Below are 144,179 nucleotides of genomic sequence, written 5' to 3'. Positions count from 1 at the left end.
ACAGTTTAGACATCTAGGGAAAGATGTTCAAACCACTTTACATCTGCCATGTGGCTATCCTCCAAGAGCTAAGTTTAAAAACATATCCTAACGAAATTATGGGCCATATAATTGTGTCTTGGCCCAAGGCCCACAAAAGAGTTATTTCATAGTAGGCAAAGACATATCCGTTGAGATGTAGGGTCTGTTTACATTCACAATAGGTGTGAAACCCAATTTTGGAGTGTGTGTATTTTTTAAAAGCAGAGTGGAGACTCTTCTGTTTCCTTATTTGGTAAGAAAGTAGTTAGTTATACAGTGAATAATTCTCAAATGCATGTTAATACCCAACAGGCTGTGAACAGGCCCTTTCTGAACCATTAACTCTGCTGGAATAGAATGGATTTTGGATTTGTAGAGTAGCTTTTCTCGCTGAAATTAGCCTCCATACTTAAGGAATGGAAACTAGCCAACGTAACTCCAATTATTAAAAAAAAAAAAATCTGGGGTGGTGATCCTGGAAATTACAGGCCGGTTGGCTTAGTGTCCCAGAAAAAATGATGGAAAGTATTGTTAGAGATAAAATAACTAAACATGCAGAGGAACAAGCCTTGCTGTCGCAGTCAGCATGGCTTCTGTAAGGACTGTGTGTGTGTGTGTGTGTGTGTGTGTGTGTGTGGGAGAGCACTCAGTATCCACTGATTCTAGAATGAAATGTCACGTGTCCACAGCGCAATTTCATTATGCAGAAATTGCCTTTGCAAAGCTACCCTGGACCTTTGAAGGTGACCCGGAAACTACAGCTAACCCAGAATGTGGCAGCCAGACTGGTGACTGGGAGTGGCCACTGGGACCACATAACACCAGTCCTGAAAGACCTACATTAGCTCCCAGTACGTTTCTGAGCACAATTCAAAGTGTTGGTGCTGACCTTTAAAGCCCTAAACGGCCTCGGTCCTGTATACCTGAAGGAGCATCTCCACCCCCATCGTTCTGCCCGGACACTGAGATCCAGCTCTGAAGGCCTTCTGGCGGTTCCCTCACTGTGAGAAGCAAAGCTACAGGGAATCAGGTAGAGGGCCTTCTCAGTGGTGGCGCCTGCCCTGTGGAACGCCCTCCCATCAGATGTCAAAGAAATAAATAACTATCTGACGTTTAGAAGACATCTGAAGGCAGCCCTGTTTAGGGAAGTTTTTAATGTGTTTTAATGTATTTTTAATCTTTTGTTGGAAGCCTTCCAGAGTGGCTGGGGAAACCCAGCCATATGGGTGGGGTATAAATAATAAATTATTATTATTATTATGAAGGTCTCCTTTGCATAACGGGGGGTCCATGGGACACTACAAGGGGATGTTCCCAAATGCCAACAAGCAGTTTTCTGCACACTCTGTGTTATGTACTGAGTTGAATAGGATCCAAAAGGCAGCAGTCTGATTGGTCCAAGAACAGTAGGATTCAGAATGCAGCAGTCTGATTGGTCCTAGAACAATCGGGTCCAGAATGCAGCCGTCTGATTGGTCCACAGGAGCCACCCAATCCAGCTCCAGGTGGAAGTGAATCCGCAACCTGATTGGCCTACAGGTGAATCTCGGAACTAGCCAATCACGTGGGGCCCATTGTGTAAACAATGTATGGTATATAAAGCAGACATTCTGGGGGAACTTCCATTCCACCTCACCACTATGAGCTGAATAAAGAGCATGAAATCCACTCTCGACTCCGCGTATATTTCACCCTGGGAGCTCGCTTGGCCAGCCATTGACCACCCTGAGCGTTGGCACGCTTGCGCTGCCTCTGGAGAGGGGAGGGATGACTTATGGGAGGCGGGTGGGAGTTTCTCCTATCCTGCCCTCTCCATGGATAATTGTTGGGAAACAAACGACCTGTCTCCCTCCTGTAAATGAATCACCCCCAAGCTGTTAGGATAAATTGTGTTTGGGTCCCCCTTCAACAGCCGCTCAGCTGCCGCCGTAAATCAACCCCTGGCCGGTCTAAAGTGGGGGGGAGGAAAACGCCAGCGTCTAATCAAGATTTATGGGGCAGTAAACTTGGCCTGCTGCTTTCAAATGCACAGTGGTCTTCCCCCTTGTGAGAGGCGTTTGGCTGCTCCTCTCAGCCAACTTGGACTTCCTCAAAATCTAAAGTATGCAAGAAGATCTGATCTGCTTCCTTATCCAGCTCTGTCCCGCCCACAGGGCGCTATCATGGGCCCCAACAGCATCCTCGCCATTGGCTTATTCACGCGCCACTCTCCCCCGGCTAGTCCTGTTCAACGCAGCTCATGGCAACACCAGTAAAATTGAAATCAGATTTTTTTCAATGAATCCAGGGACACTTTTCAACTTGAATTGATTTTGTATGGGGACTGATTTATAAATCTGGGAACTGTCCCCGGGAAACGGGGACATATGGTAACCTTAGCCCAGTTCCCAATTTTGGGAATTATAAGGACAGAACTACCTAAACTGTATAGAAAATTATTCATGTGTGCTGCTACAGCAGGAAGAATGTTACTCGTCCAAAAATGGAAAGAAGCAGAATTCCCAGCAAAGGAAGAATGGATGCAGAAACTTATGGAATATGTAGAAATTGCGAAACTTACTGAAAGAATAAGAAATCAAGATAACAAACTTTTTAAAAAATAAAATAAAAGAAGGGAAATGGTTTACTGTATTGAAGATTTACAGATACATTGTAAACAGATAAGAACATTGGCAGGATTATTGTAATTTTATAAGAGTATATACTTAAAGTAGATGAATAAATGAGCAAAGTAAGTTAATTTGGATATGCAGAAGAGATTAAAAATACATTTAAGGAACCGCAGAAAGAGGGGGGAGGGAAGTCAAGTTTTGAAATGTTAAAATGATTGTAAAATTAGTGAAATGTATAAACCTGAAAAGCATAAATAAATTTCTTTAAAAGAGCACAGCAAAAAAAAAAAAAAACCTTCCCACCAGAGTGGTACCTATTTATCTACTTGTACTTTGATGTGCTTTCGAACTGCTAGGTTGGCAGGAGCAGGGACAGAGCAATGGGAGCTCACCCTGTCATGGGGATTCAAACTGCCGACCTTCTGATTGGCAAGCCCAAGAGGCTCAGTGATTTAGACCACAGCGCCACCCACATCCCTTGCCCACCTACCTGGGAGTAAACCTCCTTGAGCTGAACAGGACTTGCTTCTGAGCACAAGCGGTCAGGATTAGGCTGTGCATTGTTGACATCCTGCTATCTTTCAGTGGCACCTGACACACGCAGGCTCAGGGATCTAGAAGGTTGTGCTTGGGAGCTGCGACTGGAGGGCTCACACTTCGCTTTCTGAGCTTGCTCAGCATTTGCGAAGGTTGTCAGAGCAGGTCAAAGATCGAAGCGCTCTGTGAACAGTGTGGGCGTGCGGAAGCCTTTAAAACCAGGGAGTCAAATGGGATGCAGTCTTTGTGATGAAGGAATTAGCCTTGCCTCAGTACATTTCAATTAAGGAAGCTCGCTTATATTAGATGCCAATTAACTAACCCTCCACCCCTAGCAGATACGGCATTAGAAAACTGTCAAGTTGAAGCTCATCCCCCACACCCTTTCCTAGTCCTTGTCTTGAAATTTACCTGTAGTTCCATCCTTTTCAAATAAGTCACAAACCTGTTGTCTGGGCTCTGCTGTGTTGGCATGTTGTTGTTTAGTTGCTTAGTCGTGTCCGACTCTTCTTAACCCTATGGACCAGAGCAAGCCAGGCACTCCTGTCTTCCACTGCCTCCCGCAGTTTGGTCAAACTCATGCTGGTAGCTTTGAGAACACTGTCCAACCATCTCATCCTCTGTTGTCCCCTTCTCCTTGTGCCCTCCATCTTTCCCAACATCAGGGTCTTTTCCAGGGAGTCTTCTCTTCTCATGAGGTGGCCAAAGTCTTGGAGCCTCAGCTTCAGGATCTGTCCTTCCAGTGAGCACTCAGGGCTGATTTCCTTAAGAATGGATAGTTTTGATCTTCTTGCAGTCCATGGGACTTTCAAGAGTCTCCTCCAGCACCATAATTCCATATTTATATGCCTGTTGTCTTTGTCCATGGAGTTTTCTTGGCAGGGATACTGGCGTGGCTTGCCGGTTCCTGCTCCAGGTGGATCACATTTGGACAAAACTCTCCACTATGACCTGTCCGTCTTGGGTGGCCCTGCACGGCATAGCTCATAGCTTCTCTGAGTTATTCAAGCCCCTTTGCCACGGCAAGGCAGTGATCCATGAAGGGGCTGTGTTGGCATAGTAGCTAAATTGCAGCCAGGAAGCCAAATCATGTGCAATGCCGACACTTTTATTGAAATTAAAACAATGTCCAAATACTTGTTAAAATATCCAAAAGTTTTTATTTGCAGAACATATAGCTAAAGAAGAATATATGCAAAGTATTTGCATGCTTATCCAACATGGGCTTAGTTTTTTTTTAGTTGAAGATGACAGCTTCTTCCTTACACATTCAAAAAATTGTGTTTTTTCTTTTTCCAGTACTTTCACTCAACCTTTTGCATATTACCCAGTTAGGGCATGCAGTTCCTTCAAAGAGGTTTCCACTTTCTCATTCCAGCAGACTTCTTCCAGCACAACCGGACGCCTTCCTCTGCCCCAGCTGCAACAAAACTTGTCTCTCCCCTATCGGTCTCTACAGCCACAGCAGGCGCTGTAACTCTCTAACAGTTTGACTTTACTCCCGAAGGTGCACTCCCCCATTGTCTCCCAAGGCAGATGGATGCCGAGAACAACAACTGAATTTCTATCCTGCTTTTCAGCCAATTATTGTCTCCTAAAGCAGCCCATGTCAACGTCAATAAGGAAAGAGAGACTACCTCTGTCTGGAGGTTTTAAGTGGCTTTCATTTTTGCATCTTTCAGGGTGTTGTTATCGTTAAACCTTTTATGTTGCAAAGCACACTGAGAACAATGGAAAGGCAGTCTAAAAATAGCCCCAAGAAATAAAAGCAGAAAGGCAATTATGGTTTTCCCAGGGCAGCATCTTTATGGAGAAACTTGGACGTAAACATCCGTCTGTTCCCACCCACCAACCCACAGTGTCTGTGAATGTAGCCCACAAAGTGATAAGTGAGCTGGGAAGCAAATCATGATCCTTTTAATCTGTCAGGAGGTGGCATGAGCTGTATTCTGCTTCGGTCTTTCTCTCTCTCTCCCCCCCCCCCTTTCCCCCCAGCATCAGCTTAATTAACAAGGCGAAAACAAAGGGCCTTTGAGGGAATCTTAATTATATTATCCATCTAGCTCCAAATGACAACTGGTCCATTCAAGGCACTGTTTTTAGTTCATTAGCAATGAGCTGAGATTGATCGGACCAGAAATGTTAGTAAAATATATTTGAACTTCAGGTCTGTCTACCTGCTGCTGCGCAGAAAGGCTGCTTGACCCACAATATGGGTTGTGTTGTGAGTTTGGCAGTTTGATCGCTGGATCTAGGCAGCTGAGGAGTGGCCAGGGATTTGGACAAAAGGGGCTTAATGCGTTTTAATGATGTGGGAATGTTTTCATGATGGCCTAGAAATCTCTCTTTGGAATGTGACACCCTGCAGGGCTAAGGGGGTAAGAACAGTTTGAATCGGAAAAGCTTCCCGAAATCTGGATCTTTGGGTTAACAAGATTCACTGCCTGCTGTAAGAATCTCTCTTTGCTTTCAGTGTGCTCTGCTTGGAAATGGGTAAATAAAAGAAATGTTGCAAAGGTTTTCATTAAGTCTATGGTCTCTCTGTGCAAAAACAAACTCAGTCATGCAGCATTGATGCTTGAACTTCTTACTGCTGGGGAAGAGAGGAACATCAAACAAGGGTGCATGACAAATTTATAGAGAAAAGGGCTATCCATGGCTACTAGTCATGATGGATGTATATAATCTGCTAGAGAACGCCAACAAGTGCCCTGGATTGGCTGGACGCTTCTTCTTCTTTGGCGATCCCTCGTAGCCGAGTAAGATTGTCTTCCATAAACATGGTTTTAACAATGAGTCCATAAGTGACTGTGGAGGCCAATTCTGGATCCACACGTCCTTCCACAGTGGGGACATTGGTTTCTGGGCAGGAAATAATAATTTGTTTATCTATGCCTCACCCATCTGGCTGGGTTTCCCCAATCACTCTGGGGGGGGCAAGAATATTAAAAACACAATAAAATATCAAACATTAAAAACTTCCCTAAACAGGGCTGCCTTCAGATGTCTTCTAAAAGTTGGATAGTTGTTTATTTCTTGACATCTGATGAGAGGGCGTTCCACAGGGCAGGCGCCACCAACCAGAAGGCCCTCGGAGCTGGACCTCAGTGTCCGGGCTGAACAATGGAAGAGGAGACGATTCTCCAGGTATAATAGGCCAAGGCTGTTTAGGGCTTTAAAGGTCAGCACCAACACTTGGAAACGCATAGGGAGCCAGTGTAGGTCTTTCAGGACTGGTGTTATATGGTCCCGTTATATAGTCATCAGTCTAGCTGCTGCATTCTGGATTAGTTGTTGTTTCCAGGTCACCTCCAAAGGTAGCCCCACATGGAGCGCATTGCAGTAGTCCAAGCGGGAGATAACCAGAGCATGCACCACTCTGGCGAGACAGTCTGTGGGCAGGTAGGGTCTCAGCCTGCGTACCAGATGGAGCTGGTAGACAGCTGCCCTGGACACAGAATTGACCTGTGCCTCCATGGATATCTGTGAGTCCAAAATGACTCCCAGGCTGCATACCTGGTCCTTCAGGGGCACAGTTTCCCCATTCAGGACCATGGAGTCCCCCAGAAAGAATACAGTGGTACCTCAGGTTAAGAACTTAATTCGTTCTGGAGGTCCATTCTTAACCTGAAACTGTTCTTAACCTGAAGCACCACTTTAGCTAATGGGGCTTCCTGCTGCCTCTGTGCCACCGCTGTACGATTTCTGTTCTCATCCTGAAGCAAAGTTTTTAACCCAAGGTACTATTTCTGGGTTAGCGGAGTCTGTAACCTGAAGCGTCTGTAACCTGAGGTACCATGGTAATTCTGTCTTGTCAGGATTCAGCCTCAATCTGTTAGCCGCCATCCGCCCTCCAACATTGTACTCATATCCTGCTTGTGGTCTTCCCAGAGGTGTTTGGTTCATCACCGTGAGAGCAGAGGATTGTATTCCAACGCCATCGTTCCCTTTGTACAACAGACTGCTGTTTGTGCAATGAAATATCCCCCTCCTCTCCTCTTCCCTGAAGCCCCCTGTGCATACATCATTGTACCCAACATCATTGTACCCAGGCATTATTGCATTCACACATGTATACTCCCATTCAGCTCCTTATTCCTCTCTCTGGGGAGGCCCAGCCAGATGGGCGGGGTATAAATAATAAATTATTATTATTATTATTATTATTATTATTATTATTATTATTATTATTATTATCTCTTACACCCACACATACATGTGCATACCTTCACACACACAAACACACACACATTCTCAACACACACACCCTTAGCAATTAGGCTTCGAAAAAATGGAGCTCACTTCCCTCCCACCCCAAAGGAGAGAGATCTTCATGGAGATTGCAGTGGCAGGGATGGAGTTTAACCCCTTCCCTCCCCAGCTGCCGCCTTCACAAAGACCACCGGCGCCACACAACAATTAAGCTAAGCATTTCCAGTTCCACAAATCCCAGGCAACACACTTTGAGGCCTCTTCTAGCATCGCCGTAGCCGCTGTGGTAGTCATTAAGTCTATCATTACCTTAGCAGCAAAGGAATTGTGAGATCAAATGACTCCCTAAATGACTAAGGTGACGTTAGCAGGAGAAACTTCAAAACACGTTGGCTAGGATTTGGGGGATTCGAATTGTGTGCTTCCGGAGCACGAGCGCGCTTTAATTCTTTGGTGGGTTCAAGCCACCAGTCCTCATGGAATAGACTTGTGTTTCTGGCTTGCTCAGCACTGTACCATCAACGCTCTGCACTAAACAGTGTTGTGTGTTTGGGGGCTTAGCCTGCAGGACTCCTGAGTCCCTTGCAGTTCCTGGGGTCCTGGATCCAGCAAAGGTTAAAATAGAATGGAGGAGCCCATTGTTGAACTAGCCAGGCAAGAATCGTAGTTACCCCCTAAGGGGGTTGCTGTGTACCAAAGGGGCCTCCTCCCTCACCCGTCTGGTAGTGACAAAGACAAAAGCTAGAGTTGTGTGAATGCAGGTAGAAGCCAGAGAGAGAGAAAGAGAGCCATGCTTGATTTCTGCTTGATTCCAAGGCTGCAACTATGGGAGACCTTCTGGGGTGTTAGTGCTGTGAGCCCCTCCATCGTAGGCTCAGGCTGTATATATGTGCAAATAAACCATATATCTTAAAGGCACCACAGTCTCCACTGTCCTTCATTTGAAAACTGAATCCTGGGTAAGTGCCTGGAACCTCTGGAAACTTGCACTGCACTCGGAGATTGAGGGGTGGCATGCAACACGGCTAAAGACCGGATGCTTCTGCCACTAAACACCGGAAGGTAAACACATTTCCTTTCCCTGCAACACACTGCCTTGGAGAAAAGAAATCTGTAGGGTTGTAAGTGCAATTCTATCTTTGGAGGAGACGATATTTCATAAGTATTTTGCTCCCAACAATTACCTGTCTGCTGGAGGCAGGTGCTTGCTTAAGAGGCCTACAGAGTTCCATTATTTGATATAGTGACGTTGTCGATATTCAGAAAGTATTCGTTTCCACCTCGCCTTCCCATTCTCTTCTTACATTATTTCTTGGTGTTTTCAGTTTATGCATTGGGAGTGGGGTGAAGTGGGGTGAAGTGGGGGGGAATTATTATTATTATTATTATTATTATTATTATTATTATTATTAACATTTTTATAAGGATGGAGATCTCTGAAAAGCAGAAGGGGGTTTGCTTTCTCCTCCCCATGCAGATGGTAGATCTTCAACCTCTGGCAGATGCGTCCTATATATTTGAGAGCTCATGGGGGAAAACACAAAACTTTATTTGCTGGGAAATGGTTACAAGGTGCCAGGAAACATCTTCCACATTTTAACAAGCTTCCATTCAGCGCATATGCTTGCCCTACAGCCAGCTGGCAAAAGCTACAGTTCTTTAAGTTTGAATTTCTCGCTGATCTGAACTTCGAATAAGGTGCGTTATACAATCATGATTACCATAAGAAGAAGACGGTTAATTGACTGTGGTGAATTTTAGGGTGCAATCCTACATCCTTTTACGTGGGAGTAAATCCCGCTGAGAGGGACGCGGGTGGCGCTGTGGGTTAAACCACAGATCCTAGGGCTTGCCGATCAGAAGGTCGGCGGTTCGAATCCCTGCGACGGGATGAGCTTCCGTTGCTTGGTCCCTGCTCCTGCCAACCTAGCAGTTCGAAAGCATGAAGTGCAAGTAGATAAATAGGTACCACTCCGGCGGGACGGTAAATGGCATTTCCGTGCGCTGCTCTGGTTCGCCAGAAGCGGCTTAGTCATGCTGGCCACATGACCCGGAAGCTGTACGCCTGCTCCCTCGGGCAGTAAAGCGAGATGAGCGCCGCAACCCCAGAGTCGTCTGCGACTGGACTTAACAGTCAGGGGTCCCTTTACCTTTACCTCAAATCCCACTGAACTCAATAGGTTAACTTATGTGTAGGACTGCACAGTTAGTCCACTTAAAAGGAGTCTCCAAATGAATCAGGCAGCTGAGAAAGATGCTTAAACAAGAGCTTATAAAAACCACAGATAACATGCAGCACTGTTGCAAAAGAGCCATTTCTCCAGTGCTGTCACACAGGAACAGATGCATATTCTGAGACGGTGTCGTTGCTACAACCCAGGTGTTCTTCAATCTGAAAACAAAGGAGGTCATTCTTCTTGCTTCAGAACAATTGCTTTTACCCGTGGGCCAATCCGTGCAAATTGCACCAATTGTTTAATTGAATCATCAGCTAAGATTTCTTTAACTGAGTGTCAGCCACTATAAAAAACGTCTGGAACAGGAGTACTGCTGATATCAAGTAGGAACTGCAACAAAATGTTGCAGGGCGGAGTGCTCCTGTTCCAGCCAGCTAGGCGCTCTTTCAGGTTAGAATCATAGAATGGTAGAGTTGGAGGGGATCCTGAGGGTCATCTAGTCCAACCCCCTGCAATGCAGGAATGATGGCTAAAGCATCCATGACAGCTGTATGCTATTATCTGCTTCTTCCACCTCGTAAACAGATGCTCAGATTCTGTGTCTGTTGAGTTCTCTCAGTTGCCTGGTTCTCTGAGATTATATATATATATATATATATATATATATATATATATATATGCAGGTTTTGGTGTCCTCGGGTGTCTTCCCGTGTAAAAGTTGGGGTGTCTAGGCGACGTTTCGACGAGGTCTCACTCGTCATCTTCAGGCTGGTGCTTTCGGCTTCTTGTTACTGGAACAGAGCAGGATCTCAGTGTTTGAGTTCCTATAAATACTGTTGAGGAGGTGGGGTGTGTAGCCTCCAATGTTCTGGGCAGAGAGGAAGTTCCCAGGCTAGTGTGCCTTTTCTTCTTTTGTTCCTTAATTACTTGAGGGATATCTTGAGTGATTTCTTGAGTGATATCCTGAGTACCACTTAGGTGGGTCATTAGGTGTGGATTAGTTGCTAAAGCCTTTGTGTCTTGACCTCTTGAACTTTGTGAAGAGTTTTTTTGAGAAGATGGCTGTACTGCACTTAGTTGTGCTCTGGCTTGGCTTCGTGTATAGGGGCGAGCTGTGGTTTTGTGGCCTGTGCCAGCCAGATCTGTGTAGGGATTGCAGGGGGTGCAGCATCTGGAGGTGCCACCATGGTTTGGCTACTGGATGGTGTCTGTAATTTATCTGTGGAGAGGGTCTGGGTTTGGGACTGGTGTGGTTGATTGGTGATGGCGTTCTGTGTGCCTCTGGATCTGGTGTCAGTTTTTGTGGGGAGGGCTAATTTCCAGATGTCTGGCAAGCGGGATGTGTCGTCACGCTTGTTCATGTTGTGAGGGTGTTTCTCTATCTCGATGGCTTCCATGATTATTCTCTTGTGGTGGTGTTCCATGTTAAAGAGCAATTTGGAATCTGCAAAATTAATTTCGTGTCCTGTTTCTTTCATGTGTTGGAAAAGAGAGGAAGTTTTTTCTTCTTTTTTGACGGCATTCTTGTGTTCTGCAATACGTGCATTTATTCGTCTGTTTGTTTGTCCAATGTACGTGGCTGGGCAGACTTTGCAGGGTATTTCATAGACCCCTTGGTTTTCCAACTGGATTTTATCCTTGGGGTTTCTGAGGATATTGGCTATTTTTTGGTTGGTGCAAAAGGCTGTTTTGATATTGTGTTTATGGAGGATTTTGCTAATTTTATCTGTAGTGCCCTTGATATAAGGAAGGAGGGCCATGCCATTGTTTTCTTCTGTGTCTTGGTTTTTGGGGGGTGTTTCTTTTTGGATTAGCTTCGTAACCCTGTTTTGCTGGTATCCATTGGCAATTAACACATTTGAGAGATTCTGTAACTCAGTTGTCAAGTGGTCTTTGTCAGCCAGGCGTTTGGTTCTGGAGATGAGAGTCTTGGCTACGGAGTTTATTTGTGCAGGGTGGTGGTGTGATTGTGCATGTAAGTAGCGGTTGGTGTGTGTTTTTTTCCGGTAGATAGTGTGTCCTAGGGAGCCATCAGGTTTTTTGTAGATTAGGACGTCAAGGAAGGGAAGTTGGTTGTTGGCTTCTATTTCCATAGTGAATTGTATTTTGGGGTGTAGGCTGTTGAGATGTGTGAGGAAGCTATCCAGTTTTTCCTTCCCGTGTGGCCAAATTACAAAGGTGTCGTCAACATATCTGAGCCAAAGTTTGGGTTTGTGTTCTGACTTGTCTAAAGCATTGGTTTCAAAGTGTTCCATGTACAGGTTTGCGATGACCGGTGAGAGGGGTGATCCCATAGGTGCTCCTTCTATCTGTTTGTATCTTTGTCCATTGTGGATGAAGTACGTGTTGGTTAGGCAGTGGTTGGTCAGGTCCAAGATGTATTCGGGGGGATTGTATTTGTTTTGAATGGCTGTCAAGGCTTCATTAATGGGCACTTGTGTGAAGAGAGATACAACATCGAAGCTCACAAGTAGGTCATTGGGATGTAGGTTTTGCTTCTTTATTGTTTCTATGAACTGGAAGGAGTTTGGAACGTGTGAAGAGATGGATTCTGCATAGGGCTGAAGTTGCTTGGCGAGAAATTTAGCGAGATTTTGTAGAGGTGAGCCTATGGAGCTGACTATTGGTCTGAGTGGTGTTCCTTCTTTGTGTATCTTGGGGAGGCCGTAGAGTTTGGGGCATCTGGATGATTTTTCTCTGGGGATGATTCTTAGCTGGATTTCTTCACTGATAGGAGAGGCTTTTATTTTGGATTTGGTGGTTTTTTCCAGATAGGTGGTGGGATCTGTTTTTATAGGTTGATAGGTAGGGTCTTGGAGTAGATTTGATAGTTTTGCTTGGTAGTCCGATGTGTTCATCACAACAGTGGCATTACCTTTGTCTGCTGGGAGAATGATTATGTTGTTGTCTTTCCTCAGGTTGGTGAGTGCTTTCTGTTCTTCTTTGTGTAAATTGCTTCTGGGTGGTTTGCTGGAGCAGAGGATGTTGGTGACTTCAAGTCTGATTTTGTTGGCTTCATCTGGGTTGATTTTGGTTAGGCTAGCTTCGACTCCGCATATGATGTTTTCCGTGGGGATGCGTCTCGGGGCGACTGCAAAGTTGAAACCTTTGGAGAGTACTTTGGTTTCAGTTGAGGTGAGGATCCTGTCTGATATGTTATGTACTGTTTGTTTCATGGGTTGTTGTGGAGGGTGGCTGGGCTTCTGGCGTTTCTCTAGTTTGTGGAGTTTGTTGGTGTGTGTGTCTGTCTTATGTGAGGTCTCCGTTTCAGCTCTCCAGACGGCTAGTTGTTTGCATTTGTCCCAGAGTGCAGGGTGGATTTTGTTACAGAGTTTGAGGTGAAGAGTGAGCACATCTTTGTTGGTTTGGTTTAGTAGGTATCTTTTCTTGTGTAGTTCGTTTCTGATTAGGGATAGTTCAGTTCGTTTCAGGATCCTTTCGGTAGCTGGGGTTTTAGAGTGGAATTTAAGTTGGAAGCATGTGGGAATTAAGTTGTTGTCTCGGCAGTTGCGTAGGAACAAGAGATCACATAAGATGGTGGCTCTTCGGATTTCTAGTTTCTCGTAGGTTCTTGTCAGCTGGAAGGTTTCCTCCCCGTAGAGGTGAGATATTTGCTTTCGTAGATTTTCACGGGTACAGGAATGCAGGTTTTGGTGTCCTCGGGTGTCTTCCCGTGTAAAAGTTGGGGTGTCTAGGCGACGTTTCGACGAGGTCTCACTCGTCATCTTCAGGCTGGTGCTTTCGGCTTCTTGTTACTGGAACAGAGCAGGATCTCAGTGTTTGAGTTCCTATAAATACTGTTGAGGAGGTGGGGTGTGTAGCCTCCAATGTTCTGGGCAGAGAGGAAGTTCCCAGGCTAGTGTGCCTTTTCTTCTTTTGTTCCTTAATTACTTGAGGGATATCTTGAGTGATTTCTTGAGTGATATCCTGAGTACCACTTAGGTGGGTCATTAGGTGTGGATTAGTTGCTAAAGCCTTTGTGTCTTGACCTCTTGAACTTTGTGAAGAGTTTTTTTGAGAAGATGGCTGTACTGCACTTAGTTGTGCTCTGGCTTGGCTTCGTGTATAGGGGCGAGCTGTGGTTTTGTGGCCTGTGCCAGCCAGATCTGTGTAGGGATTGCAGGGGGGTGCAGCATCTGGAGGTGCCACCATGGTTTGGCTACTGGATGGTGTCTGTAATTTATCTGTGGAGAGGGTCTGGGTTTGGGACTGGTGTGGTTGATTGGTGATGGCGTTCTGTGTGCCTCTGGATCTGGTGTCAGTTTTTGTGGGGAGGGCTAATTTCACACCACCACAATCACACCACCACCCTGCACAAATAAACTCCGTAGCCAAGACTCTCATCTCCAGAACCAAACGCCTGGCTGACAAAGACCACTTGACAACTGAGTTACAGAATCTCTCAAATGTGTTAATTGCCAATGGATACCAGCAAAACAGGGTTACGAAGCTAATCCAAAAAGAAACACCCCCCAAAAACCAAGACACAGAAGAAAACAATGGCATGGCCCTCCTTCCTTATATCAAGGGCACTACAGATAAAATTAGCAAAATCCTCCATAAACACAATATCAAAACAGCCTTTTGCACCAACCAAAAAATAGCCAATATCCTCAGAAACCCCAAGGATAAAATCCAGTTGGAAAACCAAGGGGTCTATGAAATACCCTGCAAAGTCTGCCCAGCCACGTACATTGGACAAACAAACAGACGAATAAATGCACGTATTGCAGAACACAAGAATGCCGTCAAAAAAGAAGAAAAAAACTTCCTCTCTTTTCCAACACATGAAAGAAACAGGACACGAAATTAATTTTGCAGATTCCAAATTGCTCTTTAACATGGAACACCACCACAAGAGAATAATCATGGAAGCCATCGAGATAGAGAAACACCCTCACAACATGAACAAGCGTGACGACACATCCCGCTTGCCAGACATCTGGAAATTAGCCCTCCCCACAAAAACTGACACCAGATCCAGAGGCACACAGAACGCCATCACCAATCAACCACACCAGTCCCAAACCCAGACCCTCTCCACAGATAAATTACAGACACCATCCAGTAGCCAAACCATGGTGGCACCTCCAGATGCTGCACCCCCCTGCAATCCCTACACAGATCTGGCTGGCACAGGCCACAAAACCACAGCTCGCCCCTATACACGAAGCCAAGCCAGAGCACAACTAAGTGCAGTACAGCCATCTTCTCAAAAAAACTCTTCACAAAGTTCAAGAGGTCAAGACACAAAGGCTTTAGCAACTAATCCACACCTAATGACCCACCTAAGTGGTACTCAGGATATCACTCAAGAAATCACTCAAGATATCCCTCAAGTAATTAAGGAACAAAAGAAGAAAAGGCACACTAGCCTGGGAACTTCCTCTCTGCCCAGAACATTGGAGGCTACACACCCCACCTCCTCAACAGTATTTATAGGAACTCAAACACTGAGATCCTGCTCTGTTCCAGTAACAAGAAGCCGAAAGCACCAGCCTGAAGATGACGAGTGAGACCTCGTCGAAACGTCGCCTAGACACCCCAACTTTTACACGGGAAGACACCCGAGGACACCAAAACCTGCATTCCTGTACCCGTGAAAATCTACGAAAGCATATATATATATATATACACACACACATACACACACACACACACACACACACACACAATTTCAACATAACAACATATCATATTCATTATTTCCCCCCCTTTTCCCCATTCCCCATCAAACCCTCCCTCCCCCGCAAGACTTCCCTCAGCTCCTCTCTCTGATTTCTCAGCACATGTTATTCTCTGCATATTATAAAATTATTTCCGTTTTTATATTATCTATCTACCATGTTATCCATCACTAAATTTGTGTGTGTTTATTCAAAACCTGCCAAGGAGTCCAATTCATTTTGTTGTCTTTTTAAATATTTTGTAAAAAGTTCCCATTCTTCTTTGAAGTCACGGTTGTCCTTATCACACAGTTTGTATGTCAGTTTAGCCAGTTCTGCATAGTTCATCAATTTCTCTTGCCACTGTTCCTTTGCCGGGGTTTCCTCATTCTTCCATCCTCGTGCTATCAAGACTCTTGCCGCTGTTATAGCATATATGAATAAGATCTTTGTTTTCCTTGGCAGGTCCTGTGCTACAATCCCTAACAAAAATGCTTCTGGTTTTTTTTTACAAATGTCATGTTAAACATTTTCTTCAATTCATTATATATCATTTCCCAATTTTTAAAACTTTCTCTACATTCCCACCACATATGATAAAAGGTCCCTTCCTTTTCTTTACATTCCCAACAAACGTTCGACCCAGTTGGTTCTCTCAGATTCTCATGGTTCCAATCATAAATTCAGTTCTCCACATTTTGTGGCAATTTGCATTTTTTTTAAAAAATCCAAATGAAAATTAATGTGCATTTTCGTTTGAGTTTCTGCTAATAAACACATTTGATATGCGGTTTTGACTCATGTACACATTTTTGCAAGCCATTTCCCCTAACATAATGCTCTTTCATATGTTATTCTCACCAGTATCTTCGTTGTTAAGCACGCTTTCTCCAAGCAGGTGTGTTTTTGTTGGAGAACTATATCGCAAAATTCGGATGCGTGCAGATTTGGAAGGACAGCTGTCTTTCAGTTCACCTTGTTCCTGAATGCACGAATTTGAAAGATTTGGCTTCGAATGCATCCTGAATTCCTCCTCTGTCCCTACTGCCACTGAAGGAACAGGTTACCCAAACCTGACTGTGCAGTCACCCAAACCAGGCCCCAAAATTCCCAAATTCTTTCTTCAAGGATCCATTAGCTAAAATCCATTAGCTTGAGCTGTATAACACAAACCCAGCTGCATAAACAAAGCCTTCTCCTTTATCAGTCCATGAAGGCTTAATGGATGGCCTTGTCAGTTCCGAGTGGAGACGGGATGGCAGATCTGGGTCTTATCTTACCGGTTGTAACTATCCTGAGCACGCTGATGCACAGACCTTGCAAGACAAGCCTGTCAGTCCCCGTGCCCACTATCCTGCACCCATTTCATAATTTTCCTTTTCCTGTTCTTGTAATTACCTGCTCAAATTACCTGCGTGTTTGGGCCCAATAGCCTTGCAAATTGGAAAGCCTTGCGTCGGCTGCTTTTAAACACCCTCCTTCTCTGCTGCAGGAAGCCATACTCTTAGATATTCCAGGCTGCGCGTGTTGCAGGCGATTACCATAATTTTTAACAGCTACCTGCTATGGGCAAATAGCTGGGAGGATGCAAAGATGGAAAGATATATCCCTCGCAACCTGCTGTGCATTCTGAAGGCTAAACCTCCCCCCCCCCCAAATTTTTAAAAATTAATTTTCCAAGTTTATAACAAATACAACACAACACAAAAAATATAAAAAGGAAAACAAAAAACATTTTAAAAAATGTCAATCAAAATCCAAGTTAGTTTCCATTATTAAATGACTTCATCAAATCCTCCCTAACTGATTTTCATTAGATCTCATTTTAGCAATTTTCCAATACAGTGGTACCTCGGGTTAAGTACTTAATTCGTTCTGGAGGTCCGTACTTAACCTGAAACTGTTCTTAACCTGAAGCACCACTTTAGCTAATGGGGCCTCCCGCTGCCGCCACGCCGCCACCGCGCGATTTCTGTTCTCATCCTGAAGCAAAGTTCTTAACCTGAAGCACTATTTCTGGGTTAGCGGAGTCTGTCACCTGAAGCGTATGTAACCTGAAGCATATGTAACCTGAGGTACTACTGTATTCACTTTCTAATACAATTAACTAGTTCAAATTACTAACTTCCTTTCTTTTCATCATAATCTCGATCCATAGTATTATACAATTCAAAAATGCCTTAATCCTAAACCATTTTAATACCTGAAGGCCAAACTTTCTCCTCATTGTGTTTCTCCAGCTCCAGCTCCCACTCCAACCCACCCACTCCCTGGACCTGCCTTATTCTACATTGGTTTTATTTCCTTTTTGCTTTCTTCTTAAATGGGCCATTTCCATTGTTGCCTATTTCTAATCTCCTTTACATCTGAAGCCTATTAATCCGGGTTTCATTGTCTGGTGTGTTTGTTTTGGGGAGGGGCTTGGAACGCCACTGGCAGGGAGGCCCTTGAGCGACTTTAAGGCGGAGGGGGCAGCAGCGCTGGGGGGGGGGGGGAGAGGATGCTGGAAGTGGCCAGACGACAGCAGCAAGGCAATGGCTCGGAGAAATATTCGCTAGCAGCGAATTATTTTTGCCAGGTAATTGAAGAAACAGGTCTTGGAGGCAGCTGCAAGGACTTCAGAGGCCGCAACAGGACAGGATCGGTCTGAATCGCTCCCTTCCAGGACCACCCAAATCCGTTTCCAGTTGCTCAACAGGCCCCTCTGGTGGCGGGAAAGGGATGTTCAACTGAAAAGTGCTTTTAAGAAATATTTTTAAAGTTTCCCATCCTGATCTTACTTAGGGCTATTCTAGATGACCAGTTTATGGAGCATTCATTGTGTTTCGCTTACCCAGAACTTTGAGGATGTCTTTATTGAGCATATGTTCTGATTTGGGTTATTTTTTGGGGGCGGAGGTTGTTCTACGACAATGAACGTTCATCTTGACTGGTTTGTTTGGCGGTTATACGTATTCCCATTAATCAGCAATTTATCCCACATTTTTAAATGCAGTTCCCCATCAGTTTCCTAACCAGAATAAGTCCACTTTTTGGCCAATTAATTTTTATTGGTTTTCCAAATTTATTACAAATCATTGCCCGATTAAAATTAATCCAATATGATTTTTTTTTGGGGGGGGGGGGAAATGGCTTCCCACTCTCACTCTTAGATAAGTCCATGATGTTTTCTGGTTGCTGCATATATTACAAATTACCGGTAATCTCTGATTGACATCCAGGTGGTTTTTTTTTTTAACCAATATTCTTGAGCATCAGCTGCCTCTTTAAAAGTTCACATTTTTAAAGTGAAAATATGAATAAAAGAAAATTTAAAAAGAATAAAGAAAATAAAGAGGAAAAATAACCAGTACAATACAAGTCTTCAAACAAAATATAAATACATAAGTGATACAATTAATCCAGTAAATGACATTATACTTTTCCTGAATGGATTCCAAATACCATACACAAAAAGCGATCTAAAAGCGATCCGTTCATACGTTGCTAGAGTTGTCATATCTTCTGAATGAAGGAAGCCATCTTTCCAATGAATTAATATCAGTTTTTAGCACAGAGCCCACCTAGCAGTTCAGAAGCACGTCAAAGTGCAAGTAGATAAATAGGTACCGCTGCGGTGGGAAGGTAAACAGCGTTTCCATGCGCTGCTCTGGTTCGCCAGAAGTGGCTTAGTCATGCTGGCCACAAGACCCGGAAGCTGTACGCCGGCTCCCTCAGCCAGTAAAGCGAGATGAGCGCCGCAACCCCAGAGTCGGCCATGACTGGAGGTTATGGTCAGGGGTCCCTTTACCTTTACCTTTAAGGGCATGGAGTGTCTATTTACATTGACCCTTTGTCAAACCCCATATAGTTGGCATATAATTTAATACAGGCTTCCTCAACCTCGGCCCTCCAGATGTATTGAGACTATAATTATCATCATCACTGACCACTGGTCCTGCTAGCTAGGGATCATGGGAGTTGTAGGCCAAAAACATCTGGAGGGCCACGGTTGAGGAAGCCTGGTTTAATATAACATTATCATCTGACATTTTTTAATCCCCCCCCCAACATAGTATTTATGCATCTTAGTGTTTTTCTCCAAAAATTCACCAGTGTTGGGCAACAGCACCGCCCCCCAACAGCACTGCCTCTTGCCACAATTATTCATCTCAGTTTCTTAGAACCTCTTCCTGGGAAAGGTAGTTTGAGGACAGGGGTCTGCCCCACATTTTCTGCAACTGAAGACAGACAAGACAAGGAAACAAACTACTCAGCCTTTCTGCAATCTCCTTTTCCTATGTTATGTTTGAAATGACCGTGTGAAATTTGGCTAATTCATTTCTCTTCTGTAATTGAGAAACCTTCAAATAAAGCAATTAATTCCTTTCTTTTTGCTGTTGGCAAATATTTGACAGCACAGGAAGATATATATATATATATATATATATATATATATATATATATATATATACATCTCCATCCATCCATCTCCATTCTTCTATGGAGCTTTTGCTCAGTTTCTCATCTGACTCTCGCCCATTTTAGCCCCGCTGAGCTCAAGGTTAACAAAGTCATGCACTGACTCAAATGCCCCCATGATAGCATTTCCAGTTTGTGTTACATAGTTGCTAAGAGACTGAGCTACCTATCAGGAAGGCACTGGTTTAAATCTCATAGAATCATGGAATTATAGAGTTGGAAAGGACCACGGCACCACCAGAATCCAGCTCTCTGCAATGCAGGGATCCCTTTTGCCCAATGTGGGTGTGGCGTTTGCCCGTTCTTTTGGAAATGTCTGTACAGGGGGAGAGAAAAAGGGTTAATAGGTAGACCAATAGAAAAGCCAGAGGCGGAGCCTATCTGTTTTTAAAAGGCTTAGCCAGAGGTTTAGATAGTTGGGAAAAAGCAGTTGGGAAAGCAGTTGAAAGACAGATTTCCTGTCACTTTCCTTATTGCAAAAAGCCTTATTTTGGGAGGGGGCTTTTGTTCCACAAAAGCACCGAATCAACTTTAAGTGTGCAACCTAAATTTGGGTTTGAATTCCACCTGGCATGTGTTTGAACCTCGCCTGACAATTGTGGGCCTTGAGCTCACTGAACTCTGAATTGTCCCGCAAAGAGCTTTCCTTCTCTCTCTCTCTCTCTCTCTCTCTCTCTCTCTCTCTCTCTCTCTCTAAAAATAGATTCCTGCTACCCTCTTTCCCCACCTCGAACGCTGTCAGGTGTGTGGCACCAGCCTCTTACTGTTTTAGGCCATCTAAAACATCTGTGCGCGAGGAAATCCAGGCTGCGAGCGAAAAGAAACTCAAAAGGCCCTCTAGATGGCACCAGAGCTGTTCCCATCCCTTCCCTCACCCTAATGACAGCATGGAAGAGGGAGAAAATAAAAGGCCATCTAGTCAAACACACACATTATGTGATTGAGTCCCTCCCACAAAATACGGATAATCCGGAGGCAACCTGACAAGGAAGAAATTCCCAGAGGGGTAACCATGTCTGCTGGCTGCAGGCCTCCCCTCCTCTGTTGTTGTTGTTTAGTTGTTTAGTTGTGTCCGACTCTTCGTGACTCCCCTGGACCAGAGCACGCCGGGCACTTCTGTCTTCCACTGTCTCCCACAGTTTGGTCAAACTCATGTTCGTAGCTTTGAGAACACTGTCTCACCATCTCATCCTCTGTCGTCCCCTTCTCCTTGTGCCCTCCATCTTTCCCAGCATCAGGGTCTTTTCCAGGGAGTCTTCTCTTCTCATGAGGGGGCCAAAGTCTTGGAGCCTCAGCTTCAGGATCTGTCCTTCCAGTGAGCACTCAGGGCTGATTTCCTTCAGAATGGAGAGGTTTGATCTTCTTGCAGTCCATGGGACTCTCAAGAGTCTCCTCCAGCACCAGAATTCAAAAGCATCAATTCTTTGGCGATCAGCTTTTATAGTCCAGCTCTCACTTCCATATATAACTACTGGGAAAACCATAGCTTTAACTATACGGACCTTTGTTGGCAAGGTGATGTCTCTGCTTTTTAAGATGCTGTCTAGGTTTGTCATCTCTTTTCTCCCAAGAAGCAGGCGTCTTTTAATTTCGCGGCTGCTGTCACCATCTGCAGTGATCATGGAGCCCAAGAAAGTAAAATCTCTCACTGCCGTAAAATCTCTCTCCTATTTGGCGTTGGAACTGGAAAGCCACTCCAGTATCCCTGCCAAGAAAACTCCATGGACAAAGACAACAGGCCCTATCTGTAGGTGCCAGTAATTGAATGTGGGATTATTTTTGCATACAGAATAGATGCTCTGCCCCTGAACTACAGCCTTTATGATCCTGCAGTTGTTTCCCCAGAAGTAGCCCCACTCAAGGCATTTATAAACTACTGTTTACTCTGGTTTCAGTGTGTCCTCACCCCTCTTCCTCTTCTTTTTCTTTTTCTTTTAAAAATATTTTTATTGATTTTTACAAATAATTCCCAAAAATCATATAACATACTTTCTTATCTTATACAGTGTTTTGGACTTCCATCAACTGCATCTGAAGATTTTCCAGTCTATATCACTTAATCTGCATTTCATTATTTTCAGTATTACATTTAATACTCCTTCACTGATAATTCTTACCATAGTTTTCTCTGGAATATTTCGCATAGTCCTTCTTGCAATCCTACTAGCGTAATCTGCTGATTACAATTGCTTTTCAAATAATTCATATATTTACTCCAGTCCTCTGAGAATCTCTGATCCCACAGGTTTCGTATCCTCTTCTTTTTGGGGGAGTTCAGCACCACACACACATGTGGGGGTGGGAAACATGGATCGCTTGATATTTTCGGGGCCAAACTAGCCGAGATTTTGGAGATCTGGGCTTGCATATTTACGTTGATTTTAAAAGCAGCTCTGTGTCTTAGCGTGGGGAGCAGAGGGAGGTTGCCCCCACGGTGTGGGGTAGCTGGGTCAGTGTCTTCTTCCTGTGGCGTGCCTCAGGGGCCTTCGCTGTCATTGCATGTGTGCAGGAACCCTTCCCTGCAGAGTCCCTCCTTTAAGGAGACACGGGTGGTCTGCTGACGGACTTCTTCTCAGAGGCTGTTTCAGACTTCCATGTTTCAACAGAGTTTTGCTGCATGAAATGCTTGCTGAGCTTATTGCTGCCCCGGATCATGCTGGTGTGCAGTGGTTAGGGCGTTTTAATTGTGAAATATACTCGGAGTCGAGAGTGGATTTCATGCTCTTTATTCAGCTCATAGTGGTGAGGAGGAATGGAAGTTTCCCCAGAATGTCTGCTTTATATACATTATTTACACAATGGGCCCCACGTGATTGGCTAATTGCGGGATTCTCCTGTAGGCCAATCAGGTTGCGGATTCACTTCCACCTGGAGCTGGATTGGGTGGCTCCTGTGGACCAATCAGACGGCTGCATTCTGGACCCGATTGTTCTAGGACCAATCAGACTGCTGCATTCTGAATCCTATTGTTCTAGGACCAATCAGACTGATGCATTTTGGATCCTATTCAACTCAATACATAACGAATTTTTTTAACATTGATTTGCTTCTACGCTTTAATCCCCCATAAACTGCCCCGGGAGCTACACGGCTGGATCTAATGTTATAGAAGTAAACACTGCAAGCATGTCTGCGTTATCACACAAACCTCCTGTCCTGAAGGGGTGACGGGCTTCTGCAAGAAATAGCGCTCTCTGACAAGGGTGGTCTGGTCCCACCCTCACAGAGTGTGCCACCTTGTAATACCATCTTGACCTGGTACCAGACATGGGAGTCCTTATGAGTAAGCAATCCATGACACTCCTTCACAACCAGCAGCTGTGGTTAGTTTGGGAGGTCAGAGTATGTAGCCACGAGAACCAGCGTGGCATAGTGGTTAGAGCTTCCTCAGCCTCGGCCCTCCAGATGTTTTCAGACTACAATTCCCATCATCCCTGACCACTGGTCCTGTTAGCTAGGGATGATGGGAATTGTAGTCCCAAACATCTGGAGGGCCGGAGTTTGTCTATGCCTGGCCTAACCCATCTCACAGGGTTGTTGCGGAGATTAAATGAGGAGGGGTGAACCATGTACCCTACCTTCAGCTCCTTAGAAAGGATGGTGGGACATAAATGCGGCAATAAGCAAACAAGCACAAAAATATTTTTTTTTTATCCCACCCTTGTTCCTTGGAGCTTTGGGGGCAGGGTTACATTATCCCATCGCCTTTTATCCACACCACAAACCTGTGAGGTAGGTTCAGGCAGAGTGATAGTGCCTGGTCCAAGCTACCATAGCACTCTTAACAGTCATGGACCCTGAACTGTGGCCTGACTTTGGATCTGCTGGAGAGCGATTCTTACTCTCTTGTAGTAGGATTAGCACAAAGGCGATTGCTCTGAGCACATTACAAGTTGTTTAGATTGACATCTGCCCTCATCCGCCTTTAAACAAATGTTCTCCACAAAAATACTTAGGCTAGAATAAATCACAGAGACTTGGCTTCGCAAACAAGTGGCTACTTTACTCGCAGAGTTTCAAGAGTTACAGCAAACAAGGAGAAAAACTTTGCCCCCCTGAAGGTGCCCCAGAGGAAAAAAGTTTGAGAACCACAGCTTTATAGCATCAAAACAAAATTGAAGTTAAATTTTTAAAAACCCAGGTTATTGAGGGTCTCTTTACTCACTGCTGTTACCATTCTGTCGAGCCATTATCTCTGAATGAACTCATGAGGCTATTTCACACAGAAAGAAACCTGGTCTGATGTTGAGGCGGGGGTAGCCAATCTGGTGCCCTCCAGGATGATTTCAGCTACAACTTCCATCAGCCCCAGCGACAATTGCCAAGGATGCTGGGAGTTGTAGTTGAAAACTTCTGGAAGATGTGGTGACATTGGCTACCCCTGCAATAGAGAATTGCAGCCAAGAGTTCACCTCCCCAATGAACGTGCACTGCATGGTGTTTGTCGCATTCATATGTTACGTTTTAAGTAAACATTTAAAAAGTAATACGTGAATTGGGCCCAAATGACCCAGTGTGAAAAGTTGCGATTTGGTTGGGAGGCGAATCAAGGACAGATTCTGAACATAATTAGTGTCTTCTAATCTCTTGCCAGGGTTACCTTTCCCACTCACTAAACAGTTTTTGACTTAATTGATTTATTGGCTAATCTTCACAAATTTTAATTGGCTGACAGGCCCAATTATCCATTCCTGTGCCTGAGACACAGGAGGAGCTGTAATCTAAATGAATAAATCTTTGGATAATTGACAGCTTGTTCACGACAGCATTTGTCTTTATCTTCCTTGTGCAGAAATACACAGGACTGCCTCCCCCCAAAAAATACGTAATCCAAACTGAAAACAGTAAAGTTTGGATGAAACAACTCTCTGCTTTCTTTATTGTTCAGCCAAGAATTGCTGGCTGAATTTAAAAAAGCATTGACAAAAACAATGTCTATCCTGAACATTCACAGTGACCGCTTAACGAAAGTGCAGGCGATTTTCATCAGATTTGGTAGCTTCTTATTCTCAGAAGAACCCACTGGATGAGAAGCAAGCTCCTGTGTTTAGCTCGAAATGCCATATTTTAGAGACCAGCCAGAACTGGTTTGTAGAGGGGCAACAAAGATGTCTGGTGGAATGGAAAACAAGTCCTGAGAGGGAAGTCTGAAGAAGCAGAGGATGCTTAGCTTAGGAAGAGTTTCCCAAACTTGGGTCTCCTGCTGTTTTCGGACAACAACTCCCATCATCCCTAGCTAGCAGGACCAGTGGTCAGGGATGATGGGAGTTGTAGTGCAAAAACAGCTGGAGACCCAAGTTTGGGAAACCCGGCTTAGAGAAGAGAAGGCTGTGTGGGGACTGGCGTATTTGGCACTCTCCAAATACTTGAGGAGGAGACTCTTGAGAGTCCCATGGACTGCAAGAAGATCAAACCTCTCCATTCTGAAGGAAATCAGCCCTGAGTGCTCACTGGAAGGACAGATCCTGAAGCTGAGGCTCCAATACTTTGGCCACCTCATGAGAAAAGAAGACTCCCTGGAAAAGACCCTGATGTTGGGAAAGATGGAGGGCACAAGGAGAAGGGGGCGACAGAGGACGAGATGGTGGGACAGTGTTCTCGAAGCTACCAGCATGAGTTTGACCAAACTGTGGGAGGCAGGGGAAGACAGGAGTGCCTGGCGTGCTCTGGTCCAGGGGGTCACGAAGAGTCGGACACGACTAAATGACTAAACAACAACAACAACAACAAATACTTGAAGGTCTGTCAGATAGAAGAAGGCCAAGACTTTCAGTCCTCATAACAGCGTCATTGAGGCAAGACCTCCTTGAATAAGTTTTTAATTCCACTGGCCTCAGGAGATTTATTATTTCTTGCTGCTGACGTGCACCTGACTCGAGCCTTTGACAGCTGGGTGCTTTCCTCTGCCTCAGCTGCAGGGCCAGATTTAGGTTTGATGAGGCCCTAAGCTACTGAAGGTAATGGGGCCCTTTATATGTCCAGCTGTCCTTTGTCAACAACAAATTGTTGCTGTTTTTTGTATTGAATATATGCTGTGTGGTTATTTATGGACCTAATAGGTATCTAAAGCCATTTGCACATGTTGCCGTGCAACCAGTCCATGCAGAATGTAGGCACCTTATATATAGAAATGAGCAAGCCAGTGATCTTTTAGGGAGCAGGCTAGCAGGCTTACATCATAGGAGCCTACACAACACACAAACACTGATGTAGGTTTTATTTTATTTCTTTTTATCTTATATTTTGGAAATGCACATCCAGTTTCCCCCCCTTCGAATTTTTTTTATGGGGGGAGCAAGAGAGTGGGGCCTTAATCTATAGCTTGTTTAGCTTATACGTAAATCTGGTACTAAAGGACACGGGTGGCGCTGTGGTCTAAACCACAGAGCCCAGGGCTTGCTGATCAGAAGGTTGACAGTTCAAATCCCTGTGACGGGGTGAGCTCCCGTTGCTCGGTCCCTGCTCCTGCCAACCTAGCAGCTCGAAAGCACCTCAAAGTGCAAGTAGATAAATAGGTACCACTCCGGCGGGAAGGTAAACAGCATTTCTGTGCGCTGCTCTGGTTCGCCAGAAGCGGCTTAGTCATGCTGGCCACATGACCCAGAAGCTCTACGCCGGCTCCCTCGGCCAATAAAGCGAGATGAGCGCCGCAACCCCAGAGTCGTCCACGACTGGACCTAACGGTCAGGGGTCCCTTTACCTTTAAATTTGGCACTGCCCAGCTGCAAAAAACATGTCTCTCCTGCTTCTGTCTCTACAGCCCCGTTAGGCGATGCATCCTTCCAACCACTTGACTTCACCCCCAAAAGCGCACTCCTCCATTGTCTCCCGAGACAGACAGATGCCAACAGCCATCACTTTTATGATGCCTGGATGCAGTTCAACAGTCAATGCACCCACTTTACACACGACTCAAGAGGCGTGCAGAGTGGCGGCTTAGCCCTGCTTCCTAAACACCCTGCTCTGTCCTCATTTGGCATCGGCATTACGGGGAATACGCCTAGGCGTTTGCGCACAGATGCTACATATTTGCATTGACCTTTGCAGGCACTCTCAGCTGTCAATCACATCCACCACCTGCTCTTATCAGCTCTCTAGATTCTCTCCCTCGCTGCTGACTCACCTGAGACTCCGTTCTGTTATCAGAAACAAGCTGCTTCACTTCCACCACTTGGTACAATTTTCCGGCTCCGTGCGTCGCACCGACCTGACCTGTTCTTAACTCTAATCATCCCCGAAGCTCTGAGCACCTCCTTCCCTTCTGGCAAGCGTTTTCAAAGGGGCTAATTGCTGCAAAGACCTCCTCCACATGCTAAAGTCCCGGTTTTACGGTTCGCCTTTATTACCAAGTGGGACGTGCATTTGAGTCCGAGTCCTTGGGATCTGAGATGGTGGAACACAACCGGCTGTTTGCCCTTGTCCTCCTTTGATCTCCAAATGTCTTAGTGTGCATCCTTGAAACCTGGTGAGTACCAGCATCATAAGAACATGAGAAGCGCTTGCTGGATCAGGGCAATGGCCCAACTGGTCCAGCATCCGCTTCACACAGGGACTGTGATGGCCTGGGAATCGGATTCAGAGGCTGAACTTGAGGAATCCCAGCCTGCACAGGAGTCCCCGCCTCCAGCGCCGGCTGAGCCGGGGCAGGGGCTTGAACCTGAAGGGCCCTCACCTGTGCCGGATCCTCAGGAACAGACACCAGCTGAATCTGCTCTGGCTCCGGAGGTGATGGAGAACCCATTGCCTGCAGGTGCTCCACTCTCAGCCCCATCAGGGGAAGGTGAGGTTGCCTCTGGGTCCGGTAACCCTCCAGCCTCTCCTGGGCTGCAGAGGCTCAGGGCAGAGAGGCGGAGGGAACTAAGTTCCTGCAGGAGGAGTGCTCGCCTCCAGGCCAGGAGAGGCGAGTCACCTGTGGACCAGGGCTGCCCTATGCCTCTGGGCAGATAAAAGCCAGCCAGCCCAGTCCCAGGTTGCGGGAGCAACATTGTTGGTAGTCTGTTCCTGCCTGCACCCTGTCCTGCTCTTCTGCCAGAGTTCCTGACCACACCCAACTCCCTGCCTTGGACCCAGCTACAGCTTTGACGGACAGCCTCCATACCGCACCCTCGACCTCGAACTGGACTCGGACCACGCCGCACGGTAACCCCCTGGGACCAGCACAGGGACCAACCAGACGCCTGTGAGAAATCCGCAAGCAGGATTCGAACACAGGAGCCTTCTCCAGTTCCCAGCAACTAGGATTCTGAAGCACTGCTGTCTCCAACTGCAGAAGCAGAACATAGCCATCACAGCTATTTGTACCTTTTTAAGGACTTCAATGGGTGCACCAAACCTGGGTTCCTCTTGTGAAGAGGATCCCCAAAACTGGATTCCCATCAGGTTGAACAGTTGCCAGCTTAAAAACACCTTGTTACAGAAGATGTAGTTCCGAGATCAGGAGTCTGTGGGCCTCCAGGTGTTGTTTGATTGCAACTCCTGTCATCTCTAACCATTGACCATACGGCTGGGGCTGACGGGAGCTGAAGTCCAGTAATATCTGGAGGGCCAGAGGTTTTCCTTCATAGGCAAACAGTGGCTATGGTTCAGAAGTGTTGTACGTGTGTTTCATGTCTCAGATCACAAACCCCAGGCCTTGTTCTGCAAGACCTCATACCTAAAACCCTGGAAACAGTGTAGAATTTGAAGCTTAATACATGTTTTATGACACCCTTCAAAAAGGATTTGTTATTGTGATTTATATACAAGAAAAACACAAGAAAATGCGAGAAAAAATATCACAAACTGAAAAACAGCAGATAAAAAATAGCAATGATTGCAATCCACTTAGGGTTTAATTTCTTTTCTAAGACCTAGAGAAACCAAGTGGTCTTTGCCTGATGCCCAAAGGGCAGGGTAGGTGCCAGGCAAAGCTCAGCCAGGGCCGGCCCACCCATGAGGCAAGGTTAGTTAGGTGACAGCCTCAGGCGGCAAGATCCACAGGGGCAGCAAATCCTGATATAGAGCTTTATTCTCCTCTTGTTCCTGATTTAGATCTTTACTCACCCTTCTTCCCTGCTGGGGGGGGGTGCCATTTTGTGATTTGCCTCAGGTGGCAAAATGTCTTGGACCGGCCCTGGGCTCATGGGAGCCTTGCAGAGATAGGACTCTCACTACTGGGGAGGGTTTTCCACCACCCACTACACCCATGTAAAGCGATTAAATCTGACTCCTTGGTGATGTGTTTCTACTTTTAGGGTGCTGCATAAGGTGCCACGCTAAACAGCACCCCTGTTCCCCAACTTCGGCTGCAGAGCGGACTGTTAATCTTAAATGCAAAGCTTGAAAAAATCCCATGAGAGCCAAAGTTAATTTGAGAAAACATGGTATATCTTTATTCAGCTCATTAGAGACAGTAGAAGCACAATCCCACCAGCCATGCGTGGTCTTCTCTGGTTAAAGTAAGACTAGACAACAACCGCCAACAATCACAACTATCCAAACTCCAACAAATGAACTTTGCTCTTAATTACCTTGTTATATACTGAGTTGAATAGGATCCAAAATGCAGCAGTCTGATTGGTCCTAGAACAATAGGATTCAGAATGCAGCTGTCTGATTGGTCCTAGAACAATAGGATCCAGAATGCAGCAGTCTGATTGGTTCGCAGGAGCCACCCAATCCAACTCCAGGAGGAAGTGAATCCGTAACTTGATTGGCCTACAGGAGAATTAGCCAATCACGTGGGGCCCATTGTGTAAATAATGTATATAAAGCAGACATTCTGGGGGAACTTCCATTCCTCACTACCATGAGCTGAATAAAGAGCATGAAATCCACACTCGACTCCCAGTATATTTCATACCTTTTTCTTTTTGGGAACGGAATTGTACACGTGGGATATTTGGGGTGAGTGGGGAGATGGGACTTTATCTTGCATGCTTTATATCAGGCATCAGCAAGGTTTACCTCGCCTGGGCTGGTTCACTCCAGTGCAGATCTCTCCGTGGGCCAGATTGTGTGCGTGAGCCTCTGCGCAGGCGCAATTTTCGGCGCCACGGAAGTGAGCCCTCGCACTGCACTGCACTGCACTGGTTTAGCGCAGCGTGTGGGGACCCACCAAGCAGGTGGCTCGGTTTGGGGGCAGCTCATGGGCAGGTTAAATGACCCCCATGGGCAGCTTGTGGCCCTTGGGCCTTAGGTTGCCTACCCTGCTTTATATGCTTGTCCTTTCGTAACGCAAAAATGAAGATTAAAAAAACAAGCAAAACCCCAAGACATCCCACAGCCACACACTTGAAAATGAAAGGAAGAGTGTGGACTAAGAGCTTTGCTGCTCCGCAGGGAGAAGCTAAATTTTATCTATGAAATCTACGAAGCCAACTAATTCAAACAATCCCAGGCTGTGCCGTTGCCATCTGGGGCTCTGGAGACGGCGGTGGGTGCATTTTGGAAGAAGGTCAAAAGGCAGCAGAAATGAAATTCATATTTCACAGTCCTTGGCGGGCTGTTTCAGCAGCCCTTTGCCCCACTCCCTTATTATCCCTTTCCCCCTTTCAATGAAGCCGAAACTGTTTTCTGCAAAAGGAAGCACGAGATTTCCTTCCCATCTGGGCAGGGGATGGGTCTTTGAGGCTGGAACAAGCTGAAATACGGCAGCAGGCGATTTGAAAGGGATTTGAAGCCTGTGGCTACAGAATCACCTGCTTGGTTCAAATCAATGTGTGAAGTTCACCCACCCTCACTGCTTTTGGTCCTTTGTAAGCCCCTCCTGCTTAGGGTTGCCGGGTCAAAACACTGCAGCGATAGAAGGCATAAGAGGCAACGTTTGCCTGCTATTCAACCAATGAAGGCACAGAAGCTCCATTAGAACTTATAGACTCAGCTTCCTTCCTGCCTATACAGAGTGAGGGCCGTGTGACACAGGAAACACGGCCCTTGCTCTGAACTGGCTATGTTGATGCTTGGTGATATCATCACGATCCCAGATCTGATGGGCCATTTTGCATTGCGATGCTCCAATGAAGATTTGGCTCTGTGGTCATCCTGTCTCTAGCCAAGGCCTAGATCAGCAGGCAGTTGGAGGATGGATGGCGGCTAATGGATTGAGGTTGAATCCTGACAAGACAGAAGTACTGTTCTTGGGGAACAGGGGTGGGGGCAGGTGTGGAGGATTCCCTGGTCCTGAATGGGATACTGTGCCCCTGAAGGACCAGGTGCACAGCCTGGGAGTCATTTTGGGCTCACAGCTGTGCATGGAGGTGCAGGTCAATTCTGTGTCCAGGGCAGCTGTCTACCAGCTCCATCTGGTACGCAGGCTGAGACCCTACCTGCCCGCAAACTGTCTCACCAGAGTGATGCATGCTCTAGTTATCTCCCACTTGGACTACGGCAATGCACTCTATGTGGGGCTACCTTTGAAGGTGATGCGGAAACTACAACTAATCCAGAATGTGGCAGCTAGACTGGTGACTGGGAGCGGCCGCTGAGACCACATTACACCGGTCTTGAAAGACCTACACTGGCTCCCAGTACGTTTCCGAGCACAATTCAAAGTGTTGGTGTTGACCTTTAAAGCCCTAAACGGCCTATGCTGTGGGTTGTGCTTTAGTTACCATATTTTTCACTCTATAAGACGCACTTTTTTCCTCCTAAAAAGTAAGGGGAAATGTGTGTGCGTCTTATGGAGCGAATACAGGCTGCACGGCTATCCCAGAAGCCAGAACAGCCAGAGGGAGTGCTGCGCAGCGCTCCCTCTAGCTGTTCTTGCTTCATGCGAAGCTTCCGCAGGGAGAAAAGCCCGCAGGAGCCGCAAGCTCTTTAAAGGGTGTGTGGCTCCTGCAGGCTTTTGCGGGAGGTGGGGGAAGGGACAGAGGGCAGCCCCTCAGTCCCTTCCCCCACCTCCCGGAAAAGCCCCCAAGAGCCGCACTCCCTTTCACGAGCCGCGTGGAGCATGTGTGGGGCTCTTGGGGGCTTTTCCCCCCCGAGGAGGGAGAAGGGCAGCCCGTCAGTGACAGAAGCCGCCCAGAGAGGCTGGGGACAAATAATAAATTATTATTATTTAGGACCGATGTCTGGTTTAGTACTTGCTGCTGCTTCTACCTTGACTCCTCTTTTCTTCGCCTTTCTCTGTCTGCCACCCCTTCAATTCTCCGCGATCCTTTCAATCAACCCATCACTAAGTTTGCTCCCCATTCTTTAGCCTTAGGAAGACCCCTTAGTGCTGCTGCCATGCCCCACAGTCACAAATAGAAACAGGGAGAAGCAGAGAACTCAATTCTCCAAGGATCGCTGCCCCTCTCTTCTCTACCCCCCTGCCATTATTAAAGATTGCTAAAGGCTGTCATTCATGCTTCAGTCCCCTATCTTCCACCGATTTAAAGGTCAAAAATAATGCTTTGTTTTGTTTTAATAGAAGATACACTAGACGAGCGAAAAGAAATTCCTATGACATTATCACAGCGGTTCAATATATACCGCAGCAGGTACAGGGTGTGAATTGAAAAGCTGCACATTGAATTATGCCGTGGTGTAGATGTACAGAGCCTACGAGATGCACCACTCAAAGGGCCCAATGCACATGGGATGCAATCATAGAATTATAGCGCTGGAAGGGACGACGACCTCAAGGGTCATATAGTCCAACCCCCGTTGGACGTCCAGCTTCTGAAAAATGTTTAAAAACTGAAGCATTTACTTCCAGGTTTTAAGCACCCGGGAGCCGAAACGTTCCAAAACGGAGCCGTTTGGGAACCAAGTGTGACGTTTGGGAACCAAGTGCTGGAGGTGAAATAGTTAAACAGGTTACCCAATCAGGACCCAGGGGGGTGGAGTCAGAGGGACTATAAAACCAGCTCTGGGAGGGGCAAAGGGAGGAGTTCGGTTGGAGTTCGTTGGGAGTTGGGTGGTTGGTTGGAGTGGGAGTGAATTGGGATAGAGTCTGTGGGGAGGTTGAGTTAGTGTAGCGAAATAAGCTGAGTCAGGAACAGTTAGGAGCTAGGAAGACGCGTAAATATCTGAGGTGGTTTAGTAAGTGAGAGCAGGTAGTGGAAGTTATAGGTCTGGATAGGCACCCCATGATTGTAATTGACCGATACCGTTTATGAAACCACACACTTGTTAAACTGCAATAAATAAACAGAAGTTTATGTTCCAATTTAACCCTGACTGGACTCAGTATTGTACCAGGTAGGGCCTGGGTGGTGGCAGCGAGAAATAAAGTGGTGGCACAGGAATCAATAGACGGTGAAACCGAGGTTTGACCGTAAATGAAAAGCAGTCAAGGGTGGAAGGTAAGATTGCCATATTCCCAAAAGTGAATATCTGGACAAAGTTTCTGAGCTTTTTTTTTGGGGGGGGGGTGTTAACATTTCCATTCCACCTTAAGGAACAGGCATGAGATTGCTGCACGTCACATGTCTGTTTACATTCCAGCACAGTATGCTGGGATCAAAGTTTTTGAACTTTCTTGAGGGAACATCTCGTTTTTGGGCCACATCTCATTTCTCAGCATTTTTTTAAAGAATGAAGCCACTTGCCATATTCAATTCACTAAAAAATCCACCGAGCTGCCATTTTGCAAAACCCGGACATATAGCAGCTGCCCTAGAGGAGGGGTTCCTATATGAGCAGAGGGAGATCAAGTAGGAAGAGCTCATGACTGTCCTTCCCCAGCTGCTTTTCCACCCATGGACCAGTTGGGGGGGAGGGGCTATTAGGTTTTTGTTTGTGCCACTGTGCAGTGCTTGGAGTCACAAGACTCTGTTTACATTCCAGAGATTCTAGACTGCTGGAAGTCTCACGGGAGACGGATGTTGATATTACTGGTTTCCTGTTTCTTTGTACCAGTTGCCTCTCTGCTTTCGCAGAGAGAGGATGTATATTTCTTTTCTGTCTGCGTAGTTAGAAATTCTTAGCAATGTAGCTCATATTTCTCATCCTTCTGCTGTGATTGTATACTCTGCATAATGGGAAGGTGCCTGGAGCCTCATCAAAGGCTCAGGTCGTTAATCACCGTTGGAGGGCTTGACCAGAGGAATGCAAGTTCCGACAGAGGTGCGTGTCTTGGGTGGAAAAGCAGTTGCCAGAAGGGGCTGCTTTTGAGCAGAAAGTTGGCTGGAGGGAAAGGGTCAAGCACTCCCCACTGACCCCATTTCTGTGGGTAAACAGGCTGGGCAGGTTTTGACATTTCCCCCCAAAACATGCACATCCGAGAGATGGTAGTGGGAGAAACGAAATGTGTGAATATATTCTGGGGAGGGGAACCTCTCTCCTTTGAGGAATTATACCTGAGAGGCAGAGAATATGCTGAGTAGATCACTTGAACCATCTGCATGAGCTTCTGGTCTGTTTCCAGGCCCAACTCAAAGTGGCAGGTTTCACTTTTAAATGGCTTTGTGGCCAGGCTACCTTTTTCAGCTCTCACCTGCTTACTTACCTGTCTCCAAGCATTTTCAGATCATTGATCAGGTGCGCTCATGAAGGTTTTTGCAGTTGCTGGCTTTGTGCTGTGGTTTGTTATGTGATGTTTTATCCCTAGAGCGGTTAACAATTGTTCTTAAGGCATTTGTGTGTGCATCAACTGCCCAGAAGACACTGTTAATTGGGAACTACCGTATTTTTCGCTCTATAAGATGCAGCAGACCATAAAACGCACCTAGTTTTTGGAGGAGGAAAACAAGAAAAAAAATATTCTGAATCCCAGAAGCCAGAACAGCAAGAGGGATCACTGAACAGCTATCCTTCTTGCTGTTCTGGCTTTTGGGATAGCCGCGCGAAGCCTCTTCAGGGCAGCGGCTAATGATGTAACTAAAATAAGGAAGCTTTTGGCACCAGCTATCTGCTTCAGGGGGCAAGGGAAAGATGGCATCACACCAGTGAGTCCTGGTATCTACCTGCGGCTGTCAGGTGCCACACCTGACTTCACCAGCAAAGACTTCAACCCAGCCTTCAAGGGCAGCCCTGCAGAAACCACATTGCAGTAGTCAAGACCTGAGGTTGCAATGGCGCGAGTACCAGGCAGGAAGAAATAATTAACCAACCAACTGAGGCCTCTTTTTCTTCTTTTAATTTTAAAGAACAGTTTCTTTTAATTTTGATATTTGTGTCGAGTACAAAAACCAACCAAATAAAACAAAAAAGCTGTTGTTCTATTCACCTTCGTCCCCCGATTTCCCACCCCCCGCCCCCAGAAACAAACAAACGAAAAGTAGACACAGATGCTTCCCCTTCCTTCCCCCAGCATGGCATTGGAAATATACACAAAATCACATACAGTAGAGAAAGGTCAACTCAGTGGCTTGATCTGCGCTACAAACCTATGTTGGCTCATTTCATTAAGTGCCATGGAGTCTCTTAAATAAAACAAAACCAAAAAACCTCGGGAGTTGAAGTTTGGCAAGGCTCAGTAGCGTACAGGAGGAGAGCGAGTGGAGGTGCTCGCCCGACCCCCACTGCTGCATAGGGGGAAAGGTGAGCAGGAGAGGCGAGACTGGCAAGGTGCAAATGCGCCGGCAGACATACCGGCTTGGCTCCGCCGGTGAGTGTGCACCATGCTGCCCTTGCGGCCACTTTGCCCCCTCCAAAAAAACTCTCCACTGCAGCACAAAGCAGCCATGCGGATGACCGAAAGTCAGGTCTAGGGTGCTAAGTGATTCCCAGCCCCCACTTATAACCCCCAGGGTTTCCCGATGATTAAACCAGTTTACGTATGCAGTGCAGATGAGCCCAGGGGTACCTCACTGGAATCAAATTCTCTGAGACACAATAAATACATTCAAGAAACACACACACACACACACCACCCACTTTATTGCATGATGTCCTGCGCTGTCACCAGTCTTGGGATCAATGGGAATAATAAAAATGTGGGCAGACTGCAGGGGGACGCGTGCGGTTTCACAAATCTTTGAGACCTGCTCAGTGATGTTTCGTTGAGTCAGTAACCCACCCCAAGGTTTCAGGGGTGCAAATGCCCGGAAAAAAATGTCTCCTTGGCGTAAGGCAAATCCACCCGGTGGAGTAATTAATGGTTGCTATCTGTCTGGGGGGCCCAGGCCCCCAGAGACAGGAGGGATGCAGCCAGCTGCCAGGTACCCGCTGTGTGCACAACTGCAGACCAGATGAGCCCTTTGAAAAGGCTGAGGCCTGCAACAAAATATTTCAGGGTAGAGTGCTTGTTCAGCCAGCCATGCCCTTTATCAGGCTACTCCATTCCATCCTGTCCTGCTTAGGGTGGTTTTGGGTGCATTCCCCCCCCCCCTTACAGTTCCCCCTACCTAATGCTTGGGTTTTTCTTGTAGTTCTGCAAACACGGGGGCTTCTATCAACCCACCTGGTAGCTCCTTCTTGCATAGGGAGCCTGTTGGGCTACAGAAGGACTGGAACGAGGAAAGTGGGTTTGCTATTACGAGGAGGGTATGTGGCACGGGTGGCACTGTGGGTTAAACCACAGAGCCTAGGACTTGCTGATCAGAAGGTCGGTGGTTCGAATCCCCACGACGGGGTGAGCTCCCGTTGCTCGGTCCCTGCTCCTGCCAACCTAGCAGTTTGAAAGCACGTCAAAGTGCAAGTAGGTAAATAGGTACCGCTCCGGCGGGAAGGTAAACGGCGTTTCCGTGCGCTGCTCTGGTTTGCCAGAAGCGGCTTAGTCATGCTGGCCACATGACCCGGAAGCTGTACGCCGGCTCCCTCGGCCAATAAAGCAAGCTGACTGCCGCAACCCCAGAGTTGGCCACGACTGAACCAAATGGTCAGGGGTCCCTTTACCTTTACCTATGTGGCAAAAGGGAACTGGGTGATATCTGAAAACTTGGCAGGAGGTTGTCGGCTGGAGAATCTACAACAAAGGCTGTTTCTGTAACACTCCAGGTGGAAGACAGAGCAAGCTTGATTTCTGCTGCTCCATAGGGCCGGATCTGAACCAATCAAGTCATGCATGACAGGGGGTGGACTAGATGAACCTCAGGGGTCCCTTCCAACTCTATGATTGAAGTGTAGCTTTGAAACCCAACCCAGGTGTCAGCTCTGCCCAGGTTGGGGGCTGGATCTGGCCGATGGCCAAATAATTGTTACCTCCACCACTTCTCCTGGGCCATGTTTGGCAGGCGAGTGGAGCCAACCACCTGCCAATCACCTGAGGTCACAAGTGACCCCCACCCACCCACAGGGGTCTTCAGAAGCCCCTTCATAAGCACTGGGCAACAGAGAGCATTCAAAGGAGCTACTCCATAGGCAGCAAACAGGAGCCTCTTTCAAAGCACCATCTTGCCTAGCAGTTAGGGCTTGGGAGGCATCTCCAATCAGCTGATTGGGGGGCCCAGCCAAGCTCCATTTGGCTAAGCCACATTTTTACCTGCCCCACACCTGGCATTCTATATGGTTAGACCCCCCTGGCCTCGAGGTTCCCAGCCCTGGAGCTCAGCTGAGCAATGCCAACAGCAGAAGCTCAGTTTGCAACAGTTCAGGTGACCACGGGCTGGTGTGCTTGCCCAGACCATCTCCAATGGACGCCATTCACTCCTATGGGAAAAAAGTAACAGCGCTGCACTTGAGAGGACGACATTAGAATGCGATCCCCCGAATGATCCTTGCGTTACAAATGCCATCCCGTGGCCAAGTCGTCGCCAAGCTGGCAGCGCCTTCCAGATGCCTGGGACTACAACTCCCACCATGGGAGTTGTAGTTTGAGACATCTGGAGGATACCAGGTTGCCGAAGACGGTGCGTGTCACAGCGACAGGCATTTTGCTCTTATGAAAACACCAGAAAAACAGCCACACTTTATCCTCTCAATTTCCGGTGGCTTAACAGTGTTCTCATTTCTAACAGCACAGGCAACTGACAATTGTATCTCCTTCTGGTTCTTCTCCGCTCACCACTCCAGGGTCTCCGGTCAGTGGTAGATCACATGCTTTGCACCTAAGTAAGTCCAGACTCAAGCCCAGGAGTCTCCAGGTTAAAAGAAGCTGGAGTAGCTACCGGCCTGAGGAAGCCAGGATAGTATGATGGTGACATGTGTCAGAGTGGGACCTGGGAGACCATGCACACCATCTCAAGCTCCTTTGAGAGGGGCACAAGTGTACAAATAAAGCTTCTGAGTGGAGTAGGTGCTCAATACGCCTTAATTTTCTTGAGGGGCCGTATCTGCCAGGCTGGGGATGCAAAATGAGACAGGATGGCTGAGCTAATGGGCTGCGTTTGCCCTGGTGGATAACAGCTCCCAGAGAGCAAAGAAGAAGAAGAAGAAGAAGAAGAAGAAGAAGAAGAAGAAGAAGAAGAAGAAGAGGAGGAGGAGGAGGAGTTTGGATTTGATATCCCGCTTTATCACTACCCTAAGGAATCTCAAAGCGGCTAACAATCTCCTTTCCCTTCCTCAGTGGGGAAGTGGGGCTGAGAGACTACCCTAAGGAATCTCAAAGCGGCTAACAATCTCCTTTCCCTTCCTCAGTGGGGAAGTGGGGCTGAGAGACTTCAGAGAAGTGTGACTAGCCCAAGGTCACCCAGCAGCTGCATGTGGAGGAGCGGGGAAGCGAACCCAGTTCACCAGATTACGAGTCCACAGCTCTTAACCACTGCACCATACTAGCAGCCCTAAACCAGACAGATTACGGATTATGGACCTGACTCTCGAGAGTCTTAATCTCAAGGTTGTGGGTTCGAGCCCCACATTGGGCAAAAGATTCCTGCCTTGCGGGGGGGGGGGGGTTGGACTAGATGAACCCTGGTGATTCCTTCCAATTCTATGGTTCTAAGTCAAAGGCAGGCCCTGATGCAAATGGGCTACATTGGTCATTGGACAATATTTTTAATACATTTAGTGGTATAAGAAATAAATGAGCGGCCGAATCAGAGTTCTGACTTGCCCAGAGCAAAGGGCCTTCCTCTCACAATGCAAAACCGAGGAGCTTTTATATCTGGTGTAACAGGAATTTGGAGCTTCGAGGACAATGCCGTTGCCCCCAATCTAATTTCTGCAGAACGGGTCTGAGCAGCCGGGCTGAAGGGCAAAGATGGCCAGGTTCTTCCCAGAGGCTCCGTCTGACTGCCACGGCAGAGCTGCCCATTTAGAGGGTGAGGAGAGACGGCTTAGGGAAATTACTTTGGACATTTGATAAGGGACCTTATTGCCCAGCCTGTTGTGGGGATGAGCTCACCTCGGGGAGGACTGCCGGGGAGCTAATCAAAAGCATTGTTTCACAGCTGGGTGGGCAGAAAGAGCTGGGGGGGAGGTGGGTGACGGAGGCTGGGAAGCTGGGAAGAACACCCTTTGCAGTGGCTCGTACAACCGAACTTATTGGTGGCTTTGGGAGCACTCCTAGGCAGAGAAAAGGTAGACCAGGGGCAGACTTTGGTCTTTCAAATTTCAACGATGCAAGGCCAAAATTCGCCTCTTGCCTTCCATTCTGCTCATAGTTTCGGCACCCACTGGGCTCAGCGCCCAGCGCGGTGGAACTATTTTTCCTGCCCTAAATCTGCCTCTGTGAGGTCCCACAGGAGATGGGAACCTGTGACCCTCCAGAGGTCACTGGACTCCAACTCCCATCAGCCCCAGACCACACGGCTATGACGTCATCGGAGGCTGCTCCATTAAGCCAAGCCGTCTTGCTGCCTTCTGCGCTACTAGTCCCTGCGATTGCCTTGCACAGTCCCGAATTTCAAACGCCAATAATAATTCATTGTTGAGGGAGCAATAACATGCGCCGGGTTTTAATGGGCTGACTTATGACCTTGGCAGTGGGGCGTACCCTGCAGATAACGGCACCGCTATTAATTGTAATAGACTGTGCACAGGAGGAGAATTGAAGGATTGGGGGCAGCCTCAGAAGCAGAGGAATCTGCCAAGGGCAGCGCAATGATTGCAAAAGCATTGCCTCTTGATGTAAGCTAAATCGATTTTCAGGAGTGCTCTGGGCGCATTCTGAGCTGCACGTTTTATCTGGGGCAGGGGAGAGAGTCTTTAGAAAGCATGGTCTGCTGCACTGGAGGCAAGCGAAGGACAGGAGTGCGTTCAGGTGGGTCTGTGCAGGGAGCAAGGAGAGTAACTCAGCCCAGTTACCGAAATGGACCCAAAGGTCATGGACCCAAATCTATACGGCTACAGATTTTCCCCCCATGGGAAAAACTCTCACCTCAACCACCAAGGTGAATCTACCTAGTTTCCCAAAAATGGGTCAGCTGTCCGTCAGGGGAGGGGGGGTGTTTAGTAAGACCTTGAAGACAGCGTCCCCACCAGGGATGCTGCAGAGCTGCCAGAGTGGATGATGTTGACATGGGTTGTTGAGATTCCTGCATTGCAAGGGGTCAGACTAGATGACACCTGATAGTCCCTTCCGACTCTACAATTCTATGATGGCCAACGGCCTGGCTCCGTATAAGGCATCTTCTCCGGTTCAGAAGTTTGGGGCTTTCTTCCGGCCCTTTCTAACTACCTGCCAAGTTGGGCAAAGGATGGGCTGGAGGAACAAGTGTGGTTTCTGAAAGGAGAAGCATTAGAAGTGGCCCTCGCTATTTAGCTTGAGGAAGGCCTTCAAGTATCCAGCAGTGACCTGATCTCTAGGGTTTTCACAGTGAGTTTCGGCTCTCGAGTGCAGCAGTGCTGGAGGATACACACTGCGAATCAAGTGATGCTCGGGCAGCACTTTCTAATCACAAGTGTTTTGGTGCAGACCTTTTTTTTTAACTTTGGGAGGGCATAGAGGCTGTGCACAGAAATACAGAAGGTGCTAAAGTTTGTAGTTAGGGCAAAATACCTTTGAGGTGTACGCTAGTACAGTCGTGCCCCTTGTTACGTTCGGTTCAGGTTATGTCTTTTCAGGTTGCGTCCTGCGGCGACCCAGAAGTACCGGAAAGGGTTACTTCTGGGTTTCGCCGCTCGCGCATGCGCAGACACACAAAAATGACGTTATGCACATGTGCAGAAGTGGCAAATTGCGACCTGTGCATGTGCAGACGCACAGACGTGGGTTGTATTCCTCTCAGGTTGCGAACGGGGCTTCGGAACGGATCCTGTTTGCAAACAGAGGTACCACTGTACGAGATGGAACCAGAGCCAAAGGTATTTGGCCCGCCCTTCCTTCCTTCCTTCCTTCCTTCCTTCCTTCCTTCCTTCCTTCCTCTCTCTCTCTCTCTCTCTCTCTCTCTCTCTCTCTTTCTTTCTTTCTCTCTCTTTTTTTCTCTCTCTTTCTTTCTCTCTCCCCCTCATCTCCTTTTCTCTTCTTCTCCCTTTGTGACACCCCTTCTCTCCCTCCCCCCCCTCTCTCTGGGACACTTCCATCTCTGTCATTCCCATCCAACAGTATGCTAGGAGAAGGGGCCAACGACTCTTTGACCTTTTTCAGAGGACGTGCCCTCCTTCTCCACCCCCCCCCCTGCTTGCAGGAAATAAGAGACGGGGCCACAGTTCCCCCCAGCTGTTGAAAGGAGGACTGTGACACTGCTTGCGAACCACCACTCAGCACATGCCAAGCATCATTATTAGATGTGGGTGGGTTGGGGGGTGGGGAAGAGGGAATGTCAAAAGCCTCTTTCACAAGTCATTATTAAACAGCTCAGGACCGCAATACCTCAAGGACCCCTTTCCCCATTTGAACCGACCCAGACCCTGCGATCATCAGAGGCCCTTCTTCACGTGCCTCCTCCACAAGAGGTCTGGAGCATGGCAACATGAAAACAGGGACTTTTGTGTGGTGGCTCCCTGTTTGTGGAACGCTCTCTCCAGGGAGTCTCTGACTGATTAACATTCTCTAGCCTTTTAACTGGGGGGGGGGGGGGGTTTGGGGTTGCTGGTTTATTTTATTTTTTTGCTTCATTATGCATTTTGTGTTCTCGATTTATATTTTTATGCTGTGAAGCGCTCTGCAATCTTTTGGATGAAGGGCGATATACAAATTTAATAAATTAATATTGATAATGATAACAACATTTACTACCTTTCAGGGATTTTGTGTGTTTGCACACTCTCGTTGATGTTGTTTTGTTTGGCTTTGCTTTTTTCTTTTTACAGAAAACCTTGTTAAAATACATCAAGCTTCACTGGGTGATTCGTAATTTAAATTCCCGTTCCAGAAATGTGGGTTGTTGTTGGGTAGCGGCCTTATAGCAGGTCCAAGAATTTGTCCGCAAAGTTGAGTATTGGGCAGTGTTTCTGTCTGGGGTCCCTCCCAACAACTGCTCCCAAATCTTTGGAACTGAAGACCCCAGGAACTGAACTTGAGACCATTTGCATGCTAAAGAGGTGCTTTACCACTGAGCTACAGTCCCTCCAAAATTTCCAAGATGACCAGTGACAGAGACAGGCTGCTTCTGTGGCCAGTGTCTGGCAGTACGTAGAGTCACCGGCTGCCATCACTCTCAATCCAGCCTTGGCTTCTCAACACAACCTCCCTCCCCAAATATATCACAGCCTCAGCAAGGAGGGGACAGTCTGAATGTTGGACAAAGAATCCACTGCAATTAGCAGCAGGAATTGCCCTAAAAGCATATTATTTTTAAAAAGTCAAGTTCGGGCATTTGTGCATTCAGGTTAAAAATCTGACCAAAGTTTTGCATTAACACACCCATACACAGAGGCCCCCCCCATTGTTTTTACTCTCATGTAGCAGTAGTAATAATAAACAGTGCTTACGTAGCATGTTAAGGAGTGTTCAAAACGATGGGCAGCTGGTTGTTATCCTCCCAACACCCCTGTAAGGTAGACCAGGGTTTTTATTCTCATATTGCAGATGGTTGTGGGGGGGGGGGGAGGTCAGAGGCTGGTGAGTTTGTGGCAAAGGCAAGGGTTCGACCTGGGAATCCTGAATTTGGAGGATGGCTTCTGAACCACTCCAGCCCACACACCCGATCGCTACGGAGAGCCTCTGAACGAGATCCAAGACGCCTGTACAATGAAACGAGTGAAGCATTTGCAAAATCCTCAGATTCAGAAGTCTTCCATGTCCTTCTGGGGAGAAAGTCTGTCCTCGCTGGTTTCGTCAAGGAAACAATTTCGCACTGTGATCGGATCCCACGAGGCTGAGTTTGACAAGTCCTAGTGGCGGTGGTTTGGCGTGGCATGAGTTCTGAGCCAGACAGCAGCTGGTCTCTGCATGGAACCAATGAGGAATCAAAGAGAAGAGTGAGGGGTGGGTGTCGGGGTATGGTTGGGGAGAGCGAGCGCACCAAATACCGCCCCCCCTGGAGCCAGTCTGGGATCGGGTCCCTTCCTAATTTCCCAAGCATGCAATCGAGGTGTCCAGACCTGCGGTCCACACAAGCCATCCGCATCCCAGAAGCGATGCAACTTCACAGTGTCGTGCCGGGACAAGCCGGAGGGGTTAGGAGATGTTCCCAAAAGAGGCTGGAAGAAGGAGGGTTGGGAGCGAAGGAAAGAAACAGAAAAAAGGGAGTAAGTACCAAAGCTGTCAAGGGAGATTGGAGGCGGAGGACACAGGTGGAAATCGTGGCGACGGGTGAATTGGGGAAAGGGATGCCTCAAGCAAGACTGGGGGACAGCACTCCTGGGCCCACCTGGAAGTTGGAAATGAGGTCAAGGGGGAGAGGGTGAAGACACTTGGAAGGTTCTCAGAACGGTTTCCAGCAGACAGATCTTGGAGGCCTCTGGTCCAGTCTTGCTTCGGGAGCAAGACAACTGGGTGAACGTAACGGGGGGGGGGGGGAGAGAGAGCCCAGCTGCAGGGCCCCATCCATGAAGCAGGAACAAGGCCAGGCTGACCCTGCTCCCCTCGTCTGAAGCAAGGCTGAGGGCAAGCATAAGGAGACAACATGTGGAGGGAAGGAGCAAAGGTGTGGGGATGCTGAACCGCGGAGGAAAGAGGAAGAGAAAAGGAATGGAGGAGATTGATGAAATGTGGGAAGAGAAGAAGTAGGAAGGGAGGAAGCAGAGAGGGCGACTAGGAGGAGGCAGCGAGATGGGGAAGGAAGGGGAAAGGTGGGGAGCAGACTCAAAGGATGGAATGAGAATCGAGGGAAGAGATGGAGGGTGAAAGAGAGGAAGATGGCTGGCTGGCGACTTTTTCCCCTGGGCAGCATCACCCTTCCTTGCGGGACCCTCCCTCTCAGGTGGGTTGCAGCAGGTGCTTCCACACAGCAGTTTATGGAGGGGTCGGTGCATGCAAAATTTGTTCAGACTCTTATCTGATGTCATCCTCATCAAATTCCCACCCCCTATTACCGTATTTTTCGCTCCATAAGACGCACCTGACCATAAGACGCACCTGGTTTTTAGAGGAGGAAAGGGGGAAAGCCCCGGTTTTTTGAGGACCATCTCACAGTTGTGCAGCTTCTTTTGCAAAGGGGAAAAGCCCCGCTTTTTTAAGGATGAGCTCAAAGTTGTTGAGCTTACTTTGCAAAGGTAAAAAAAATCCTGTTTTTATGGGGTTGAACTCACAGTTCTGCAGCTTCTTTAGGAAAGGAAAGGCAGCCGTTTCTACAGTTTCCAGACAGATAATCTAATCAGCCAGTCACATGTCGCTGGGGAAACAAACAGCCTCCGTCTGCAGAACATTCAGCAATGGAGGCCTGGGCAAGGGGCCGGAAAGGGAGCCAGCGATCGACCACACATTTGCTCCATAAGACGCACAGACATTTCCCCTTACTTTTTAGGAGGAAAAAAGTGCGTCTTATGGAGCGAAAAATATGGTAGTTTCCAACTTAAAACGGATTTTCTATTTCCGCGGAAAATCAATGAGTAAAAGTCAAAAGATGCTACGGCACCTTTGGAAATGGCAAATGGGAAGGTGAAGGGATGGGGAACTATGGGAAAGGGTTTTTTAAAAAATATATAATACTACGACATGTGGATCTTGCAATAAGACTGCAGGAATAAGCAGCACCCAAGTCCACAACAAACTGCTGTGTGTTGAAGCACCCACAACATCCTGTTTAAACGCTCTTTCAAAGGATGGCTGAGATGCAAATGTCACTTCCGGGCAAGATTCACCCTGATCTGTTGGCACAGAAGCTTGCCGGGAGGTCGGATGAAGTCAGCATTCATCCTGATTTGTTGGCAGGGAGGTTAAACGATGTTGTGCCTGGCAGTTGTTCGTTACCCCACATTTCCCCAGTGCAATTTGCCGGCAGGTTCCCTTATTGCAAAAAGTCCAGTTTGGGGGGCAAAGAGGCTTGTTGTGCAAGAGGCCCAGCTCAGCTTTAACAATGCAACGTGGATTTGCTAGTGCAGAACTGAATCCCACCCAAAACCATCAACAGTCTGAAAGTGCCCCGAATCTCAAAGCTTCACCCCACAAGTCCCAGGCTTTGCAGGTGGAGAAGTAGAATCCATATCTCTTTCTGCTTCCTTTTATCAGAATCTGCCCTCCCCTCCCCTGTCCTTTACCAGTGGCAAGACAGACAGACCCGGGAGGAGCAAGAAGTAACCCCCAGAGGTTATTCGTCTTTAGGCTGACCAACGCAGCAGGCCACTCAAATACAGGGAATCAGGAGTGATTTGGGGACATCCCGCCCCCCCCCAGCCACCGTACCTTGACTGAGGAGCTGTAGGTTGCGGACTTCCTCGCGCACCTGCAGCTGCAGCACCTGTTGGAGGACTTCCTGCCGCTGAGACTCGTGGATTATCCCCATGCGCTGCAACTTCTCCGCGTTCAGCCTCAGCAACGCCCGACCTGCCGGGAAGAAAGCAGAACCGTGAGGAGGAGGAGGAGGGAGAAAGGGCCAGATAAGAGCTCTGCAGGGCGAGTGGGTGGGTGTTCTTCCTGACACCAAGCTTCTGTGCAGAGGGGTTTTATTTTTTGGGAGTAGGGAGCAATCCAGCCCAGCTCCCCCTTGTAGCCTGAAGTGGTGACAGCCCAGGCATAGACAGACCGTTCCGCATACGGTGCGTTGAATCTTTCAACTTCCAAAAATGGGGGGGGGGGGGCGCTAAAATGTTGTAACATGACCTGGGAACTCAATAGGTATTTTGGTTAAATCAGTATTGTTTAGCTTTGCTCGGTAAGTAAAATGTGTGCAACGTGGCACGGAAATCATTAGAAATCATTGCCAAGTACCTGCAGCCATACTCTGTATTTTATAAAGCATTACCTGCCATTTTCATAAGGTAAAATCGAAACGCTTTGGTTTTCCAAAGGCAGTTTCTGCGCTTCTCCATCTCACCAAGCTAAATGTCCAATCACTAAAATGATGGCAGATTTGAATTCTTCACCCCCCAAAATGTATTTTTAAGACCCCTCACTAAAGAAATTTGCAAAATGTAAGCTTCGCCCCTTCAAATGACATGCCCTATTGTTCCCAGAGCAGAGACATCACCTTGCCGACAAAGGTCCGTATAGTTAAAGCTATGGTTTTCCCAGTAGTGATGTATGGAAGTGAGAGCTGGACCATAAAGAAGGCTGATCACCGAAGAATTGATGCTTTTGAATTATGGTGCTGGAAGAGACTCTTGAGAGTCCCATGGCCTGCAAGAAGATGAAACCTATCCATTCTTAACGAAATCAGCCCTGAGTGCTCACTGGAAGGACAGATTGTGAAGCTGAGGCTCCAAGACTTTGGCCACCTCATGAGAAGAGAAGACTCCCTGGAAAAGACCCTGATGTTGGGAAAGGTGGAGGGCAGAAGGAGAAGGGGAGAACAGAGGACAAGATGGTTGGACAGTGTTCTCAAAGCTACCAGCATGAGTTTGACCAAGTTGTGGGAGGCAGTGGAAGACAGGAGTGCCTGGCGTGCTCTGGTCCATGGGGTCATGAAGAGTCGGACACGACTAAATGACTAAACAACAACAACATTGTTCCCAGACTCAACCCAAAATTTTGTGGTGGTTTTTCTACAGCATAAAACAGGTCAAACTGGATGATAGGCAATTCATGTATCTGGGCGTTTCAGATGGCAGCTTGTCAGATACATGTGTGTGCCTATGTGTACATGAGGGGTTTTAACCCTTTCCTCCCCACCCTGTGGCCGTTTCAGAAATCCTTGCCCTCCAGAGTTCTTGCCTGGCGCATGAGGGAGACTGCTGTGACAGAGGCTTCAAGGACTCAGCGTTCATTTTGGGCTACAGCGGGGGGGGGGGTGCAAAGGACTCAACTACCCCCTCCCCATGCCCCACAGTCCTGATCCCGATTCCTCCCCCCACCAACTCACTGATTGCTATTTAACAACAAGGAACAAAACCCCAAACCCTCAAAGTGTGACCAGGGGGGGTGTAGTGGTTCACGTGCTGGGCCAGGACCTGGGTTCAAATCCCCACTAAGCCGCAAAGTGCACCAGGTGATGTTGGGCCAGCCGCTGTCACTCTAACCCGCCTCGCAGGGCTGTTGTGGAGATAAAACGGGGAGGCGGAGGATCGCCTTGCGCACCTCGGAGGAAAGGTGCGACGTAAGTGTAATGAATAAAATGAAATCTGCCATAAAATGATGCTGTGCTGCCCCAACCCTACAAATCATGCAGCTTGGAAGGTATTTCTTTCCTGCAATGGGGTTTCTCTCTGTTTCTCCAATCTACCTCCTGCATCAAAACACATTTTATTTCAAAGGCTCCTCTGTGAGCACTGGAGGAATGTTGGAACAGATTGGTGCATCCTCCCTAGAACGCAAGATTTTCCCATCAGCCCCCTCTCCTGCCATCCAGGCTTTGTGAGCGGAGGGATGTTATAAATCGCTCGGCCCACCTCTCCTGCGGGTACAATTGCTAATGCTTCCTTTATTTCCAATGCAAGGGCTTGAGCGAGCCGTTCCATTAGTGTTTCACCAAACCCTCCAAGGCACGCGAGGCTGAGGGAGCAGCCTTTGTGACTCCCAGGGAGAAAACACCACAACTTCGCTCCCTTTCTCTTCCCTTTCTTCCTCTCTGCCTCCCAAATCAGGACACAGATACGTTACCCTCTTCTAAGCAAAGGTTGGGGTGAGGGGAAACACAGGCAGTTTGATCTGTCTGCCTTTCTTTGGTTGCAAACAAACACACACACCCCAGACGGTGTCTGTGCAGTAATTATTGGCCCTGGCTACTTTCTCTCTTGCTTGTAAAATATTAATCCAGCAACTTCACTTGCTTGTCTGCTTCATGTTCTCCTGCAAAGATCCTTTTGTTCTCCAGATCAAGCCGCCCTGGCTCTACTATTTTCTGTCAGCCTGGAAAACCCAGAAAGGATGTCACGCTGAAAGGCTGCCGCAAGTACCTACACAAGGAGCAATTAATGCTGCCTGGCAGAACCGGCCCCAAACCTTTTGACGCCTGAGGCAAAGGACAACAAGATGGCTCCCCTACTCCACTTTCACGTTCAGAAGGTGACTGGGCCGAGAGCTGACTCAAACTTCCATGCTGGCAACAGGACAGTAGCATCCCTGAGGGCTGCTGGCTGGGGCAGGGCACTCCTGCCTCTGCCCACCAACAGAAGGGAACAGTCAACGAAGCAGTGCTGCTGCCACCCCTCAGCTTCTGCCGCCAAAAGCGGTTGCCTCCCTCTGCCCAATGGCTGCGCCGGCTCTGTTGCTCGCCTGTACATATGTGACAAAAGGAGCGATCCTCTAGGCAAGAGCGTGAAAATGCTAAGTTCTGGACAAAGAATCCAATAACCTTTAGACCGTGTCAGAGCCAGAGAAAATATGCACCCCTCCCGCCGTCCTGAGATCCCATTGGCTGCTCCCCGACTCATCCATCCACTGTTTGCCGAAGCATGCCAGATTGTAATATAGCCACTCTCCTAAAAACTTAGCGCCACAGCATTATATTATATTTTCTGAGAATCCTCCAGAAAAACAATCTCTCAAAGGACCTGTTGATGGCATTTTACCATTGTACTGTGTATTAACTTATGGTCTCTCTGTGTGGTTTGGGAGCTGCACGGTCAGGGAAAAAACAATGCTGTCCAGGGTTGTAAAGACTGCGGAGAGAATAATTGGGTGCACTCTTCCCACCTTGGATCAAATCTATGCTTCCAGGTGCCATAAGAAAGCTGCAGAGATAGCGCAGGATAGTGCGCACCCCGGAAATGATCTCTTTCAGTTTCTGCCTTCTGGAAGAAGGTACAGGGTTATAAAGACTGGGACTAGCCGCCTGAGAAACAGTTTCTACCCAAATGCACTTTTGGTTTTAAACGCATTGTAAGAAGAAGAAGAGAAGAAGAGTTTGGATTTGATATCCCGCTTTATCACTACCCAAAGGAGTCTCAAAGCGGCTAACAATCTCCTTTCCCTTCCTCCCCCACAACAAACACTCAGTGAGGTGAGTGGGGCTGAGAGACTTCAGAGAAGTGTGACTAGCCCAAGGTCACCCAGCAGCTACATGTGGAGGAGAAGGGAACTGAACCCGGTTCACCAGATTACGAGTCCACCACTCTTAACCACTATACTACACTGGCTCTTGTAAGGAGTCTGTATAGGAGTATATTGTATTTAAAAATGGGGTATCAGAGTTTTTAGGGGGCTAACCAGGCTGGGATAGCAGGCTTGTTGGGTTTTGAAGGTCTTCTGTAGAGTTTTCAATTTTGTTGTTCTGTATGGGACAATGACAATAAAGATTATCGTATCGTATTATCTAGAAGCATGCCTGTTCCCAGTTGCTTAAAGCACCCCTCAATACTTCTTATTTTTCTGCTAGGTGACACCCGTGGGATCCTAGCTGGCGTACTTCAACAGGACTCCCATGGCTTGTGGACAACCCTTCCCGGTCTCCATGCCGGGTAGTCGATAGGAGCCAATTCCTAAGGCCAATACCTTTCAATTCCTGTAATCAATAAAGTTGTGGCCTTTTTATGCCCATTAACCTTAAATAATGTGTCCGGTGTCTTCATTTCACTTGGGGGAGGGGACTTGCCACGCAACTGGCAGCCCCTCACTCTTCTTCGAACACCCTCCCTTGTGGAGTGTTCCCTTAGCCTCCTCTCTTCTCCCCTCTCCTTGGGAGTCCTCCCAGCAGCTGCCACCCTGGTCCCTGACCTGCCCTGCCTGCCCCAAAGAGGTGTCTCCTCACAGTGCCCCACAGAGGTCTGGGAAGCACCCCCTGGCCAGCCCCAGAGGCACCATTTGCCTGGGGAGCCAGGGCTGCTGCAACAAACAGCTGTGCAAGGCTTTGGGAGGCAGAGGTGCGAGAGGGCATCAGAGGAGGGAGGGAAGGAAAGAGGGACAGAGGCCAGTGTTGCCCGCGGCATCCCTGACCATCATTCAAGGCACCCCAAGGTCCCATGGCACATTGGTTGAAAACCATTGTGTGTGTAGTTCCTCGTGAGCCTTGCTAAAATCTGCATTTTGCAGATTGAAAGACCTACATTGGCCCCCAGTACGTTTCCGAGCACAATTCAAAGTGTTGGTGCTCACCTTTAAAGCCCTAAACGGCCTCGGTCCAGTATACCTGAAGAAGCATCTCCACCCCCATCGTTCTGCCCGGACACCGAGGTCCAGTGCTGAGGGCCTTCTGGCGGTTCCCTCCCTGCGAGAAGCAAAGCTACAGGGAACCAGGCAGAGGGCCTTCTCGGTAGTGGCACCCGCCCTGTGGAACGCCCTCCCACCAGATGTCAAAGAGATAAACAACTACCTGACATTTAAAAGACATCTGAAGGCAGCCCTGTTCAGGGAAGTTTTAATGCATGACATTTTAATGTATTTTTGATCTTTGTTGCAAGCCGCCCAGAGTGGCTGGGGAAGCCCAGCCAGATGGGCGGGGTACAAATAATAAATTATTATTATATTATTATTATTTGCTGTGATATTTCGTCTTGCTTTATTCCAGGCTTCCTCAACCTCGGCCTTCCAGATGTTTTGAGACTACAATTACCATCATCCCTGACCACTGGTCCTGCTCGCTAGGGATCATGGGAGTTGTAGGCCAAAAACATCTGGAGGGCTGAGGTTGAGGAAGCCTGCTTTATTCCAAACTTCCCCTCCTCGTCAACGAATGATTGTTACAATCTTGTGCCTCAGCACTTTTTCTGCGGTTGTTATCCTGACAACGAAGCCCAACCGCCATGTGTTACAGAGCACCCCTTTCTTCCGGGGAGCCTCCTCTTTTGGGGAACCCAGGGAGGCTCGATTACCTGTGATGGCATGATGGGAAAAGGCCTCCACGTAGATGAGATAATTGTGCGGGCAGTGCTTTTTGAGCCACTTGCACACATCCTGCTGTGTCCAAAGCACCACCGGCTTGGTCAGGCTCCCGAGCGTCGGGCTGGTGTGGTAGATGCCGTAGTGATCGTAGGTCCGGACCTGGTGGGGTTGAGGAAGAGGGGAAAGAGACAAGAAGCATTAGCGAGTCTCCTGAAGGCTGTCACAAGTCAGTGGTGCCTGGGACCTCAGCATCCCAAACAAGATCTTCTAAGCAGCCGCACAAATGATGGTTCCTGGCAGCGGCCAGGAAAACTGCAGCAGGGATAATATTATGAGTTTGGGGGCTGGTTAGTCTGGATGAAACCCCGTGCCCCTTCCCAGACCTGCAATCCTGTATCTGTGAGGGTAGAATATGTAAAGTTAAAGCAAGGCAAAGGACCCCTGGACGGTTAAGGTGACTATGGGGTGCAGTGCTCATCTTGCTTTCAGGCCAAGGGAGCCAGCATTTGTCCTCAGACAGCCTTCTGGGTCATGTGGCCAGCATGACTAAATAGCTTCTGGAGCAATGGGACACTGTGACGGAAGCCAGAGCACATGGAAACACCGTTTACCTTCCCGCCGCAGTGGTACCTATTTATCTACTCGCACTGGTATGCTTTCAAACTACAAGGTTGGCAGGAGCTGGGACAGAGCACCGGGAGCTCACCCTGTCACAGGGATTTGAACCACGACCTTCCAATCAGCAAGCCCAAGAGGCTCAGTGGTTTACACAGGTAGAATGTGTAAGAGGAAGCTTGCCAATGCAGTTGCAATTTTATTTTCACTCTAAATTTCGACTCTAGGTGGATGCAGCGTCACTTGGATCCTGTGTCCAATGGCTTTGGCAGGTAAGTTGGAGCAGAACTTTGCTCGTACCATGTTGCTGCTTCCCCCAGATTACTTTGGTTCTGTTGGGTTTGCCACCAGGAGTTACAGTCTTTTGTTTCTGCTTTGTACACATAAGCTCATTTCTTGCCCCAACAGAATTCTGTCTCAGTACAGGAATAAACCCCCTCTGTTTTGAGAAGAGCTGTGTGCTCTTTCTGGTTTCAAGGACCTTGCTTGTATCCAGCAAAAATGACCCTGGACCACAGCCCGCCAGTCAGGGTGTCGTCTTGAAGTCCTGTTCCCTTAGCGATAAAGCCACTGGAGTCCCTTTGTCGATGTTGTGGCTTTGGCTGGCCTGGCCTGGTACTATTTATTTACTGAATTTATTTATTGAAGTTGTATCCCACCCTTCATCTGTAGATCTTAGGGCGGTTTGCAACTTAAAAACACCCTGCAAAATACAAGATAAAAACAAGAACGAACTATTATTATGATTGGTGACACAAAAATACAGAAGTTCCTCTACCACTCTTCAACTACTACAGTGGAACCTCAGTTTTTGAGCGTCTCAGAAGCCAAACGATTCGGAACTTGAATGCTGAGAACCCGGAAGTGAACGCTTCCATTTTCGAACGCGCCTCAGAAGTCGAATGGCTTCTGAGGTGTGTTTCTCCGTTTTCTCAATGGAATTTGCTGACAGTCTATCGCGCCTTGGTTGTCAAATGTTTCGGAAGTCGAACAATCTTCCGGAACAAATTACATTTGACAACCGAGGTTCCACTGTACAGTGGTACCTCTCGTTGCGAACAGGATCTGTTCCGGAGCCCTGTTCGCATCATGAGCAGAACGCAACCCGCGTCTGTGCGTCTGTGGCTCGCGAGTCACCGCTTCTGCGCATGCACGTGACGTCATTTTGAGCGTCTGTGCATGCGCCGTAACCTGTTCCGTTACTTCCGGGTCGCTATGGGATGCAACCTGAAGAGACGTAACCTGAACCGAATGTAACAAGAGGCATGACTGTACTTGTATTTAATTGCTTTAAGAAGATTCAGGCCAAGATTTGGCCCCCACGCGGAAGGTGCTGGCCACTGGGGCTGCTGACCTGTGCTTCTGCCACCAAACCCTGAGCCAGCCATTTCAGAGCCGCTATTCCCTTTCCACAATCCCACACGGCAGCCCTCTGTCCTTTTCCGAACGCTTCCCCTCCCTGGCATTTCACTATTATGCAACTGGTACCACCTCACTGCTCAAGCTGGGCTGTCACTTGGCATCTTCTTCCACCTCAGAGCAAAGTGTCTGTGGCATCGCTGGGTAAAACCATCCCAGGCGTCTGCGGCTCGGCTACTTAAGAATCCAATTACGGGAAATGCTCAAGGCTGCAATGCGCTAGCCGTCTCCCCACCCTCTCCGGTACCAGTTTCCACTTTTCTCCTCCGGGTTTTTATTTTGTCACGGGCTCTGTTCGTCATGGAAATGGGGTTCTTCACCTTAGATAAATATATATTTCATTGTCTCCTCCTTGGTCCTAGGATATCAAAACACCGCCTGCAACAAGAGGGTGTAGTAGCAGGGATTACGAAAATGCTGTGGGCAGCAGGAAATGCGCGCTTCACAGAAGAGAAAGGGGCCGTGTTCAGGCCCTACTCCAAAAATGGGCAAAACACCTACAGCTCCCATCCAAGAAATTCAAAGACTATTTAGCTAAATATGTTAAGATAATTTAAATAGAATTACTTGCAAGTATCAGGGATGGGGGTGGCGCTGTGGGTTAAACCACAGATCCTAGGGCTTGCCGATCAGAAGGTTGGCGGTTCGAATCCCCGCTATGGGATGAGCTCCCATTGTTTGGTCCCAGCTCCTGCCAACCTAGCAGTTCAAAAGCACGTCAAAGTGCAAGTAGATAAATAGGTACCACTCCGGCGGGAAGGTAAACGGCATATCTGTGCACTGCTCTGGTTCGCCAGAAGCAGCTTAGTCATGCTGGCCACATGACCCGGAAGCTGTACGCCGGCTCCCTCGGCCAATAAAGCGAGATGAGCGCCACAACCCCAGAGTCGGTCACGACTGGACCTAATGGTCAGGGGCCCCTTTACCTTTACCTACTTGCGAGTATCAGATAGACCTAGTATTTAAATATATGATGTTTTAGAATACTATGTTAAAATGAAAAGAAAGAAAGATGTTAATCAACCAAGCAAATTCTACGTAAAAATAGTTTTGGAAAACTGCTACAATGATTTAGATGGAAACTCAGTCAGGGGGACTCGAGGAAGTCACCCAACAATGTTAACAAAAGTGGAATTATTACAGTTAGGATAAATGTTTGTTTGTTTTTTAATGTTTTCTTTTCATGTTTGCGGATTTATGTGTCATAAATTTGGAAAACTAATAAAAAAAAATTGGGGGGGGGGGGAACCACCTAAAGCTCCCCAAACAAACGGATGCAAAATCAGGATTCTCCCCCACCAAAAAATAAATAAAAAATCAGGGAGTCCTCTCCCAAGGAAAAAACCAACACCACCACCCTTCATTTTCTTTTTTTTTAAACTAGGAAGAGTAGGAGTCCTTGGAGGAGGTCATGGAAGGGGAAGACAGAAAATCGCCTGATATTGAGTCAGATTTATTAGTCTATTTAGCTCAGTATTGCCAACACGGAGAGCAGTGGCTTTCCAAGGCGTCAGAAAACAGACATTCCCAGTCCTACCTGGAGTGAACCTGGGGCTTTCTTTATGCAAAGCAGATGCCCTACTGGTGAAGACACCGTGTTAGAGACCTGAGGGATACAGCAAGACATGGAGCTGCACCTAAATATTGCTGTCTTAGAAATGGTCCATTTCCCAGTGTGTGGCTCGGATCGTCCTGTTGAGATGCTTGCCAGACAGGGACCTATTTGCAATGCAGCCTCTCATGGCCTGTGAGGGAGGGAAACAGGGCTGAGGAGAATGTGGGTGGAAGGGTCGTTCTGGGGCTTTAGTAATCTATTCAACGTGGTCATGTATCCTGCCTTTTAGGGTACAATTCCCCCACAAGGCGGCTTACAAGGGAACCCATAAATACCGTTCATCAAGACCAAAAAAATGTACAAAACAGACCGGTAAGATAGAAAGAGAAAGAGAAATCCTTTCTCTTTTGCTCTGTGGACAGCAGTTGTGGCAGTCCCACCACCATTCACGAGAGGGGGTACAGTGTAGAGGGGGAGGTTTGTGCTAAGATGGGGAGAGGAGTTGCCATCCAATGAGAGAAGGGGATGTGATTGTCGGGAGCTCAGCCTACACTCAAGTAGGACCCTGGCAGAGACACATGCCCAATTGGCATGTTCCCTCCCTCCTGGTCAATCGTTCAGGAGCTTCAAAGGCTTTCTTCAGCCCGAACATCACAGCGACCGACGCCAACTGACACCGGCACACTTAGGGATCCGCAGAGTCTTCCCAGCTTGCGTAACAGACCCCAGCAACTCAGCATTTTGGCTAATCTACTTTATTTACCTATAAACACACACGGAGCACTGCAACATGGCTCCCTCTCTCTCTCTCTAACATCAGACAGCAAAGAGAAAAAGAACAATAGTCCCACTTCACGGAACACAGTAACACAAACTTCCTGTCTCCATCACTTCCCACTCTGTGGAGTCAAAACACATACCGTCATGTGAAAGACAACAACCCCATGACTGCAATCATGGAGCAGGAATTCTAACAGTGATAGGGGGCACTGACAGAAGAGATTTGGGTGGGGCATCCATTTCTGGGCAATTCGACCATGGAATGGACTCCCTTGGGAAGTTGTGGACTCTCATTCCTTGGAAGTTTTTAAGCAGAGTTTGGGTGGCCATCTGTCATGGATGCTTGAGTTGAGATTCCTACATTGCAGGAGGTTAGATGAACCTAGGGGTTCCTTAGAATTCTATGATTTCACATGCCAGCCATCTAGTTCCTTGGGCTTAGCGGGCTGGTCACATGAAGCACAGGAAGAGCTAAGTCTGTTCTTGACTTTATACTTGTAAACTGCTTAGGAACTACCCAGGCAAATAAGCGGTATATAAATTAATAAATTAATAGTTAAAGCTGTGGTTTTCCCAGTAGTGATGTATGGAAGTGAGAGCTGGACCATAAAGAAGGCTGATCGCCGAAGAATGGATGCTTTTGAATTATGGTGCTGGAGGAGACTCTTGAGAGTCCCATGGACTGCAAGAAGATCAAACCTCTCCATTCTGAAGGAAATCAGCCCTGAGTGCTCACTGGAAGGACAGATCCTGAAGCTGAGGCTCCAATACTTTGGCCACCTCATGAGAAGAGAAGACTCCCTGGAAAAGACCCTGATGTTGGGAAAGATTGAGGGCACAAGGAGAAGGGGACGACAGAGGACGAGATGGTGGGGCAGTGTTCTCGAAGCTACCAGCATGAGTCTGACCAAAGTGCGGGAGGCAGTGGAAGACAGGGGTGCCTGGTGTGCTCTGGTCCATGGGATCATGAAGAGTCGGACATGACTAAACGACTAAACAACAACAACAACAAAATTAATGAATAGTAACAACTGTGACTCCAATGAGCTTGGAGCAGTTTGAGCATCAATGGCTGCCTCCACTGCCCAAGGCAGTAGATCCTTGCTGGGAATCGCAAATGGATCGAGTGCTCTTGTGCTCAGGTCTTGCTTTCAAGCTTCCCACAGACACCTGGTTGGCCACTGCGAGAATGGGATGCTGGGCTGGACAGGCCATTGCTCTGATCCAGCAAGCTCTTCTTGCATTCATATGAGCAGCTTGGAGAAAGAGCTAATACAGTGGTACCTCAGGTTAAGAACCTAATTCATTCTGGAGGTCCGTTCTTAACCTGTAATCGTTCTTAACCCGAGGTACCACTTTAGCTAATGGGGCCTCCTGCTGCCGCCGCGCCACCGCCATGCGATTTCTGTTCTCATCCTGTGGTAAAGTTCTTAACCAGAGGTACTATTTCTGGGTTAGTGGAGTCTGTAACCAGAAGCGTCTGTAACCTGAAGTGTCTGTAACCCGAAGTACCACTGTATTGAATGGTTTCTGCTGGGGATGTTAGCCTTCAAAGCTTCACATTTTCAAAAACATTGGAAATACAGTGGTACCTCGGTTTACAAACTTTAATCTGTTCCGGAAATCTGTTCTTAAACCAAAACCGTTCTAAAACTGAGGCGTGCTTTCCCTAATGAGGCCTTGCACCACCGGCGCCCTTCCACCATTCAGATTCCGTTCTTAGACCGAGGTAAAGTTCACAAACTAGGACACTACTTCCGGTTTTGCGGAGTTCGTAAACTGAATCATTCGTAAGCAGGACTGTTCTTAAACCGAGGTACCACTGTATTGTATTCCTCCCCCTCCCCCTTTAGCCTTGTTTTCAGATTATAAGGAACCCACGGTGAGCCTCTAGGAACAGGCGAGATACAAATCTAACTCAACCGTCCATCCTGAATTCATTCCAAGAGCACATGTGGGGCTTTCAAACCGCAGAATTTAGGGAATGCCCCCCACATAGTCCCATCTACTCCCCCCCCACGCCCCGTTTGGATAATTGCGGAACAGCATCCCAGCAATCACAGAGGCCGCCGTGCTGGTTTTAATCTTCTTGGCAGACAAAAGCCACAGCTTGTTAATAAGAGGCAACGTTTAGGATGCGTTAAGCATCACGTTCCGGATGATTTGGAAATCTGGAAAATGAAGAGCTATTAAGAGCTGGCTTCAGCGTGGCACTGACAGCTGAACAGCAGCCAACTCTGGCCGTTGGAGTCCCAAGCCTAAACCCTCCCCTTTTCCTTTTTCAGCAACAAGCTGTTCAGGGACATCGGGCTCAAGGGAAGGACTTTGTGAATAACTGCACAGCAGCACAGCAGCCTTGGATCAGGATCTGCCTTTAATCCCAACCTGAACAGGATGCCGACTTGCTTTCCGTTCTCTCTCAGTTTTCTCTTTCCCCATTTTTTTTACCATGCTCCATAATAATACAGTGGTACCTCAGGTTACATACGCTTCGGGTTACATACGCTTCAAGTTACAGACTCCGCTAACCCAGAAACAGTGCTTCAGGTTAAGAACTTTGCTTCAGGATGAGAACAGAAATCGTGCTCCGGCGGCGCAGCGGCAGCGGGAGGCCCCATTAGCTAAAGTGGTGCTTCAGGTTAAGAACAGTTTCAGGTTAAGTATGGACCTCCGGAATGAATTAAGTACTTAACCTGAGGTACCACTGTAATAATAATAATAATGATAATAATAGTAGTACAGTGGTACCTCAGGTTACATGCGCTTCAGGTTACATACGCTTCAGGTTACAGACTCTGCTAAACCAGAAATAGTGCTTCAGGTTAAGAACTTTGCTTCAGGATGAGAACAGAAATCGTACTCTGGCGGCGCGGCACCAGCTGGAGGCCCCATTAGCTAAAGTGGTGCTTCAGGTTAACAACAGTTTCAGGTTAAGAACAGACCTCCGGAACGAATTAAATACTTAACCCGAGGTACCACTGTAATTTATTATTTATACCCTGCCCATCTGGCTAGGTTTCCCCAGCCACTCTATGCGGCTTCCAACAAAACACTAAAATACAATAATATATTAAACATTAAAGGCTTCCCTAAACAGGGCTGCCTTCAGATGTCTTCTAAAAGTCCGGTAGTTGTTTACCTCTTTGACATCTGGTGGGAGGGCGTTCCACAGGGCGGGTGCCACTACCGAGAAGGCCCTCTGCCTGCTTCCCTGTAACTTGGCTTCTCGTAGCGAGGGAACCGCCAGAAGGCCCTTGGCACTGGACCTCAGATTTATTTACTTTCTAAAATGCATTATTCCAAATTGGATTTCATATGGAGTTACTTGGATCTCCTATTTAATTTTTAGTAGTTTTTTGAGGGCCGCCCTTGGAGGCTATTTCAGAGGGAAGGTTGCAATATCAGTTTAAATGGGGTTGCCATATCCCCAAAAGTGGGTCAAAGTTGTTGAGATGTAATAAATAATTATTATTATTATTATTATTATTATTATTATTATTATTATTATTATTTATTAATTATACCCTGCCCATCTGGCTGGGTTTCCCCAGCCACTCTGGGCAGCTTTCAACAAAATATTAAAATACAATAGCCCTTCAGATATTAAAAGCTAAACAGGGCTGCCTGTTTAGATGTCTTCACGTCAGATAGTTGTTTATTTCTTTGACACCTGGTGGGAGGGTGTTCCACAGGGCGGGTGCCACTACCGAGAAGGCCCTCTGCCTGGTTCCCTGTAACTTGGCTTCTCGCAGTGAGGGAACCGCCAGAAGGCCCTCGGCGCTGGACCTCAGTGTCTGGGCAGAACGATGGGGATGGAGACGCTCCTTCAGGTATTAGAAAGAGTATTGAAAATGGGGCTTGGGTCTAACTGCCCCAATAGAGTCGTGAAAACAAACCACCACCACCACCATCGAAGGTGGCAAAAGAGTAGCAATGGAAGCTCGTGTAAGGAGCAGCAGAGACAGAGGACAAAGGAATTCAGAGAAGGGGTGATAAATGAAAAACGGATCTCTCAGGGCGACTCTGTGGACCTGTAAACCAGAAGCCAAGCAGAGATTGGAAGTATCAGGGCCCAGGCAGCGCTCAGAAGGTTGATGGCGTTTGACATGCATTGCACCACAGCCAACTTTCCCCATGTGTGAACATTGGCTAATTAAGCACACCCAATTAAGGAGCCGCCGCAATTAGCACAACAGGCATGTCAAGACCTGCTGCCCTGCTTAATGGCTTGTCCCTCAGAGATGCCAAAAGCCAGGCAAGTGGAGATTGAGGCCAATTCCCTGCCCGATTGACCACGGGGCTGATTGGCCACGGGGTCAACCCAATAATTCCTAAAGATCTGCGCAAGGGCTTCTGTCAGGCCTGGCGCAGTCTTGCGGGGAGCCAGCGGCTTTGCCAGTCGCGTTGTCAAGATTGCAACAGGGCTGGAATACGCATCTGCCCGTTCTTCCTCTGCAAAGGGAAACTAGGTGCGTCCTATGGGGCAGTGCGTCCTATGGGGCGTAAAAATGCGGTATATCTATATCTATAAACATATATATCATACCGTATGGGAAGGGAGAACAAATAGGTCTGGGGTCATTCCATGCATCAATATAGCGTTTAACATTCTGCATGGATTGGGATATCATTGATGCTAACCCTTAGGATCTTAATATTCTCAACAGGTAGTGATATTTATATTTCCCTAAAAATCAGAATGTGGTACCTCGGGTTACAGACGCTTCAGGTTACAAATGCTTCAGGTTACAGACTCCGCTAACCCAGAAATAGTACCTCGGGTTAAGAACTTTGCTTCAGGATGAGAACAGAAATTGTGCTCCGGCGGCGCAGCAGAAGCAGGAGGCCCCATTAGCTAAAGTGGTGCTTCAGGTTAAGAACAGTTTCAGGTTAAGAACAGACCTCCGGAACGAATTAAGTACGTAACCAGAGGTACCGCTGCACAAGTTTAACAAGTGTCAGGTTAGCTCAGCAACAATCATGTAAGTGCTTCTATTATTGACACTACCCCTTAGGACAGGTATGTCAAATGTCTGTCTCAGGGCCTTATCGAGCCCGCCGGTCGGGGTTGAATTCAGTTTATTTCCTGGGGTAAAATCCTAAAAAAGCCGTAACAACTTCAACTGTAAAAAAACCTTCAACCTCCAAAAAAGCTCAACAACTTCAATCCTAAGGTTAACAACTTTGGTTGGCCCTTCGCTTCATCAAATCTGGCCCTCTTTGAAAAAAGTTTGGACACCACTGCGCTTAGGATCTTAATATTCTCAACAGGTATGGAGTGGGTGTGTTATTGGGTTGTTGTTTTTATTTTGATTATATATATATATTGTGGTTTTCATGTTGATCTTTTCTGTGAACCGCCCTGAGACCTCCGGGTATAGGGCGGTACAGTGGTACCTCGCAAGACGAATGCGTGGCAAGACGGAAAACTCGCAAGACGAAAGGGTTTTTTGTTTTTTGAGCTGCTTCGCAAGACGATTTTCCCTATGGGCTTGCTTCGCAAGACAGAAACGTCTTGCAAGTTTGTTTCCTTTTTCTTAACACCGTTAATACAGTTGCGACTTGACTTCGAGGAGCAACTCATAGAACGCGGTGTGGTAGCCTTTTTTGAGGTTTTTAAAGACTTTGGTGATTTTTGAAGCTTTTCCAAAACTTTCCCGACACCGTGCTTCGCAAGACGAAAAAAATCGCAAGACGACAAAACTCGCGGAATGAATCAATTTCGTCTTGCGAGGCACCACTGTATATAAATTCAATAAATTCAATTAATAATAATAATAATAATAATAATAATAATAATAATAATAATAACTCTTTCCCCTCTAACAACACTCTCCTTTTAAAAGGCTGCTCTGAACTTCCTTGCTGCCCATGATCCTTTGTGACATCACATGGACACTGGCGCACAAACCCTCTGCCCATGCTCCAAAGGCAAGTACCAGCATGGCACAGCAATTTGAGCGTTCAATATGTACATCCCCCACAACCCTTTCCGTTACCCTCTTCTGCCCCCTTGCCCGTTTCTGCTCATTTTTGTTTGTTTGTTTGAGTCAGGGAATATTTGGGGAGGGAAAGAACCCCCTTGGCTTGGTCCCACCTTCAGAGTCTCTAAGCGAATCCGATCTTTTTCTGTTTTCAAGCATGAAGAGCAGGCTTTCGAATGTGTAGCACAGAGCACATGCGTGCCTTTAATTCCTGGACAGAAAAGAGGAAATTGGTCCAGAAAATCTGCGCCCAAGAGTGACGGCATCCTCCCTGGAAAAAAAGACGCTGAGCCCACAGCAACTTTTATCCAAATAACCCTCCTTACTTCTGAGTAATAGGTACCCAGGGCAACTAGCAATTTCCCCCAGACCAAAGCAAACCGCGCATTAATCTTGACGCTAAGTCTCTTTCTTGCAAATTGGCAAACGGTCTGGATTTTGCCGCTCTCATCTCCCTCCCTTTCTCCACAACCCAAATTGGCATACATTGCCTCAAACGTGACCCATAAATGGAACAGATGCAGAGACTGGCACCTGGAGGCAATTTTTCAGCTGGTTTAAAAGGAAGCTTTTTTCTTTTTCTTTCCTCCGTATTTTCCTTCCAGGCCGAAGGCAGCCAGTTCTGCATTTCAAGCCTCTCGTCGTCCCCCACCCAACTCCCCTGCTTCAGCGCCCCTCCCGCAAAAGATGGAAGATTCAAAGAAGGATGTTAGGGAGGGAAAGCTCTGTTTCCGAGAAGGAAAGGAACAAAGGAGCTGGTTTTGGGCAGGTATTTCTGGGGCTTAATTCTGACTGAAAGGCCACCTCCGTAATCCCAAAAGCAGGAGGCTGGTCTTGGCTTCCTTTGGGTCGCTGCAGATGTGCCAAAACGGCTTCAAAGAATCTGTGCCACACCCTTAAAGCATATGGCTTTCCTCAAAGAACACTGGTTTCTTAAGGGCCCTGGAAATGGTTGCTGCGCGGGAGGAAGTAAACTACAGTTCCCAAAATTCTTGGGGGGAGGGATGGTGCGTGTTACAGACCACCCCAATCTCTGAGCAGTGAGAGATTCCAGAGGTTCTCTTATTTAGGGTTCAGTTTCTTTGGAATGAAGGTCAGCGGAGAGCGCAATGTCTTTAGCATAGATGGTTTTAGTGACACATATGTTGTTGTTTAGTCATTTAGTTGTATCCGACTCTGTCGTCCCCTTCTCCTTGTGCCCTCCATCTTTCCCAATATCAGGGTCTTTTCCAGGGAGTCTTTCCGGGGCAACGGTCGTGAATTCTGCCATTGGATAGCTTGTACGCATGCGCCCACACCCCTCTGTATCCTGCAGCCAAGAAAGCAGGGAGTTGCAATCTGGTTTCCAGAGCATTGCCTACCCAGACAGAAACACGCACAGTGATGTGTGCTGCAGAGAGGCCTGGGGGCCGCATGTGGCCCCCGGACCCTTTTCAGCGCAGGCACACGGCATGTGGGAGAACAAGCACCAGCGGGTCTTTGGTTCCTGCCAAGGGATGGATCCCGGAGACATTTGGAGATTTCCTGCCTGCCATCATACCTGGGAGCCTTCCGTTCCTGGCTGCTGGAGGAGTTTGACGGTCCTCCCTCCCGCCGATCGCTGGCTTCGCCCGTCGTGCCAGGTCAGGCTGCTGCCGGAGTTCCTCTGCAGGCGGTAATTGAGGTTCTCGGCCGACACGGTGTGTTCTAGAAGGTTCTGGCAGAAGCTGAAGTGAGCGGCGGCGGCTGTCGGGGAGAGAAGGGCAAGAACATAAAACCAACTGAGGCAATGAGGCAGTAATCCTCTCCCAATGCAACATTCCTCCTCTACACAAACACACCCGTCTCCTCAAGATCAAATCATATTCAGAGTGTCGGACTAGGGCCAGGGTTCGAATTCTGCACTCGGCAGTGAACCTCACTGGGCAACCATGGGCCAGTCACTGCCTCTCAGCCTAACCTATCTCACAGGGTTGTTGCGGGGATTAAATGGGGAGCGGCAAACCTTGAGACTCTCGGAGAAAATAGTGGGATATAAACGCAACCATAAGCAAACAAGCACACCAATAAATGCAATTTTTTAAAATCCCACCCTTGTTCATTAAGAGCTTTGGGGGGCTACGCTGTTCCCTCGCCCTTCATCTTCACAACACACCTGTGAGGTAGGCTCAGGCAGAGCGACAGGGCCTGGTGCGAGCTACCATAGCGCTTTTTGTTGAATGGTCTCTTTAAATCTGAAGGTTCATTTTTGTTCCACAAGACGTGTATTTCTTTAAAGGCCAGAGCAAATAACGTGACCTGGTTTTGCAGCTGTGAAGCAGTATAGAAGGTGCTGTTAAGTTGTGGCGATTAAGCTGTTGGGTATGGTATATAAAGAGCAGCATGTAGTTCTCTCAGTACCCTGGTGGATGGGTCACACTTATTGATATAATGTAATTTAGTGTAAAAGGAGGTTTTTCTGTGATTAAAACCTAGCAAAATTTATTTTGCGTTTCTTGAATGTGTGGTCTCCCCAGCACGCTTTCTGCAGCGCAACTAATCTGCAAATAGCCAACACTTTTAACTGTCACGGCTTCCTTCCCCCCTTGGAGCTATAGTTTGCTAAGGGTTCTGAGAGTAGTTAGGAGAGAGTAAGTTGTGGGTGAACATATCAGACGACACAGCGATTCTTCAAACAGCTCTTGTTTATTCACAGGCCAGAACAGACTGAACTGAAGGGTTCAGCCAGCCTGCTTATATAGAGCTCAACTACAAAGCAACAGTAACAACTTTCTGTAACTATCCAATCACTGAACGTCGCTTTCAGTACCTTATTTGCATATGCGGACTTGAGTGAAAACTATCTACAGTATCCCCCTGCTGACCAAGGGAGAGAACTTTAGTACATAACAACAACTCCCAGAGTGGTTCAACCATCGATCCCGTTTCCCAGGGAACCTTATGAGAACGGTTTCCTCAGACCAGACCCCGCGTGCTTGGTCACTGACAGAGGCCCTGCTCCAAGCGCCGCCTCCTCTCAGAGGCTTAGAAAGAGGCGATGAAAAACAGCACCTTTTTGGTTAAGGCATCCAGATTTTAGAATTCTCTGCCTCGGGAAATTCTCTGCCTCATTGGAAAATTGCAGAAAACAGATCAGAAGAATCTTGCATCTCCTTGTATGCAGCTGTTGGTAGAGCACGAGACTCTTTATCTCTGGGTTGTGGATTGGGCAAAAGATTCCTGCACTGCAGGGGGTTGGACTAGATGACCCCGTGGGTTCCCTTCTATGACCTATGATCAGCTATGTGTGTCTATTCCTCCTGGCTTTTGGGAGTTGGCTTTTTTTGGCTGCTCTTTGGCCTTGCTATTATTGCTGGCAGCTTCTTTCGTTTTAAAACTGTTTCGTTGTCAAATGTCCTTACCGCGAGCCGCCCCGGGGTTCCCACCGAGCTGGAAGGTATATTAAGTACCGTATTTTTCGCTCTATAAGACACACCAGACCATAAGATGCACCTAGTTTTTGGAGGAGGAAAACAAGAAAACAAATATTCTGAATCTCAGAAGCCAGAACTGCAAGAGGGATCGCTGTGCAGTGAAAGCAGCAATCCCTCTTGCTGTTCTGGCTTCTGGGATAGCTGCGCAGCCTGCATTCGCTCCATAAGACACACACACATTTCCCCTTACTTTTTAGGAGGGAAAAAGTGAGTCTTCTACAGCAAAAAATACAGTATTTCGCTAACCCAAGTCAAACGACATGGATTCAGGCTGCAGCCCAAGCCTGTGTCTATTTACTCAAACGTGCAATCCGCTGAACTCGGACACATCTGCTCCCAGGCGTACATCGCGTCGTTTCACTATATACATATAGTCTTTGCGGTCAGGCTGGAGCAGAGAGGGCTGAATCAAACGCTGCGGTTAGCCGAGCCACAGCGCTCTCTGATCTCCGCTCGGCTGGACTGCCAATTCCCCTCCAGCAATCTAAATGCAATGCAATTAAACGTTATGTCCCAGCAATTAAAAGCTTTATTGAAGGGGAGTGCAAACAGGCAGCTGGGTGGGGCTGTTTGTGAGAAAAGGCCAACTCAAGGGGATGAGCTGTGCTATTATTTGGACGGCGGGGTTGCTGGAACAGAAGCTGCAAGCCTGGAACCAGAGCTGGGTCAGTGGTTTCTGCCTCCCAGGACCCTGTGCTTGGCGTGTAGCAAATAATATTTTGCATCAGTGTTATTAGGGATGAGGGACGCGGGTGGCGCTGTGGGTTAAACCACAGAGCCTAGGACTTGCCGATCAGAAGGTCGGCGGTTCGAATCCCCACGACGGGGTGAGCTCCTGTTGCTCAGTCCCAGCTCCTGCCAACCTAGCAGTTCGAAAGCACATCAAAGTGCAAGTAGATAAATAGGTACCACTCCGGCAGGAAGGTAAACGGTGTTTCCGTGTGCTGCTCTGGTTCGCCAGAAGCGGCTTAGTCATGCTGGCCACATGACCCGGAAGCTGTACGCCGGCTCCCTCGGCCAATAAAGCGAGATGAGCGCCGCAACCCCAGAGTCGGTCACGACTGGACCTAATGGTCAGGGGTCCCTTTATTAGGGATGGAGGAGAAACGTATGTGGAATGTATCTTTAAAGTCTGCGGCCTAATTAGAATTTCGAAGTACATCGGAACACGGCTGCTGATCCACACCAGGGGTGCCAACCTGAATTCGGGGAGGGCATGTAAGCCCTGCCCCACATCATAATGGATCGCACCATTTGAATGGCAATGCCCATCAACTTCGGGGGGGCAGCCCCCTCAAATATTTTATGGGGTGGGGCAAAGGGACCTTGGTCCCTAGGAGTTGGCTCCTATGCTTCTCTGATTATGGCGATGCTGTTTTGGCTAAAGAAAATGCATACAAAAATTTGCACTTTAGCAGGAAAATGCATTGAAAAAGCATACGTATATTTTAGAGGGAGAATGCACGCAAAAATGGTTGTTTGGGGGGGAAAGTCTGTGCAATTGCTCTAATATAGTACTGGAACTAAATAAAGTACTGGAACTAAAACTTTGCATATTCTCCTGGGATGAATGAGATGGGGTGACTTGTTACCGCTGGCTATTCTGGAGGTCAGCAGAGCTAAAAATGGAAACCGTTATCTCAAAAGGAATCTCACCTCTGGTATGAATAAGATTAGCTGCCTTTGGGGAAGCCAGAATATCTCAGCCTCCACTTCCCAGACCTACAATATAGGGGATAACTAATGATTCTTGCCCACCCCCAGTTATATTTTATTATTATTTTTCAAAAATTTCACCTATACATTCCTATACATAATAATTTTTTTATTTTGTTTTGTTGACTTCCCATCCCACTTTCCACTATGTTTTTAATTTCCCCTCCTTGCGGCACCCTCTCTTATGCCATAACAATAATCAGGGCTTTTTCCCCCAGCTGAAACTCGCCAGAACTCGGTTCTGGCACCTCTCAGGTGGGTACCATTGCAGCACTAACAACTAGGCCTTGCATGCAGACTACCTGTAAGGAACAATCCATGCCAAACCATCATTTGCTTGTGACACATCGCCTAGTTGTTAGTGCTGCTGCTGCTGCTGCTGTCACTACTTCTTGGCATGGAAATCTCTGCTTTACAGTAACCTCCTAAAGTAATCCCGAATCATTATTCTCCCATTAAAAGAAAAGACGATTATAATGGCAATGGCTTTTCCTGTAATTTATATACAGTGGTACCTTAACTCTGACTTTAATACATATTTCCCTTAATGGTTTGACTTCCCACCTTTACCTCCTTAACGGTTTTATCCCCAGCCTTTTCCTGTTGCATTATGCAGTGTATTTATATCTCCTATAAATATTTCCTCTATTTCAATTGCTAAGGCAGCAACACCTTTGAAGGTGCATCAAACGGGGAAAAGAAAAACCTTAAAATAAAAATATTAATAACCGAGAGAGAAACAACGCTTAGCGTATTTTTCGCCCTATAGGACGCACTTTTTCCCCTCCAAAAATGAAGGGGAAATGTGTGTGCATCCTATGGGCCGAATGCAGGCTTTCGCTGAAGCCTGGAGAGCGAGGGGGGTCGGTGCGCACCGACCCCTCTCGCTCTCCAGGCTTCAGGAGAGCCCCAGCGCCAGCCCCACAAGGTCGGGGGACAGAGGGAGGCAGAACGCCGCCATCCCGCTGTTTCCCGAAGTGGTTTGGAGGCTGACGGCGGGGAGACCCCGCCGCCAGCCCCGCAAGCTCCGGGGACAGCTGGGAGGCGCAGCGCGTCTTCCTGCGGTCCCCAGACCTGATCTGAAGGCGGGCGGCGGGGAGAAGAGCGCTTCTCCCTACTGCCAGCCCCGCAAGCTCCGGGGAAAGCTGGGAGACGCAGCGCGTCTTCCTGCTGTCCCCGGACCTGATATGAAGGCGGGCGGCGGGGAGAACAGCGCTTCTCCCCGCTGCCGGCCCCACAAGCGCCTGGGGGGAAAATAAATTTTTTTCTTTATTTCCCCCCCAAAAAACTTGATGCGTCCTATGGGCCGGTGCGTCCTATGGGGTGAAAAATACGGTAATTTTTTCTCATTCTTATTCCCAACACTGTCTTTACCATAGTGGTGTGAAAAGACACCAGGAGCAAAAATCACAGCATCATTTGGGACTTCTATTTCTGCTCTCTGTCAGTCTAGATAGTCACCCAAATGTTGGTTTAAATGTCATCTTATTTTTAAACACACACACATTTCCTTCCCTTCTGACAAAACCCCAAACTGGTGATGCTGATTCACTCCGAGGCAATTAAACCGTGAGGCCGGCGGCGACTGTGCACTCCAGACACTTTCCACAGGGAGGAAGATGCGCTCAACAGCCAGCTTTCGCACCGGAGGCAGAAAAATGATTCACCACACGATCACCCTAGATTTATGCCAGGAATTGGCTGTGGCGGGTCCCTCCACTCAGAGGTCTGCTGCGCTGACCTCAATGCAGAAAGCCACGCATCATTTCGCACCAGCCGAAAACACAATAGGGAAACAGGAGACCCTGAGGTCTTCCGCTTTCCAAAATATAATTTACTTCCAGTCGTAGGACTCTATCTGCCTTACACAGAATCAGAGTGTGGGTCCATGCGGCCCTGTGAAGGCTACTTAGGAGGACGAGGAATTTTACACATCAGTTGGGAAGACAGGCAAACTAATGCCTGTGTACTGGAAGAAGCAAAGATCACCAGTGTCAAAGCAATGATTCTTCAACATCAACTTCATTGGACTGGTCATGTTGTGCGGATGCTTGATTACTGTCTTCCAAAGCAACTACAGTGGTACCTCGGGCTACATACGCTTCAGGTTACAGACTCCACTAACCCAGAAATAGTACCTCAGGTTAAGAACTTTGCTTCAGGATGAGAACAGAAATCGCGTGGTGGCGGCGCAGTGGCAGCAGGAGGCCCCATTAGCTAAAGTGGTGCTTCAGGTTAAGAACAGTTTCAAGTTAAGAACGGACCTCCGGAACGAATTAAGTACTTAATCCAAGGTACCAGTGTACTCTGTTCCGAACGTAAAAATGGAAAGTGTAATGCTGGTGGTCAACAAAAGAGGTTTAAAGACTCTCTCATGGCAAATCTTAAAAAATGTAGTACAAACACCAACAATTGGGAAACACTGACCTGCGAGCGCTCCAATTGGAGAACAGCCTCTACCAAAGGTGTCATGGGTTTTGAAGACACTTGAACTTAGGATGAAAGGGAGAAACGTGCTAAGAGGAAGGCACGCTTGGCAAATCCACACCGTGGTCAACTTCCTCTTGGAAACCTATGTCCTCACTGTGGAAGGACGTGTGGATCCAGAATTGGCCTCCACAGTCACTTATGCACTCACTGTTAAAACCGTGTTTATGGAAGACAATCTTACTCAGCTATGAGGAATCACCAAAGAAGAAGAAGAAGAAGAAGAAGAAGAAGAAGAAGAAGAAGAAGAAGAAGAGGAGGAAGAAGACGACTTAGGAGGACGTAAGAAGTTTCTCACTGGGCTGTATCAAAATCCCACCTATTTCAGCATATACACTCCTGGGTCAGAACTGGGGGCAGCTGAACAGGAGAGAGACCTTGGGTTCATTGCAAATCGCTCCAAGAAGATGTTGATCTAGTGTGCGGACAATATAGTTGCTACATGGGATATCTCTATATATTCCCCAAGGGTATTTTCAAAAGATTATGGAAATCTGCTTGAGATAGGTCTCCACCTTCAATTAGACCTGGGATGTTCTGCAGATGTTCTACTAGAGAGCTAAAGGCCCTTCCCTTGGGAGATCACTCCCCAAACCCAGGTCAGTGGTGGGTCCTCTGCAGAGCTGTGGACCTTGGCATGTGCCTGGTCATCTTGACCCTTGACGCTGGTCCAAGACTGCAGCACTTTTGGGAAGTGGTGCATTTACAAACACACATCAAAACACCTAAGTGGTGCATTTACCATGTGGACATATTGTAGGTCTTTGATGCTCTGAAAGAGAGCACATGGCAGAGTCTCTCAAATACCATCCACAGAGAATCACCCTTAGATCAGACTCTTCCACCTGCGTTAACAATCAGAAAATCAAAACCCGCCACGATCAAGGAAGGGTGTGTGTGTCAATGAGGAAACTCCCTTGCACGAGACTCGCGCACCTGTCTCCCTGGATAAAAAAGCATCCGGCTTTGTCTAAGCTGCCGTTGATCCTGGCAAGCAAAGACGAGCAGCGAGCACTACAATAAACGGGCAGATCAGAGAGCTGAGGAACGGAGGCTCCTGTGTAAGTCTGCCTCGTGTGTTCCAGGAATGAAAGTGTTCCGGAAAGCCATTGATCTATTGTGTGCTAATTCCATCGCCTCTCTAGCTGCTAGAGACCCTTGACTGAAGCTGTTGCGTGAAATGCACCCCTGAAAGAGGATAGCTTCAAAGCTGGGGGGGGGGTACATTTGACCTACCTGAGCAATTGCCCTTTCACAGAAATAAACCTGGCCAAGGGGCATAAGCAAGTAGAAAGGGGTCGAGGGAAGAGGAATGGAAATTGGAAACAACAAAAAAGGAGAAGATTAATCAAGCCCTTTGCAAAAGCAGGATTACTGCATCCTCGCAAAGGTTGCCAATGCCCTTGATTCGAAAGGTTGTAGCTGGATTTCAAATGCTCACGGCAAAGAGGAATTTGGGGGTCTTCCCTCCCCTGTGCTCTGGCAGAAGGGGTGTGGCAGCCTACGATTTGTGATTTCTCATGCTCTAACTTTGGGCAGTTAATGAAAGCGGAGAAAGGACCGCAGGGCACAGAGATGATGGGGAACGGACATGCATGTGCACACAGACAATGCGGCAAGGAAGATCTATGTGCAGGCTTCAGCCTTCCATGCTTGCAGCCGAGACAAATCGGGATGGGCGTTTGCATCCAGCAGTGCTCCTCTGGCCCAGAGATGGGTTGCTGCGCTCATTAGGCCTGACACTCCTGCGCAGATCGTGCTTCTGCTAATAAAGAGTTAGCTCCAATTCTGAACTGGGTGGCTACTGACTGGCAAGCTCCTGGGAGAGGAGTGCATCTTAGCATCCTTTGAAATCAGAACTGGTGCTGAGCGGTACCTTTCAGATCGCGCACTGCATAAACAGAATCTCAAAGGCAGCCCCCCAGATAGCACTTAGGGAACGGCCACAGATCAGCAACAGAGAGAATCCCTTGTATGAGAAGATCCCAGGTCTGAGACCTTGGAGACGCACTGCCCGTCAGTGCAGGCAACACTGAGATAGGTGGGCCAACGAGGCAGCTTCTTATATCTTACGAAACTGTAAGAATGCTGCCCTGCGTGGCTCAGATTATTCACTGTTTATGGCTCCACTGCATGATTTCAGAACGGTGTCTCACCTGAGAGGTGTGATTGGGACACAGTTCTCAAAGTGCATGAAAACCGGCACACTTGTGCCGTGCACACACCATACATTTAAAGCACGACGCTTCCCCAGGATAATTCTGGGAATTGTGGTTCATTACAGGTGCTGGGAACTGTACTTCCAGGAGGGATGAATGAGGGTTCGCAGGATTCTTTGCACATGTGCTTTAAAGAGATAGTGTGTTGGAATGGATATACCTTGTACAGGTACTTTAAAAAATGGGCACCTTGCTTAATAAATCGGTATCATCGCATGAGTAGTCACCAAGCGCTGGGGAACTCTCATTTTCGAAGCTAACTGCTGATTTTGGACTAGTTAAAAATACGGTAAAGCGAGAGGCTGGCTGAGCAACAGCAGGAGCAGATGGAAGGAGACGGGGCCGTAAATAAAGAGGGATTTTGGGAACGGCAAACAGATTCGCACTTTGATGGAGGAGTCCAGGCCTGGCGAGCCTTTGGTCAACTCGCGAGGTCAGATTTTCTCATTATATGACACAACAGGGTGCAGAGCCTCAAGCTCAGGAGATACAATTCACACATCTGTTCGGGGTGCAGGGAACATGTATCGTTCCAGGGCAAAAGGGTTCCAGTTTGGAACGGGGGCAGAACAAATGGGAGCAAACAGTCGCTCCATCAGGGATCCTGATTTCATTGCACCAAATGCTGGGTGGGGTTGTAAGGAGGGGAGGTGGCTGTCTGAACTGCTTTCTTTTTGTAAACGGGAACTGCAATGTGAAAAAAGAGATAGAAATAAAAATGCATGTTATTCTAACACATCTATATGGTACCACTCTAAGAAATGCTCTTCACAGCCACATTTTGCAGCAGGCATTAACTTTGTGATAGGAATTTGGGGGTCTTAGGTAAAGGTAAAGGGACCCCTGACCATTAGGTCCAGTCGTGGCCGACTCTGGGGTTGCGGCGCTCATCTCGCTTTATTGGCCGAGGGAGCCAGCGTACAGCTTCCGGGTCATGTGGCCAGCATGACTAAGCCGCTTCTGGCGAACCAGAGCAGCACACGGAAATGCCGTTTACCTTCCTGCCAGAGCGGTACCTATTTATCTACTTGCACTTTGACGTGCTTTCGAACTGCTAGGTTGGCAGGAACAGGGACCGAGCAACGGGAGCTCACCCCGTCGCGGGGATTTGAACCGCCGACCTTCTGATCGGCAAGTCCTAGGCTCTGTGGTTTAACCCACAGCACCACCCGTGTCCCATCTTTGGAGTCTTAGATATATGTTAAATGTTCATAAGTGCACCAACCAAGCACATACATAGATAAGCACAGGAAGACCGACCTGAAACCATTTTGATTCCCGAACTGATCAAATGTTTTCCCTGCAAGGAGGGAGGGGGGGGGTCAGGGAGCCTTCCCATTGTCTCAGGAATTGAGTAATCAGCATTTTAATGGGTGACAGACTATCAGGAAAGACAATCAGGAAAGGCAATAAGATAACCTGGCAAACAGGGAAAACAACATTCAAATTTCTGTTTTAGACCACCTTTTCTGTGATGTAGGTATCTGGGGGGTGGTCTTAGGTTACATCCCCTCTGTGATGTATGTATGATGTATGGAGGGGTGGTCTGGAGCTCCAGGGTAGGGAATTTAAAATGTCTATATAAGGCCTTGCGCGCCATTGTTCTGGGTTCCTCCTCCCTCCTGCGTGTGGTGAGTGAGGACCCTGTTGCAACAGATCAGTAAAGATCAGGCTTACTAGCTGCTTTGCTTCTCAGTATTCTCTGGTTGGCCTCTGTTCTTTTCTCCTACCAATAGGGAACCTACGTAAGGACTCTATATGGGCTCTTGGATACCCCAAAAGGGAAAAGGGCAGATTTTTTGTTTACAACAGCTTTCCTGGTTGTCTTTAAAAGAAGCCCTACCTACAGCGAATGACAAACCTGAGCTGGGCATGAGCAGAACATGGATTATTATTCTTGCCTTGCAAGGATTGGACTGGTTGACCCTTGGGTTGCCTTCAAAGTCTACAGGCCAGATCTCTCCATGCAGGGCTGCTATGAAGCTGGTGAAGGGCATTTCTGGCTACCAGCCCCTGGACTTCTCCACTTATTGCAAAGTCAAGTTGCAGTCCCAATCAGCACACTTGGTCTCTTAATGGAGGAGAGGGCAAGCCTATCTAAGGCCAGTTGGAGACCACCTTGTGGAATCTCCCAACCACAACAACCTCCTTGGAACTAACCTCATCTCATTTGCCCTGATCCATCCCCAAATGTGCCTTTGGTACAACTTTGCCAATGGATTTGGTTTCCCCTTAAGATATCATCTCTAAACTTGGAATGAGGGTTATGGGGGGACAGTCTTTGTTGATGTTTCAATGCTGGGTGAAATTTTGATTCAAGATGGCACACTGAAATGTGATTTTGGTGCGACTTTGCCCATATTTTTTTGGTATACGTTTGGCCATCTCTTGAGATATAGTCACCAAATTTGGCACGAGGGTTCCCGAGCTGGGGGCAGCAGTCTTCACTGATGTCTGGATGCTGGGTGACATTTTGAATCAAGATGGTGGACCAAATGTGACTTTGGATGGACTAGGCCCATTTTTTGGCATGGTCCAAGCTCACAAATTACACTACCCATTTAATAATAATATTATTTTGTTTCTGCAAAATACTTTCATATTGCTGGGCGCTCTGCTAGCAGGTTCTAGTTGGAGCCTGCAGAATCTGGAATTTGCTGGCTGTTTAGGCTATGGTTCTGTTAGCACAACACACTTTTAATGGTTGGGCCACTCAGACACTGAGATGCTGGCAGGTCGGAAATCTTAAGGGAAAGAGGGATAAAGGAAAGATGGTGACGTGTGAGAGAATGCATAGTGCCTTCTTTGAGGGATCTGCTCGCTTTCATTTCTTTCCCCCTTCTTCACAACGCCTCAAACAATTCCCTCCGACTGCTGCTTCCGTCTTTTCGCACAAACCGCAGTCTGTCCCCTGCTTCTTTCCCGTGCCCCAGAGTTCCTGGAAGCTACCTATCTGGGCCTTGTAATTAAAAGAGGAGGATTAAGAGCTTGGCATCCTTTGCGTGCACACACAACACTCTCCCGCTGGCTAGGGGAGCTCCCCCCTTCCTCCTGCCTCATTGTCCGCCCCATCCGATAATCCCTTTCTCCCCCAGCCCCTCGCTGGTTTCATTCACTCTCAAGGCGGGCCATGCAAAACGAGGCAGAATGCAAAGGGCTGGAAAACAGCTTAATCCACAAACGCCACCAGACTTCTAAATCTGCTGCCCACTTCCGCAGCTCAGCCCCTCTTAATCCCATGTCAAGTGGGGATTTCCAGGGTCTTTCATACACCCAGATGAGCAAGCCTGAATGACCCTTGCAGACACATTCATTACTGCCTGCGTGACACGGCTCTCTGATGGGAGTCCCTCAAGTTCTGCTCTCTGAAGGTGCATTCAGATGTGGGGCTGGTTGCCTTAGCTTTCCTGGTTATAATACTAGCACCTCTGCCCTGGTTTCTGATGTTCCTTTTACGCTGCATTGCCCGTTGTGCTGCGGAACGGTGGCTCTCCGGCAGATATACCTCCACACTGCGTGAAATTTCGTGACACAGCAGTAAGGTAAAGGGACCCCTGACCGTTAGGTCCAGTCGTGGCCGACTTTGGAGTTGCGGCGCTCATCTCGCTTTATTGGCCGAGGGAGCCGGCGTACAGTCATGTAGCCAGCATGACTAAGCAGCTTCTGGCGAACCAGAGCAGCGCACAGAGACGCCGTTTACCTTCCCACCAGAGCGGTACCTATTTATCTACTTGCACTTTGATGTGCTTTCGAACTGCTAGGTTGGCAGGAGCAGGGACAGAGCAACGGGAGCTCACCCCGTTATGGGGATTCGAACCGCCGACCTTCGGATCGGCAAGTCCTAGGCTCAGTGGTTTAGACCACAACGCCACCTGCATCCCTCCCCCATCAATACCACCCCAAAATTCGTGGCATGGCATATGGTACAGTGGTCAGCAAACTTTTTCAGCAAGGGGCCGGTCCACTGTCCCTCAGACCTTGTGGGGGGCTGGACTATATATATATTTTGGGGGGGTGGGGGTGGAATGAACGGATTCCTATGCCCCACAAATAACCCAGAGATGCATTTTAAATTAAAGGACATATTCTACTCATGTAAAAACACACTGATTCCCAGACCATCCGCAGGCCAGATTTAGAAGGTGATACGCCGGATCCGGCCTCCGGGCCTTAGTTTGCCTGTCCATGGGTTAGAGCATCAGGCTGGGACCTGGGAGACCAGGGTTCAAATTCTGCCTCAGCCATGAAGCTCACTGGGTGACCTTGGGCTGGTCACAGCCTAACCTACCTCACAGGGCTGTTGTGAGGATAAAATGGGAGGAAAGGTGTGATGTAAATGTGATAACTGAATAAATGGAAACAGCGAGGAAATTGCAGCACAAAACTCCAGGTTCGTGAGGTTGTGAATGGATTTTTTCTGGAAGCAATGATTGCAGAGATGAGCATTAAACCATAAGCTCGATTTCCAGAAGAGGCCTTCGTGTCCTGTGAAAGATCATATAAAGTTTGGAAATTATAGGCAAGCAAACCTCAAAGAATAAAGTGCTGTCTGAACACAGGCAAAGACTTCTTCACACTAGCAGAAATGTGGGAAGAAATACACCTGGGCAAATTTGCTTCCAGATTCATTTGATTATTTTGCAACGTACTTAATCTGAAAGGCTGCAAACGAGGCTGGCTCCAGGTTCGACAGCAAAGGGCTTCTAATGCACCCCCATTTATACTGGCGTCACCTGGTGACAGCGGAATGCGACCCTTAAAATTTCCAGCAACGTCCCTGATAATTTTGGGGGCCGGTGGGAAATTGAAACAGTGGTTTGCAGACCCAGATGTCTGGCTCCTGAGTGACAGCCTGCCCTGCTGGGCCAGTGACTGACAGCTACTCACAGGTGCTGGGTGCTGATGCTGGGCCCAACTGCAAAAACACTTTGGGGGGTTGATTTATCACCATTTGTTTAAGTAATTAATTGATCAATCAGTTAACGTTTAGACACATGAGAATTGTTCCATGCAACTCGGAAGGCGGTGGACACCTCCTTCGCTGGAGTTTCTTAAACAGAGGTCAGATGACCTCCCGTCGGGGATTCTTTAGTCATCATTCCTGCATTGCATGGGGTCAGTCTAGATGAACCTTGGGAGTCCCAACTCTGCAGTTCTTTGATTCCGTGAGCTCTGTATTCTATGGAATAATAATAACAATAATGAACAGTTTTATGCCCAGAGTGGCTGGGGAAACCCACCCAGATGGGCTGGGTATAAATAATAAAATTCTTCTTCTTGTTGTTATGCTCCAAGAGCCATTTTAGGGTCTGGATCTGAGCTGGCAACCTAACACCAAACTGCGTGATAGAGAAAAAGGGGAGGAGGAGTTAGCGCCCTGACACCGCAGAGAAGTGTCTTTTGAGATGCTGTAAGTGGGTGCAATTTTTGACGATTTCATGGTTTATACCTCTCCGGCTCTTAAAATGGTTTCCTCTAGATTGCCTTAATTGGTGTTATATGAGTGTTGTGCCGTGAAATGATTTTAAACTGCCGTTTTAACAGCTTAGTTTTATTGGAAGAAGAGGTTTCAGTTTTGCATTTTACGTTTTATTTATACGCGCAAGACAATCTTGGGAGGGTTTTTGCTCTGAAACGCAGCATAGACATGTTTAAATAACAAATAGAATCATAGAATGATAGAGTTGGAATAGACCACAAGGGCCATCGAGTCCAACCCCCTGCCAAGCAGGAAACACCTTCAGAGCACTCCTGACATATGGTTGTCAAGCCTCTGCTTACAGACCTCCAAAGAAGGAGACTCCACCACACTCCTTGGCAGCAAATACGATAAACTCAGGGGAAGGGGGAAATCAGCTTTGTGATGGCAAGATCTGCCCCATATGTGCGGGAGGGATTCTCTGCAGACATTCTAATGAAGGGGCAGCCAACAGGATACCTGTTAAGTTGTGGGTGAACATATCAGACGACACAGCAATTCTTCAAACAGCTCTTGTTTATTCAGAGGCCAGAACAGAACTGAACTGAAAAGCTCAGTCAGCCTGCTTATATAGAGCTCCAGTACAACATAACTGTAGCAACTTTCTAAAACTATCCAATCACTGAATGTCACTTTCGATCCTTCATTTGCATAACTATCTACAGTATCCCCCTGCTGGCCCAGGGTGAGAACTTCAGTACATAACAATACCCTCTAAATGTTGAAGGGCCATAACTCCCATCAGCCCCTGCCAGCATGGCTGATGGGTGAAAATTGACCCAATGGTGCACAGCTTGAGACTGGACCTCGCCATCTCCCCCACAGGATCACTGTATCCACTTGAAGCCAAATTCTTTGCATTTAACCTTTTAAAAAATGTAAATAGTAAATAGGGTGTGTGTCTCTGGCTGGCTGATAACCATCAGCAGGTGTAGATAATAATAATAATAATAATAATAATAATAATAATAATAATAATAATAATAATAATAATTTATTATTTATACCCCCCCCATCTGACTGGGCTTCCCCAGCCACTCTGGGCGACTTTCAACAAAATATTAAAATACAGTAATGCATCAAACATTAAAAGCTTCCCTAAACAGGGCTGCCTTCAGATGTCTTCTAAAACTTTGGTAGTTATTTTTCTCTTTGACATCTGGTGGGAGGGCGTTCCACAGGGCGGGTGCCACCACCGAGAAGGCCTTCTGCCTGGTTCCCTGTAACTTGGCTTCTCGCAGTGAGGGACCCGCCAGAAGGCCCTCGGCACTGGATCTCAGTGTCCGGGCAGAACGATGGGGGTGGAGACGCTCCTTCAGGTATACCAGGCCGAGGCTGTTTACAGCTTTAAATTGTGCTTGGAAACGTTCTGGGAGCCAATGTAGGTCTTTCAAGACCGGTGTTATGTGGTCCCGGCGGCCACTCCCAGTCCCCAGTCTAGCTGCTGCGTTCTGGATTAGTTATAGTTTCCGGGTCACCTTCAAAGGTAGCCCCACATAGAGCGCATTGCAGTAGTCCAAGCGAGAGGGAGAATTTCTTCCTTCCTTCCCCTTGCTGTGGTCCACTCAACCGAATTGACTCTTTGCATTGGGAGGAAATCTGCCTTAGACACCAACTGGGATTCCCCCTCTATGCATAGCAAATTTTAGCTTCAGAGGTGGTTGCAAGCAGTTCATAAGCTACAAGAAAGGAGATTCTGACTAAACATTGGGGGGAAAACTTTTTGACAACTCCCACTCCAGTTTATGCTGCTTGCGTCACACATGTAATTAAACTACGGAACTCACCACCACTGGAGACTGTGAATGGCCACCGACCTAAATTTTAAAAGAGGATCAGGCAAATTTCTACAGGAGAGGGCTCTCAGGGACTACTAGCCGCAATGGCTTTGCTTGTGCCTGCACGGTCAGAAGCCACACTATTTCTGAGTATCAGTTGCTGGAAAACAACGGAGGGGAGATTTGCTCTTGTGCTTCAATCCTACTTGTGGATTTTCCACGGGCATCTAGTCGGCCACTGTAAGAACAAGATGCTGGGATGCTGGACTAGATGGGCTCTTCTTATGTTCTTACACACTTCATTAAAGAGCGACCTTACCCTGCATGCTAAATACATAAGCCACCTTTATTTACCTGTCGACTTTGGCCACAGGTCAGCAAACTGTTTCAGCAAGGGGCTGGTCCACTGTCCCTCAGACCTTGTGGGGGTCCGGACTATATTTTTTGGGGGGGACGAATTCCTATGCCCCACAAATAACCCAGAGATGCGTTTTAAATAAAAGGACACATTCTACTCATGTAAAAACACACTGATTCCCAGGCCGGCCGCGGGCTGGATTTAGAAGGCGATTGGGCCGGATCCGGCCCCCAGATCTTAGTTGCCTACCCATGACTTAGGCAACTGAAAAGGGCAGGAAGAGGTGAACCAGTCTCTTCTGCACCGCAAAATGAAAGAAAGCTCCAGCCGCCCCCCCCCCATTGCTTTCCTTTCTGCGATTTCCTGGCTGTGATGTACATTTTGGCTCCCGCTTTGCCAAGCTGTCACTTTTGCCACAGCGGGCATTTTCTACCACGCCTAATTTTCAACACAATCAACACCACTTCCGAACCATAAAATTAAAACAACAGTGCTCCCCCTCTCACCTATAGCTAACAATAGCGCAGCCTCTATCGCTGCTGCTCTCCAGATGTTTTCTACAAAAAATAAATAAATTAAGCAACTAGAGGTGTTGGTGGGAAACAACGAAAACAACGCCTTTGAAGAACTCTCTTTGATTTATTAGCCCCTTTATTACCAGAACACCACTCAGCATTTCTGCAAATGCGTTCAGGTCAAAGCATCCAAGATGGCTTCATAAACACTCAATTTCACTGCTCCTGTGAAGGAAAGTTCTTTAATTTGCCAAACCCCATGGAGGAGGAGGAGGAGGAGGAGGCGGCGAAAGAGGAAGAGGGGAGAGAAGAGAGTACCGTATTTTTCGCTCTATAAGACGCACCAGACCACAAGACGCAGGAAAACAAGGAAAAAAAATTCTGAATCTCAGAAGCCAGAACAGCAAGAGGGATTACTGCGCAGCAAAAGCAGCAATCCCTCTTGCTGTTCTGGCTTCTGGGATAGCTGCACAGCCTGCATTCGCTCCATAAGATGCACACACATTTCCCCTTACTTTTTAGGGTGGGAAAAGCAAGTCTTATAGAGCAAAAATTATGGTATCTTGGAAAGGAAAAAGTTCCCCCTGCCATCAAGGATTGCATCTCCACCCCACCCCATACCCCGCAAATGCCCTGGGAAAACCAGGACACCCTCTATTTTTCATGCGAGAGAACGGCAGCTATTTGGTGCGTCAAGATCTCAAGTGATCTCATGCCCCCCCAAAGCACCCCTTTTTAGCGGCTGTGATCTCATGCGGGTCACTAACCCAGAAGATGCGTGTTCCGGTTTTTAGCCAGGACACGTTGAAAGGTATACAGAGGTACCTCTGGTTACGAACGGGATCCATCCGGAGCCCCGTTCGCAACCTGAAGAGAACACAACCCGCGTCTGTGCACGCGCGGATCGCAATTCGTCACTTCTGCGCATGCGCCTGACGTCATTTTGCGTGTCTGCACATGCGCGAACAGCGAAACCCGGAAGTAACCCTTTCCGGTATTTCCGGATCGCCGCGGGACGCAACCTGAAAAGACATAACCTGAAGCTAACTTAACAAGAGGTATGACTGTACTGCCCTGACAGAGGCACAGCACTGCATAATACACACTCAATGGATGCAGCTTTTTGCAGCATGGAGTGAAGGAGCAAGCTATGCTTGCTGAATATCTTGCTGTGGTGCAGCTGCTGAAGAAATCCAAGCAGCACACGTGCTTGCTCTGCCTCCACAATTGGTGGCAGTAAGTGCTTCCAAATACCGTATTTTTTGCCCTATAGGACGCACTTTCTCCCCTCCAAAAATGAAGGGGAAATGTGTGTGCGTCCTATGGGGCGAATGCAGGCTTTCGCTGAAGCCTGGAGAGCGAGAGGGGTCGGTGCGCCCCGACCCCTCTCGCTCTCCAGGCTTCAGGAGAGCCCCAGCGCCAGCCCCACAAGGTTGGGGGACAGAGGGAGGCGGAACGCCGCCATCCCGCTGTCTCCCGAAGTGGTTTGGAGGCTGACGGCGGGGAGACCCCACCGCCAGCCCAGCAAGCTCCAGGGACAGTGGGGAGGCGCAGCGCGTCTCCCCGCTGTCCCCGGACCTGATCTGAAGGCGGGCTGTGGGGAGAAGAGCGCTTCTCCCCGCTGCCGGCCCCACAAGTGCCTGGGGGGAAAATAATCCCCCCTTTATTTCCCCCCAAAAAACCTTGATGCGTCCTATGGGCCAGTACGTCCTATGGGGCGAAAAATACGGTACCTGTTGCTGGAAACCACAGGAGCAGAGATCAATGAGAAGCCTCTGAGTGACTGTGGAAGCTCCAGGATCCGCCAGCTACTACAGTCATCTGCTGAAAGCCCTGTACTTTTTGCTTTCTCACTGAACAGCACTTGGTTCTCTGTTGCGACTTCCATTATTCTTCTCTCCTGCCTCCTCTCAACCACCCTGTTAGGCAGGTTCGGCTGAGAGGTGGGCTTCTCGACTGGGGATTTGAACCCTGGTCTCTCTGGTTCTAGTCCAGCAATCAAACCATTAGAACAGTCTTCCGCAACCTGGTGCCATCCAGATGTCTCATGGCTGGGGCTGATGGCAGTTGCTTCCCCAAACATCTGGAAGGCACGTGATTGGGGAAGAATGAAGGACACAGCATTGGTGTGAGAGAGACAGAGAATTACTTTTCAGCATTACATTATTATTTATTAAATTTGTATAATATTTATTAAATTTGTATAAATTTGTATGGTGCTTTGCAACATGAAAATATAAAAAGAGAACACAAAGTACACAATTACACAAAAACAAATAAAACCCTCCCACAAGCACAAGTGGGGAGCCACCACAGAAAAGACCCTACAGCACTCTCATGGAGGAGGCACGTGAAGAAGGGCCTCAGATGATGATCTCAGGGTCCGGGTCAGTTCATCTGGGGAGAAGCAGTCCTTGAGTAACCAAACATAGGATTGGGTCGGCTCGCAAAGCTGAGTCACGTACTTCCTTGCTGACTGCAACCCACACAACATATCACATTAAAGTGCTTCAGAAATAGGCCAGTTAGCCTCCAGATCCTACGAGCTATTTATCTCCAGGCGGGGAAATGGATTTGTGGTCAGGAACGACAAGCTAGGTGCATGTTCTTCAGTAACAGGCAACAAAGAAAATCAAGAGTCCCCTGGGATTTCTTTGGAAAGGAGAATCAATCACATGGATCCAGCGCCTCCCTGCCGCAGCTTTTTATGTACTAGCTGTACTTGATCAGAGAACCAGGCGGGAAGGAACACTCGCTGTGGTCTGACTTCTTTTCTTCGGCTGAACATATTGGTTTTAATCCCTCTTCCGTGAGAGTTAACAAACTCGGAGCATCATTAGCAGAGCTGCTTTCCTTCCAAAGGAGAGACTGTTGGGTTCTTAAGAGTCAAACTGGACGTGATGTTTATTGTGCAAGTGTAATTATGATATATACTTTTTGGTTTAGTGCACAGCAACCCTTGAGTTTCCTCAGGACTCTGGGAGGTAGGGGTAGGGGAAGTTTAATTCATCGTCTTGCTTGAGATGCAAGAAGCAGCTTCAGAGACTAGGTTTTCACAGAGACACCGGAATAGCGGTTAGACTGTGGGACTAAGTCCTGGGAGACGAGGATTTAAATTCCCGCGTGGCCATGAACCTCACAGGACCTCGCCAGCCACTGTCTCCGCATCAAATATATCACAGGGTTTCTGTGATGATGAAATGGAGAGAGGGAGAACCACGCATGCCACATTGAGTTCCTTGGGGGGAAAGTGGGATAGAAAAGTTAGGATATTCGTAATCCTATGTGGTCCAGAAAATTCTCAGGCTGATCTTGCCATAGGAGTAGTAGTAATAATAATACAGTGGCACCTCTGGTTGTGAACAGAATCCGTTCCGGAGGCCCGTTCGCAACATGAAAGGAATGCAACCCGCAGCAGTGCGTCTGCGTACGCGCGGCTTGTGATTCGCCGCTTCTGCGCACGCGTGTGACATCATTTTGTGCGTCTGCACATGGGCAAGTGGTGAAACCCGAAAGTAATCCTTTCCGGTACTTCCGGGTCGCTGTGGGACGCAACTTGAAGAAATGTAACATGAAGCAAACGTAACATGAGCTATGACTGTAATAATAATAATAATAATAATAATAATAATAATAATAATAATAATATATTATTTATATCCCACCTATCTGGCTGGGTTTCCCCAGCCAGTCTGGGTGGTTCACAATACAATATTAAAAACACGGTAAATACAAGGAGCACAGGAGAAGATCCCTGTCTTAAGAGTCTCACATGATGCGGAAGGAAATGGGAGCTACAGCATTCGTAAGGGCCCTCCTGGATCAGACCAAAGACCCATCTGGTCCAGCAATCTGTCTCCCACAGAGGATGATGGCCGGACGCCTCTGGGAATCCCACAAGCGCAGCGCGGGCGCAAGAGAGCAAGGCAGTTCGGTGCGCCTGCTGAAGATGCTCCTCTTGCACAGCAAGCTTGGCATCTGTCATGGATTTTAAGTGATTTTATGTATGTGCTGTTGTTGTCAAAATGTTAACTTTCTTATTCATATGATAGAGCAGGGTCGAGCCCCACATTGGGCAAACGATTTCTGCATTGCAGGGGGTTGGACTAGATGACACAAGGGGTCCCTTCTAGGATTCCATTAAAAGATGCTTTTACATATGCAACTTTGTGTGTGTGTGTTGTTATATTGTAAATCGTTTCGGGATGCCTCATGGGAAATAATTCAGAACTGAAGTAAACAAATTAAGGCGGCTAGGACCCACATACCTACAGGACCGCCTCTCCTGGTATGCCCCGTGGAGGACCTTAAGGTCCACAAATAACAACACTTTGGAGATCCCAGGTCGCAAGGTGGTTAGATTGGTCTCAACTAGGGCCAGGGCCTTTTCAGTACTGGCCCCGACTTGGTGGAACGCTCTGTCACAAGAGACTAGGGCCCTGCGGGACTTGACATCTTTCCGCAGGGCCTGGAAGACAGAGCTGTTCCGCCTGGCCTTTGGTTTGGACTCAGTCTGACCCTTATGTTGCCCTCCCCTTATGGTCTTGATTTATCGGCTATTTTAAAATAAGGCTGCATTTTAAATTGCATTTTAACCTGTATTTTAAATTGGTTTTCCCTCCCCCTCTTCCCCCCCTTATTATGTTTTTACTGTGATTTTATTGGTGTTAGCTGCCCTGAGCCCAGCTCTGGCCACGGAAGGTGAGGTATAAATAATTTATTATTATTGTTGTTGTTGTTGTTGTTGTTGTTATATAGCTTAGATCTTAGGGCTAGTCCTCACTGATGGATCTGCACTTCAGACTGTCCAGGCAAATGAATGAATGCTCCTTTGATGCAATACACACATATATGTATAAATATTCCCGACACATAGAAAACTAGCCAGCTAGGGCAGTGCCTCCAAAATTCTCTCCCAACTCTGCACTGGGCCACATGAATATTGCTGAAAGCGACAGCAGCAGACCACGGAACCATTTCTAGTTTTAGATGCTGACTACGATCCTTTTTAAAAATTAACTTTGAGTCACTGTTGTTTATTTCTCCAAGGAAGACAGAGCCTTTTTCCTGTGTCGGTGCCGATCTTTCCTGCTCCCCCTTCCAGGTGGAACGCCAGGATCTAAGAAGAACGATGGAGCAGTCACCGTACTTGCAAGCACACACAGAGAAAGTCACCACCACATGCAGACTGAAAAAAACAGAGCTTTTTAATCCTTGTTAAGGCCTTGGTTTGTTGTCGTTGTTGTTGTTTAGTCGTTTAGTCGTGTCCGAATCTTCGTGACCCCATGGACCAGAGCACGCCAGGCACTCCTGTCTTCCACTGCCTCCCACACTTTGGTTAAACTCATGCTGGTACCTTCGAGAACACTGTCCAACCATCTCGTCCTCCGTCGTCCCCTTCTCCTTGTGCCCTCCATCTTTCCCAGCATCAGGGTCTTTTCCAGGGAGTCTTCTCTTCTCATGAGGTGGCCAAAGTCTTGGAGCCTCAGCTTCACGATCTGTCCTTCCAGTGAGCACTCAGGGCTGATTTCCTTCAGAATGGAGAGGTTGGATCTTCTTGCAGTCCATGGGAGTCTCCTCCAGCACCATAATTCAAAAGCATCCATTCTTCGGCAATCAACCTTCTTTATGGTCCAGCTCTCACTTCCATACATCACTACTGGGAAAACCATAGCTTTAACTATACGGACCTTAAGGCCTTGGTTAGCTTTGCTTATTTGAGACCATTGTGTTTTTTGTTTTCACGGCAACACGAGTCGCCTAAGGTGGGCTGTGCCCCCAAAGGTGGCACAAAATTTTAGGAGCAAACAAACTCAGCCTTGAGTGCCTTTACGGAAAATCCATTTACTCACACAACTTGTGATCCTTTGACCTTCCTGCATCCTGTGGATTCTTAATTGGCAAATTTAACAAGTGTCTCTTTCCTCCTGCAGAAAGACAGCTTCAGATGCAGCGATAAAAGCTTTTCCTTTCCGCAGCTCAGGCCAGTTGTGAAGTAGAGATGGGGAACTTTTCTGGGCCATATTCCCTTCCGGGGGCCACAACACAGTGTTGGGCAGGGCCAGGTGCAAAAAAGGGGCAGGAGCAACGGATAGAACTTTTTTTTTACCTTTGTACAACACCTACGCAAAAATTCACATGATTTTACAAGCCTCCCCCTCCCCACAACCGATACATCTCTCCACCCTCCTACCAGGTGAGCAAGAGCCATTAATATCACAGTTCAAGGATGCATCCCAGCCAATCAGAAGTGCTCGAGGATGGGGGCGTGGCCTGTGGAGAGTCCGCAGGGCCACAGAGAGAGATGTGAAGGGCCAGATAAAAGAAAGTACTTTTTCATGCTGTGCAGAGTTTAACTATGGAACTCACTTCCACTGGAAGCAGTGATGGCCACTAACTTGGATGGCTTTAAAAGAGGATTGGACAAATTCATGGAGCAGAAGGCTATCAATTGCTACTAGCCCCAGGACTGACCTGCTGGGAGCCGGCATGGGGCACCTGGCATGGGGCAGGGCCCAACAGGCTCCATGAAGGACTACTGCTGGTCGACAGAGAGGGCTCCTTTTTTAAATATTGCTTTTATTTTTATCTATTTATTTATCTATGTCATTTTAAATTGTTATTGATATTCATGTTGTATTCTTAGTTTTAGATTTTATGATTTATATGGAAATTGTTTTCCATTTGGTTGTGTACATATATATATATATATATATATATATATATATATATATAAAGGTAAAGGGACCCCTGACCGTTAGGTCCAGTCGTGACCGACTCTGGGGTTGTGGCACTCATCTCGCTTTATTGGCCGAGGGAGCTGGCATACAGCTTCCGGGTCATGTGGCCAGCATGACTAAGCCGCTTCTGGCGACCCAGAGCAGCACACGGAAACACTGTTTACCTTCCTACCGGAGGGGTACCTATTTATCTACTTGTACTTTGACGTGCTTTCGAACTGCTAGGTTGGCAGGAGCAGGGACCGAGCAATGAGCGCTCACCCCGTCACGGGGTTGTGAACTGCCAACCTTCTGATCGGCAAGTCCTAGGCTCTGTGGTTTAACCCACAGCGCCACCCAAATCCCGGTTGTGTACCTTTTGATGTGTTTTATTTATTGCTTATGACTTTTGTTACGTTGGTAATTATGTAAATCTTGCCATGTTGCAAGCCGCCTTGAGCATAGTTTTAACTATGGAAAGGCAGCATACAAATAAAATGATGATGAGGATGATACTCTTCCTCCACTGGGTCAGAGGCACTAATGCTTCTGAATGCCAGTGGCTGGAAACCACAGGAAGGGAGAATGCGGCTCCTGTGTTCGAATCCTGCTTGCTGGAGCCTGTGTTTGGTCACTGTGAGAATAGGATGCTGATTCATAGAATCATAGAGTTGGAATAGACCACAAGGGCCATTGAGTCCAACCCCCTGCCAAGCAGGAAACACCATCAGAGCACTCCTGACATATGGTTGTCAAGCCTCTGCTTAAAGACCTCCAAAGACGGAGACTCCACCACACTCCTTGGCAGCAAATTCCACTGTCGAACAGCTCTTACTGTCAGGAAGTTCTTCCTAATGTTTAGGTGGAATCTTCTTTCTTGTAGTTTGGATCCATTGCTCCGTGTCTGCTTCTCTGGAGCAGCAGAAAACAACCTTTCTCCCTCCTCTATATGACATCCTTTTATATATTTGAACATGGCTATCATATCACCCCTTAACCTCCTCTTCTCCAGGCTAAACATGCCCAGCTCCCTTAGCCGTTCCTCATAAGGCATCGTTTCCAGGCCTTTGACCATTTTGGTTGCCCTCCTCTGGACACGTTCCAGTTTGTCAGTGTCCTTCTTGAACTGTGGTGCCCAGAACTGGACACAGTACTCCAGGTGAGGTCTGACCAGAGCAGAATACAGTGGCACTATTACTTCCCTTGATCTAGATGCTATACTCCTATTGATGCAGCCCAGAATTGCATTGGCTTTTTAAGAATTCTCTTCTGAAGAATTCAGAAGAGTTCTTCTTGTGTTCTTATAAGTTCTTAGAAGGAACAGAAAACAGATTGATAACATCACCCAGAGAGAATCAAAGGAAGTGGAAGGACAGAGTTTGGGAGGGAGATTAATAGTAGTAGTAGTAATAATAATAATAATAATAATAATACCGAGCAAGAGAGGGATGAGAGAGAAGCAGCTTACTTCCGTGAGTTCACTCGATAAGGAAGGCTTTTGCACCCCGCAATCCAAAGGCCCTCACCTCTTTTTTAAATCATTCAATGAACTAACACTACGAACTTGATTGATCTGTGTGGTTTGGAATATCTCCCAAGGAATTTGCATACACAGCAGAGAAGGACCAGGCAGGAGAGTTTGGAGGAGAGGGAAACCACACGATTGATTTGTTAGGCTTCATTTGCAGGTGACAAGTCCTTTATATTAATGTGTTGAGGATCTGGGTGGGGGAGGAGAGGAATAAATGCTCTCCATTCAGATCAGATCAACTGGAAATGAGGCAGGAGAAGAAACCGTTTCATTTTCACCCCAACCCGGCATCTAAGAGAGACCACTTAACACCTGCAGGTGCTCAGACTATTCTTACATGCCCTGTGGAGATCGCCTTCCTTCCGGCTGAGGTCTCTATTTTTTTATTTTTTATTTTTTGCAAAGAGAACAATTGGGCTGTGTTTGCCCACTGAGCCCAGAGGTGTGATCAGAAAAGACAACTTGACCCCTTTCTTCACCTTCCCGTCTGAAAGAAACAACTTTGCAACCGCGACATCTTGCTTCGCCAGCTCCCGGCGTCAGTCTCCTCTGAGTAAATATTATGACAACCTTTCTTTCTTTCCTTTTTTGAGGGGTAAGACACTCAAATTACTGTTACATTGTAAAACACGATGGGGACGTTATATCAATGGGCTTTTTTTTTTTGCCGGGGCTGCACTTGAACCAAGCTCAGCCCAAGAACTTACTGTTCTGGGGTTTGGCTACGGAATATGCGAGTAATAAAAAGAAAATATGAGCATGTGCAAAGTGCGTTTCAGCAAGTAATCAGAACCGGCTCCCACATATCTGGAAGCAAAAGCTACCAGAAAAGATAATGCAGCTTCTATCAGGCCTGAACTTGCTCATAATATTTTTAGTTGCAATGCATTTGACATAATCCTTGCCTTTTCTAAAAGCCAGCTGGGCTAGCAGCCAGGTCCAAATCTTACAGCAGCATCTTGGAGTTCACCAATCTCTGGCGAGATGCAATCTCACTAGGAGGCATGGGTGAGTCACTTTCTCACAGTCTCGGTTCCTTATCTGTAAAATGGGAATAATACTGAGTTGAGTCACGGGGCTGGCTGTCCTGCCTCAGCCTTTAAGGCTAGGATGGGCTGCTAAGCGCAAACCACAGCAAGGATGTGATGCAAGGACATCGGAACCTGCTCAGCTGGGAAGCGGCATGAACCGCAGAGAGAAATAGCCAGAGCTTTCAGCACTTGGAGCAAAACAGCTGCAATTGTTTGATGGCAGGGGCTGTTACTTCCCCCACCTGCTTACCCAGCCCCCCTTCCACGCTAGAGAGACAGCGTGTCACAATGGTTAGATCGCTAGACTATGGCTGCACGCGCACCGGCCAGATAAAGCAGACGGCTCCCCCAAAGAATCCTGGGAGCTGTAGTTTGTTAGGGGTGCTGGGAATTAGAGCTCTGTGTGTGGTGAACTATAATTCCCAGGATTTGAGAACTACAATTCCCAGCACCTGTAACAAACTGGGGCCGTCGTCCCCCTCTTTAGTGTTGTAAGTAGGGCACACCACTGTTTAAACAACTGGGGCGGCTGCCAACACATCCGGCCCAGAAGCAAACCAAAGTGGCTCACAGATCAAATGGACTAGTGACTTGATTTGGGGAAAGGGAATTTATATTGGTTTGGTGTTGATGCGGATGTGTTGCTTTCGTTCTTTACAGCAGGATCCCCTTGCACAGGTGCCCCACTTGTCTCAAGCTACCTAGGGCCATCGCCATTCCTCTGCCTTACATGAACCACCAGCACTATGTTTTAGAATCGTAGAATTGGAATGGGTTCCCTCAGGGTCATCTAGTCCAACCCCCTGCAATGCAGAAATCTTTTGCCCAATGTAGGGCTCAAACCCACGACCCTGAGATTAAGAGCCTCATGCTTTGTCAACGGAACTATCTCTTCCTTGCAAGACTGTCGTGAGGGCTGATGCCTGGATAGCACCGTTGGTCAGAGCGTGGTGCTGACAACCCCAAGGTTGCAGGTTCGATCCTCGTATGGGGCAGCTGCATATTCCTGCATTGCAAGGGGTTGGACTAGATGATCCCCAGGGTCCCTTCCAGCTCTACAATTCTATGACAGTTGAGATATTGCACATGAAGCACTCCAGGATAGAACGACCTAAGAGCTACATGCTTTGTACAGGAGAGCAGCCTCAAACATCATGGCTGCATGGCTTGAGCTGTAAGGGAATAAAGGGTCCCTGCAGATTGGCAGAAATGACCAGCAGAATCTGAGACCAGGGAGAAGAGTCGGTGGAAGAAGATTGGAAGAAATTCAAAGATTATCTACAGAAATATTGTAAAATTAATGAATGTTAGAATGATGTCGGATAGAAATTAAGTGGTTTCTAGCTGTAATGCTTTAAGGGAATATGAAAAAGGGGTTTGTTAAGAGGTAAAAATTTAAGGTTATTATTTTAAGATCAAAGATTAGGATAAATAAAGAGGATAAGGATTTGCTGAACCAACAAATTGAACTGGAATACAAAAAAGGGAGGTATGAGGAGGTCCGGGAAACAAGCTAAAGAAAAATAAGCAATGAGAAACTTGAGTGTTTTTAACCATTTTTATTTTGTATTTTTTTTCTTTTTCATTCTTTATTGTAATACTTCAAAAAAAAATCCTAATAAATATCTTATATAAAAAAAGGGGGTCCCTGCAGAGATCCCTTTCCTTCTGCGTTCCTGATGATTTCCACTTCTGATGCTCTCTGGGCTGTTATAAGTGAACCTGCTTTCAATGCCCTCTGCACCTGCAAAAGTTTCAGGGTAAGACATACGGCTTTGTTTCCAGCAATTATGCGGTAAGAAGTGTTGCATACCTAATAAAGCAGAAGGGCATGCGGGTGGTCAAGTATAAATCCACAGCTAATGCGCCACTAAATGGTCGCGGGTGGTGCTGTGGTCGAAACGACTGAGCCTCTTGGGCGTGCTGATCAGAAGGTTGGCGCTTCGAATCCCTGCGACAGGGTGAGCTCCAGTTGCTCAGTCCCTGCTCCTGCCAATCTAGCAGTTCGAAAGCACGTCAAAGTTGCAAGTAGATAAATAGGTACCACTCCGGCGGGAAGGTAAATGGCGTTTCTGTGCGCTGCTCTGGTTTCGGTGTTCCATTGTGCCAGAAGTGGCTTTGTCATGCTGGCCACATAACCCAGAAAAACTGTCTGTGGACAAATGTCGGCTCCCTCGGCCAGTAAAGCAAGATGAGTGCCGCAACCCCAGAGTCAAAAAGACATCGGTCCGGAGGGGCCCAAGAAATCCTGGGTTCAAATCTCAACCTAGCCAAGCACTCACAAACAACAACCAGCCTCTGCCTGTCTATTCACGACGATGTTGCTCAATGGAACTTACTCAAGCGCTACATTGGTATCCTGTCCTTCCTCCAAGAATCATAGACTTGTAAGGGATCCCAAGGGTCATCTAGTCCAACCCCGTATAGAAGCAGCATGTATGTTCCCCATCCACCGATCCAGCCTCACAACAACCCTGCGGGGTGGGTGGGTGACTAGGACAAATCACTCCATTCAGTTTCATGTCTCAGAAATAGGGGGTCAACCGCAGATTGTCCTGGTCCTAGTCTGAAACTCGGCTCTAACCACTACGATACACTGTCTCCCAGGGCAAAAGTGGTGGCGGGCAGCAATTATGTCTTCTCCTGGGACCTCTTTTTCCAGTTCCATCGGAGTGAATGGAGAAAAAAGGAGGAACTTCTGCTCCATTTGCTTGTGCAGAAGGCGAGAAAGTGAAAATGGGGGTGGCTCATTGGTCCCACCCCCCAAAATGACATCCAAGGGTCCAGAAAGGATATTATGGGGCCCATGCAGTCTTTCAGATTTTGTATGGCCTCCGCCAGGAAACCCATTTACTTGCTTTCCCAAATCTTATGTGGGCTTTACTCATTCATTCATATCTGCCTATGGGGTGTTTATACAACAGTGAGCATTCATTCCCATTCACTTGCAGGGGGCTGGCTGGCTGGCTTGCTTGCTCTATCTATCTATCTATCTATCTATCTATCTATCTATCATCTATCTATCTCTCTATCTCTCTATCTACATCTTCCTCTTAATTGTTCATTCATCCCCCCCCCCCACTTTGCATTGTGTTTTCCTGCTAACTTCCTATCCACCAAAAGTCCTTTTTTAAAGTTAATTTGCTCTGTTAGGGCAACAAGAGCGCTTTAAATCCACTTTAACTACAGAAGCCTAGATTTCTGGTATGTCTTTGGATCCTTCCCACAAGGTGTCGAAAATATTGGGGTACAGTCCCATCATCCCTGACCTCTGCCCAACATCTGGATGGCCACAGGTCCCCCCCCCCCATTCTCACCCCAGAGGACTTTCTCCAATTAGTTTGGAGGGCCCGAACTCTTGCCCCACATATAGCAGCTACCTGTTCTGCGTAGTGTGCTGGGCTAGCCCAGAACAAACATGGACTGCTTTGTACATTTTAAAACACCGTATAAATGTGACGGCAGTCCGTCGTTGTCGTGCATCGCTGCGGAATAACTACCACCCCAAGCTCCTTCCTCGCAGTTGCAAAACACTGACCGGAAACCCATTTTGCTCCTTTTAAAAGAGGTTGGGGAGAACCTTGATGGAGATCACTCTTTCGCCACTCAGAGCTTGACAAGGTCATCAAAGGATGTCAAGGGATAACACGGCGGGGATCTTGAGATTACTCCTCTACCGCCTTCTCGCCCCTGTGAGTCTCCGAACCGCGCGTCCACATTTACTCTGAATTATTCAGTCTGGAAGATTGCATGGAAATGCTGTTTACACACATCTGTGCGTCCTCAAGGCTTGCTCCCAGGGTGATTTTGTTCAGGAAGGGTATCTGTCCCTAAACATGTATGTGTGCTGAATTCAGTGGGGCTTATTGAAAGAACCATAGCTCAGTGGTAGAATCACACCCAAATGTCCCAGGTTCAGTTCCCAATGACATTTCCAGTTAGGGCTGCGAGAAAATCCCGTCTGAATTCCTGGACTGCAGCTTCTGATCAATGGAGACAAATAACCGAGCTGGATGGAACAACGCTCCGTATAAAGGGAGCCTCCTTGTTTAGGAAATGTCTGTCAATGCTCAGTGCTCGTACTTGTGAATGAGTACTGTTGCAAGCAGTGGGAGTTACTCCCTAGTAAACATGGCTGGCATACAAGCTGCAACATTATTTAGTTGCCCTGTGTTTCCAACAACCAAGAGGCTTCCAGATATTTTGGACTTCAAATCCTATCGGTCTCATCCAGCACAGCTGTTCTAACTGGATGCAAGGCTATTCTTTCTCTCTCTTATCGCACTTTACAGCTCTCACATTGGACAGGTAGAATATACTCTGCTTTGGAAAACTCACAGCACTCCACAGAAGGTCTAATTAGAAGCGAAGCCTCTCTAAAGGCTGGGAATGGTTTTCAGCAATTTGGAATGTAAAAAGCACCTGCAGAGCAAAGGGTGCCCCTGACCATGTGCAGAATGGCAGTCACTCCCACACTGAATAACCTCTACACAACATCTGAGGGTACCCAGGCCAGAGACTGGGGCTTAGCAGGCTTAACCTCTTTCTGAAAAGATGTCTGACCTGGTAACCTCTTTTTTTAAAGAAAAGAAATTAAAACAGCCCCTGCAACAGTGTTCCTTGTGCCTGAGATACAAGCATTCCCAGCAGCAACCTCTCTCCTTAAATCTGCTGTCAGTTGGCAGTCTCAGACACTTCCCATCCCATACAGGTCAATACAGGAGCAGAGGCACCCCCAGCTCAAGGAAGCTGACTCCCGTGCAAATGTGCCCATGGATGCCAGTTTTTCATTTTGTTCACTTTAAAGATGCCCAGGACAGAACCCACCACCACAAAAGCAGCCAAGTCACAGAGCCTCATTTTCACCTCTGGCATTGGAATCGGAAGTCAAGAGGGACACTGAGCCTGTGCAGAGTGCTCCCCGTGCACGCATGGGAGGATGCCACAGCAACCTACCTAGACCTCAGGGGACGGCTACCAGGTCAGACATCTTTTCAGAAACCCAGCGCTGGGGAGAGTCCGTGCAACCATTCCCTCCCTACACGGGCACATGATGCTACTCGCAAGCATCGGGGCACCTTCCGAGCCCCACACCACCTCTTCGGCCCAACCACCTACGCGCATCAGAGCCTCAGGCATGCTCATCCTTCATCCTCACCCGCAAGACGGAAGAATAGCTGGCGACCCCCAGCCCTTCACCTCCCTTTCTGTCTCTCAAGCTCTTGTTCCTCATCCACACACCGTGCGCGCCTAACTTAACACGGAGGTCGAACAAACGCCCTCCGGAGTCCCACCATGCATGCGATGATTAGAAGAGCCCCGGAGGGCATCAGCCAAGCCCTCGAGCCGGACTCAGAACAAAGAGCCACCCCGCTCACCTGAGAGCCACAGGCGAGGGTCGCCAGGTACCCAAAGCTGCCCAGGCGCGCGCCCCGTGACGGCTACCCTTGCGCCGCTTCCTTACCTTCCATCTCCTTGGTCTCGCCGCAGTTCATGGCCAGAGCTCGTTCATGGCCACCTCCCGTGTCCGGCAAGGGGTTGCCTTTGGAACGGAATTCCGCGAACATCAAGCGCATGCGGCCCGAGGCGCGGGGATGGGCGGCGGGATTCAGACGATCGGCGGTCTCGCGCAAAGAGCTCCGGGCTGGGCGGGGTTGCTGCCGCTGCCGCTCGTGTGGACGGAGCCCGGCGCTCTCCTCCTCTCCACGTTCAAGACACTTCGGCAAAGTGGCCAGCGCTCGCCTTGCGCACCGCCTATCACTGCAAATCCGCCTCCTCCTCTTTCCCTCCTCCCTTCCCGCTTTTGTCTCTTTCTGTCTCTCTCTCTCTCCTACTCTCAAGTCACCCGACGACGCTGCTGCTGCCGGATCGGAGGGAGACGATGCTCAAACACGCCCCTCGCCGACATCCCTGCAAGGTCATCCTCGCCGCCGCCCGTGCCAGCCCCTGCCTCGTTGCGCAGCGAGGCGCACGGCAGAGTCCAACAACAAGGCGATCATTTCGCCTTCGCCGCCGCCGCCGCCGGTCCTCCCACCCCGAGCTGGGCGGGGAAGGGCCGCGGACGCAGCGGCTGCCTGCAAGTCCCGGACAAAGCCCGGCAAGCAGGCGAGGCGTGGTGCTTCTGGTGGCGGCGCGCCTTGGAGCGCCGCTGCGCGCGTCTCCAGCGCGCCGAGAGCCCTTCGCCGGCGCCTGGGCTGGGCCCAGCAGGCACGACCCCGGCTCCGGCAGGGAGGAGAAGCTCTCCGCGAGGTTGCGAAAGGAGGAGGAGCCGCGGGAGGCGGGAGCCGCCGGGATCGGGCCTGCAACCTGCCAGGGAAAGGAGCCGGGAGCCGCACGGCGTGCCCGACCGGGAGGTGCTTCGTAGCGCGGCTGGCGAGGGCGCGTTGGCACTAGGCGAGGTCAAGGCTCGCGGGCCACCTCTCGGCCGCCAGGCCAGCGTGGGCACCATCCGGCCGGGTGCTGGCTGGCTCGGGCGAGCAGCAGCTCTCCCTGCGCGATCCCGCCCATCCCTCCGCTGGCTTTTCCCCGGCGGCCACCGCCCCGAAGGGCTCTCGGCTTGGCCGGCTGCCGCGCAAGGGCGCTCTCGGGGAGGCCTCCGCCGTCGCCCCGCGCTTGGGCGCGCACGTGCTCCCGCTGCGCACACGCCCCGATCCGCCTCGCCCTGCCCTGCCTCTGGTTGGGCTGGTTTTCCCAGCCGTACCTAGTGTTATTTATTTATTGCCCCACGCCTTTTGCAGTGCAATACTATGCATATCTACCCAGATCAATGGCTTACTCCCAAGTAATCCTATGCACGCTTACCTCGGAGAGCAACCCAATCGAATTCGTTAGAGCTTCGTGTAGGCATCCAGAGGGTTGAATTGATTAATCTTTTAGTTTTATTATTATTATTATTATTAAGAATGCCCTTGGCTTTATTGCTATTGGGGTGTGTGTTTTAAATTACAGACTGTCTTTTCTTAAGCTGCTTCTCAGCCACTTTCAGAATTAAAATAAAATAAAACATACTCTGAGATCGGAAGGAAGCTCATCTGTCATTTAGCCTCAAGCCACCATAGGGGAGGGATCAGCTATTATATATTTGTAGCCATATGCCAACGTCTTTCTAGAGTTGCCTGTTTTATTCCTCCCTCTCTCGGTCCTTTGTTTCCTCCGCCCCCCCTCCTGATTAATGGTTGCTATTAGCTAGTCGGTTAGGGATAAGGCGGGTGCCATGATCTAATGTACACAGCGCTTGACAACAGCAGTCAGAGAGACGGGGAACTAGCCGCCTCCTGAGGAGCTGAGAGACTGTGCCTTGACAGCAGGGAAGACAGAGGAACATAGGAAATAGAAGAACACAGGGAACTGCCTTGCACTGAAACAGACCATCTTAATCAATACTGTCTTCACTGGCCAGCAGTGGCTCTCGTAGGGTTGAAAGGGACCACATGGGCCATCTAGTCCAACCCCCTGCAATAGGAAACTTTTGCCCAAGGCGGGGCTCAAACCCATGACCCTGAAATTAAGAGTTTCGTGCTCTAGCCTTCTGCATGCAGTGCCATCGCTGAGCTACAGCTCTTCCTTGATGAAGGAAGGAAGAGACACTGTGAGGGATGCAGGCTTGCACAAGTGCAGTTAGAGCTGTGGAAGTTTGGCTATATTGGGCCCAGAGGCATGGCCAAACTTGGCCCTACAGCTGTTTTGGGACTACAGTTCCCATCATCCCTGACCACTGGTCCTGTTAGCTAGGGATGATGGGAGTTGTAGTCCCAAAACAGCTGGAGGGCCAAGTTCGGCCAGGCCTGGAATGCCTGAAGATTTAAGGCATACAATGGACTTCTTTGCTAAAGTGACCCTGAGAGCAAAAAAATGGGCTATCCAAAGAAGGCCCTGGATTACAGTCATACCTCATGTTACGTTTGCTTCAGGTTGAGCGTTTTCAGGTTGTGTCCCATGGCGACCTGGAAGTACCGGAACAGGTTACTTCCAGGTTTCGCTGCTCGCACATGCACAGACGCGCAAAATGACGTTATGCGCAGAAGCGGCGAATCGCGATCCACGTGTGTGCAGACACAGGTTGCGTTCTTTTCAGGTTGCGAACAGGCCTCCGGAACAGATCCCGTTCGCAACCAGAGGTACCACTGTACTTACTCAGGCAACAGAGTCACTGATGAGTGTTCCAGTGATCTATTATGTCTCCACTTGTGGATTATTGAATGCACCATTTGTAGCGAGCATATGGAAGGGAGCGTGTGTGATGAAAATACAATACAATGACTCCCAGAGTGCAAGAATATTGCAGAAGGCCTCTATGAAAAGCCATAAAGCAGAAATAGATTTCAGTGTTACGTATTATGGCTTCTTCAACCCATAAAAATGGTCAGAGGGTGGCTGTTTCATATCTTCGAACCCCAAGCACATAGAAGGGGGTCCCGTTTTTACAGCAAAAGGAGCGTGTGGTCCAGGGTGCCAAACATCCTCCCCCTCCCCCGCTTACGTCCCCTCAGGTATTTTACCCACATCACATGGGGGTACTTCTGGCTGAGGATAAGACTGCTGGTAGAGGGGTGGATAGGCTGTAGGGTGGACACATAGCATGCTAGAAACTCAGATATATATTATCTAGGTGCCAAGTGGCTCCTGAAACCAGGGTTATAATTGCCAAAACGGAATGTCTAGTTGCCATTTGGGGGCCAAGCGACTCCAAAGCCATATTTTTCAATACCACTTTTGGGTTTCTGAAATTTGTTCTGACTGTGCAGATAAAGTATTGCAGATAGAATTCTACAGGATGCGCCGTTAGCATGTGAAAACGGTCAGGATCCGATGGTCCCCATGCATGAACCTCCAGGCAGTGGAGACTTCAGGGGCAAAATGCTCCTGGCATCTAACGAATTTTGAATGCTACACAGCAGATCTAGTCCTCTGTTAGGGATGGGGAGAAGGCAGATTGGGGTCGACTGGGAGATAGGCAATGATTTCTGACACTCACATGTTTAGCAATATCAGCATAAGTGTTCTCCCCAGAAAGTCCAATTAATCCAGCATCCCATTTTCACAGTGGCCAACCAGAAGACTGTGAGAAGCCCTCAAGCTCAGCTCAGCTGCACTGGAGTTAGTTAGACAGCTCTAAAGTGTTCTGAAATGCGTCCCAACCTTCTGTATGGCTGCCACCCTCTTTGCTGACATAGTGCTAGCCATTGACCTTTACGTAGTTTTTTCCCTGTTTTGGAGCAAATGGAGTCAGCTTTGTCTTTTTAATTTATTGTTTGGGACAAAAGTGTTAAGAGCTCCCGTTACCCCATTTAAATTCACCAGGTTTCACGACCCGCTCCCCTTTAATTTGACCGTATAACTGGAGAGACAGTAGTGTAAAGGCCCATGAAAAATTAATCAGGCTTATTCCAGGGGAGCGGGATTAAAAAATAAATAAAAAGATGACTCCAATTCAGCATAATAAGAAATCCAATATAACGAATCCCGGCCGTGGCTAATGATCTTATCAGCATGCAATGTACACTACAGGCCACAGAAGGAGAATAACCTCATCAGCTTTGACAGGTTGTTCTAGCCAGCTAAACAGAACAGTCACCGCAGATATGCCCAGCAAGGGGAGAGGATGTTGACAAGGAAGGAGGTGAGGGTGTTAGCATGGGTGACCTTCAGGAGATGCAACAATTTCCCTGTCCCCATTCCCCTTGCCCACTCACCAGCTGCTGCTCCCCTGGCTGGCATGTCTCATCAGACAGGTCTCTGCTGTGGGTTTGACCTGATGTGTCCCAAGGTCAAGGCAGGACCAGCTCAGAACGGGTGTGGTGCTAGCGGCTGCAAAGTCCCTGGAAAACCAAGGGCTCCTCTAGGCAACCTATTTACTGACCATTCATCCAGATTTGCCTGTGCAAAGCAGATTACAGTGCTACCTCGAGTTAAGAACTTAATTCGTTCTGGAGGTCCATTCTTAACCTGAAACTGTTCTTAACCTGAAGTACCACTTTAGCTAATGGGGCCTGCTGCTGCGCCGCCGCGCAATTTCTGTTCTCATCCTGAAGCAAAGTTCCTAACCCGAGGTACTATTTCTGGGTTAGCAGAGCCTGTAACCTGAAGCGTCTGTAACCTGAGTGTCTGTAACCCGAGGTACCACTATATAGGCTATGGTCAAAGCCACACCATATATTTTAAGCATACGACTCCCCCCTCCCCAAGAATCCTGGAAATTGTAGTTTGTTACAGGCAATGGGAATTCTAAACCACAGTCCCCAAGATTCATTTATGGGGGCAGGGCCGTCTTAAGCATATTCGGCGCAGTGAAGCAAAGCTCCCTCCGCCGCCCCCCATTTCCCAGAGTTTTTTAGGGAGGTGGGGCTGGAGGAGGCGAGCAGCAGCTGGAGGGCGACTCCTCTGGTGGGGAAGAGGCGGAGGCTGGACACGGCGCCTCCCAGCTCAGCTGGATGCTTCTTGTGGTGGCCACGGCAGACAGAGGCTCTGGGTGTGGAGCTGCTTCGAGCCTCCGCCTTTTCCCTAGCGCCCACCAGAACTTGCCGCCCTGGTGCCCCGCGCCACTAGCCTCTGTGGGTAAGACGCCCCTGTAGGGGGGAGCCATGTGCTTTAGAGGACTTATCGTTCTTCCATCTTGAGACCCAAGGTAGAGCGCACAGGTTTGCAAGGCGTTTCCTATGCAGGCACCAAACAGAAAATGTAGGTTGTGCTGGGTCCGACCCATTGGTGCCCGTCTAGTTCAGCACCCTGCTTCCTGCGGTGAACAACCAGTTGCCCACAGAAAGTCCACAAGCAGGGCATGAGGAAAAGGGCCTTCTGCTGTCGTTCCCCATCAGCTGGTCTTCAGAGGCCTGGTTCCTCCTATCCCAGAGCTACAGCATGTGGAAATCTGGCACGTTTGCAGAGGAGGGCAACCAAGATGATCAAAGGTCTGGAAGCCAAGCCTGATGAGGAATAGTTGAAGGAGCTGGGTATGTTTAGCCTGGAAAAGAGGAAGCTGAGAAGAGATATGTGATAGCCATTTTCAAATATCTCAAGGGCTGTCGCATGGAAGATGGAACAAGCTTGTTTTCTCCTGCTCTGGACTGAAAACAATGGCTTCAAGTTCCAAGAATGGAGATTCCGATTAAACGCCAGGAAGAACTTTCTGACGGTAAGAGCTGTTTGACAGTGGAATGAACATTATCGGGAAGTTGTGGACTCTTCTTCCTTGGAGAGGTTGGATGGCCATCTGTCATGGATGCTTTAGCTGAGATTCCTGCACTACAAGGGATTGGAATAGAGGACCCTCGAGGTCCCTTCCAACTCTACAATTTCTGTGAAATCAGGACTTGTAGCCAGTGGACAGCCCTTATCCTTCCTGAATGTGTTGCAGCAAGGTCGTTCCATTACATGAACCAGTCCTAGGCCAGGGTTGGGAAATATTTTTTCAGGCTGAAGGGCACTCTGTCATCTGGGCAACCTTCCAAGGGCCACATGTCAAGGATGGGCAGGGCCAGGGACAAAAATGTAAATTTTAGCATTTCACTAAATGTTTCTATACCTCTCGCTCTCCCAGGCATGTAGGAAGCATTGTTCCAGCCAGACTCTCCCCAGATGTGCTCCAGTGGGTTTGGTGAGCCCCCGGAATAGATTTGGGGGATGGGAGGAGAGTCCTGCTGCACAAACAGAAATCCTTGCATTGTTAGGTTGTGGGTTGTTGTTTTTTTTTTGGAAGGGTGGAGTGTTTTGCTTTAAATGCATGGTTAGCACTGCTTTGGATGCAACCCTGCATTCCAGTGTGGTGTAGTGGTCAAGAGCAGTAGATTTGTAATCTGGGGAACTGGGTTCGCGTCTCCGCTCCTCCACATGCAGCTGCTGGGTGACCTTGGGCCAGTCACACTTCTCTGAAGTTTCTCAGCCCCACTCACCTCACAAGAGTGTTTGTTGTCGGGGAGGAAGGGAAAGGAGAATGTTAGCCACTTTGAGACTCCTTCGGGTAGTGATAAAGCGGGATATCAAATCCAAACTCCTCTTCTTCTTCTTCTTCTTCTTCTTCTTCTTCTTCTTCTTCTTCTTCTTCTTCCAGTTGGTTGGGAGTCAACAGCCTGGTTGGATATCAAGTAGGTAGCTATCTATTTCAGGAAACAGCCAGATTCTTCCTTCCTCAACCACAAGCACATTAAAACCCTGTATTTTTAAACCTTGCGATTAGGGAAGTCGTCAACGAATCGCACCGATTCCTCGCCAATGTGAGAAGGCTGATGTCCAGAAATGCCCAGGGAGACAATTCCAGGCTGCTCGACGGTTTCTGTTTCTGTGCTTTCTCTCTGCGACCACAAAATCTTGGAAACTTCGTTGCTTCCATGAAATCCCAGACTCCCTTGAAGCGCCCAGCTTGAGGAGAAAGAAAAATACCCAGCATTCCAGATCTCAACCAAACTGCTGAAGCTGGCAAAACGGTTATTATTAGAATTACAGCTGGGAGGAAATGGAGTGCCCTCTCCTCTTCCTCTGAGTTGTCCCACAAATGGCGATTATTCCAAGTAAACTATTAGCTGACACTAGCAGATTTCCTGGCTCCTGAGGGTGGAAGCTGGGGGGGGGGGGGGAATCCGTAAAAAAATAGGCCTTGGTAATGATCCACAGTTGTTGCGGAGACTTGGTTCTCGTTTAAAGTTATGTAAATGATATGCAGAGTTGTGTGCCTAGATTGGTCTCTGACAACTCAACATTTTCTCTCCATCTCTTTCTTTCTCTCTCATGAGCTCTTAATGGGTCAGCATCTGTTTGTACTCTTTCCTCTTCAATTTGCTTGTGTAATTGTATCTTGCTGGCCTTCTTCTCTCCCTTCAGTCAGATGCTCAACTGTTCCTGTTTACCAGAGGCAGCCCCATTATCTGATGCCCGTCCCCTGCACATCCTTATTTTTACCCTTTCAGGATGCACCTGAGTGAGCAGAGCCATTCTCCGGGTGCCAGTCCCCCTACTTATCATAAGTCCACAGAAATAGAAGGCCACATCTGCACCAAACATTTGAAGTGCAAACATGCCACTTTAAGAGTCATGGTTTCCCCCAAAGAATCCTGGGAACTGTAGCATGTTAAGGGTGCTGAGAGCCGATCAGAAGGTCGGCGGTTCGAATCCCCGCGATGGGGTGAGCTCCCGTTGCTCGGTCCCAGCTCCTGCCAACCTAGCAGTTCAAAAGCACGTCAAAGTGCAAGTAGATAAATAGGTACCACTCTGGCAGGAAGGTAAACGGCATTTCCGTGCACTGCTCTGGTTCGCCAGAAGCGGCTTTGTCATGCTGGCCACATGACCAGCTGTCTGCAGACAAATGCTGGCTCCCTCGGCCAGCAAAGCGAGATGAGCGCCGCAACCCCAGAGTCGTCCACAACTGACCTAATGGTCAGGGGTCCCTTTACCTTTACTCCCCCCAAAGAGCTATAATTCGCAGATTTCCCTTGAAATCTCTTCCTTGGCTCTGCTGGGTCAAATCATCCAGATCAAATCCCAGCCTTGCAAAGCAGCTCAGGGCCGGCATGGCAGGCTCTGTGACCCTCTGTGTTCCACTCCCCCTGTGCGCTCACAACTGCCCCGGGCACCAGCAAACCACGCTACTCCACTGGGAAAACCAGGGGGAGGGAAAAGGAATGAAGTACCCTGCAGGAGGGAACTGAACAGGAGAAGCATGACTGCAGCATTTTGTTGCAGGCCCCCCTCACATCTTCCTAACACACTTTGTTTTTCGCTGCTCAGATCTGACCACCCGCTTCCCATGCAGAAGCAATCAGATGTTGGTAGCTTGTGACTTGAGGGCCTTCTGTTGATGTACCTCCCTGGGACAAATGAATATTTCAGGAAGAATGTTTACCTAATGCACAGTTGATTTTGCTAAATAGGCCACCCTGCCTTCAGAGAGTTGCAGCAGCCCTGCGCAATAATTGAGAAAGAATACTTCCCAGAAGCGTTAATTCAGGAGCTGCTCAGACAAGTTTCCAGGTTTTCTTATTTAAATAATAATAATTTAAAAAAAAACAGCTGAAACTAAGATGGGCCTCCGATCGTCTCTTTGGCACTGCGGCTTTTTAGCTGAATGCAAGAAATGGTGGCACAGATCAGCAGGTGCAAAAAATATGATCAAAATCTACAGTCGAGGATGACAACGCAATCTCTCCCCAGGACTCTGGAGTTTACTTTCCAATTTGCATGGAGAAACGTTTCCCAGGCTGTTTCTTTCCCTTCAATTACACTTCACACCTCGCACACTCAAGAAGCTGCGGCGCTATGTGCGATGTGCTGCGTTAGTCAGCTCGGTGTGTGAGTGCATATGTGTATGTGTGAAGGAACAGCCAAGAAGACGTGGGCGCACATTTTGCAACATTTAAGCGTGTGTCTAATTAACACACAGGCAGCCCAAACAAACTGGTGATTTCATTCCATCTGGCGCTGGCTCCAAACGTGTCTATTAAATAGGTATGATGCCCATTCCGCCCACGACCCTCCAACCCCAGAAATCAGTGAATGGATTCCAAATATTGCACTTCTTTCTTTATTAAATTCATTTAAATAAATGATTTAAAAAAAATAAATCAATCCCAGACCAGTCATCAAATTACACTGTCAAATACCTAACATAAACATTCCCATTGACTCTTTCGCACAGCAGATTTTCCAGAGGCTAACTGGCAACAATATCAAGGAAGCCTGGAATTGCGGCAAGAATTTAGCTTCTAGGTAAAGGTACCCCTGACCGCTAGGTCCAGTCGTGACTGACTCTGGGGTTGCGGCGCTCATCTCATTCTATAGGCCAAGGGAGCCGGTGTTTGTCCGCAGACAGCTTCTGGGTCATGTGGCCAGCATGACTAAGCCGCTTCTGGCGAACCAGAGCAGCGCACGGAAACACTGTTTACCTTCCCACCAGAGCGGTACCTATTTATCTACTTGCACTTTGATGTGCTTTGGAACTGCTAGGTTGGCAGGAGCTGGGACCGAACAACGGGAGCTCACACTGTCACTACAGCACCCTTAAATAAAAAACATGGACCCAAGGAAATTAAGCAAGTCTAGTGTCCGGCTAGTTATTGCAATAGGACAGAGCTCAACTCAATGTTGTTCTAGCAGGTTAAGAAAATGTTCTGCCACGAGGAGCTTCAGAACAAGGGTTTTATTGACACAGCACACAAAGGGTCCTAAAACACCAAAATATAACATTCTTAAACATCCTACATACATAAAGAAACAGGTCATGGGATGGTGAACATTTATGGCTCCATACTCTCCATACTGCTATCTTCTTCCCTGCAATTTCCTTGGGAGTGCCCCAAGTGCCCAGGCCATTTGGGCCTCAAATGTTGCATTTTTATCACAGTTTCCCCAGCAAACAGGCCTTCAGCTGGCTTGTTGACATTCCTTTCTCTATCTCACTTCCCTTGCCTCTCCTATCTCCCAGGAAGTTTCAAGGATATGTTTGGATTTACACTCCAACTGACTAAAACAACATCCTTAATGACCATTTGTGCCACCTTTGGGGTTAGATAGGGTTTCTTGTTTATCGCCTAGAGAGCACAGGGGTTATAAAATGTAGGCGCACAGGAGCCATGCATAAAAACGATTCAATGATGCATTCCATCTTTCTGAAGGTTAAATGTCCTTAATATTTGAAACATGATTAAATCAAAATATGCACCCTGGGTCTCTGATTCTTCTATCAGAGTGAAGAGGGACTTCTTTAGCACCAGGCACAGATGTAGTACAAAAGGGTGGGGTATAAATGCAATAATTAAATAATAAAAAAATCCCACATATAGTTTGTGAGGTCAACCCTGTTGGATCTGCTGACCGAACGAGAATCACGTAGGGAACTCAGTTGCACAGCTGATCTCTCAGAAAGGGATGAAGTCACTGCCCATCAGCTGGAATGACCCCAGGCCAGTCATTGTATCTCTTTTTTTTAATTTTTTTTATTAGGAATTTAAACAAAACATATTATCTTAAAACATATCATCCTTAATCCCCCCCCCCCCATTTTTCTCCCTCCCACTCCATCCCATATAACAACCCCACCCCGACTTCCCTCAGTTCCAATCTCTGGTTTCTCTATAAATGCTATTCTCTGCATGTTTCAAACTTGTATAAATCCTTAATATGTCTAACTGGTTATTATCAATAAAAAGTTTGTGAGTGTTTATTCAAAACCTGCCAAGGAGTCCAATTCACTTTGTTGCGTCTTGAAATACTTTGTAAAAGGTTCCCATTCATCTTTAAAGTCACAGTTATCCTTAGTTTATCCTTAGTCTCGTAGTTTATGTGTCAGTTTTGCCAGTTCTGCATAGTCCATCAGTTTCTCTTGCCGTAGTTCTTTAGTCGGGATTTCCTCATTCTTCCATCTTTGTGCTATTAAGACTCTCGCCGCCGTTGTCGCATACATGAAGATGTTTTTCAACTTCCTTGGCAGGTCTTTCCCTACAATCCCTAACAGAAATGCTTCAGGTTTTTTAACAGATGTTAGATGGAACATTTTCTTCAATTCATTGTATATCATTTCCCAAGTTTTTTAATTTCGTTACAGTCCCACCACATATGGTAAAATGTCCCCTCCTTTTCCTTATACTTCCAACACATATTTGAGCTAGTTTTGTACATTTTTCCTAACTGAACTGGTGTCATATACATCATCTTCATATAATTTTCTTTCAACAAAGAACAATCTGTAAATTTCAAATCAGTTTTCCAAAACCTTTCCCAATCTTCCATCATAATGTTATGACCTATATCTTCTGCCCAGTCACTGTATCTCAACAGAACCTACCTCACAGGGTTGTTGTGAAAATAGAAGAGCAAAGGGGAGAACCATGTACACTCCTTTGAGATCCTTGAAGGAAAAGTGGTAAATGTAAATGCAATAAGTAAATAAAATAAAAAACTGGGTATTTACCAATACAGAAAGAAAACTGGACAGGGTGGGTTGATGGTGTTACAGGTAAGGCAAAAAATATTCCGAAGGGTCAGCCCCCCCCCCCTAATTTGGATGGGAGTCAAGAAAAGCAGAAAACCTGAAGAGAGACTAGCCGAACTTTATTCCTCAGGCTTTTCAAACAGTGGCATGTTGCAACTGCGAGGGTTTCCCCCTTCTACAATAAACCGAAGGATCTGAATTGACTGTTGATGCACAAGAATGAAACTTTGGGCTCACAGACCAAAGTTCATGGAAAATGTCAGACTGTCATGCGGCGGCTGAGGAATGCAAAGGCCGCATTCAGAAGGTCTCAGAAACAAACCACCAACTTTGGTCATGCCATTATATAAGTCTGCGGCATGCCTGAAGTTGGAATGTCAGTAGTGCAGATGGCTAAAATCTGGACTTAATGGTCCAGTGCAGACCCCTCTCTTGGGATGGCAACGTGCAATGGCTTCGCTTGCTTCAAAATGTGTTACTTAGAAATTTGCAAAGGGTCTTTAAGGATTGCTTATTGATTTCCCTGCCAGCCATAACAATTAACACAATTGTGCTAGATGCTGTATGATTTTTAATTGTTATTTTTATTGCCTCTTTTATTACGGATATATTTTGCCTTCCATTGTATGGCACAGAATTCAAATTGTACTACAATCAAATGCAATAAGAAGCCCGGCCAAATAGGAAAAAAAATGTTGCGGTCCTAGTTTAGAAGGCTAAGCAATTAGCTTTGAGGAAAGGAGAATTTGGAGGATGGGGTTGATAGAGAGCTGACGAAAGCATGAACGGCACGGGGGGAAATTGAGCAGGGATGAATTATTCACACCCAAAATCAACAATAATAAAAGAAGCCAACGACAACCTGAGGTCAAGATGCAGCAGATTTAGAAATGGCAGTGCTTTTCCATACAAGATCAGGACTTATTATTTGAGCCCCTGCTCTACATGCAAAACTGCCTGCGTTCGTTCAGTCCCTGAGAACTCAAGACAGACAGAGAACCTGGTAGCAGCAGGCAGTGGGAGTATAGGAAAGTATACTGAGTCTAACCATGGACTGTAGTGACTGGCAGCAAATCTCTGGGGTTTCAGACAGGGAAACTATCACAGATCTCCTGGAAGCAGATGCTTCTAGAGGGAAGAGTTTCTGCCTGAGACCCTAGCGAGCCATTGCCAGAGGAGATAAGGGCTAGGTGGTCTGGCTCAGTAGAATGGGCAGCTTTATATTATATCTGAAGTATATCTGAAGTATAATGGAGGGATGGGGAATGGGTTTCCATGTGCTTCTGGCATATGACTTGCATCATCCCTGACTAATGCATATCCCTCAACTGCCCCGATTAAAACGGTACATCCTGTTTTGGGGCACTGAACTCTCACATGAGAGCACGGAGCCCAAAATATCTCACACAAGAGCACAGAGCCCCCAAAAGCATGATTTTGGGCTTTGGGCCCTCACACTTGTTATGTGACTCACGCAGGAGCATAGCCGGGAAGATGCATTTACTGGTTTTCAGCCTCAGCATATTGGAGGGTATACCATTGGCCATGCTGGCAGGGGGTGATGGGATTTGGAGTCCAACAACATCTGGAGAGCCACAGATTCCTTTCCTCTGGAACAGGGGTCAGCAAACTTTCCCAGCAGGGGGCTGGTCCACTGTCCCTCAGACTTTGTGGGGGGCCATTATTATTTTGAAGAAAAAATAATGATGAATGAATTCCTATGCCCCACAAATAACCCAGAGATGCATTTTAAATAAAAGGACACATTCTACTCATATAAAAACGTGCTGATTCCTGGACCATCCACTAGCCGGATTTAGAAGGTGATTGGGCTGGATCCAGCCCCCGGGCCTTAGTTTGCCTACCCATGCTCTGGAATAATGGTTCTTAGGCAGGATTTAATTACTCTTACAGGAAAACGAGTGGTTACTAGGCTCCCTAATCCTTACTACATAAGGCAGTGCTCATGCCGAGTTCTCGCTCTAGGGTTGCCAATGGCGCAGTTCAGGTTTGGCAATGGTTATCTAAGCTGCTATCTTGCAGGGATGTGTTCCTCCCCATCACCCCAGTTCCCAAAGCCTCATTTTAATAAGCTTAGAGAAGATAGGGACTTACAAAATGTCTTTCCTCCCTCTTTTTTTGGGCTAGCAAACTCAGCTCTTGTGTGCAAGTTAATTTTGCAAATGACAGCGTTCCAAGAAACCCCAAATGCAGCCAAAACAGAACAATAGGCAAAAAAGGGGGGAAAGCAAAACATGCAGATTTGAAAAATCAGCCTTACAATTTGGGGTTCCTCTTCAAAAGGAGAGATTGGATTGCACATCAATTCCTCTGCTCTCCCTGGGCCTCACTCTGTATAACCAAAGAAGCAGGAAACAGTTTGTTCCATTATAGCCCTTCAGCGATGTGTGCATTGATTTTCCTCATCGAATTTCCCTCTGGGTGCATAAGAATTTCCCTTTCTGGAACAAAATTTCCCTCCAGACTTATGTTCAAGCTCCTGGAACAGGAATTGCGTATGTGTTAGAGATGCAAATAAATAGACACAGAGGGGGAAATGGCTAACTCATCTCTCCCTCTAGGCAACTTTCCCCAGCCTGGTGCACTTTAGATTTTTGGGCCACAAATCCCATTATCCTTGTCCATCTGCTGTGCTGATAAGACCTGTGGTTCAAACTATCTGCAGGGCATCAGAGACTGTTCTAGGCTGACAGCTAAACTCACCTGTCCAGCCTTTGAGTACAGATGCTCCAGGTATTTTCTGAGTATCTGATTGCTTTAAAGACTACTGGGGTTTTTTTTTTAACTTGCAAAATTCAAATCTGTTTGCGTTCAGCTGCTGGAGGGAGTCTGTGGCAGAGAGAGGTCCAGAATTAGAGACAAAAGCTGAAACAGGAGGGTCGGAGCTGAGAGACCAAGAAGCAGAGGTGAATCAGGCTGGTGAATAAGCAAGGATGTCTACCCCTCCTGCTGCGACAAGCTCTCCTCCCCACTTGTCTCCCAGAACCAGAAGAGGTATGAAAAGGGCGGAGGGGAGGTTGGCTGTGTGCAGACAGCATCTCTGATTGCTTGGGGAAAACCCTGGAGAGGAGTCTCAGCAACTGATTCATTGGGGCAGGACCTACCAGGGATGGGTTGCTGTGCTCATGAGGCTTGGCACTCCTATGCAGATCATGTTTTTCCCAATCAAGAGCTAACTCCAACTTGCATGGTATGATTTACTGCTGGCTTGCTCCTGACACCATCCCTCTTTGCACCACCAGCACTCTGGTCTCTCTAGATACTGTCAGTTAATCCCATGGCCCGAATATGGTCAGCTGGCTTCACAGGCCAGGAGGTCGGTAGATCCACACCAGCTCCTTTGCTTTTAGAACTTCTTTTTTAATTATCTATTTTAAAAATAGCTTTGTAGACTAATGTCGCTATGTGTCGGCCTTCCACCCCAAGCTTGTGGTTCTGAACTTTCTGGCTGGGGGCTGATGGGATTCGTAGCCCAAAACATCTGGAGGGTACCAGGTGCGGGGAGCTCTCTCTAAATAAGAGAGAAATACAACGGATTAGACAGCAGGGAGCTTCCTGCTGGTGTTATCAACAGATAAAAGTCCTTCTTTGTTCACAAAGGGCTGTCTTCTCCCATTTCTGCATGTCTGGGGAGCTTTCCCTTCATCTGCCAATGCTGATGAGTCACATCTTGGCTCCCGAACACCAGCCTGATGCCAGAAGCAGGCTGCTCCCTCGACAACCCCTTTATCGCACAAACTTTTCTGTCTCTCTACTCGGGCACAACATTCCGCTCTGGGAAAGCTGGGCCCAGGAATTACTTGCAGTCTAGAGATCACCCATCCAGCTGAATTCTTTTTCAGCTTTTGGCACTGAACAAGGACCACAAGAAGCCCTTGCCCTCTCCTCGGATGGCAGGCAGACAAAACCAGGAAGCTGGGGGGCGGAATTGGCAGAGCGCAAGGTGGCAGGGGGTGTGGGGTGAAAAGGGTCAATTTGCCACCCGCCGACACAATAGGCATCCTGTTTGGGACAGCCATTCCACTTGCTTTTTACAGATTCCAACCACCCTCCCAATGTCGCAGACCTCGCAACTGGGCTAAATGCCCAACTTGAAGGTGGCAGCCTAGGCAGAAAAGACTGGCCAGATAATATCTGAGGGCAAAGGCAGCCCAGATCAAGAAGCATTCTCACCCACCATCGCAACTATAAACCACTCAAAGAAGACCTTTTTTCTATTTCTGCGCCACCTAACTGGGTTGGGGGAAAGGAGGCTTTTCAGCTTAGCATCCCTGACCCTGCAAACTATCTGCTTGAAACTCAGGCACTGACACACACACACCCCTCCCCGCTTGTGGGAAGCTAGCTGAGTGCAAAATCCTCCACATGTTCTGAAACAGCTTCATCAGCTACGAACCCCAACATCCCTTTTGCAGGGTTTTGTAGTTGTTTTGTAGGGTGAACCCTGTGTTCTGTAGGGCCTCATATATCACACCGAGGCATGTAGTGAATACCTAGAAATCCAACATTGTCTCATTCACTCTCAACCTGTGCCATTGTTTTGTAGTCGTTTTGTAGCATGAACTCCATGTTTCGTAGTGGTCCCTGTGATAAGAATGTTAAAGTCTTAGATATATAAAAAATGTTCATAAATGTACCAACCAAGCACGTACATAGATCAGCACAGGAAGACCAACCTGAAACCATTTTTGATTCTCAAACTGACCCAATGTTTTCTCTGCAAGGTCAAAGGAAAATGGAAAAGCCTCCCCATTGTCTTTTCCTTCACAAATCCTGTCTTAAGGGTATGTCTGTGTTTGAATAGGGTGAGCCTGTGACTTGGCTCAGGAACTAAGTATTTATCATTACAAAAGACTGGCCAGGCTCCCCAGGGTATCCAATCAAGTGAACATTAACAGGTAACCTGTCAGACAAGATAAACAACGCACTCAGATTTCTGTTGTAGACCACCTTTTCTGTGATGTAGGTATGATGTATCTGGGGGGCGTGTCTTGGGTTACACCCCTTCTGTGATCCCTGTATGATGTATGGAGGGATGGTCTTGAGCTCCAGGGCAGCAAATTTAAAATGTCTATATAAGGCCTTGTGTGCCATTGTTCGAGGTCCTCCTCCTTTCCTGAGTGTGAGGGGAGCACCCTGTTGCAACAGATCAATAAAGATCAGGCTTACGAGCTGCTTTGCTTCTCAATATTCTCTGGTTGGCCTCTGTTATTTTCTCCTACCAATCAGGAACCCACGTAAGGACTCTATATGGGCTCTTTGATACCCCATAAGGGAAAAAGGGCAGATTGATTTTGTTTACAACAGATGGCACCCCAGATGGGACTTTTGGTTGCCCGGATTCTGGGAGTGATACTCAAATCAGGAGTCATAGGTATCCCTCGGAAACCCAACATTATCCCATTCAGTCCGAAGCAGTGCCAAAGTTTTGTAGGGGTTTTGTAGGGCAAACCAGCATTTTGAAAGTCCACCCCCAAGTGAGTAATTGAAACGCAAACTGGGGCTCCTACAAAACATGGGGCTCCCCTTCCAAAACCCTGCAAAAGGTTTGGAGGGGATCCCAAACGTGCGAGTTCGTAGTTAATGAAGCTCCCAGGAACTCTGCTTTCAGCCTGCCACACTGAAGGTGCAAAAGACACCCCATAAACATAAGAAGAGCCCTGCTGAATCAGGTCCAACGCCCCAGTCTTGCAGGGGCCAACCAGGTGTCTCTGAGAAGCCCCCAAGCAGGACACGAGGGCAACTGGTATGCAGAGGAACATTGCCCCCCAAGTTGGCTCATCCATTCCGATCACAGTGCATTTCATTTCCTCCAGAACAACCAGCACTACCAGCTGCTCAGCTCACCTAGGCAAGGCAGACTCCTGTGGGGTCGAGGTGATGCTTCATGGATCCTAGGACCCATCACCTCATTTTAAGATGGAGCATGTCCCGTATTTCTAAACAAAGATAGCCTTTTTGCTTGTGCCACTTCCCAGGACTGAAGCTGGCAAAGAAAACTCCTTCCACAGATTCCGACAGCTCACCAACATGATAAAGAAGCAGATCACATCATGCTTGGCAGCCGAGTCTGCATCCCTGGGTGATGAATATTTTATCTTTTTGTCGATCCAAAGGCAGGCAGCGGGAACATCCCTATTCAGTTATCATTGGCAAGGGAAGAAAGTAAAGATTGCAAGGGATGTCTAATGAGAATGATGGTTGGAGCGCTGAGCACCTCTCTCATTCTCTGTCTGGGCCCCAATTAAGACCACAGCCCACCTATAAATTGGTTAAGTCTTCCTGCAAAACATGGATCTGATTTCAGGACTTGGGCCAGAACTTTGTTCTCCCTGAGCAAATTCAGTATTCACTTCTAGCAGAGATGAGAACACGCTGCAGAAACTTTTATAAGAACAGACGGAAGTAGTTCTGGGTTACATCCAGGCCATATTTTTAAGCACATGACTTCCCTCAAAGTCTCTTGGGAAATGTAGTTTCTTAAGGGTGCTGGGAACTGTAGATCTGTGAAAAGTAAACTACAGCTCCTGAGATTATTTGAGGGAAGCTATGCGTTTTAAATGTATGGTATGGATGCGACCCTAAGTGCTTTTTTTCTAGAAAAGAGGGTGTCAGTCTGACCATAGCTGTCAACTTACAGATTTGAAAATAAGGGACCAGCAGCCTCGAAAATAAGGGATCAGCAGCCAAAATAAGGGATTTTCCGAACACAGGTATGTTCAACTTCTGAGCCCCTCCGAGCCAAAGGCAGAAAGCCCAGCCAGCAGCCAAACAAAGCCTCAAGCGGTGGTTCCCACTGCGCAGCAACCCGGCAAAGGGGATGCAGCAAGGAAAACCACTGTCACCTCTCCGCTGGGAAGCGCTGAGCAAAAGCGAGTCCCCAGGCAACACAGCCGATTTGATCGGCACAAGGCATGCAAGCTCCAACCCCCAGTCGTTCTTAGACTCCTTATTGGGTGATCAATGCAGCCAAGCAACACACTTGGAGCCTCCCTCCTCCCTGGCCAGCAGGCAGGGAGGGAGAGGAGCTGCTTCCTTTGAAACCCGGGAAATTTAAGGGACATCATCAATAAGGGACAGCAGCGGGACACAGTGCTGGGATAAGGGACTTTCCCGCCAAATAAGGGACGGTTGACAGCTGTGGTGTCAGTACTCACCGTGCAAGAGAAGGCTCTCAGACCCTGCCAGAGCATTGTACCTCTCTCCCTAAGCCAGGTAGTAGCTTCCTGGGCTTTGGGAATGAGGTGTGAGGCCTCTGGCAGGATCCTGCGGCCCTCCTGCCTCTGTCCCTAATCCCTGCTGCGTACTGCCAGAAAAAAACACTGACCTTAGATAACATGTATGGGGACATGAGTGGGGTCAGACTAGTGGGGGCAGAGTGAGGCGCACCTCCAAGGGGAGGGAATTCCACAGCTTGGGGGCTGCCGCACAGAATGCCCCCCCTCCAGGCCGCTATTTCTCTGCACTTCCAAGGCAGGCAGAACTTCTAAGACAGCCCACCTGCTGACCTGAACACCCAAGGCAGGTGGTCTTTCAGGTATTTCAGATAACAAGAAAACCAGCAACAGCCGAAACCTGCACTTCCCAGGCTCAAGATTCTGATTTACTCAATCACACCTGCTTCCAAGAGGCAGGTTCTTGGGGAGAACCTGCAGTTGGCTCAAGAATAACACAGCAGTCTTGAACAATAGAGTCAGCACTGAGCCGAGAGGCAAAGCCAACAAACACATTGGAGGCAGGAAGGATTTATTGCTCAGGCAAAGTCCCAGACCAAACAGGAAGCCCTTTTGCAGCCCTTCCTGTCTAAGAGGGGCATAATGATCAGCCTGGATGGGTGGAACTGGCCCAGAGCCTCTGAACAATGCCTTATTGTACAACAGTGCAGTGGTGAACCTGCGGCCCTCCAGATGTTCATAGTTTCATAGAATCGTTGAGTTGGAAGGGACCCCAAGGGTCATCTAGTAGTCCAACCCCCTACAATGCAGGAATCTCCACTAAAGCATCTGTAGCAGGTGGCCACCCAACCTCTGCTTAAAAACCGCCAAGGAAGGAGAGTCCACAACCTCCAGCCTGTTCCACTGTCTAACAGCTCTTACTGTCAGAAATGTGCTGGGCCCAGGGGTAACCCGAGAACTGTGGTCCAGGTCTGGTCCAGAATCTGTAGGTTCCACTAGAAGTCAGTCCGACAGGGCCAAGGCAGGACACGAGGCAGGAAACCAGGCAAGGACAGGTACAGGATCTCAGGCAGGGTCTGGCATACAGCAATGTTGCTCCTGCAACCTGGGGCAGGGTCCGACAGCCTTTTATCTTTGTCGGGGTAGCAGCTGGTCCTGATCCCCCAGCGACTCACCTCCCTGTTTCGCCCGAAGGCGAGCACTCCTCCTGCGAGTACTCAGGTCTCTCCTTCTCTCAGACCTTAGTCTCTGCAGTTCGGGAGACATCGGTGGGTTACTAGACCCAGGCGCCGCCTCAGTCTCCCCTGACCAAACCAGTAGTGGAGCAGCTGTAAGTGATGGCCCAGCTGGAGGCAACGAGGTAATCCCCGCATCTGGAGCCAGGGCAGGCTCAGGTCCCTGACTTGGCCCAACTGGTGTTTGTTACAGGGGAACCTGTTCAGACTGGGACTCTTCAGGATCAGGCCCCAGACTTGGTTCAGATGATGCCTGAGGCAAAGGATCTGGTGCAGACTGAGACTCCTTTGGGTCTGAGTCCGAGTCCGAGTCCCAGGCCATCACAGTAATCTCCTTTCTTGTAACTTGAATCCACAGGTTTGGGTCCAACCCTCCAGAGCAGAAGAAAACAAGCTTGCTCCATCTTCCATGTGAGAGGCCTTAAGATGTCTTAAGATCTCCCCTCAGTTTCCTCTTTTCCATGCTAAACATACCCAGCTCCCACAACCATTCCTCGTAAGTATTCATTTCCAGACCTTTGATCGTCTTAGCTGTCCTCCTCTGAATACATTCCAGCTTGTCAATATCCTTCTTAAACTGTGGCACCCAGAACGGACCACAGTATTCCAGGTGTGGCCTGACCGAGGCAGAATAGAGGAGGGCTATTACTTCCCTTGCTGTGGACACTATACTTCTGTTGAAACAGCCTAGAATAGCATTAGCTTTTCTTGCTGCTGCACCACACTGTCGACTTGTGTTAAGCTTGTGGTCTTCTAAGACCCCTAGATCTGTTTCACATGTACGACAGGAAAGCCAGGTGTTCCCTATCTTAAATTGTGTAGCTGGTTATAGATTTGTGCCTAAGTGCAGAACCTTACATTTGTCCCTATTGAAATTCATTTTGTTATTTTGGGTCCAGTTCTCCAATCTGTTCCGGTAATCTTGAATTCTGTCTTCTGTGGCATTAGCTACCTGCCCCAGTTTGGTGCCATTGCCAAATTTGAAAGGGAAAAAAATGTTGCTGAACTACAAATCCCATCAACCCTGGTGATTGGCCGTGCTCGCTGAGGCTGTTGGGAGTTGGAGTTCAACAACATCCAGAGGGCTCGAGCATGGGTAGGCAAACCAAGACCCGGGGGCTGGATCCAGCCCTATCACCTTCTCAATCCGGCCCACAGACGGTCCGGGAATCAGTGTGTTATTGCATGAATAGAATGTGTCCTTTTATTTAAATTGCATTTCTGGGTTATTTGTGGGGCATAGGAATTCATTCATTATTATTTTTTCAAAATATAGTCCAGCCCCCCACAAGGTCTGAGGGACAGTGGACCGGCCCCCTGCTGAAAAAGTTTGCTGTCCCCTGAGCTAGAGGCCCAAATGCACCCCCAACCCCAAACATTCCCAGTGGTTTCTGACAAATCAATTGCCTCTCTGCTCTGAGTCATTTGATGCAATTATTTTTTAACGTATGGAGGTATTAACCTTGCTCCCATCAGACAGAGGCGCACATTTCTTACCTCTGTAGTCAAAATAACCCTCCATGCTATGCCTAAAGTTCATTTTCTCTCAGTCTCCAAAGCAACTGCTTTGCACCAAGGCCCCCCTCCCCCAAATCCCTACCCACCAGTGCTGTTGAAGAAAAGCCAAATTAATTATCGACTCGGCAATCAAGGGTGTGAGAGCACGTAGGGAGAGAGCGCATGGCCCTGGTAAGAGGAGGCTGCAGCTCCAGCCAGAGATCTTGTAAGGAGCTTCTTGGCAACCGCTTATCTGAACTAGGAACACTCAGACTGTGTTCATCCACACACACCCTGTGCCATGTCTGCATATTGGTGAAGTGGGGTTGATGGCATAGAATGCTGCCACCAGGCTGCTGGTGAGGGCACCTGGCTGAGAACCTGTGACACCATTGCTAAAGCATCTGCATTGCCTGCCCATCTGCTACCGAGCTAGATTCAAGGGGCCCATAGTAATCTGCAAAGCCCTGAACGACTCAGGTCCAGGGTATCTCAGGAGCCACCCAAACCATTACATCCTAGCTTGATCCTGTGGAACGCTCTGCCAATACAGATTCGGCAGGTGTCCTCTGTGCCAGCTTTTAAACGTCTGCTGAAAAAAATTCTATTCCGTCAGGCTTGTGCAGGCGATGGAGAACAAACCTTTCCACAATAGCTACCTGGTTTTAACTTTTTTATATGATTTTTATTGCATGGTTTTCATGTGCAATTGTTGTAAACCACTCTGATACCTTTTTGAAAAAACAAATTAGCGTTATGTTGTTGTTGTTTAGTCGTTTAGTAGAGACTTTCGTGGCCACATGGACCAGAGCACGCCAGGCACTCCTGTCTTCCACTGCCTCCCGTAGTTTGATCAAACTCAAGTTGGTAGGTTTGAGAACACTGTCCCACCATCTCGTCCTCTGTCGTCCCCTTCTCCTTGTGCCCTCCATCTTTCCCAACATCAGGGTATTTTCCAGGGAGTCTTCTCTTCTCATGAGGTGGCCAAAGTATTGGAGCCTCAGCTTCATGATCTGTCCTTCCAGTGAGCACTCAGGGCTGATTTCCTTCAGAATGGAGAGGTTTGATCTTCTAGCAGTCCATGGGACTCTCAAGACTCTCCTCCAGCACCATAATTCAAAAGCATCCATTCTTCGGCGATCAGCCTTCTTTATGGTCCAGCTCTCACTTCCATACATCACTACTTGGAAAACCATAGCTTTAACTATCTGGACCTTTGTTGGCAAGGTGATGTCTCTGCTTATATAAATATATAAATAAATGTGCCTCTCTGTTAGCCCATTTGTTAGCTTCATCACACTCTACAGCAGCCCTCTCATGCCCTCGCTGTATTATGTTCTGCCCAGAGTGGCTGGGGCAACCCATTCAGATGGGCAGGGCACAAGGAATAAATGATGATGATGATGATGATGGGGAACCTCCAACCTGCAGACCAACCTTGGCTTAGGAGGTTGCCCAATTTGGCCTACAAGGTCGTTTCCCCCAAACCAAGTCCACCTGACCATCAGCTGACATCACTGGGCCCTGAAACCTCGGGGTCTTGAATGTTCCTGACCTTGCAACCCTAGGGACCAGCAGTCTGGCTCGGGATACAGCCTCCTAGATTCCTTTTGATGGCAGAGATACTAACCAGCTGGAAAGATGATAACGGGGGGGGGGGGGGGGGGGAGAGAAGATCAAAGAAGAAGAAGCATCACCATTTAGCTTTTTAAAATATATATATATTTTTCTTAATTTTTACATAAAGTTTCCAAAAAAAAATACAACATATTTTCTTCTTATACAATATTTTGGACTTCCATCAACCACATCTGAAGATTTTTCAGTCTTTATCACTTAATCTGCATTTCATTAGTTTCACTATTACTTTTAATAGTCCTTCACAAATAATTCTCTTTATGCTTTTCTCTGCAATATTTCACATAACCCTCCTTATAAAACTTCTTGCAATCCTACTAGCGTAATCTGTTGGTTACAACTGCTTTTCAAACAATTCACGTATTTACTCCAGTCCTCTGAGAATCTCTGATCCCGCAGGTTTCGGATCCTTCCTGTCATCTTATCTAATTCTGCATAGTCCATTAATTTCGTCTGCCATTCTTCTTTCATCGGTAATTCTTCTTGTTTCCATTTCTTAAACTTATGAAGCATCACCATTTATCAGTCAAATTTAACAAGGCTGTCAGGATCCCAATCTGCAAGTCTCAAATGTGCAATGGCAGATACTTTGTCAATCTGTCTGTCTTACATGCCTATGCACAAACACACAGAAGCTTCTTGTAATTTCCTCCCAACCTTCTCGGACTTTGCGGACAGGTAAGGTCACCTCCGCAGTTCCTGCAACAGCTTGAATCTGCTTTCTCTCTGATGCAGAAGAGTCTTCTAATGATTTTGCATTTGATGGACTTTGTGAGCTCAGCACTCCCTGGCAGGCTCCCTGCTGACCTGCATAGGCTGCCGGCCTCTCTGGATAGAAGCAGAGAGAAGAAAGAGCTAGGCAGCCTTGATTTCCATCCCTCCTGTCTTTCTTAGCATCTCTTTCCTCTGCTGGTGGAGAAGATATGAAAGCATTTCCACCGAGGCCTTCCTGCTCTAGTCTGACACACGCAGATATGGTACGCTTTCGGCTCTGGGGGAAGATGAGATTTGGTATGAAAAGAAAGCTCTTTATGCTTTTTTTCTCCAGAGTTGCCCTCAAGAAAACTACGTTCTGTGCTGAATCCAAACAGAAAAGAGTCCAAAACTGACCAGGCATTGGCCATGCAAAGATGAAGGTTAGCCTAGGATTTATGAGTGCAAAAACAGCAAGCCAAAACAAGGCTTGGACATAAGAATTTTTAATGGGAGTTTTGCTTGTTTAAAAATTACAATTTTTGAAGATGCATTTTTTTTAAGAAGGAAAATTAAACGAGACTTTCCTGGAGTCTGCAGGAGGTTTGGGAGCCCTGTTAGGAGTTCAAGATAATGTTGCTTTTGGTTTCACATTTTTCCCAAACCTCAGTTCAGTTTGCCACATTTCTGCATCAGTTTGCAATAATAATTTTTTTCACAAAACTGCACGTGAAAATTTGTCAGCACTTCTCCTAATATTTTATTTGTTTGCAATATTTATAGCCTAGCTTTTTCTCAAAGGAGCTAACACGTGGTGTACATGGCTCTTCATCTGAGTCACACAACAACCCTGTGAGGTAGGTCAGTCTGAGAGGCAGTGACTGGCACAAGCACAAGGCAGAATGTGTCCTTCAGACAGATTCCTCAGACTTAAAAACTTGTCTACATTCCTGGGGGACAATCACGGGAACACTAAAAGTGTTTTGGTTTTCTTTTAGCTTTCTACAATAACACATTTGTAGCAAGTTAGGCAAACATGGTACAATAATTTCATATACAGTGGTACCTCGGGTTACATACGCTTCAGGTTACATACGCTTCAGGTTACAGATTCCGCTAACCCTGAAATAGTGCTTCAGGTTAAGAACTTTGCTACAGGATGGGAACAGAAATTGTGCTCCGGTGGCTATTTCAAATAGCACTGCTGGAAATAATGTGTGGCTTTGGGGAGGTTTTTTTTGCGGGGTGGAGTTGGGAAGGTGGATCGGGGAAGGGGTTTAAGCTTAAACTCCTCCCAACGTTGCTGACCTGATCCAGATCAGGGGCCCCACAGCTGCCTTTTCTTGAGAAAGAATCATGCCCAGTCCTAAGCTTGCTATTTTTAAACACAGGGGCAGACAACTTGGTGCCCTCCAGATGTCCTGGACTACAACTCCCATCACCCCTGATTTTTGGCCAAGCTAGCAAGGGCTTATGGGAGTTGTATTCTGGATCATCTGCAGATGACCAGGTTGCCTGCCTTTGTCCTTCATCTGAGCAACACGTGCCCTCTCTTGGAGCTCTCCATGGTGCTGGAAAGTCACACTATAACCATCTGCCTGAAAACCTCTGGTCTGTTCCTGCTATCTGGCTCCTTCCTCCTGGTTCCTAGTTGTTCCTTGCTCCACACTGGATTCCCTCTCCCAGACCTTTTCAATTCTGTAACTCCCTGCTGACCTGCACATTGGAACATCAATTCCTCTAACACAAGTCCTGTGATATTATGGCCAGAAGCTGATGTTTTTGGCTTCTACTCTTCCTCGATCATTTTGGTGGTGGGCACTCCCTCCACCCGTGGGACGCGGGTGGCGCTGTGGGTAAAAGCCTCAGCGCCTAGGGCTTGCCGATCGAAAGGTCGGCGGTTCGAATCCCCGTGGCGGGGTGCGCTCCCGTTGCTCGGTCACAGCGCCTGCCAACCTAGCAGTTCGAAAGCACCCCCGGGTGCAAGTAGATAAATAGGGACCGCTTACTGGCGGGAAGGTAAACGGCGTTTCCGTGTGCTGCGCTGGCTCGCCAGATGCAGCTTTGTCACGCTGGCCACGTGACCCGGAAGTGTCTCCGGACAGCGCTGGCCCTCGGCCTCTTGAGTGAGATGGGCGCACAACCTTAGAGTCTGTCAAGACTGGCCCGTACGGGCAGGGGTACCTTTACCTTTACCTTACTCCCTCCTTACACTTAAAAACAATCATTCTGAAACAGAGACCAGGAAATGCACAATGTCTTCTTCTTCTTTTTACGAGCCTATGAAATCAGGCTGCTTATCTTTGCCACGGCAGGCTCACACTTGAAGTTCAGAGCTCATAGTTCTGGAAAGGACTTCAAATGGCAGGAGGAGCCCTTTTGAAATGGCAAAGAGTGGCATCAGGTTCAAAGAGCAGGATTGCATAACGGGCTTGGATGGGAAATAAATAAAAGCTGGAACGTCAAAATCTTTCAGATCCAGACCTTGCATCTTGTTTCCCCCCCCCAAATCCTTACAATGCATGAGCGAGGAAACCCTTCTTTGGAGGACAAAACAGAATTGCTTTTGTCAAGGATTATTAATGAGCAGGCATTCGGCAAGGATGGAGATCTGGACTGCAATTCCCATTAGCCCCAGCCAGCATGGCCAGTGGTCAGGGATGATGGGACTTGGAGTCCAACATCTGGGAGGCACCAGGTTCTCCATCATTGTGGGCTCATCCACACTTTCGCTCGTCCTGCCACGTTCCCCAGGGAAAACCCACTGTTTACCGCTTAATCAGAGCAAACGTCAACCAGCTTTTCTCCAGAGTGACGTTTGCTCTGATTAAGCTGCGAACAACAGGTTTTCTGGGGGAAAGTGGTGGGGGAAAGGCAAAACCACTTGAACCCATGCCGAGAGAGCCTTGGTCAGACCCATGCTTTCCAGGCATGGCACAAGTGTGGAAGAGCCCTGCATTGCATCATGGGGTAGGCTTCAGAGGCAAGCAGTGCTACTTCAAAAGTGACTTGAATATTGCAGAGGTCAACATCTCAGAAGAAGCAGCCTGCCCAAACAGTAGTTGAGTCGTACAGCAATAATACATATTTATGAATCGTCTTCAACGGAAGTCTCAACGCGATTTCAATTGTATCATAAAAAACAACTAGAAATGGGTTTTGAAGCCCCCACTAAAGATGTGTGTGTGTGTGTGTGTGTGTGTGTGTGTGTGTGTGTGTAAAACCAATAGAAGTAAACATCCAAGACAGAGGCATAAAAAGAAATACCCTTCATCCAGTTGAAAAGGCATTTTGGGGGGTGGAGGAGAATGTCTTCAGTTGATTTTGGAAAGTACAAACGGTACGGACCTGACATATTTCAACAGGGACGCTGTTCCACAAAAGAAGGGCAGCCACACTGAAATCCTTGCTTTGAGTAGCTGTTTGACAGAATTCTGTCATATTTGACAGAATTCACGAAAAGGCTACCCTGCAAAATGCAGTGATATAAAGAGATAAGGGAGTCTCTAAGGCATCCTGGCCCTGAGCTGTGCAGGGCCTTAAATGCTGGAAGCAAACCCTTGAGTTGGCCCAGTAGCAGATTGGAAGCCACAGGACAAGGTGTCATATCATATGCTGGTTTTAGGCTCCCACCACAAGCAGCCTAGCCACTGCTTTCTGGACCAGCTGCAGCTTCCAGGCCAACTTCAAAGATAGTCCCGCACATAGCAGTCATCCACCTTTGAGGTTACCAGTGGTGGACAAGTGTAGTCAAGCTGTTAAGACATTCCGTTCCACCTTAACAACCAATGTGTGGATGGTTTTATGTCACATGTCTGTTTGCACTCCAGCACAGCTTGCTGGGAACTTCTGTTTTGTGTATAGCTATTGCTTATGCTGCTTGCTTGGACACGACGGGAGAAGACATGTTTTTCCTTTATCCTGACATATGCTGAATAAACTGCCCGTAAATATGCTCTTACAGCCGTCTCCTTCCACTTCTGTTGCACAATGTTATTTACTCTGCTGAGTGTTGCGTGCTCCAGCTTCTGAAGGCTTCTGAAGCTGTGGGTCACAATTTCATGCTGATCCAAGGACTGGAGATTGCTTGGCTTACCGGCCGGTGGGCTGGAGCCAGCTGGGGGCTTGCAAATTGCCCCCTTGGATGCATCCCAACACAAGCTATCCCGGTCCAGGAATGGCTGCAGCTGTCTTACCACCCAGAGCTCGTAAAAGGCACCAAGGACACCTGCACCTCAAGTGACAGAGGTAGAATTAGGAGCATGCCCAGATTACATGCTGAGAAGTGAGTTAAGATCAATTTGATGCTGGATTTCCATAAGAGCAGCTGACCAGTGGGGCTTCAGAAGCAACATGCCCTGAGCTGCTAAATAGGTGCGTGCTGGGTGTGATGCCCTGGGACTCGGGCTCAGACTCAAAACCAGAGGAGTCTCAGTCTGCGCCAGATCCTTTGCCTTAGGCATCATCTGAACCAAGTCTGGGGCCTGATCCTAAAGAGTCCCAGTCTGCACAGGTTCCCCTGCAACAAACACCAGTTGGGCCGAGTCAGGGGCCGGATTACCTTGTGGCCTCCAGCTGGACCATCACTTAAAGCTGCTCCACTACCGGTTTGGTCAGGGGAGGCTGAGGTGGCCCCTGGCTCTAGTAACCCACCGACGTCTCCCAAGCTGCAGACACTAAGGTCTGAGAGAAGAAGAGAGCTGAGTACTTGCAGGAGGAGTGCTCACCTTCAGGCGAAACAGGGAGGTGAGTCACTGGGGGATCAGGACCGGCTGTTGCCCTGACAAAGATAAAAGGCTGTCGGACCCCACCCCAGGTTGCAGCAGCAACATTGCTGTATGTCAGACCCTGCCTGAGATCCTGTACCTGTCCTTGCCTGGTTTCCTGCCTTGTGTCCTGCCTTGACCCTGTCGGACTGACTTCTAGCGGAATCTACAGATTCTGGACCAGACCTGGACTGCAGTTCTTGGGTTACCCCCGGGTGCAGCACACTGGGCTTCTGAAGCCCTGACAATCAGATGGCCAGTGGGGAAGATAAGGATCCAGACATGAGGGCAGACGCAGAACCATAGAATAGAACCATAGAACTGTAAAGCTGGAAGGGACCTCGAGGGTCATCTAGTCCAACCTCCTGCAATGGAGTAATCTAAACACAGAGGGTGGATAAGGATGGATGGAGCCTGCTGGCCAAATCCACATCCGAAGGAAGGAAGGAAGGAAGGAAGGAAGGAAGGAAGGAAGCCTAGGAGAACCTGTTGCTCTACCTTCAATATTTTCATCAGTACACCATCACTATAGCAGGAACCAGAGGCGGAAATCCAATCAAAGCAGCTACTCCTTCTCTCTCCCACCCATGAGCAGCCACAAGGCAGCCTGAAGGAAGGAAGATAAATTGCCTTTGATACCCTGCTGTCCTCTTTTATCTGGGCATAACAGGTAGATCACTTCCATTGACATATTGATCCTCTGGGTTACAGCAAATCAATCATTCTCTGAAGTCCAAGAAAAATTGTTTTTCTCCCCACCCCACCTGCCCACTTGGGGAGAGACCGGGCTGGTTCAGCTGTGGCTATGCTGAATGCTGCACTGTCTCTGATTATTAGGAATGTATACAAGGAAAGAAGAACCCTGACTGACCAGCCTTTCTCAACCTGTGGGTCCCCAGATGTTGTTGAACTACAACTCCCATCATCCCTAGCTAGCAAGGCCAGTGCTCAGGGATGATGGGAGTTGTAGTCCAACAACATCTGGGGACCCACAGGTTGAGAACCGCTGGATTAGACCATGGGTAGGCAATCCGGCCCAATCGCCTTCTAAATCCGGCCCGCAGATGGTCCGGGAATCAGTATGTTTTTACATGAGTAGAATGTGTGCTTTTATTTAAAATACATCTCTGGGTTATTTGTGGGGCCTGCCTGGTGTTTTTACATGAGTAGAATGTGTGCTTTTATTTAAAATACATCTCTGGGTTATTTGTGGGGCATAGGAATTCGTTCATTCCCCCCCCCCAAAAAAAAAAATATAGTCTGGCCCACCACATGGTCTGAGGGACGGTGGACCAGCCCACGGCTGAAAAAGGTTGCTGACCCCTGGTCTTGACCCTATGATACCACAGCCAACCTGGGCTTCGCAACACAGTTTGAAACAGGCAGAAAGCTTAAAAGCACCCTGCCCTCCCCCTGGGAATCATACCAGTTTTATTTAAAGCAAGGTGTGTTTGCTTCTTGGCTGCACCAAGGGATGCTACTCACGATCACGCCCTTGACCTCTGGCCGTAAGTAGTCTAGACTCTAGGGCACAGTGGCAGACCTACATTTTGGGAGCCCTGAAGCTTGAACTATCATGGGGGCCCCTTCACAACCAGCAACGAGGTCAGCGCAACCACTGTTGCCACCACACTTTTAGAAAATCTGTGCTACAGGCTCTCAAACTTTGGGACTGTTGGAATATATACAAATAATAAGAATTAATCAATTTGAGTCGAGCGACTCCAGTTGGGTCTACCAGACCCAAAATTCTTAGGCAATGTGGATTAAAGTTGCTTTTGGGCCCCACTGGGATCAGGGCCCCTGAAGCTTAAATTTCATTCATTTCATAGTAGATCTGCCCCAAATAAGGCATAGAAACTTGCCTTAAACTGAGTTAAACTATTGGTATATCTAGCTCAGAGGGACGCGGGTGGCGCTGTGGGTTAAACCACAGAGCCTAGGACTTGCCGATCAGAAGGTCGGTGGTTCGGATCCCCATAACGGGGTGAGCTCCCATTGCTCGGTCCCTGCTCCTGCCAACCTAGCAGTTCGAAAGCACGTCAAAGTGCAAGTAGATAAATAGGTACCGCTCTAGCGGGAAGGTAAACGGCGTTTCCGTGCGCTGATCTGGTTCTCCAGAAGCAGCTTCGTCATGCTGGCCACATGACCCGGAAGCTGTACGCGGGCTCCCTCGGCCAATAAAGCGAGATGAGCGCCGCAACCCCAGAGTCGGCCACGACTGGACCTAATGGTCAGGGGTCCCTTTACCTTTTTATATCTAGCTCAGCAATGTCTACACTGACTGGCAGAATTTTTCAGGGTTTCAGACTGGAGACATGCCGAGTCCTACCTGGAAATAATAAAGGATTGTATCTGGAACCTTAAGGATGGAAAGCCTACAGTATGCCACTGAAGTAGCTCTGTGTTTTCCACACTGCCTGGCAATGGCTCCCTAGGGTCTCCTGGAAGAGCCTTTCATAGCCCGACCTGGAGACAAGAGGGATTGAACCTATATGCAAATCATGTGTTCTGCCACTGAGTTGTGGTATACGCAGTTGAATGTGAAGGGGTTTGCAAACTGCATTGCTGTGAGTTGCTTCCCAATGTCTTCCTTGGAAGACGCATATATCAAATGAAAAGGAGGACAATGGTGATTGTCCTTGCATTTGTTTGATCTGTGGTTGGGGCAGGGCGGGGAAGAGGCAATAGTTATTGGCCCCGGGAACAGCAAGAAATAAGTATGCATAACTGGATTGTGTGCGTCTGATGGCTGGGGAGCCTTCCATCAGTCATTTGCTTTGGACCAGAAACCTGTCTCAGGAAATAACTGCGCAATCAAATGAAGGGCTTCACAGTTTCTTGGGGGCTTAGGAAGATTAACCACATTGTAATCCAGCTGCAGGCTTCTTGTGCATCTATCAGAGGCCCTGAGCTCTCCGGGTTTAACTTGTAAAAGCATGAAATTTGCAATTAAAGGAGAGGACAGATTTAGTGGAGTGGAGAGGACATCTCTGTACTAGCTGAGCAGCCTTAAGGCGGGTTCAGGTGGATTGCGGAGGAAAACTACATGAGTGTGAGTGTGTGTGTGTGTGTGTGTGTGTGTGTGTGTGTGTGTGTGTGTGGTAGAAACTCCCCACCCACCCCAAATACTATTAAAAGAGAATGTTGCCATTGAAGTTTTGATTCTTATGTTAAAATGTATTTTTAAAACTAGGTGGAAGAAATTTCATTATGCAAATGAAAAATGTTCAAAAGATCTCAGCGTTCCCCCAGATGACCTGCTGGTTGGTAATCCGTCCTGATTTGCTTATAAAGGAAGTACACAATGCCCACTCATTACTACTACTACTACTACTACTACTATTAGTATTTATTACCCAGCCTTCACCCTAAGGTCCAAGGGTGGGTTACATTAAAACACAATATTGAAAAGAGTTTAAAACAACTTACAAACACACAAATAGGTGGGTTCGAAAAATATACACCCAAGCCAGGGTAATGCTTAGCAGTACTGTATTCGACCAACGGGTCTCGTCAGTGCATTTATCGGGATCTTCTTCTCCCTCTCCAATTGGGTGAGCCTGAACATTGCCATTCACTGTCCTAAAAGGGTGTGTTTGTGATGTGGAGGGTCTTTTCAGCTTTGTTGAAAGGCTGTTTTGAAAAAGCTTATCCTGTAGTCCTCAGCCCATCTACCATCTCAAAGCTGTTGGCTGGTAGATGGATGCCAAACTATTCCACCCGGTTCCTTAAATTATTGAGTACCCCCAAGATTATTGTTGTGAGTCTTGGCAGCTCATCACTTCATTCCTGATTAATTACATTTCCAGATATTTTCCTACACTCTTCTTTCATCAGGGCTTGGGGTGAGGAGATGGCTGGGCGGGTACATTTGCGTGTGTACAGGGATCAAGGTGCTCGCTAAAAGCAATCAATCCTCATACCAGAAGAGAAGATCAGTCCCACCACCAAATCAGTGTGCACCTCTCGACAAAAATCAATTTGCAGATGGAAGATGGGGTAGGAGATGAATGCCATAGATCAGTTGGCAAAGGAACAGGGAGCCTCTCCTTCTCCCCTACGGCTGCTTTTTAATTCCTTTCTTAAAAGCTTTTGAGTGATCTCAAGAAGCCAAGACCTCTGGAAGATTTAAGTCCTAAGGAACCTTGGCTTGCTCAATTGGTTTGCTTCCCATTTCCCAGAAGGTCCATTTCAAATGGAGAAGTTCTTGTCACCATAAGAGACAGCCTCAAATAAAAGAGAGACAGAGACAGGGAGAGGGGGGGCAGAAAGGGGAGTTGAAAGACAGGGAGAACAAAACAGGTAAAGTGCCCTTGAGAGTAACTGCACAGCAAACTTTACTATGTTCCCCGCTTTCCCAATGGCAAGACGTTCTATGGGCTGGCAACACTTGTTTATCTGACTTCCGGCTTCCATGAAGGAACAAAACTATTCTGCCATTTTGACTTTTTTTATATGGGCAGAGTAATTCTATAGGAAGCTGGTGGAACTTATGCTGGCTTGCAGATCAGAAGGTCGGCGGTTCAAATCCCCGCGATGGGGTGAGCTCCCGTTGCTTGCTCCCTGCTCCTGCCAACCTAGCAGTTTGAAAGCATGTCAAAGTGCAAGTAGATAAATAGGTACCGCTCTGGCAGGAAGGTAAACGGCGTTTCCGTGCGCTGCTCTGGTTCGCCAGAAGCGGCTTAGTCATGCTGGCCACATGACCTGGAAGCTGTACGCCGGCTCCCTCAGCCAATAAAGCGAGATGAGCGCCGCAACCCCAGAGCCGGCCACGACTGGACCTAATGGTCAGGGGTCTCTTTACCTTTACCTATGTTACCCCTATTACAAACGCCTTTCAGAAGTGAAGCTGCTGCTGGCTGAGCCAAGCCAAGCCAAGCCAAGCCTGGCAAAGGGAAACAGGCCTTTAAAACAGAGTTTGACTTGCAACACCCTTTTAGCTGGTGTAAGTTTCACAGCATTGCTAGTTCAAGTGACTGAGCTTAAAGTGGCGCAGTGCCCCTTCTCTGCTTTCCCCTTTCTCTGCTTTTTTTTAAAAAAAACAAAACCAGGAGAAAAGTTCCTTGTAAGATGTAGGTTGGACCTGAGATTTCACTGTGAATTGAATTTTATTATTTCAGTCACAGACCAATTCCAGCCCACATACAATATCAAGGAAGTCATAAAACACGATAGGGATGCATTTGAATTTGCAATTAGGTATGACAGGGACAATACAGATATAGCAACAGTTAAATATATATATAAATTAAAACTTGGTCATTAACATATAACCTAAAACTATCATTTAAAACCTTAATCATTATGATAGCACAGCTTGTTCCCTAAGTTTTATGTCAATCACACAGAATTTGGCTACCCTTAACATGATCTCAGGATCCTTGTCCTCTACCAGGGATTTTAGACATTGAAGTTCGGACCCATTTGGAGATTTTTGTTTAACAGGAGTAATAAATACCGAGCGTATATCCCCGTAGAAACGCAGCGTAACAAGACATGAGAGACAGTTTCTACCTCCATCAAGCCGCGGAGGCAGACTCATTCCATGTATGGTTTACCCTCAAATCTGCCCTGCAATAAGGCAGGCGGCAGCACGGTGAAGATTTCCCTGTAAACTGCCCACATTTAAAGACCACATTTGCAATCAGAAACTTAAAAAAAACAAAACGAGAAAAAGATGCACCACCACCTGGGATGTTCCTGTTAGTGTTTCTCAGCTCATAACACCTTTCTGTCTGGCTTTCTTGTCTCTTTTTATGGGTCAGCTACAACTACTGTTCAATAAACCCTTTTGTCTGCATTGTTGGCTGCCCCATTGGAAACTGCTCTTCACTGAAACCACAGCTCTCTGTTAACACTGGATGAGGTGGGGGAGTAAGTATGAATACAGTCAAACCTTGGAACTTGAACGGCTCCGTTGCCGAACGTTTCAGTTCCTGAATGCCGAAAACCCGGAAGTATTCCGGTTTTTGAACATTCCTTGGAACTCGAAGGAACCCGAAGTGGCTTCCGCTTGAATGCAAGAAGCTCTTGCAACCAATCGGAAGCCATGCCTTGGAACTCAAACATTTCAGAAGTCGAATGGTCTTCCGGAACGGATTACAGTGGTACCTCGGGTTAAGTACTTAATTCGTTCCGGAGGTCTGTTCTTAACCTGAAACACTTCTTGACCTGAAGCACCACTTTAGCTAATGGGGTCTCCTGCTGCTGCCGTGCCGCCAGAGCACAATTTCTGTTCTCATCCTGAAGCAAAGTTCTTAACCTGAAGCACTATTTCTGGGTTAGCGGAGTCTGTAACCTGAAGCGTATGTAACCCGAGGTACCACTGTACATTCGAGTTCCAAGGTTTGACTGTGCTGGCTTTTTTTTAGAGAAATGGGCTCAGCAAAATAGACTACTCAAGGGAGTGATGAAATTGGATACTTTTATTGAACCCTGGTCACCCTTGTTAACATTCACCAACATGCATCAATCCGACAGTCACCATTAGTGCAAACTGACAGCTGTGCAAATCTTTCATACTGGCCAACCTTGTGATGTGTAGAACAGTGCATTACAAACATATTTCCTGGGTACATCCCCTTTCCAGTATGTTGCTATGCCACCAATTTTTTTGCTTTGTTTTGTTTACCTGTTCTTATGAAATTCCAAATGCACATTATTTCTGGGGGCGGGAGCTGAGATTTTCAGCTTGTAGAATTCTGCACAACTTGTGTTTGCTTGTTTCCCTATTAGATCCAACGTAGCCTGGATGACTGGGTGATTGACCGGTGACTCAGGAAGTGTCCAGTTCAAACCTCCTCTCTGTGATGGACTTGCCAGGTTGCCAAAGCTTCAGCCTCCCTCGCCCTGAATATGGGGGCAAGCACTTTGTAATGCATGCAGGAAGCTGCGTGAGTGGCTATCTGGATGGGAGAGAGGAACAGGGGTAACATGGCTTAGTGAGCTGGGATTGTCTGTAGCAGAGAAGCCCAGAATCAGAGGCAGAAGCTGAAGCAGGAGACAAGGGAGGCAGAGATAAGTCTGGCACAGGTGTCTCCCCCTCTTCATGCAACAAGCTCTCCTCCCCACTGGTCTCCCAGAACCAGTAGGGGCATGAAAAGGGTGCAAGAGAAGTCGGCTGTGTGCAGACGCAGTCTCTGATTTCTTGGGGAAAACCCTGGAGAGGAAGGGACCGCAGCTGTGGGGAGTCAGGGACCTTCAGCCTCAGCAACTGCAGTCATGGAAGCTAGACCTACCAAGGATGAGTTGCTGTGCTCTTTAGGCCTGACACTCTGCCAAGTCTGTGCAGGTCGTGTTTTTGCTAATGAACTTGCATGGTGTGATTTACTGCTGGCTTGCTCCCATGGGCGTAGCCAGGATTCATTTGGGGGGGGGGCAGGTTTTATGTTAGGGGGGCATAACCGAGTTATCTGTGATGCAATTGGCCAGTTAGTTAGGTATTTTCAGGGCCGTCTTAAGTATATCCAGCGCTGTGGTGCAAAGATTCCTCCGGCGTCCGTCCTCCTCCCAGAGTTGCCAACCTTTTTATGGCGCTGCCTGCAGCTTTGCGGGGCTGGAGGAGGCGGGCAGCAGCTGGAGGGTGGCTCCTCCAGTGGGGAAAAGGCAGAGGCTCAGGGCACGGCGCTGCTTCAGCGAGGAGGGTGAGGAGCTGATGCCGGGAGGCGCCACATGCAGCCTCTGCCTCTTCCCTGGCGCCCTCCAGGACTTGGCGGCCCACACCACTTGCCTGTATGGGCAAAACGCCCCTGGGTATTTTTATTTATTTACTTGATTTGGTGGGGGCAGCTGCCCCCTCCAGCTACGCCCACGCTTGCTCCTGACAGCTATGGCCCTTCACCCTCAATTTGCTTGGTCTCCTGATCCTTCCTCATCTCTTTCCCTCCATTTTGTACATTGCCTATTCAATTGTAAGCTTGCAGATGGGCGCGTCTCCCTGTACTGGACACAGAAAAAAAATATTGCTTCTTTCTAAATAAGCAAACAAGTAAGTAATGTGGCGATGCACACAGAGTGGTTTAAACTGCTGGAAACACTGCTCAAATGCTAAATGGGACTTCCTATTGTGTCCCTTCCTCAAACGAACAATGGTTTCAGCTGCCGGAATATTTCCTCTCCAAAGTAGGGGAGGGTGGATTAATCTGGGGTCTATCTGTATTAATTTCTGCAAAGCTTTGAAATGAAAAATCAGAGCGTTTGCGTCACTGTTCAATCATGGATGGAAATTACACTCGGCTTTTGCCCACCATGCAAGAGACTCTTATTCTCCGGAATGATAGAAAGGGAAAGGGGGTGCGAGTAATGCAGTGATTTGTTGAGGGAGAGTCAAAGCAGCTTGCAGTTTTGCCACAGGGTGGGAAGGAAAAATAATGGTGTTGTGAAATTTCTAAGGAAATGAAGTCAAAGCTGTCAGAAGCAAGTGCCGGTTTCTGGGAAAACTAGCCCCTTAAATAAGCTTGTAATAGGGCTGTTTGCCAAGAATGCTGTTCCATCTTCAAGTGTGCTTCCATTGCAGAAACCCTTCTCCATCTCTGAGGAGACTGAAAGTGAAAATTAAAGCTTCTCGCATCCCAGGACAACCTGCGGCGGCTGCTGCAGGAAACGAAATTGCTTTAAGGCTTAATTAGGCTGAGTCTTCAGAAAATGTTTTGTACTTGAGAACGCTGCTTGTGTTAAGATTGGTGGTTTAAAAGAAAAAGAAAGGGAGAGACAGAGAGATTAAGCCCATGGGACTATTACTAAGACAGCTCCCAAGAGAACATATTTTTCTAAAGCTTTCCGGTAGATGCAAGACCTAAACAAACAACCGCTTGCCTATAGAGAAACTTATCAATGGGGGCTCCATTTTGCCAGCTGTTCCTAAGCGATGCTTATCTCTGTCTCCCAAAGAACTCTGCAATACACCAGGAGGGGAAATCAACCTCAAGAATTCACCATCAGATTTAGGGGCGGTCGAGGGACAGATGGGAAAAAATAATCTTTTGGAAACAAGCTTGTTCCAACTGCTTTATTTACAAATTTCGGAAACTGTAGTCTAATATAAAGAAATGTAGGGATTAAGTTTAATCTCCTGGGATCTGTGTATGTATTTATTTGGTGGGGAAATATATTTCCCTAGGCCTACAGCTGGGATTGTTTAGCGCACATTCAGCAGCACGAGAGAATGCACCACTCTCCCCCTTCCCTTTTCCAGATATGCAGACAGCAATAGTGTTCTTGGCATGGACATACAAAGGAAGCTGACTTGTTGTCCATCTAACTCAGTATTTTCCACATTAGGGGTGCAGAATCTATTTCAGCCCAAGGGCCACATTCTCTCATGGGCAACTTCCCAAGGGCCACATGTAAGTGCAGGGTGTGGCCACAGACACACTGTTAGCAGAGTGACTGGAATAAAGTAGACGGTGCCTAGAGAGAAAAGAAACTGAATGATACTTCACTGAGGTGAGCTGAACAAAAACAGTCTATAACTTTAAGATACTGTACTCTTATTTACAGGGCTCACTGAGACAAGGGAAACATAATTATCCACACATACTGGGGTGAAACCTCCTTCCAGAGTATTTTCCCGTTTACCTCCTCTGACTGTTAAATTGCAACCAACTTAAACATCACTCAGTTCGGTGTGACGGGCCCAACCATCGCAATTTTGGACGACTCGAAAGGTCTGTCATCCAATTTGGCGTGACGGGTCGCAGTCGTGCCAATGTGGATGACTCTCAGTATATTGTCACCAACTCAGCATGTGAGTTCCTGAGGTGGAGGCGGCAGCCTTTGTCTATGTTTGGGCACCGGATGCCATTTTGAAGCAAGATGGTGGGTGAAACATTCCTTTGGCATGACTTTGCCCTAGTAGGCGGGTTTTGCCTACATTTGGATGCCTTCGGATGCTGTGAGCCATGAGTGTGTGTGCATGTGTTGCGCACGCACACAGCCCAACAACCCACAACTCACACCATCCATATTAAAATCACAATTCGTTTAGGTTTCTTCGAATTTCTGGGAAGAATCAGAAACAGAGAGGAACCCACATTGACAGAATTGCCCATCTCTGGTACAGTAGTACCTCTGGTTGCAAACAGGATCCGTTCCGGAGGCCCGTTCGCAACATGAGCAGAACACAACCCACAGCGTCTGCGCATGTGCGGGTTGCGATTCAACGCTTCTGCACATGCGCGTGACGTCATTTTGCGAAGAGAAGTGAAACCCAGAAGTAACCCTTTCTGGTACTTCTGGGTCGCCGCGGGACACAACCTGAAAAAACATATCATGAAGCAAATGTGACATGAGGTATGACTGTAGTAAGAAACTCACAACAAACTCAGGTATGGAAGACTCTGAGTAATCTGAGACTGAGTAGGGATGCTCACACTGCTCCAAGCAGTAATGTGAGAGCCTGTAAGGCAGAGAAGACTTGCACCGTACATTTTCCATCCACATCCAGCCGGATTTCAGTCCGGCAAGAACATCTACATGCAGAAGTGTCTGTCCACAGACAGCTCTCTCTTGCTGCGCTGAGAGCAACAATGGTAGAGGTGAGCTAGAGGGCTCACAGATTCCTTTACTGCTTTATGAAGTTGACGCTGTTTTATGACTGACATTTCTGTGTCCCAAAGCATCTTCCTCTCACCAGTCTCTTTCCTCTTTCCTAGGCCTTCCAATGCCTCCAGCTCTCTGATGCAGGAAATCTCAGATACTATTATATGTGTCCTTCTTTTAAATGAGGTCTGCCCCATCTGCCCCATGTCTTAATTGCAAATGAAAAAAAAGAGCAGGCTTTGTAATTAATCAGCAAAAAAAGGGGAGGAAGGATCTTAAGTTATTTAAATGCATGTACATGCCTTTTGTTCTGTCTGGGATGAATCTATTAGGATTCTCCCCACTTCCTTTGTCAGGGAGAAAATTGCTGTTTTTCATGGGCCAGATCTCATCTGGCGCTAAGTGGCATCACTTTAGTTGATTTAATGGAAGCTTTCCTGTTTACGAAGAGTGGGTATCTGGCCCTTTGCATCTATTTTCCGGTATTGTGGCTTTGTACGATGCAAGCTGCACCGAGAACAAATTTTTCTTATCAGATCCTGCCTGTCACAGGACTCTTGTTGTTTTCTTTATGTTAAATAAAGCTGTTGGAAAATTCAAAGTTTGATAACTATTAGGAACATAAGCAGGGCTCCTCACCCGTAGCAAATGTCCCTCTTCTGCAAGTTCATGAATTGCATTAGCAATTCTGTTGACCTTGGATTTTGGAAGGGCCCACCAACACGAATGAGGAACAATCTCCAAGCTGCCCTCCCCACTGAGAGTTTTGCCAATCTTACCTCCACACAGGTTATAATGGAGTTGGTATATAGGCAAAACACAAGTGCAGCCTGCAACAAAATGTTGCAGTGTGTCGTCTTTTCTAACAAGAGGGCACTTCTTCATGATGCCAGCCAGCCAGCCAGCCAACCAACCATGCCATCCTCCAAGAAATTATATGAGGGATAGTATCTCTGGTGGGGACACATTGTGCTCCTTCCTGGGTCCACCTTTGGTCCCCACCCTGAGCTCAGCTCTCGCCTGTGGCTCCTAGAAGCTGTCAGCATGTGACAGCAGCCACACCCCGGGAATGGCTTTGACTGGCCGGCTAAACCAGGTGAGGGTAGCCGATGGGTCTCAAACCCTCGGTTAGTTAGGGACTCACCCTGCATGCGAAGACAGGCTCTATTGAACAGAGCAGAACAGACCAATAGTGGGTCTAATAGTCAAGAAGGCGGTTTCTGCACATGATGTGGAGGAAAGTGATGGGCACATGGGGCTTGTCAACCTGGGAAGGCAGCCCATCTAGGAGAAGGAAACTCTGATTCTCAACCTCCGTTGCCTGGCGGGATATCTGACTCCTTTTGGCTCTGCCTCTCATTCCCTTGATCCCATAACTCTGCTGAGATACCCTTGCACAAACGTTGCTTTTGAAATCTAGGCCACCACACCTACTGTTTTCCTAGCATTTAGATAATCAGTAGAGAAGGGACTAGAACAGGCCAAGGGTGGTGAGAGGCAAAAGATACTAGGGCACCCAGCATAACCCTCAACTGCCCTGGCTAAATTAAGACATCCTGTTTTTAGGTGTCATGGTCTCGTGCAGGTCATATGACTGGCATGGGCGTGTGGCCCAGAAGACGCGCTCCCGGTTTTTGGTGGCAACCAGGAGAGGGTATTTCAGCACATGTAGCTTGCATGATGGGAAGCGGGTGGCGCTGTGGGTAAAAGCCTCAGTGCCTAGGACTTGCCGATCGAAAGGTCGGCGGTTCGAATCCACGCGGCGGGGTGCGCTCCCGTTGCTCGGTCCCAGCGCCTGCCAACCTAGCAGTTCGAAAGCACCCCTGGGTGCAAGTAGATAAATAGGGACCGCTTACTAGCGGGAAGGTAAACGGCGTTTCCGTGTGCTGCGCTGGCTCGCCAGATGCAGCTTGTCACACTGGCCACGTGACCCGGAAGTGTCTTCGAACAGCGCTGGCCCCCGGCCTATAGAGTGAGATGGGCGCACAACCCTAGAGTCTGGCAAGACTGGCCTGTACGGGCAGGGGTACCTTTACCTTTACCTTAGCTTGCATGATAAATGTGCTGAGTGCTGACATTCCCTCTCTGGTGCATCCATTAACAGGAGTGGGAGCTCCTGCACATTTGACCACTTCTAGCCAGGTATAGGCATTTCCAGACAATGGTGATGTATGCCTATTTCCTATTGCTGCCTCTTCAGCTACTGGGATTGGACTTTGCCAATATCTGAGGGTGGATGTTTGGAATGGTATTGCATAGTACAGTGGTACCTCGGTTTACATACGCTTCAGGTTACATACGCTTTAGGTTACAGACTCCGCCAACCCAGAAATAGTACCTCGGGTTAAGAACTTTGCTTCAGGATGAGAACAGAAATCGTGCTCCGGCAGCGCGAGGCCCCATTAGTTAAAGTGGTGCTTCAGGTTAAGAACAGTTTCAGGTTAAGAGCGGACCTCCGGAACGAATTAAGTACTTAACCCGAGGGACCACTGTAGTTATTTTATTATTAATTAAGTTTGTATATAGGGACATGGGTGGTGCTGTGGTCTAAACCACAGAGCCTAGGGCTTGCCGATCATAAAGTAGGCGGTTCAAATCCCTGCGACGGGATGAGCTCCCCTTGTTCGGTCCCTGCTCCTGCCAAACTAGCAGTTTGAAAGCACGTCAAAGTGCAAGTAGATAAATAGGTACCGCTCTGGCGGGGAGGTAAATGGTGTTTCCGTGCGCTGCTCTGGTTTGCCAGAAGCGGCTTAGTCATGCTGGCCACATGACCCGGAAGCTGTACGCCGGCTCCCCCGGCCAGTAAAGCGAGATGAGCGCTGCAACCCCAGAGTCGGCCACGACTGGACCTAATGATCAGGGGTACCTTTACCTTTACCTTTTTAAGTTTCTATACTGCCCTACACCTGCAGGTCTCAAGGCGGTTCACAAGATAAAATCACGATATAAGAACACAAAATACATAATAACAATAATAATAAAATAATTCAGTAACTTCCCCCCTCCAACACATTTTAAATTATAGCATTTGGGGAAGAGAACCACAATAGCTATAATAGCTGCAACAGGCACCCCATAGTCATCAACCTGTTTTCTCCTGCTCCAGAGGGCAGACCCTGGGCCAATAGATTCAAATTGCAAGATAGTTCCGATTAATCACCAGGAAGAACTTTCTGGCGGCAAGAGCTGCTTGACAGTGGAATGGACTCCTTCGGAAGGTGGCGGCTTCTCCTTCATTGGATGCTCTTAAGCATATCTTGGATGGCCATCTGTTATGGATCCTTTGGTTGGGCCAGATAACCCTTGGGGGACCTTTCCAACCAGGGCCGGCTTTATCTGGGGGTGCAAGGGGTGGGCGCCAAATTCTGGGGGGTGCCAAATGTATACCTACTGTATACCAGTCCCTCTCGATTGGCGGCAGTGAAAAGCAGTGGAGCGAAAGCCCCCACCCCTCCGTCGCTCTGTTACTCCGTAGCGTAAAACATTCTTTTTTTAAAAAAAAATATTTTATTAAGGGTTTTCTTGTTTTACAGTGTAAGTGTAATGCCTCGTATTTTCACCCCCATGTAACATTTTTACAAATCCGTTTCATTTGTTGAGGCATTAGGGGGAGAAGAAAAGAAAAAAAGAAAAAAAGAAAAAAAAGAAAGGGGGTGGAGGGAGGGGAGATGGTTGACGAGTCAGGAAACAAAAGCAGTCTTTTTGCTGTGTCGTTACAGGCGAGCGATTTCTCCCCTAAAAAAGGTCAACAACTTTGGCTTCCCCCCTCCCAAAACAAGCTCAATAAAAGTTATGTTGGGGACGCTGGGCGGATCTTTGCACGCTGGTGGCACATATGCTAAAGACGGCCCTGTTTCCAACTATGACTCTGTGGCTGGAACTGCCCAGCATTCACTCCCTCCCAGTGGCGTAGCGTGGGTTGTCAGCACCCGGGGCAAGGCAAGTAATTTGCGCCCCCTAACCCGTGGATTTGCGCCCCCTAACCCGTGGATTTGCCCTAACCCCAGATGTTGCGCCCGGTGCGGCCGGCCCCCACTGCACCCCCCCACGCTACGCCACTGCTCCCTCCATGTTCTTCATGTCTTGCAGAGTCTGGGCATGAGAAGAGGCATCATACCGACTTTGCAGCAGGCCAAAGCTGTACAGGAGAGAGTCCTCTGACACGTGTGGAGGTCCCAGGGGCAGGCTAGTGGATGCTAGTGGAACTCGCAGTTCTGGAACAGCCCTGCTGCAAAATTATTTTCCTGGGAGAAACAGTTGAACTGAAAACCTCACCACGGTCTCTCTCCGCATCCCATTTCTCTCTCCAGCGCTTGTGGGGTGGGGGAGAATGTCACTTGTTTATTGATGTTCCAGGTCTTAACACATTGGCTGGAAAGTCCTGGGCGCTCTGCCAGCATTGAGCAAATAATAATGAATAAGAATGTCACTGATTTCAGCCGAGAACAAACGAATTCTCAGAACCACTCAGAGTCCTGAGGAGGGAGCCCGGACTCATTACTGGTGACATTGAAACCTCCTTTGATAGCTGTATGGCATTTTGAGTCATTTTCTCGCTCTCCATCCCGACGGGTTTGGCGATTAAACGGGGTACCATTCCTTTTTCTTGTGGCTGTTGCAAAACTTTGGAAGCCAGAGAGATTTTCTAGGAGCCAGACTTGGGGTGTGGAATATTATTCCGCCCCCACCATCCGTTTCATTAATCTATTTGTTTTTGTTTTTAAAGACCTCTCACATTTATTTCATAATCACTTAAATAATATTTGTTTCATTACTCGTGCCGATTGTCTTTTGGCACAGACTAAGTTTCTTCCTTTGACCGGCAATTTGGCCAACGCCTGTGGCAGATACTAACAGACTAGTTTTCTGTGGGTGCTCCTGACCATTTTATTTCTCCCATAATTCCATGGAAGTTGCATTGTTCTGGGGCATTTTGGGGAGGGGGGTGGCAGTCTGCACTAGCAGCTGCCATTTCCCCCCAGGAATTTCCCAGAATGCATGACAAGTTGCGCCATTATGCAGAAACACAAACTCTGGAGCTGTTGACAGGCAAATGAAGTCCTCGCACACTCCTAGAGGCCGCATGGTGTTGTGGTCAGAGTGTCAGACTGGGACCTGGGAGCCCAGGGTTTGAATCCCCACTTAGCCATGAAGCTCAGTGGGTGACCTTGGGCCATTCAATGCCTCTCAGCCTGACCTACCTCACAGGGTTGTTGTGGGGATTAAAGGCAGAAGGAGAGAACCATGTATGCCACCTTGAATTCCCTGGAGAAAAACGTGGGTTATAAGTGCAATATAATGAATATACGAGATGAATGACAAATAAGTGGGGAAAATACACGGACCTCTCATGTCACTTTCTCCAGGAATGGGAAAGCAGCTGGGGTGGTGGTGCTGAAGGGGAAGGCAGTTGGGGAAGGTTGAGAAGAGAGTTAAGCAGCCTTTCTCTTGCTGTTCTTCCATTCCTAATAACAATCTCTGATGCTGCTTTTTAGCAATAAAGCAAAAACGTTGGAAGCCTATTTATGCATTGCCAGCATATGGTCAAGTCTGGCCCTTCGAGGGGCACTTTATAACAGAATATTTCACACAAACAGCTGGCGTCTGATGTGTGAGGATTTTTTTTCAACCATTGAAATAGCTCAATATAGCAAAATCATTTTTTTAGGGCATTCCGTATGCTTTGTGTGTGTGTGTGAGAGTCTCATATGAACACATCTGGCCCTCCTCACCTCCATGAGCCACATGGCATCTGTGCATGGTGTGAATTAATGCCTTGCCTGTCTGCCTGACAGAACTGAAGACTCCTCAGAGGCGCAAATAAGGAATGGAATGATGCAGAGCAGTGAATTCCTGTTTTGCACTCAAGCATGGAACATTGTATGGTGAAAGGTGAAAAAACAAAAGGCCAGAAGGTGACAGCAGCCTGGCTTATGAAGCTACAAGAGCCAAATAAGTCAATAAACGTAGATACTGTATATTAAGAACAGGGGTCAGTAAACTTTTTCATCAGACCTTGTCCCTCAGACCTTGTGGGGGGCCTGACTATATTTTGCAAAATATAAATACCCTGCAAGCCAGTCTCTTCAGCTGCCTCTGGACCTGGAGGAGGAACACATTCTGCACGTGCTCAGGAGCGCATCTCAGTGCCTCCCGCTCACCAGCATTGTTGACGAGCAGCAGCCGCTGCATTGGCCCGTTCCCGAGGAGCTCCCAGCCAGTGTGCACCACATGCTGTGCCCCGCCGCCTGAGGCCAGGCACGCGGAGTGCTGGGCAGGCGGCGTGCAGCTCGCCCTCCAGCTGTTCCAGTGCGGCCGCCAAGCGCGCCACCAGCAGCAGCGCCAAGCTGGGTGCCAGGCGCAGGGGCAGCAGACACACCAAGCTCTGGCTGAAGCCCTGCAACGCACCCGTCACAATGCCCATGGTGTGGCCCAGACCCGCCTCCCGCCCTCTGGCCTTTCCATCCATGGCAACGCCGGGTTTACCTCAGCCACGGGCGGCAAGGCTTCAGATTGGCTGCAGAAACTTCCTGCAGCCAATCCAAAGCTGAGCCAGCGTCGCCGCCCGCCCAGAAGCCGTGCCAGCGTCGCGGAAGACAATCCCCACATGGCGAGGCGTCTGCAGTGCGAGGGGACTGACCGAGTGGGCGGCAGGGTCCGTGGGCCAGATTTACGAGCCTGGAGGGCTGCATCTGGCACCCAGGCCTTAGTTTGCCGACCCCTGATTTAGAGTATTTGTACCTTGCTCTTCAGCCAAAAAAGGCTCTCAGATTGGCATACAGTTATACCTCTTGTTACGTTTGCTTCAGGTTAAATCTTTTCAGGTTGCGTCCCACGGTGACCCGGAAGTACCAGAAAGGGTTACTTCTAGATTTTGCCACTCACGCAGACGCTGAAGATGACATCACACGCATGCGCAGAAGCAGCGAATCGCGACCCGTGCAGACGCGGGTTGCGTTCTGCTCATGTTGCGAACGGGGCTCTGGAACGGATCCCGTTTGCAACCAGAGGTACCACTTTACATACAATCAGTTGAATCAAGGCAGTCCCTGACTGCAAGGCTACAGTCAAAAAGTAATATGTAGTTATGAACCTGACTGTCCATACATAGACGTAGACATGACAGTCATTTGGGGAGCATTGATCACTTGGAAAAACAAAGATGGGGGAGGAGGAAGACAAACTCTCTTGCAACTTTGTGAAAAACAAAAAAAAAGCTGCTAATGCCTGATCACCTAGAGGCCATTTTCACTCACCACAGGTGACCAGACAAGTGACTGTTTACAAAGAAGCCTAATTAGGACTCTTAAGATATATTATTATGCCTGTGCTGCTAAGGTCCCTTTAGCTGCCATTTATACCTCCTTGAAAGCTATTAGTGCCCCACTAGCAGTCTCTCTTTCTCTTCCAAAGTAGAGCGGAAGGACTGAAATCTAAAAGCTTTGCAAGCACCCCGTGGCTCCCTTCAAAGTGCTATTTTGTGTGCTTTTTGTCTCTGGAAAATTTAGGGTAGCTTTTACAAAGTTTCCTTTGAAGAAGAGAGCACAGGAGGCTTCCCCTGTGTGTTTGCAATAGTATGCCTGTTTAGAAATACACACATTGAGCAGGCATTGTAAGAGACACAGAAGCCAGCATACAGGCAGACAAGGGCAGGACAGGACATCAGCACTGGGCCACAAATTCTGAAACCAACTCCCTGCAGGCAAAAAGCCTGAACATGCTCTCTCTTTCAACTCCCTTTTTTGAGCACACATTTGCTGTTTAGACAGATGCGGTTTTGGTCTTCACCCAACCAGTTGTCTCCCATCAACAGCCGAGATTGGTCTGATTCAGCAGAGTTATTATGTGTTTATGAATTTCCATGAGCGTGGAATCACAGAAGATGAAGTAGATATAACTTCCAGAGGAAAGAAAAAGGCTAGCGCAACTAGACCAGTAGAGAAACCTTTCTTGAAACAGGAATATATCTGTGAAATTGCTCTCTCATCTGACAATGGTATCAATTTTCATGGCTCCAGAGCAGTTATGATATATAAATGGAGTTTGCTGTCAGATTAAACACCTTTGCTCCAGCATTTAATGAAGAACAGGCTTGGTTTACTGCTCTGCATACACCTGAGCTATGGATATTATTTCTTAAATAAGCAAGGCCAGGGGGAAAATCATCCACACAGATTAAATTTAAACTTCATACAGAAGAGCTAAAATATATTGATTTTCTCATAAAGGCCACATAGATGAGAATCCTCCCCAGTTACTGAACAAAGCTAGGCTAAGATTGCTTGGTTGAAAAGCGTATAGTATTTTACTCAAGCTGTGAAGAACTTGCCCCCTTGAGGGCTGAATTAATTTCGGCCAGAGGTTTTTAAAAGAACAAATGGAGAAAAAGAAAGAAAATAGAAGAAACGGGGGGCGGGGGGGGGGGGGAGAGGAGAGTATGAAGCCTTCACATCTTCTGCTCTGGAAACTGGGGCAGCATCCTAAGTGAAAGTATCAAAAAAAGTAACCTTTAGCTTCCTCTGCAACCTCCTATGGAAAAGGTTATTTAGGGGGAGGTGGGCTTTGTTAAGTTCTCCATCTGATGGAAAGCAGAACAGAGATGCCTGCAAAACTCTTTTTGTGCAAAATGCCCCTCTGAGTTTTTATACATCCTATGGTGCCTTTTACACCTGACTGAAATGTTTGGTAGTCAGTCCCCAACAAGGATGTTAGCTCTGCTCTGCAACCCAGGTTCAATCCCAGGTAGGTAGGGATGGAAGAGACCCTTGCCTGAAATCCAGGAGAGTCGCTGCCAGTCAGTGCAGACAATACTGAACTAGAAGGACCAATGGTCTGACTCAGTATAAGGCAGCATCCTGCATATTCCTGTGTTCATTTCAGGGGGGGTGATGGGGATTTTATTCACTTTTTACTGTGCTCGGTAGGTGCTGTGCTGTTTAATTTCCATGCTGAAATTCATTTATGCACAATAGCCCAAATGCAGATGTTTGGATGTGAATAACAGAATCAAAGAATTTTAGAGTGGGGCTACTGTTCAGCCATATGACTCTTCAAACAGATGCAAATTGCATGCTGCCTGGGAGAATTTCTGATGTGTTCTAGAGGGCAAGGCTAGTAAGGCAGCTTATCAGCCCTTTCACAGTCTGGTGTCCACTGAATAATAATAATAATAATAATAATAATAATAATAATAATAATAATTTTATTATTTATACCCCGCCCATCTGGCTGGGTTTCCCCAGCCACTCTTGAGGAAAACAGGCCCCAAACAGCATTTACACATTTGTAAGGATGCAATCCTGAGCATGTTTACCTAGGAGTAAACCCACTGAGCCACACTGATGGCAGCTTGCATACATGCAGAAGGTTCCAGGTTCAATTTCTGACCACTCCAGATGAAGTACAGTGGTACCTCGGGTTACATACGCTTCAGGTTGCATACGCTTCAGGTTACAGACTCCGCTAACCCAGAAATAGTGCTTCAGGTTAAGAACTTTGCTTCAGGATGAGAACAGAAATCGTGCTCCGGCGGCACGGCGGCAGCAGGAGGCCCCATTGGCTAAAGTGGTGCTTCAGGTTAAGAAGAGTTTCAGGTTAAGAATGGACCTCCGGAATGAATTAAGTACTTAACCCGAGGTACCACTGTAACTGGATGCAAAAGATCCTGGAGAGAGTTGCTGCCAGCCAATGTACAGTACTGATTAGATGAATTTTTAGGGTTGTATTCTGCTAAGTTTTACTCACAAGTCTATTCCAGTCTATGGATCTAACTTAGTCATGTTCTGTAATTTCTACTCTGAGCGAAACTTAGATGACTACCACCCATAGTCTTGATATTGTGCAAGGCAGCTTATGTTATTAGCTCAGAAGGTTTGGAAAGAGGGTTAGGCAAATTCACAGAGGGTGAATCCCCGCCAGCTAACAACCATGACAGCTAAATGAACCTCCATGTTGAGAGGCAGTGTACCTTGATCCAGATGCTGGGGACAAATAATAGCAGGGAAGAGCTGTTGCTATACTGTCCTACTTTGTAGGCTTGCCAGAGATATCTAACTTGCAACTGATCAGGGTGGATAAAAATCAATGTGGTTTTTTAAAAAAAATCATTAAAAAAATCATATTTTTTAAAATTTAAATCGGATTTTTAAAATAAAATGCCTTTGGAGGAAAAATCTTTCTAAAGATAGTTTTCTATTTAAGTTACATTATAGTCCAAAGGCTAGTTACAAGTAGGTAGCTGTGCTGGTCTGCCGTAGTTGAAACAGAATAAAAAATTTCCCTCCAGTAGCACCTTAGAGATAAAATATATAATCGGAGCAAGATATTCAGCACACTTGAAAGCTCATACCAATAACAAACTTATTTGAAGTTTGTTATTGGTATGAGCTTTCAAGTGTGCTGAATATCTCAATTTTAACTCATGAGCTATTGCTGCAATCTGCTCCGATTGTATATTTTATCTTTATGAATGCTGTTTTTATTGTGTTATGTTATATGAGCTGGTCTTTGACTGTAATAAATAAATTACTCTAAGGTGCTACTGGAAGGATTTTTTTTATTTAGCCCAAAAGCTATTCATCAGTAAATGTGTGATTATTCATCAGTAAATGTGTGATTAGAATGTGTGATTATTCAACTATTTGGTTATTTGATTGTTGTTAGCCGCCCTGAGCCCAGCTTCGGCTGGGGAGGGCGGGATATAAATAAAATTTATTATTATTATTATTATTATTAAATAAGGATTTGTTTTAAGTTTTCCATGTATGCTAAAACTCAGTCTGTTTTTTTAAATCATTTAACCACATCAGTTAACAAACATGGATACATATGCTATAATGTTATTGTTTTAATTAAATAAATTGTTTAAGTTGTTATTAAGGAAATGATTATTTTTCTCCTTCCAATAAAGTACAGCAGAAAAGTTGTCCAAATATAAACAACAATTGCATAATTATCTGTCTATGTATTTCTAATAGTATACCCAAATCAGTATTTTTTATATAACTGTAAAAACTACTCTGAAAATTTATTATTCCAAAAATGAATCCTTCATCTGGTTGTAAATATTAAGATTATACCAGGAAGAATGAGTCTTTCTGTAAAAAAATGATTTAAATCAAGTCTTATTGACTAGGGATTTAAATTGTAATTTAAATCAAATCCACCCTGCAACGGATGGAAACAAAATAAGACTAAAAGATGGATTGGTTCATCAAGTCTCTTCGTTTCCTTATTTATTCATTTTTATGTGTTCTCTCCTCCTAGTGGTGCAGCAATAAAATTGCTAGCACATTTGCAAAGCTTAAGCAGGCCTGGTATGGTTTCAAAATAGATGGAGGCCAGGTGTTGAGAAATGCAACTCTATAATTCTACAATAAAAATATTTATATACCGCTGTATCATTTAACA

General features: G+C 47.6%; 1 protein-coding gene and 1 pseudogene across 2 annotated transcripts; both read right to left on the bottom strand.

Annotated features, from left to right (window-relative positions):
• Positions 1–34,713: 34,713 nt before the first annotated feature.
• SAMD10 (sterile alpha motif domain containing 10) lies at positions 34,714–93,936 on the bottom strand. Of its 2 annotated transcripts, none has more exons than XM_028735467.2 (5): positions 93,753–93,936; positions 62,544–62,728; positions 50,641–50,809; positions 45,140–45,280; positions 34,714–42,741 (listed from the first exon to the last, which is right to left on the bottom strand). In XM_028735467.2, exons 1-5 carry the CDS (start codon positions 93,862–93,864, stop codon positions 42,632–42,634), a joined length of 717 nt encoding a protein of 238 aa, XP_028591300.2. In that variant the 5' UTR covers positions 93,865–93,936; the 3' UTR covers positions 34,714–42,631. The 2 variants fall into 2 exon arrangements, with proteins under 2 accessions (XP_028591300.2, XP_077785512.1); XM_077929386.1 differs by lacking the exon at positions 34,714–42,741 and adding an exon at positions 42,898–42,996.
• Positions 51,450–62,418, bottom strand: LOC114598399 (large ribosomal subunit protein eL33 pseudogene; annotated as a pseudogene).
• Positions 93,937–144,179: the final 50,243 nt, after the last annotated feature.

Source organism: Podarcis muralis, chromosome 5 (assembly GCF_964188315.1).
Source record: "Podarcis muralis chromosome 5, rPodMur119.hap1.1, whole genome shotgun sequence".
NCBI classification, from domain to species: Eukaryota; Metazoa; Chordata; class Lepidosauria; order Squamata; family Lacertidae; genus Podarcis; species Podarcis muralis.
This window is presented reverse-complemented; position numbering and strand designations above follow the sequence as displayed.

Bases quoted from the DNA above. Each gene is read 5' to 3' on its own strand.
- SAMD10 (XM_028735467.2), bottom strand. From the start codon at position 93,864: ATGCGCTTGATGTTCGCGGAATTCCGTTCCAAAGGCAACCCCTTGCCG. The intron at 62,729-93,752 runs GTAAGGAAGCGG...TCTCCCCGACAG, and splicing joins CGAGACCAAGGAGATGGAAG to CCGCCGCCGCTCACTTCAGC. The intron at 42,742-45,139 runs GTACGGTGGCTG...GGTTCCATGCAG, and splicing joins CCTACAGCTCCTCAGTCAAG to AGACCAGCTGCTGTCTGGCT.